This window comes from Phycodurus eques, chromosome 12 (assembly GCF_024500275.1).
Source record: "Phycodurus eques isolate BA_2022a chromosome 12, UOR_Pequ_1.1, whole genome shotgun sequence".
In the NCBI taxonomy this organism is placed as follows: Eukaryota; Metazoa; Chordata; class Actinopteri; order Syngnathiformes; family Syngnathidae; genus Phycodurus; species Phycodurus eques.
In genome coordinates this window covers 24,800,167-24,944,345 of record NC_084536.1, presented here as the reverse complement: position 1 = coordinate 24,944,345, position 144,179 = coordinate 24,800,167, and the positions used below count along the sequence as shown (strand labels likewise).

The 144,179-nt window shown below is 43.4% G+C and overlaps 4 protein-coding genes across 8 annotated transcripts; all 4 read left to right on the top strand.

Annotated features, from left to right (window-relative positions):
- The first annotated feature begins 26,493 nt into the window (after positions 1–26,493).
- gtpbp8 (GTP binding protein 8 (putative)) lies at positions 26,494–41,676 on the top strand. 2 transcript variants are annotated; one of them, XM_061692718.1, is made up of 8 exons: positions 26,494–26,601; positions 26,872–27,055; positions 27,163–27,316; positions 31,202–31,300; positions 32,587–32,717; positions 36,516–36,615; positions 37,270–37,388; positions 39,440–41,676. In XM_061692718.1, exons 2-8 carry the CDS (start codon positions 26,886–26,888, stop codon positions 39,528–39,530), a joined length of 864 nt encoding a protein of 287 aa, XP_061548702.1. In that variant the 5' UTR covers positions 26,494–26,601; positions 26,872–26,885; the 3' UTR covers positions 39,531–41,676. The 2 variants fall into 2 exon arrangements, with proteins under 2 accessions (XP_061548702.1, XP_061548703.1); XM_061692719.1 differs by lacking the exon at positions 31,202–31,300.
- Positions 41,677–46,169: 4,493 nt separating this feature from the next.
- Positions 46,170–52,758, top strand: LOC133410964 (ileal sodium/bile acid cotransporter-like). Its single transcript, XM_061692667.1, has 6 exons — positions 46,170–50,112; positions 50,275–50,393; positions 50,597–50,685; positions 50,772–50,947; positions 51,091–51,248; positions 52,066–52,758. The coding sequence occupies exons 1-6, from the start codon at positions 49,724–49,726 to the stop codon at positions 52,239–52,241; spliced, it is 1,107 nt and encodes a 368-aa protein (XP_061548651.1). The 5' UTR covers positions 46,170–49,723; the 3' UTR covers positions 52,242–52,758.
- Positions 52,759–53,519: 761 nt separating this feature from the next.
- Positions 53,520–77,822, top strand: si:dkey-3d4.3 (ras guanine nucleotide exchange factor F). 4 transcript variants are annotated; one of them, XM_061692471.1, is made up of 9 exons: positions 53,520–53,788; positions 58,003–58,055; positions 61,763–61,952; positions 62,113–62,195; positions 63,506–63,584; positions 64,047–64,093; positions 66,976–67,096; positions 69,383–69,572; positions 75,126–77,822. In XM_061692471.1, the coding sequence occupies exons 3-9, from the start codon at positions 61,793–61,795 to the stop codon at positions 75,748–75,750; spliced, it is 1,305 nt and encodes a 434-aa protein (XP_061548455.1). In that variant the 5' UTR covers positions 53,520–53,788; positions 58,003–58,055; positions 61,763–61,792; the 3' UTR covers positions 75,751–77,822. The 4 variants fall into 4 exon arrangements, with proteins under 4 accessions (XP_061548455.1, XP_061548454.1, XP_061548456.1 ...); XM_061692470.1 differs by having other exon boundaries at positions 61,760–61,952; XM_061692472.1 differs by lacking the exon at positions 58,003–58,055 and having other exon boundaries at positions 61,760–61,952.
- Positions 77,823–77,887: 65 nt separating this feature from the next.
- Positions 77,888–89,810, top strand: inhbb (inhibin subunit beta B). Its single transcript, XM_061692412.1, has 2 exons — positions 77,888–78,760; positions 87,473–89,810. Exons 1-2 carry the CDS (start codon positions 78,382–78,384, stop codon positions 88,294–88,296), a joined length of 1,203 nt encoding a protein of 400 aa, XP_061548396.1. The 5' UTR covers positions 77,888–78,381; the 3' UTR covers positions 88,297–89,810.
- Positions 89,811–144,179: the final 54,369 nt, after the last annotated feature.

Sequence of the window (144,179 nt, the reverse complement as noted above, 5' to 3'; positions counted from 1 at the left end):
AGGACGAGTGTTGTGCAGCTTTTCGGGAAGAGGTGAGACGGGCTCTCGGTGGACAGGAGGAGCTTTCAGAAGACTGGACCACTGCAGCCAAGGTGATCAGAGTGGCAGGCAGGAGAGTACTTGGTGTATCTTCTGGCAGGAAAGGAGAGAAGGAAACTTGGTGGTGGAACCTTACAGTACAGGAAATCATACGAGGAAAAAGGTTAGCTAAGAAGAAGTGGGACACTGAGAGGACCGAGGAGAGGCGAAAGGAGTACATTGAGATGCGACACAGGGCAAAGGTAGAGGTGGCAAAGGCCAAACAAGAGGCATAGGATGACATGTACGGCAGGTTGGACACTAAAGAAGGAGAAAAGGATCTCTACAGGTTGGCCAGACAGAGGGATAGATGGGAAGGATTTGCAGCAGGTTAGGGTGATTAAGAATAGAGATGGAAATGTGTTGACTGGTGCCAGTAGTGTGCTGGACAGATGGAAATAATACCTTGTGGAGTTGATGAATGAGGACAATGAGAGAGAAGGAAGAGTAGAATAGGCAAGTGTGGTGGACCAGGAAGTGGCAATTATTAGTAAGGGGGAAGTGAGAAAGGCATGAAAGAGGATGAAATGTCATCAGTTGGTCCTGATGACATTCCTGTGGAGGTATGGAAGCATCTCGGAGAGGTGGCTGTGGAGGTTTTGACCAGCTTGTTCAATAGAATTCTAGCGCGTGAGATGATGCCTGAGGAATGAAGGAAAGTGTGCTGGTGCCCATTTTAAAGAACAAGGGTGATGTGCAAAGCTGTGGGAACTATAGAGGAATAAAGATGAGCCACACAATGAAGTTATGGGAAAGAGGCTAGACTCAGGACAGAAGTGAGTATTTGCGAGCAACAGTATGGTTTCATGCCTAGAAAGAGTACCACAGATGCATTATTTGCCTTGAGGATGTTGATGGAAAAGTACAGAGAAGGTCAAAAGGAGCTACATTGTGTCTTTGTAGATCTAGAGAAAACCTATGACAGAGTACCCAGAGAGGAACTGTGGTGCTGCATGCGGAAGTCTGGAGTAGCAGAGAAGTATGTTAGAATAATACAGGACATGTACGAGGGCAGCTGAACAGTGGTGAGGTGTGCTATAGGTGTGACAGACGAATTTAAGGTGGAGGTGGGAATGCATCAGGGATAAGCCCTGAGCCCCTTCCTCTTTGCAGATGACATTGTGATCTGCAGTGAAAGCAGGGAGGAGGTGGAGATATAGTTAGAAAGATGGAGGCATGCACTGGAAAGCAGAGGAATGAAGATTAGCCAAAGTCCATCCATCCATCCATTTTCTACTACTTATCCGAGGTTGGGTTGCGGGGCAGTAGCTTTAGCAGGGATGCACAGACTTTCCCCCAGCAACTTCATCCAGCTCTTCCGGGGCGATTCACAGGTGTTCCCAGGCCAGCTGAACCATAGGTGAGGGTAGGAACCTAGATCGACCGGTAAATCGAGAGCTTCGCCTTTCAGTTTAGCTCCTTCTTTACCGCAACGGACCGATACAAAGTCCGCATCACTGCAGACGGTGCACCGATCCGCCTGTCGATTTCCCGTTCAATTCTTCTCTCACTTGTGAACAAAGACCCCAAGATACTTGAACTCCTCCACTTAGGGCAGGATCTCATCCCCGACCTGGAGAGTGCACGCCACCCTTTTCCGACTGAGAACCATGGTCTCAGATTTGGAGGTGCTGATTCTCATCCCAGCCGCTTCGTACTCGGCTGCGAACTGCTCCAGTGAGAGTTGGAGAATACGGCTTGATGAAGCCAACAGAAGTCCGATGATACGACCACCAAGTCGATCCTCCAACTGCGACCTAGGGTGTCCTGTTGCCAAGTGCACGTGTGGACACCCTTATGCTTGAAGATAGTGTTCGTTATGAACAATCCGTGATTAGCACAAAAGTCCAATAACACAACACCACATGGGTTCTGCTCGGGGGGGGGGGGGGGGGGGGGGGGCGTTCCTCCCAATCACACCCTTCCAGGTCTCACTGCTATTGTCCACGTGAGCATTAAAGTCCCCCAGCAGAACGATGGAGTCTCCAGTGGAAGCGCTCTCCAACACCCCCTCCAAGGACTCCAAAAGTGGGTACTCTGTACTGCTGTTTGGTGCATAGACACAAACAACAGTCAGGACCCATCCCCAGACCCAAAGGCGGAGGGAGGCTACCCTCTCATCCATCGGGGTGAACCCCAACATACAGGCGCCGAGCCGGGGGCCAATAAGTGTAATAAGTATACTCACACCTGCTCGGCACCTCCCTGGCCAACTCCAGAGTGGAAGAGAGTCCAATCCCTCTCGAGAGGACCGGTACCAGAGCCCGACTGTGTGTGGAGGCAATTCCAACTATATCTAGTCGGAGCTTCTCGACCTCACACACCAGCTTGGGCTCCTTCCTTGCCAGAAAGGTAACATTCCACGTCCCTAGAGCCAGCTTCTGTGGCCAGGGATCGGATCACCAAGGTCCCTGTCTTCGGCCACCGCCCAGCTCGCACTGCACCCGACCCCTATGGCCCACCACGTTAAGGTGACGGCTACCAGGAGGGGATTTGCCGAAGTAACACAGAATATATGTGCATGAATGAGAGGGGTGGTAGAAGAGTGAGGCTACAGGGAAAAAAGAAAGCAAGGGTGGAAATATTTGTGGTCAACAGTCCAGAGCAATGGTGAGTATGGTCAGGAAGTGAAGAAATGGGTCCAAGCAGGTTGGAATGGGTGGAGGAAGGTGTCAGGTGTATTATGTGACAGAAGAGTCTCTGCTAGGATGAAGGGCAAATTCTATAAAACAGTGATGAGGCCAGTCATGATGTACGGATTAGAGACAGTGGCAATGAAGAGACAACAGGAGCTGGAGTTGGCAGAAATGAAGATATTGAGGTTCACTCTCGGAGTGACGGGGTTGGATAAAATTAGAAATGAGCTCATCCGAGGGACAGCCAAGGTTCGATGTTCTGGAGACAAAGTTAGAGAGAGCAGACTTGGATGGTTTGGACACGTCCAGAGGAGAAATAGTGAGTATATTGGTATTAGGATGATGAGGATGGAGCTGCCAGGCAAGAGAGCGAGAAGAAGACCAAAGAGAAGGTTGATGGATGTCGTGAGGGAAGACATGATGGCAGTTGGTGTTCGAGAGGAGGATGCAGGAGATTGGCTTACATGGAAAAGGATGACACGCTGTGGTGACCAGTACAGGGATATCCTGGACAAAAACCTTCTCCAGAGTGCTCAGAACCTCAGACTGGGCCGAAGGTTCACCTTCAAAAAAGACAATCACCCTAAGTGTACAGCTAAAATACCGAAGGAGTAGCTTCAGAACAACTCCGAGACTGTTTTTGAATGGATTAGTGTATGAAGCCAGTTCCTTATTAATTGCTCACTTGTGTTCAATCTTCAACCATACAGTTATCCCACCGAACAATCCAAGGTCACATTTGTCACTAACATTCTCTGCTGCAAAGCAGCCAAATGGTCCACCTCGTTGTGGCACAACTCCAGTAATTGGCTTCGGTTTCCGTTGAACTTAAAAAGTATTCAATCACCCCGTTCAGGGCATAGAAGATACCCGACGTAGTTCCGTCGCTGTGTATTCCATAGAATTCAGGATACTTGCGGGTGAATGCGGGTGGGATGACGCTGCACTTTGTGAGATTTTTGTAAATGGGCTTTCTGAGCAACTCAATGATGAGCTCACTCCCCGGGATGAGCCTTCCTCTCTCAAGGCTCTCATAGCACTCAGATAGATAACAGGCTGTGTGAGAGAGTACGAGAAAGGGGGATCCAAGCGTGCAAGATCACTCGCACCGTGAACACCGCGCCGGCAGCATCTCACCCGCCTTCTGCACCATCTACTGCCGCTTCATCAGCCCCCACTACACTTGATGAGCCCATGCAAATTGGTAACACCCGACTAGACCCCCAGGAACGTCAGCGTTGTGTCATCCAGCCTGACCGCTCCTGAGTCCCTGAAGAGTATCATGATCTCTCTCCCGTGTTCAGTAAAGACCTGGCCATTTCTCTACACCCCCACCGCCCTCACGACTGCGCAATAAATCTCCTGCTGGGAGCCCCTCGTCCCTCCAGCCATCTCTTCAATCTCTCTCGCCCGGAGAAAAAGGCGATAGAGGACTACATCAGTGATTCCCTGGCTTCTGGACTCATTCGCCCTCCCTCGTCTCCGGGTGGGGCTGGCTCTTTCTTTGTCGAAAAAAAAGACACCACTCTCCCCTCTGTATAGACTACCGTGGACTCAATGACATCACCATTAAAAACAAATCACCACTGCCCCTCATTGACCGTCATTTGAACCCCTCTGCGATGCCAAATATTCACCAAATTGGACCTACGAAATGCCTACCACCTCATCCGTATCAAAGAGGGGGATGAATGGAAGACAGCTTTCAATACCCCTCTCAGACACTTTGAATACTTAGTCATGCTATTCGGATTAACCAATGGCCATGCAGTTTTCAACAATGACGTTCTCCGTGACATGTTAAACCGGTCCTTTTTTTGTTTACCTGGACGACATTCTGCTTCGTTGGTGCTGCCTCATGGAATATAGAACAAATTGTCAAACACGCTCAACAAACTCACCCTGAATCCCAAGACCGGACCTCCGAACCATCTTTTCTTACTCGATTCCGTACGCTCTGACGTCCTTCAGTGGGCCCACAACTCCAAGCTCACGTGTCATCCCGGCATCACCCGCACGATTCAGTTCATCCAGCAGCACTTCTGGTGGCCCAGCCTCATTAAAGACACCCAGGAATTTGTCCAAGCCTGCTCCGTCTGCGCTCGAGGGAAGTCTTCACACCTGCCTACAGTTGGTCTGCTGCCTCCCTTACCCATCCCGAGCCGCCCTTGGTCCCACATCGCTTTAGACTTCATCACCGGCCTGCCCCCTTCTGAAGGTAACACTGCTGTTTTCACTTTTGTCAATCGATTCTCTAAATATATCCATTACACCCCCCTTCAAAAGCTACCCTCTGCTTTTGAAACTGCTAACCTCTTTGTCAATCACATCTCCGAACTCCACGAAATCCCCATCGACATCGTCTCGGACCTGGCCCCCCAGTTCTCGTCTCTGGTTTGGAAATAATTCTGTATAGCAGTGGGCACATTAGCCAGCCTGTCGTCGGGGTACCATCCACAGACCAATGGCCAGATGGAGCGGGCAAATCAATCCCTGGAATCGGCCCTTCGCTGTGTTGCCGCAGGCAACTCCACCTCCTTGAGCTCATTCCTCCCATGGATTGGGTACGCCCACAACTCCCTCACCAGCTCTGCCACCGGTATGTCGCCGTTCATGGCCTGCTATGGTTTCCAACCTACTTTGTTCAAGGAACAGGAGCATGCGGTGGTGGTTCCCGCGGTGAGGGATCAGCTAAGAAGGGTCAAGTCCGTGTGGAAGGACCTCAGGGCGACCTTACTCCGATCTGCGGAGAAGAATAAACGCCTTGCGGACCTTTGTCGTTCTCCTGCACCTGAGAACAAGGTGGGTCAGTCCGTTTGTCTTTCCTCCCTGACCTCCCGCTCCAAACAGAATCCGGCAAACCCACTCCGCACTTTATCGGTCAGTTTTCCATCACTAAAATGATCAGTCCCACGTCCTTTCAACTTCAACTCCCGCAGTCTCTAAAAATTCATCCAACCTTCCATGTGTCATTGCTTAAGCCTGTCTCCTCCGGCCATACGCCCTCCGCCTGCCCCATGTTATCGACAACCATCCGGCCTTCACGCTTTGGCGCATCCTCGATGTGAGGCCCAGGGGGAGGGGTTACCAGTACCTGGTGAACTGAGAGGGTTATGGTCGGGAGGAGTGTTCCCGGATTTCCCGTAAACGACTTCCTGCTATCTGACTTTTATGCGGCTCAGTAGCCTAGCAGGACACCAGGAGGCGTCCGTTGAGAGAGGGGTACTGTCATGAGCCATCCTGCAGTTCTTCTGTTGGAGCCTGGGTGGCGCTTTGCACCCTCTCGCTCTTTCTCTCTACCCTCCCCTCTCTCTTTCCAGCACCTTCCTTGGCCGCGCACCTGTCTCCAATCAGTCCTCGTTACCACCTGCATTTAAGCCTGGTTGATCCCGGAAAATCTTGCCAGAGTATTGAAGCTTCTACAGCGGTACCACGGCTCAGTCTCCACGTAAGCCTACTCAATTCCTCGTGTCCTTTCTGACCTCCGTGCCGCCTGCCCTCGTCACCGCCTGCCACGCATTCCCTGCCTCAAGGACCATCTCCATTTCCCTTTTTCAATTAACTGTTCATCACAACCTCTCAGCCTCCGCCTGCTCTTGGGTCCAGTCTCCATCCAATTCGAGACATGCGTTTTACAGCGAACAAAAACCTTAAATCCAGTATCTCATAAAATGACAATATTAAGATAAAGTTCAGTATTGTACACTTCTGGTTTTGCACTCTAATCACCTAATTACTTGAAACGTGTGCAAAGGCTTCCTGAGCTTTAAATAGTTTACAATAGTGATTCGTGAAGTGGTACTTGAAAGAATCGCTGAAATTAATACAAATTAAATACAAATATATGAAACATGAAATACAGTCAAACATATTAGAATGAATTAAATATCTTATCAACCTATACCAAACTGTTGTCCAGAAGAAGTCATTGACAGCCTCCAAAAGGAAAGCAAGCCACAAAATGTCATTGTTGAAGAAGATGGCTGTTCTCAGTTGAAAGTTGAGTGGAAGTGAAAAGTGTGGTAGGAAAAGATGCATTAAAAGTTACGTGGATAACTGCATCCTTTAATTGTGATGTGAAATTCGAGAATTTGGTCTAACTCCACCAGCAGTGGGCTGAGGCTTGAGTCAGTGCATCAAGAGCCAATGCGAGTTGACCTATCAAGGTATTTGGGAAAGTGTTGCATTCATGGTGTCAAGTCACCCCTGAAACAGAGACAATGTCAAAGGTGTGTAACTTGAGCTATGGAGAAAAAGAACTGTAGCATTGCTCACTATTCCCAAGTCTCATTTTCAGGTGAAAGTAATTAGATGAAAAGTAATTGAATACACACTGAAAATTTTGCGAGGAGTGCTGTGGAACATCAAAGTGCTCTTTAGCAAACTTCGAACGTGTAGCAATACTTTTTTGAGCAATGGCTTTCTCCTTTGTGTTCTCCCAGGAACCCCATTCTTGTTTCATCTTTACAGCACGGCCACTTATTGGAAGAGAAGCAACAGTGCTGAACTTTCTCCATTGATTGACAGTTTGCTCTTTTGAGCAAGGCGTGGTACACATGAAGCAATGATTCTTAACAAGAGACAATTCAAAACCGCTGTGTGTTTTCTCGTGGCCAGTGCAGCTTTAAGCCACAGCCCCATTGATTGGGCTCCAGGTAGGCTCACGCTTGAGACTGATTAGCTTTTGGAGAGGCCGTACTCTCGAGGTTCACTTCATTTTTCCTCCCTCTCCTGTTAATATTTTCAACAATATAGATTAAATCAACATACAATTGTTTGCATGGTATAGGTTTAAGCAGTCTGTTCATTTGGATGATGATACCATATTTTATGACAAATCTATGAAGAAATGTAATCAATTTTTCTTCCCACTGTACAATGTTGACATCAGCAAACCCCTCACCCACACAACTCCATACACACTCTGCCATTTAGAGTGAACACTGGGATCCATCCATGAAAATAACACCTCTCCAAAGTGCCAGAGGCCATCACATGTGAGCATTTGCCCCCTCAAGTCGGTTACGACGACGAACTGCAGTCAGGTTAAGACCCCAATAGGGTGACAAGCATGCTGATGACTTTCCCTGAGATGGTTTCTGACTCTATGTGCAGTTATGCCAACCGATTGTTGCAGCAGCTGTCCGGGTGACTGGTCTCAGATGATCTTGGAGGCGAAGATGCTGGATGCGAAGGTCCTGGGCTGATGTGCTTACACGTGACCTGCGATTGTGAGCCGAGTTGGATGCGCTGCCAGATTCTCAGAAACACCTTTGAAGACGACTTACGAGAAATGAACATTTAATTCATGAGTCACAAAACAGTGGGGAAGGAACATTTGGAAATGTTCACATTGCTGTTATTTGGGAACAGTAAATTTACACTGTTATACAAGCGTGATGCTGACGACATTGTAGCAAATAGTCATTTCTTCACTCATGTCCCATAAAAAGATATAATAAAATTCTTACAACGCTGATGTGTGACATTCATGTCGGAAATGTCAAACAAGGCAGGCAAATTACAGACAAACTATACGTACGAGCGTAATCACTGTCACATTACACAATACCGACTGAAGTCCACGGAGAGTGGATGAGAGCAATTGGTTCTTGGAAAATAGAGATAATATAATGCACCCGCCATTTTACTTGTTAAGTTAGTATTTTCCAATGTTTGCGTAAAACCCAGCCTACTGGAGTTGCTTTCCATTTTCATTTCTTTTATGTTTTCCCCTCGATGTGGATGTTGTTTTTGGGAGGTGGTATGTTCACACCTCAGTAAGCAGCCTCAATGTTTCCTGAGCCAAAGTCGACCGTTTTCCCAGCCCTTTGCCCTGTTTGAATGGATACCATTCCCCCTCATTTGTCCTCACTATAGAAGAAAAGGTTCTAAATAATCTCTCCATGCTCTAATCAGGGGAGCTCAGGGGGATTGCACAGAACCAGAGGGTTCATGTCATTGTGCTGGCCTTGACTGTCTTGATTTCATTGGCGTTTTCTGGCAAGGTTCACCACCTGGGGGCTTTTTAATTTGCTCTCTATTGACTCTGTGTTAATTGGGTTGTAGAGAGATGCATCCAGATTTCAACCTTCAAGTTCAGTCATCTTGAACCTTAATCAGGTTTTTCACACAGCCACAAAAGATGCACTGCCTGCTGTGATGCAAGCATGTGTGAGAAGGGGAGGAGTGGGAAAATACTGCCGGGCAGATGTACGAAGAAAAGGTGGAAGAGTTCAACTGTAATTTTAAGAAAAGCAAGAGGGAAAAGCTATTGAATGCTGAAAACCTTTAATTAAAACTTGCAATTAGCATCGCTGGGCTGTGTGAACCCTTGTATTAAAACGGGTCACGAGGAAAACATACTATTTTGGATTCTGTCCCTGAGTTGATGAGGATCGTGACATTGCTTGTGTGGCAGTTCGCCGGTAAGGCGTGAGGTTTTTATGGGTTTCAACATTTTCTCAGTAATTAAGCATGGCCATAACCACCTAGTCAATTAATTGAGTATTATGAATTATTTTGCTGATATGGAATCTTGGCAGCGCGGCGGACGACTGGCGAGCACGTCTGCCTCACAGTTTTGAGGACGCGTGTTCAAATCCGGCCTCGCCTGTGCGGAGTTTGCATGTTCTCCTCAAGCCTATGCGGCTTTTTCTCCGGGTACTCGGGTTTCCTCCCACATCCCCAAAACATGCATGGTCGGTTAATTGAAAGCTCTAAATTGCCTGTACATGTGAGTGCGAATGCTTTCTTGTTTCTATGTGCCCTGCGATTGGCTGGCGACCAGTTCAGGGTGTACGCCGCCTCTCGCCCAGAGTCAGCTGAGATAAGCGCCAGCATGCCCGCGACCCTAGTGAGGATAAGTGGTACAGAAAATGAATGGATGAGCCTCACACAGCATTTTTATTACACAGCCGAAGCACTCGATGGCAGATTTGAATGGATAATGGTATTGGTTTCACATCAGTGCAGACCACATTGGATAAACTCTGAAGACAGCCTTTTTTTTCTCCTGCCGTGTCTCCCGCTCCTTCACTGAGTAATTATTCTTTAAGCCCACCTACCAAGGCTACAAAAATAGAATTGATTTCCCATTATGTGACGCTTTTCACTCCTGCTCGGGAGGTCCTGGTATGGTGACCAGGCACACAAGCAGACATGTCCTACGTTAGCGTCTGGGACTACAAGGTTTATGCTGCTGCGGTGCACTATTGATTTGATCTTGTTTTATTTTCCAAAACATACCAGGCCTGCTGCATATACACCCTTTTCTGTTCACAGATGAGTCACAAACAACAAGTCGCTCAGGCTTGGTAGGTAGTCTGACACCTGACAATGCAGTCTTTAGTGCCATCCACTGTTTTTGTGTATTCCTGTATGGATTCAAGAATAGCCTAAAAACAGTGAGTGTGTTGTTGACGCTTTGACAACATGAGTATGTAGTAGACGGCAAAGTCGCAAGTGCACGTATAGTGTCGCAGTGCGAACTTGAGTGACTGTATGGAGGCTCAGTAATTGATTTGTACGTGGCAATATTTCCCATTCAGATGACTCAAGTCTCATGCACATAAACACACACAAATTGATGACATTTATGTACATACACATATAAATTATTTGTAATATTAATACATAATATAATACATATATATATATATATATAGATATATATTTTTTTTTATTTTATTTTTTACTGTTACACCATAGTTTTCTGTTATAGGTGAAAAGGCAAAAGGTTGAGGATTTGTCAGGGTTTGGGGTCGGCCATTGCATCCCACTGGTATAGATCTGCACTGATCAGCAGCTCAATCCACATTCCAAACCAAAACAGGCGCAAACTGTAGCAAGGTGACTGTAGCAAGTCACAGTCACCTTGCTACAGTTTGTCACAGTCACCTTGCTGCAGCACATTCCACATTCCAAACCAAAACAGGCGCAAACTGTAGCAAGATCTTGAATGGAGTGTTTACTTGAAGATCGTACCCTGGCAAAGAGCAAGCAGAAAGTGTCGCAAATGATCGTGATTCACGCGAATTGCATTATCTTTATTCTTTGGACCGCTAGTCACTACTATACTATATACTACTATACTAATTTCACTACTACAAGCTTGGTCATGGAACACATTCAACTCGTAAGTTAAGATATATGTATATATATATATAACAAACAAGTAAATGAGTGTGATAGTTTAATATGCAAAGGTATTATTGCAGTAAAGACTAATGTTTCGAAGACATGAAAACAAACATACGGGTATGTGTTGAAGGGACAACAGAAAGTAAGGCAGATAGCTGATAGCTTGCCAGCTCCACTATATTTTTGCTGTACTCACAAAAACTCACCCCAAGCGCCACGACCACAATTGTGGCATCTTAATGACCGGGTACAGAAATCATGTGACAGTGTCTTACATGACTCATTTGCCAAAAGTAACAGGAATAATACAGTTTAAAGGGAGAAAATCTTATAATTTAACAACGCTGCCTTCTGCACACACACGCACACACACACACACACACCCGCACGCACGTGCAGTGGCAATCCTATCTGAAAAGGCACCCTGTGTGAGACCTCGCCTTCCCGCCCACCCAACGCAATCGAGCAAGCAACTCGGCAAGAGGCTAATAAGAGAGATTTTACAAGCGGTCATACCGCACTACGCTAAGAAACGTTGCACGAGAGGTCATCAACTATTTCAAATTGGAATTCCCACTCCCCCCCCCCCCCCCCCCCCCCCCCCCCCCCCCCCATGAAATGACAGCAAATGATGCCACCCCAACAAAAGATACCTGAAATATGGGAACCGCAGAGCAAATGACGTGAGAGAAAGCACAATTGAATGCTACGCGTGAACGCCAGGAAGCAAAGTTCTTAAACCCAAGCAATATTTACCCAATTAGGCAAAAAAATATTGTTCGAGCAACGATTCAGATCTCGACAACTTGTAAGCTACATCACGTAAGTCTGGGTTCTAGTGTCTTTTACAGCAGTGACGTGATCCCGCACCACTACTCTTCTTAATCTTCTTCTACTCTTCTCCTGCATGTAAGAGAACGCAAATCCATTGTCGAACGTACGAAGTACAATGCAGGCAAATGACGAGGTCCGTGTTATTTGTAGTATGTATCTTTAGCATCCAGTGCCGGACTTAGTGCACCCCTGCCCTAAACTTCTTGTCAATCACAGGAGAGCCTTGAGCAGCTTCGAATCATTGACAAGATTTTTGGAATAAAGTGTATAGAGCTCGGTTCAGCTAGAGGCCGATGTAAGACCTTCCTCTGGGCAGGGAGAGGTTAATCAGCAGGGGGAAAAATAATGTGCTCTGGTCCTGCAGGTGGGAAGCAGACAAAAAAAAAAGGAACAGGAGAATAGATTATAGTCGGAGTCCAAGGAGTATGAAGGACGGTGTGGTGGGTCGACTGTGAAATGAGGAAATTCATATTCACAAGGACATACAGGATGCTAGGCATTTCTGTGTATGCATTGGACACGAGTGAATGCATCATTTTATACCAGAAAGTGGATGGTGTTAGCTTTCGTATAAGGACTTGGGCTTTGGAACCAGAGGGTCACGGTTTAAGTCTGGCTGCAGACAAAAAGGAGTGGTTTCTTGAAGATCGTACCCTGATAAAGAGCAAGCAGAAAGTCTAGCAAATGATTATAGCTCATGCTATTTGCTGTCCGCATTGAATTATCTTGATTATTATTATTATTATGTGCATTATGAATTGAAATTGTGTTACTATTATAGCTGTAAATCAAATTAAGTCAACAAATGTAATGGTGGTTTGTCACCCTCTGTTAAATATATTTTTTACATTGATTACGTCCTTCAGATTTGTATCTATTTTTTTCTTCTCATCGCTTTCTGATAAGCATATTTGAATATGTAGAAAAGTTAAACATGAAAGCAAAAGATTAGCAGTGACAGGCACGGGAGCCTATCACAGCTGACTCTGGGTACACCCCGAACTGGTCGCCAGCCAATCGCAACTATTCGCTCTCATGTTCACCCCTATGGGCAATTTCGAGTTTTCAGTTAACCTACCATGCATTTTTTGGGGGGGATGTGGGAGGACACTGGCGTACCCGGAGGAAAGCCACGCAGCCATGGGGAGAACATGCAGCGGTAGTTGGCTTATTCCAAATAGAAATAGTTGAGATGTAAGCAGGCGGCTTGGATGTGGTCCATGAGCTCGTGCTGACAAAAGGTCCTCTGCTTTCATCATATTTCACCACCGTTACATTTGTTCGAGTTCCTCAACACTTCCTCAGCCATCTGTTGTTTTTAATGAAGCTGTCAAGAAGCTGTCATTCTCTGATGACTGGTTGTTCCTCACAGCACGACGGCAAACAGTTAGCCAATGGGGAATTAGCAATGCCTTCAACTGCGTCAGAAAGTTTGAGAACGGTTGAGTGAATGAATTTCAATGCTTTAGACCTCATTCCTAGTGACTAGTGTTTTACCTCCGGTGAAACAAGCTTGTAGACCAAATGTGGGCATTTGCTTATAGCGTACTGACAAAAAAAAAAAATCTCCATATGTATATACATTATATAAACGTAGAGAATTATGACAAATCACAGCAGGCTATGCCTTTGAAAAGAACGATATGGTCGTCATGAAGGAGAAAAAGCGAGTCATACTCTCGCTGGGCAGCGGGCCATGGCAACGACAAACTGGTGGTACTTGGAATAAATGACAGAATGGATTTAGTGTTACACATGACTACATTAGAATAATGAGCTTGTGATATTTGGTCTTTGCACACACACCCTTTCTGATTGTCGACTGCTATTTTCTTGTTTTAACGCAGGGTTTCCTCAACTTCAGGTCAGTACAGAAAATAGGTCACAGATTCATTTTTATTGGGTCGCAGATTGTAAGAGTAAAATTCTGGAAGGTGTTTTATTTAATGCAATTACATTTCTTTGTAAAGGGTTTTTATTCTTGGTTGTTTTGATGCCAACTTTGTAAATGAATGGCTGTTGTGTTCCTGAACTTATGTACTGTGTGTCAATATTTCAGTATGGGAATACATGATACATTTTAGTAAGTTTATGTCACTAATTGGTGACTTGAGACGTAAACACGTAAACTCCATTTTGAAAACTTTTTAACAGCTTTTGCAACGTAATGGCAAATTACAAAGTCCATACGTTTATTGTGGGCCTTACATTGTGTACTGGGTCACTTTCATGCTAAAATAGAAAAACCGGGGCGTCCATGAAAAAGAAGTTGCTTCGATGGCAGCATATGTTTCTCCAAAACATATATGTACCTTTCAGCATTAATGGTGCATTCACAGAAACACAGCCCCATACCATCACAGATGCTGGCTTTTGAATTTTGCGTCCATAACAGTCCGGATGGTTCTTTCCCTCTTTGACCCGGAGGACACAAACTCCACAATTTCCATAACCAATTTGAAATCTGTACTCGTCGGACGACAGAACACTTTTCCACTTTGCAGCAGTCGATCTTAGATGAGCTCGGGCCCAGAGAAGCCGGCGGCGTTTCTGGGTGTTGTTGATAAATGGCTTTTGCTTTGCATAGTAGAGTTTTAAGTTGCACTCTATTTGCTGACATTGGTTTTCTGAAGTGTTCCTGAGCCCATGTGGTGATATCCTTTACACATTGATGTCGTTTTTTGATGTAGTGTCGCCTGAGGGATCGAAGGTCACCGGCATTCAATGTTGGTTTTTCGGCCTTGCCGCTTACATGCAGTGATTTCTCCAGATTCTCTGAACCTTTTGATGATATTATGGACCGTAGATGATGAAATCCCGAAATTCCTTACAATTGTACGTTGAGGAACATTTTCCTTAAACTGTTCAACTATTTTCTCACGCACTTGTTCACAAAGAGGTGAACCTCGCCCCATCTTTAAAATATTAGATTTTAACTTAGAATTTGGCTTTGCTATGAATAATTTCAGACTGAACTTTATATATACACCACCTGTTTCACCTCTTAAAAATTAAGTCCCATCTATTTTGTGGGATTATTAGTAGTTCAGCATTTTTTGACAGTATACCATCTTTGACGATCATTATCAAAAGTGTGTCCTTCTTCCATTTTGTTTTTGAGTTGTGTCCTAGTTTTTCTCACTAACATACGGTGTCCAAAAGGACCTCATGAAGTACACTTACTTCGAGGACAAGTGACAATAAAAGTATCTCCGGTACCATTACAATTTAATTACGGTGTATTGTATAATTCAGAATAACGTAATCTCAGAAGAAAGCTTTTATCAGGTTTTATCCAAAAAGGGCGAATGAATTGTGAAGCTTTTGAACATACTTGTTGAGCAAGAGAAAGTGTCTTTCTTTTCCATCAGAGCTTGTTGGAAATGTAGAGGGCCGATTAGGGGAGGATTAAAAGCTTTTTTGTCAAATGTGTGGTGCCAAATGGGGATGAGTATGCGGTCCCCAGAGCCAGAAGTTGTTCTGGGCTGCAAGTGAGTGTGGTTACATTGACGCATGCCTGGCCACTTTCTTTTATAGAGAAGAATGACAGCATCTCCGAAATAAGCAGAATGAGCGGCCAAAGCAAGCAGCACATCTCAGCGGCTGGAGCTCATTCTCATCCAGGCCTGGACAGACACGCTTAACCACAGAGCTTGGAGGAAATTACAGCACAGCCCTTTCATTCAACCGAGCCTTTTTTTGTTTTTTTTCATTTCTCCAGAACCAGAAACTCCTTTTCGCTCAACACTCTCAGTCTTTGTAAGTTTCTCGCTTCACCTTTGGCACCCCCTCGAGCTGTTTTTCTCTCTGCTCTTTTTGCGCCAGCCAACACATCAGTCTGCTAAAACTATTAAGTATTGCTAAGAGAGCAAAAATGGAGGGTAATGAAATATCATGGGGAATTCAACCCTGGTATTGGTGAAGCAAGTCTATTTATGAGTATAGAAAAATTAAACTAGCTTTGCGGGTGAAACAGGACTATGTCTGCTACAGATTTGTGAGGATCCCTTGAGTTCAGGAAAGCTGAGAGAAAAACAATCTTTCTTCCATTATTCTTTCAATTCAATGGAAAAAAGAGCAAATCGTTCCAAACGATCCATTAAATCTATCCAACCATCCATGTTTTGTGCTGCTTATCCTCGCAAGGGTTACGGGTGAGCTGGAGCCGATCCCGGCTATAACTTTGGGCGAGAGGCGGGGTGGACCGTGGGTTATTGACTACCCGATTTCAGTCAAAGCAATAGATTTTCTGTTATTTTATTCAAGTGCAAAATACATTCAGGGCAGCACGGTGAGTGGTTAGCACGTCTTCAGATTTTTATTTGTACATTTGTACAGTATTTTTGTGTTACTCTTGCTCTCCAATAAACGGTAGTATCGATGGGTTTTTTTTCATGGCGCTGATATAATGATATTATGGCGCATAATAATTGAAGTAAATCCTTTTTAAGAACAATTTCAATTCTAAAGAACACTGAACATTGGCATTGTGTAGAACAATAAGTCGAATATCTTCGCTAAATAAACAATAGGCGGCACGGTGACCGACTGGTCAGCACAACTGCCTCACTGTTCTGAGGACGTGGGTTCAAATCCTCAATGTGCTTTACATGATTAAAAGCATTTAAAAACAAAGGGGAAAAAACAGCTTCTAAACATTTAAAACAAATGTGGTGAATTGCAGACTCTAAATTGCCCATAGGTGTGAATGTTAGTTTGAATGGTTGTTTGTTTATACAGTATGTATGCGTGTGTTTGTGTGTGTGCGTGTGTGTGTGTTACGTGGGGATCACACACACACACACACACACAACTCCGAGCGTTCGAGCTCCAGCTTTGAGCTTGCTCGCTCGTTAGCTTGCAGGCTAGCGAATGTAATAAACGGTTAACTTTCCGTTCAGTGTCCCAGTTGCGGTGGTGTTGCAAATGCCGTTCTGCCAGCAGCTCGCTGCGTCGTGAGCGACGTGGCGGGTGTTGCCATAACAATGGCAATTTATGGAGTCCAGGAAAAAAACTCCCTTGTTCATCGTATGGAACGTTGCCCCTTCCCACTCTGCCTCTGCACTAGGATTCATACTTTTGATTTGCTGTGTGTGGAAGCTCTTCACCAGCACAAACGCACCCACACACAGACAAACAAAGGGCGGGTCTTAAACCATGAGTCGACGGACGCAGAACGAATATGCTTCATGCGTCCCTGCTAATTTTCGCGCGTCACAGACGCGGGACACAGATCAAACGAGAGCCATGTATTACGTTCTGACGCAAGGGAACGTTTGTAATAAATAATAATAATAATAATAATAATAATAAAAATAATTACAACTCTGGTTCAGATTTTGAGAAGATGTCGAAGATGTCTAACCCTAACCCTATAAGCACATTTTAAAGCCATGCCCCTCTATGACCTATTCATTATGGGCCTTCTTGCAAAACAGTCCAATTTAATATTGTTGATACTAATCTATCTATCTATCTATCTATCCATCTATCTATCTATCTATCTATCTATCTATCTATCTATCTATCTATCTATCTATCTATCTATCTATCTATCTATCTATCTATCTATCTATCTATCTATCTATCTATCTATCTCTCTCTCTCTCTCTCTCTCTCTCTCTCTCTATATATATATATATATATAGACATCCTTTTTATTCTTTACTACTCTGCTGTTTTTTAGGCCTTATTGCAAAAAAAATGACATGGCAAAAGATGCATGTGGACAGTGTTGGAATTGTCATTTTTCTTGTCTAATTTCATGTTACCATGACAACACAATTGCTCCAAAACTATGAATAAATTCCCACTGGAAATGAATGGGGCACTGTCAAAAGAGTTAGCACGAGTCCCTTCTTCCCAGGCATGATGCTCTGGCATATGGGAACCGACAGACGTCTTCCTCGTCTTATTTGGTTGACACACTTCTGGTCATTATCTTTATCATTATCTTATTTTTTTTCTGGAAATGTTAACTCTCCCTTCTGCCATTTTCATCAGCATGCACAACGGCCGACAGAACAGAGAGTCAGCAGAAGAAACTGAACATTTCAGAACTTGACACCCTTGCCATACAATTTACTCCTGCTGCCTTCAAGGTTGTGATTTTTGTCGACAGGTGTCTGCAAAAAATACACTTTTGCATCACATACAAATGAGTTTTTACATTTTATTTTCATTGAAGTGAGAGGAAGTCGCTTCCATTGACCGCGATATTAAATTATTGCGCCATTCTAATTCTGTCTGTATTTAACTGAGAGCAATTTGTATGAGGTGCACTTTCTCAATGAGACAGTTAGATAGGGTTGCATCATAAACTGCCGAGTCATTCTCTTTACCCCACAGGTTCAGCGAATCAACAGTCAGCCACGTGTCTGTCATATGACAACACCTCCCCCACCCTTCCGCAGACGAAAATGTCAGTCTACCTCTGTGCTTTTCTATAAATAAATAAAAAATATTTAAAAACAGTTGGTGCAACACCTGCTATGTTGATATTACTCTCCACCCAGATTACGAACTGTCCATCTCACGTCGGTGGATTTGTAGCCGCCCATTTTAGTAACAAGCATCCATTGTTATCTTGAATTACCCTCAGAATATTGTACGATTACGCGATGGGCCTATACAGTACGTAGTCGTGACGATATAATGGTACCAGCGTTACAAGCGAAAATGAGATGTATTCTATTCTGACTCTGTGGATTGTCAAAAAGATACTTTGCCCTTATCGACGCCTGACTTTTGTCCTCTGGAGCGAGAAAGGACATAAAACGGGGTGCAAGTCAGTGTGGGTTCAGCTCAACAAAGAATGTGCTCAGTGGCACGGCGAGAAAGAGCAGAGCTTATCCAGCAGCAGATTCTCATTATATACTGTCGATCTCTTGTTTCACTGGGAAGCTTTTTCCCCTGTTCATTTCTTTCTTAGAAACAAACACACAGAGAGGTCAGTGATCCGTCGAGATTCCAAAGCCAAATGGAAAGTGGAGTCTTTCACGACACGAACAAAAAAAGAGCGCCGACCGTTGTCTGCGGACGCCAGCGACATCTTCATCATGATCATCATCGTTACCCGAGGATCTGTATGTATATCATGCCCGTATGCTACCATAGTTTGGATTTGTATCCTTTTCCAATCAATCACCTCTAATGTTCTTTTTCGCACAATAGAGTGATAGCATAGAGGTATCCTATATGTGGAAATTGGGTGACTTCAGCTTTAGTCATTGGTTTATTCATGTAACAAAATATTGCATGCTCATGATGTACAAAAACCTCCGGGAAAATTTGCATTTGCTATTTCATTTTCTTGACAAATTTGCAGTTTACATTCTTCCGTGGTGGCACGGCGGCCGACTGGTTAGAGCGTCAGCCTCACAGTTCTGAGGATCCGGGTTCAATGCCCGGCCCCGCCCGCGTGGAGTTTGCCTGTTCTCCCCCCCGTGCCCGCGTGGCTTTTCTCCGGGCACTCCGGTTTCCTCCCACATCCCCAAAACATGCGTGGTAGGTTGATTGACGAATCTGTATTGCCCGTAGGTGTGAATGTGAGTGCGAATGGTTGTTTGTTTGTATGTGCCCTGCGATTGGTTGTCGTACCCCGCCTCCCGTCCGATGTTAGCTGGGATAGGCTCCAGGGCGCCCGCGACCCGTGTGAGGATGGACATTCCTCCGTCCATTGTATTTTTATATTGAATAATTAATTCTAGAAATCTATGAGCATTTTAGCAAACAACATCAAGCTATTATTCCAATCAACAATACGGGCACCATCGGTTTTGCAGAACTTTTAATGCGTCTATTAAAAGATATATACTTTACTTTTTACTGAAATGAGTGCCGAATGCGGTCACTGTCAAAAATATTCTCTTATTTTCTCCAACCCACAAGGTGCGATGAACTCTGGAATTTAGAAAGCGACCAGTGACAAAAAAAGGGGCTTAAACCTGTGAAGATAATTTATTGAAAGCGAATAGTGAAATCGGACGTGGCTGATGAACAAGCATTCGGTCTTCCTCCCATTTGTTGGCATCTCCTGGGAACTCTTGCTGAACAACAGATGACAAACGCGCAGTGACCTAGCAACAGCTTCATCCATGGTCCTCCACTGTCCCCTGTTGGGATGAAGATGAACAACTTCATTATGGTACCATAAACGTGAGTATTCACACAATCTGGCCCGATAAGAGGCAGCATGCACTTAATTATCCATCAGAGCAAGAGAGAGAGAAAAAAATAACTCCCATACAAAAGGGGGATGAAAAATGACTTGGGATGTGAATAGGTGAGCACAGATGGATTATGAACTATAAATGTTTAACAAATGACCTGAGCTGCAGGTCCGAGACTGCTAGGCCTGCTCACTCAGTCATCGTTCCGACGAGACAGTGGCCAGCGTTTTGAAATGTGATGATGATGAGAGAGAAAGAGAGAAAACAGCTATGTGAAATTCCGAACACCCTTCGATGAAGTTACACCGTATTTTATCTTGTGCTATTATTACTGTCAGCTATTGATGTAGTTTTGAAAATAATATAATAATAATAATAGGAGGAAGACTCCACCTCGCGCTCACCAACACCTCAATATGAAGGCATGAAAAAGGAACACACACGGAGAATAGTTTTTAAGATGAGGACATTTTATTGCTTTTTTTAACTTGAGAAAGAGTATTCGACAACATGCAACATTTATCGTCACATACCAAACGCTGACCAACAATAAACAAAACACAGCATGGGCAAACTCAGTTGTTTTTTTTTGTTGAAGACGTATGTAATGCGGCTTTATTGTCAGCGTCTCAACTTTCGACTTTGAACACATCAGTTTGAGACTGACACGGCCATGATCACCTTATCCAGCCTGTCTCCGCCTCCCTTCAGCTCTTTTTCCTTTTCCTTTTCCATGATTAAGATTCAGGCAATTCTTAGATTTGGTTGAATGAACAACAGACCATAGCACCAACTTCTCGGGGAAACGTTTTGGTTTGTTGTTATTGTTGTTGAAGTTTTGTTTTGTTTTTGTTGTTTTTGTCAGCATGTGCACATTTTTATCGGGTTATGGCAGTTGTTTTCATTCTTCAGTTTTCTCCATTTCATCGCTTTTCACTTCACACGTACACAATAACCTCTGCAAAGAAAACAATAATAATGATGGATTTTGATTGGTGAAAAATAATTTTTGGTGGGGTGAAGAAGCTGAGTCAAACCAAACGTCTTCGTTGGACAAATGCAGCGAAATGAAACCTTTCCTGCTTCCTCCACTTGCGAACCATGGATTCGTTGATGTTGAATTCTCTCACGGCTGCTCGATTCCCATCTTCTTCCGCGTAACTGATAGCTTGCAGTTTCAACTGTGCTTCTTAAGCGTGTCTCTTCGTAGGTGCCGTTGACCCCCACTCGTAAAGTAGCAGTCAAGCCAGCCTCCCCTAATTTTCTTCAGACTCGGCATTACGGTAATAGGTCGCTAACTCGCGGCGAAAGCCACCTTCAAAGTAAAAGCTTCCCAATAATATGGACGTCAGTGCTCTTCGGTTAAGCAATGCAACCAGCAAGGTTCATTTGAATCTTGAGATACATTAAAAAAGGTAATTTATTTGATATCTTGGGAAAAATAAATGGTAAATGGACTGCGCTTATATCCCACTTTATCTACAACATCACAGCGCCCAAAGCGCTTTACAAAGCCTCACGTTCATACACACATTCATAAACCAATGAGCGACCGCTGCCATGCGAGGCGCTGCCAGGCCCACTGGGAGCAAATTAGGGTTCAGCGTCTTGCCCAAGGACACTTCGACACGCGGACAGTCATAGCAGGGATTCGAACCTGTTCTACCTACTGAGCCAAAGCCACCCCAACATAATCCCATTGGTATCGCGAGACAAGTCCAGATCTGTGTGACAGACTACCAAGGACTCCATTAAAAGAGGTTTGATGAAGCTCTCATATTGTATTTCAAAATAAAAGTCTCCGTAAACTAACAAACTACATTTTGGAATGCATCTCAAGATTCAAATGAACTTTGGTGGTTGCATTCATTAACCAAAGAGCACTGACGTCCGTATTATTGGGAAGCTTTTATTTTGAAGGTGGCTTTCGCCGCAAGTTGTCAATTTATTACCGTAATGCCTAGTATGAACAAAATTTGGAGCGGCTGGCTTGATTGCTACTTTACGAGTGGAGGCTGGCTTGACCGCAGTCATTTTCAGGGGTCCTTAGCCAGTGTTGTGTTGTTTTGCACAATGCACATACCGGCGGTATATACCCACTGGGGGCGTGGCTTTAGCGTCCTCCTTCACGCGCACCCTTCCCCCTTTAACGGCCGCATTGTGTCCTCAGCCATGTCCGCTTTTCCTCTGTATAAGCAGCGTGTCGGCAGGCAATGCTCCCAGTCAGTGTTGGAACTCGGTGCCGCATTATAAGGCGCCCCGTCCCTTTTTTGAGAACATTTAAGACTTTTAAGTCCGCCTTATGGTCATGAAAATGCGATATATTCAGTATGACAACATCTATTTTTTTATTTTTTTACTTCGCGGTTAAAGAGAGAGGTTAAATGGCAAACTTGCTCTAAGGTCACAATGGGAAAGGCCGTTAGTGGTTTGCACGTGCACGCCTGCAAGGGGCGTGGCGGACATGTGGCACTGAAATATATAGTATTGCATTTTAAAATTATATCAATTTATGAAGACCTAGGAATTATGACAAATCCATTTTCTAGAGGAGCATATTAATTCTCAAAATTATTAGTCCCCACTACCACAATATCTTGTGTATTTCTTTACTTTCAAATTCATCCTGCAGGCCGGCTTGTACCCCCCCAGCAGACCGGTGTTGGCCCCCTGGCTATATGTTTAACAACCCTGGTCTAAGGCCAATACAAGTTCTTTTTTGCCTGCATTTGTGTGGTGTGATTTTAAATCATGTAAAGCACTCTGGGTTGCATTTAATGTATGAAAAGTGCTACACAAATAAAGTTTTGATTGATTGAACTGTATATTGTGTTAAAAAAACATCTTTATTGACAGACATCTCACATGAACCTCATGCAAGAGACCACCCCCAATGTCAGTTGACCTTAGGTCCCACGCACACTAGGCAATTCTTACCATGCAGCAGAGGTGGGACCAAGTCATTGATTTGCAAGTCACAAGTCTCAAGTCCCAAGTCGAGACAGGCAAGTCCCGAGTCTCGTCGCAAGTCCGAGACTTGGAAGCTCAAAGTCAAGTCGCAAAGTCCTGTTTCAAAGTCTACGACTTGCGACTTGACTTTGAGTCTCCAAGTCTCGGACTCGGGTCTTGCCTTGTCCCGACGTGGGATTTGACTCAGGACTTGTCCGAATGCCCTGTGGCACCATGCTGCCTCTCACAGGTCAAGTCTTTGTACTATGACAGACATCTGGTTTGAGGGAGGAGACTCAGCTACAGTATCCTCATATGTGTGTTGTGCTGTTTTGGTCATCTGCAGTCCCCCACACACTTATAAGAGCAGTAAGCACACACTTGCCAATTTTTCCTTATCATGTATGGGCTCTCTCACATTTAAAAAAAAAAATCAGCTCAAATGTTAAAAAGGCGTGTGCAGGCCCACTTTCCATCGCAGCTTTATTAGGACAACTCAAATAAAGCAGAGAGTCAGGGGAGCAAGGGGTAAGCAAGCAGAAGTACAGAATGAGAAAACTTGTCCTGTGCAAAACTTTGCTCCATCTTTTTCTTCGGTGAAAACATCGAGAACAACAAATTGTACACTGTGTCCGCGAATCGAGCCATGATACCGTCACTCCTTCCACGTCTTTTGATCAAAAGTGCAATGTCACTCCTGTCAGTGTACCCTGACATTCAATGTGTATCATCTTCCTGCTGTATTTCAGGACACCGCTTTATAGGCCAAGATTGCTTACCAGCTCAAGGTCACTCCTCCTCATTCAGCTCCCTCTCCTGGATGTATTGATGCCAGTAGAGCCGTGGCTCTTGGCTCCTAAAACAAAATCAATATCCCTGAGCGCTCAGAGCTGGTGCTGTAATATCCTCCAAACACCAACTGCCAAAATGTTTATGCTGTATTCATGGGTGATGCTTAAGGAGACACCCAGAATAACAAGGAATGACATGGCGTTTGGGTTAGAAGGATCAGAAATAAACCTTTGGATAATGACTGCCGTATCACAAGCTCAAGGTTATGGCAGTTTCTGGGAGGTACATGTTTGCAGCTCATCTCCCCCACCCCCCCAACCCCAAGTTTCGGCTCATGTGCTGGTGACAGTAAATTATTGATGAGCCATTTAGAATCGGGTGAATAGCCTCATTTGGAGCAAGGCATTTCTTCTCTTACAAGGAGTGCAGACATCTCTCTGTTCTGTCTTTAGTGGCAGCACGAGCGATGGGACACGAAATTCTGGATTGTGCCACAAAAGACACAATATTTGATCAAATAGGCTGTGCTATGAGGGGACAAGTTCTCAGTTCTATGGTTTAGGGGTGCTTTACAGGTGTGGGCCCTGGCCACTGTTCAACCTTGTCAGTTGGGGAAACAATGCAAACACACACTATGGATCTCATATCCAACAAGTGTGTGAATGCCATGGATTGACACTTTGATTTCTTGATTTGATGTAACCCAGTCCGGGATCCTCCTGGACGAGCCGGTGGTCCGGAAGCAAACGTCCCCGCCTGCGCGGCGAAAATGTCGCGGTGGGAGGTTTGAATGCCGACTGCGGGGGGAGGGGACAGGCGGTGCCTTGCTGGTTAACATGCAAATGAATAGTTGAATGCATCGAAAAATGTCGCAGAGGTCAAGTGTCCGTGTTAATTCTGTGACAGATTAGAGCAATCACTGTTTCCATGTGTGGGTGTTAGTGAAAGGCTGGTGAGCATTGCAGCGGGAATTTGTCCTTGAACTCCATTGTGGCTCTGGAATTCTGTCAAACCCTTGCGCATCAATCACACGCATTGAAGGTATGACAACAGATGAAACGACAAAAACAACAGGACCCTTGGATGTTTCCTCCAAAAATGTGGATTCAAACCATCCATCCATCCATTTTCTGAGCCGCTTCTCATCACTGGGGTCGTGAGGAGAAGCCTATCCCAGCCTATCCCAGCTATCATCGGGCAGGGGGCGGGGTACACCCTGAACCGGTCGCCAGCCAATCGCAGGGGCACACACAAACCAACAACCAGTCGCACTCACATTCCCACCTACGGGCAATTTTAGAGTCTTCAATCCACCTCCCATGCATGTTTTGGGGATGTGGGAGGAAACCGGAGGCACGGGGAGAACATGCAAACTCCACACAGGCGGGGCCGGGATTTGAACCCGGGTCCTCAGGAACGAGAGGCAGATGTGCTAACCAGCTAACCAAAAGCGACTGTAATTGAATTGCACATTTTCTCCCAGTACTGTAATGTATGACAATCGCATACATTTTGTTATTACACGATGTAATCTCGTTACATGTACGTGATTACTCCCCCGACACTGGGGATAAGTGACGAGGATTTGTCATAAAAGTGGCCATGTCAGTTGTATTTTCAAACTGAAGCATTGTTTTTTTTGTTGTTTCTTTTTCTTCACAGGGCCCTAAATCCCTGGCAGTACTCATGGCTATAAAGAACAAATGCTGAGGGTTGGCAAAAGGCTAGCGTGATGGCGTGGGTGTGTTGCAGGCTGTTTTGGGACAACTGATTTTTTTTCCACTTGTCTTTTTTTTGTATTCTATTGATACAGACACTCGGGAGGGAAATGTCACGATTTTTTTGTGTCATAGATGTCTGCTTGCCGGACGATGGATTGTTCTGGCATTTGATCCTCCTGCTCTCGATGATAGGATGATGGAGTCACGAGAGCACCCATGGCTGCTCCCGCTTTTGATTCTCCATGATCTTTTTGGATGTTTCGGCCTTCCGTCAAGCAGCCTGCTATGCATTTGTTCAATGTCTAGTGATATTCTTTTTTTTTTAATTTTTTTTTTTTTTTTTTTTACGTGGTTTAGTGATTTCATCTTGAGCAATGTACATGTCTGAGGACTTGGGGGGAAAAAATAGTGAATGTAACAATCTGTGAAATAGTATAACAAAGCTAAAAATTGAGAGGGAAGAAAGAACAAATGAGCTATATTTTAATTTATTATGTATCCTGTACAACATACATTCGCGCTATATAAATGTAATGTATTATTATTAGTAGCAATACTTTACAATATGTTATAAAAAGTGTTAGGAGGAGGAGGAGTGGGCGGGCATGGGTCCCATTTCGTGTACTGCACCGCCATCGTGCTGGCGAAAACGGGAAAACTCGTGGGCGCGCAATCGTGGCGAACATATAAAACACAAACAAATCTAGAAAAATAAAAATAAGAAAAAAAATAAGACGAATGAAGCAACAGCAGAAGGGGGGGGGGGGGGGGCACGCAAAACAAAGTAACAGCAAATACATGTACGGATCCACGGCTTCTTAATGTAGTTTTCTGTTCGGGCCATCTTTTTGAGAAATAACCTATTATTATAGGTTATTCTGTATTAACATTAATTATTCCATTTTGTTCTTCCAATAAATTCCGGTGAAAAGCCACATCATATCAAAATTGAAGAAAAGGAAATGGGAAATAAATACATTTTAAAAGCGTTAAAACTACATGAACAATTTATGTTTGCACCGTGTAGCTATTGTTTTGGACTCCATACTATGCATTCAATAGAATGGATTGGGGGTAAAAATCAAAATGTCTACAGTATCTTAATTGTTAAGCAAAGCGCATAGGAACCTCTTTTGAACGGGTTGATGTTTCAGACGGCTGTATTTGAGCGGCACCAATATTGTAGACTTCGGTTGTTATGGTGGACAAGACTCTTGCTTTGTCTTTTACTATTTGTTATTTCTGGAATATATGTGAAAGCATGCAGACATAACACGGGTGAGCGATGAGATTATTTGATATTTCTTGTTATTCGTATGATAAATTGACAATAGTTCGATCTCTTCTGGTCTGGATTCCACCCCACTAGATTAAATAACCAATCGAAGATTACAACTAGCTAAAGTGAATTGATAAACGGTTAATATTAACAATACATATAATGTAATAAATGTTTTTTTTTTTTTTTTATGATGCGTATACATCCCGGTAGTGATTTGTAGAAAATCAATTGGAAGCTGAATTTATCCGTTCGTCCCTTCCCCACAGACCTTGACGGGGAGATGTTTTGCCTGCGACTTCCACCGTGGCTTCAAGCGAGGACTCAGTTGTGCACTTTCCCTCTCCAGAGAGTTCACAAGTTTGCCTCGCTGCAAGAGGCCAGAGTTCGAGCCCCAAACAAAGTCCAACGCTTACTTTACCCATTTACAGATGTAGACGCTTACCTGGACAGGTACTGTTTTTTGTTTTTCAAAATTCAAATCCCGACGTTAGCTGATCTCACTCCCAAATATTCCAATAATGTACAGTCATAAACATCCATTTGAAATACACTTTCAGCTCTGTGGATAGGACACAGTTCCGTCTCTTTCAGCCCTGTGTTGATGATGTTCTAAAAGCAGAGAGACTCTTCTGCTCCTCACCATCTCATCACATTGATTATTATATGTCAGCAGAGCGGATGGACCACTCGCCTGCACTGAAACAACCAGAGGTCAGTCGAGTGCGTTGATCAAACTGCAAGCTGTTTTAACGTTTGCCATCCGTGATGAGTCAAGTAAATCCGCTACTGCTTTTTAAATATAGCTCTTTCATTCAGTAACTTGTTGAACTGCAAGTGATATGCTCTTCCCCCCCCCCCCGCACTTATTATACAGTATGTGCTAAAAGTAGATTCAAGAGTTTTTACCACTCCCGTCTTAAAGTCAATCGCGATAGCGCTTCTTGATGGTGTCGTCATATCTGCCCCAGTATAAAAATGCGTATGCGTCATGCAGCGCACCAGCTAAATACGATCTGGGGCCATTGGGTATGAAGAAAAAAAAAAAAAAAAAAGAGAGATACAACACATCTCTTCGAGCTGCGGGAGGGAAAAGAAGTTGGGAGGGAATTAAAAATAAAACAACCCGCGACGTGCACGCCGTCTCGGCTGAGAAAGGTGCCTTCATTGGTGCAGTTCTCGACGGTGACTCTGCACGTCGCAGAGGAAGGACAAGAATGGCGAGGGAGAAGAGAAAAGATCTCAATCTTCGCCTCTTTTGCAGTAAACTATTGGTGCTATTGGGTGAATGTGAGGCTTTGTAAAGCGCTTTGGGCACTGTGATAGTGTAGATAAAACGCGATATAACTGCTGTCCATTCACCATTTTACCATTTTAAACAAGCAACAATATCACAAGGACAGGCCGTGCTAACTGCTAAAATAAAGAAACACCAGATTAAGTGTTTCAATGGTACAGTCGGCTTTTCACCGAATCTGGCTGTGCTCGGGTAAATAGACGTGCCTATGTGGCGGCCATGTTGGGCAGGCAATTTACTTCTAGTTTTTGTAGAAAAAAGAGAGAGAAATTATAGTGACATGAAATCAATCAAAATATGGTACTTTCAAAACGATTAGTTTAACTTAAATACTTGGCTGGGAATCCCATTGCTTGAATCACTGCCTTAATGCGCCGTGGCATTGCCTGGGAGTTATGGAAGCCCAGATTTCCTTGATGCTTGCTGTCAGTTCTTTGTTTTTGGGTCTGGTGCCCCTCATTTTCCTCTTGATAATACCCCATAGGGTACTATCAATATACATACTCAATAGGGTTTAGATCCGTCGAGTTGGCTGGCCAGTCAAGCACTGTGATGGCATGGGCATCAAACCAGGTTTTGGTGCTTCTGGCGGTATGGGCAAGGGCCAGGTCCTACTGGAAGATGAAATCTGTATCTCCATACAGATCGTCAGCAGAAGGAATCACGAAGTCCTGTAAAACATCATGGCAGACTGTTGCGGTGACCTTGGATTTAAGAAAGCAGAGTTTACCAACACCTTCACTGGACATTGCACCCCAAATCATGACTGACTGTGGATATTTCACACTGGACCTCAAGCAGCTTGGCTTCTGTTCCTCACCCGTCTTCCTCCAAACCCTTGGACCTTGCTTCCCGAATGAAAGGCACACTTTAATTTAATCAGAAAAGAGGACCTTGGACCACTGGCCAACAGTCCAGTCCTTCTTCTCCTTGGCCCAGTTGAGACGCATCCTACGCTTCCTTCCTCAGGCTCAAAAGTGGCTTAACCCGAGGAACCCGACAGTTGTAGCTCATCTTCTGGATGTATCTAAATGTCGTGGTTTTTGAAGCTGTGACTCCCGCCTCATTCCACTCTTTCTGTATCTATGCTAGATTCTTGAATCTTCTCTGTTTGATAATCCGCTGAAGCCCACGGTCATCTCTTTTGCTGGTGCATCGTCTCCTGCCACACTTTGTCCTCCCACTAGAATTTCCATTGATATGCTTGGACACAATAGCACTCTGTGAACAGCCAGCCTCCTTAGGTATGAACGTTTGTTTCAATGATGTTCTTCTGGCCAGTTGTCAAGTCTGCAGTCTTCCCCATATTGAACCAAAGTGAAGCAATTTAATGACACCTGGGGAAACATGTGCAGGGGCTTTGAGTTTAGTAGATGATTCGTGTGTAACAACAATCAGTTTCAAACATTTACGGACTACAAAATTTGGGCTGATTTCTTCACAGTATTGAAATGGTTTTAATTGCTGATTTCGTGGGTTTTATGAGCTGGAAACCCAAATTATGTAAAAATAAACAAATAAATACTTGAAATTGTTTAAATTGTGGGCCCTGAATCTATAATCTATGAAAGTTTAACTTTTTGAATAGAATTCTGGAAATAAATCCATTTGGACAACCCAGTTAAATATTGGGAGAATGTAGTCTAAACTCTGTTTGGATGCCATAATCCACACCATGTTTGGCGGACAAATGGCACTGCACATCACCCTAAAAACACCATATCAATAGTGAAGTATGGAGGTGGGAACATGAAGGTGTGGGGCTGCTGTCAGAAAATGGTACTGGTAAACACATTATTGAAGGAAGGATGAATGGACAACTGTACTGTGACATTCTTGACAAAAATCTGCTACCATCTACGAGAATGATGAAAATGAAACGAGGGAGGACATTTCAGCAGGATAATGATCCAAAACATACTGCCAAGGGAAGTCTCAATTGATTAAAACAAAAACAAAAATGGAGTTGAAAACTGAATTGAATCCAATCAAAAATCTATGGATAGAACTGAAACTCAAAGGTCCATAAAAGAAGCCCACGGAACCTTCAAGATTTGCAGACTGCTTGTGTGGAGGAATGGGCCAAAATCACACTAGAGCAAGTACAGAATGAGAAAACTTGTCCTGTGCAAGTCAACCCTCACTGAATACATTTGACTTGCTTTGCTTCCAACACTGTCGAGGGGTACACCGATATGCTTAACCTCAATTGTGTTCAATGTCAATTGAACTTCATTTTCACCTTTGGAGGCATTTGACATTGAAAATGTATTGAATCTATTTATGAAAATATTTATTGATATCTTTATTGAAAATAAAGAGCAAATTATAGAAATAAAAATGGCTTCATCATTTTTTTTGTTTACATATGGAAACTTAAGGGGACACCCTGTATTTATATAAAGCATTACGGTAAATTTAGTTTTCGTACATTGCTACTTGTCTAGGTACAGTATTTTGTTTTGATTAGGAAATAGAAATGTTCAATAAAATAAGTTCTGCACCCTAAGTTCTGTCCACATTTTAACATTGTCTCATTATTTAACCAACATGTCTGCAGTGTCTATCACTTGTTTTTTGTCCTATATTTTTTGAAGTGTGCTGGGTCGCGGGGGGCAGCGGCTTTAGCAGGGAAGCTCAGACTTCCCCCTCTGCAACGACCTCATCGAGCTCTTCCGGGGGGATCCAGAGGCGTTCCCAAGCCAGACGGGAAACACACAAGTCAAAATGAAAGCATCGCTTTCAAAATCATTTCTGTTTAATTTTGACTTCATAAAGACTGTGAGGCCCGGTATGTGGCCTGCGCGCTGTAATTTGCCCAGGCTTGCTCTACAGTCTTCGCCCCACTGCAGATGTGCCTTGGTGTCATCCCTCCCTTCCCTGTCCAGACGCTTACATTGCACCACACGCATCCTTGTGTTTAACCTCCTGATAAAACATTATATTCCAATCACGTCCTTGAACACAGAGACTTATTTCCAGTAATTCTCTTTAGCCCTCCTTTGCAAGTTCACAATAGCAACAATAAAATTAATTGTACAACACATCGACGTGTGCACATTCAGTTCCCCTTGGGCGACCAGGTGCCTGCGGGCACCACTTGGCTACCCGTTATTTATACACTCGATTACAGTAAACTTGCATTTTCAAGAATCTCACTAAAAGAGCACTGACCATTGAGGAGTTTAGAATTGTTCAATTAGCTTATACAAATGTTAGGAAGTTTTTGTAAAGACAAATGTTTTTCATCCAAGTTTAATAATGTTACCTATTATATCAATGGTGTTGGTGTGTATCCCCAGGTATGTTTCATTGGACGAAGCAATGTGGGAAAGTCATCTCTTATCAAATCCCTATTTTCCCTGAGTCCTAATGTGGAAGTCAAAATCTCCAAAACCCCTGTAAGTAGCCATAACTGACGTGCATGTGCTATATGTAGCAGTTGACACTTTTAAATGCACATAGGGGAGAAGAGAAGCTGATTTATGAAAAATTTGGCTCATCTCAGTTTGCAAGTTATGCTATCTGTTATTGTAGTTGGCCTCCACATGCATCCATCCATTTTCTGTACCAGTTATCCTCAGTAGGGTTGCTGGCGGCTAGCTCAGCTAACTTTGGACAAAAAAAAGGCAGGGTACACCCTGAACTGGTTGCCAGCCAATTGCAGGACACACATAAACAAACAACCAATCACATTCACACCTATGAGCAATGTAGAGTTCTCAATTAACCTATCATGCATGTTTTTGGGGTGTGGGAGTAAGCCGGAGTACCCGGAGAAAACCCATGCCAGCACGGGGAGAACAGTGAAAATTGTTTCTCGTAAATGTAAAAAAGGCAACTGGCCGTGAGGATTTTATTGATACTATTTCTATGTCATGACATATTTTGGGAGACAGGAATATTATTAAAGATATACTGTAGAATATTATATAATTTAAAAGTCCCAAAGAATTATTTAATCGGAAACATTTGTTTGCTTTTGCATGTCAAAGTCTTCCTGGGGCCAGTAAAATGTTAAAAATAAATAAATAAAAACAAAAATCTAACGGTAACATTTTAAACAGATGCAGTTTGGGCAGGTTAGCAACAATATACCCATAGGTTACAAATCATGTTATTTTTGACTTACTATTGTACGGTAACAATTTCACTGGATAGAGTTGGGAGTCTACAGTAATTAACCTACAAGAAACAGTATTTTTGTGAATTATAGAAAACACTTGATTTAATGATATATATTGACATTTTCTTAAACCTCTAAAACAAAAACAAACTACAGTTTAATGTTTTCAAGAGGGGAAGTAAAATCAGCCTCTTCTTTCTAACTGGGATGTGGCTGTGTTCAGAATTAACTCCTCAATGGATGTCAGCACACACCTGCCACCATTTAAAATGTCTCCAATTAACCCAAAATAAATGAAAAGGTTCAAAAAAAAAAAAAAGTCTGATGCTGTACTGGTTGTAGGCCACTTTAAGGGTGGACATTTTTAAAAATGATATATGTTGGTTTCATTTTTATATCACAAAAACCTGGCATTTGAACACGGGTATATTAAAATGTATTTCTGAATTGAAAATGAGAAGCTGTTCCTGACTACAGATATCACAAAGCTATATAATTTTAATTACAGTGCAGTGCTAAATGACGTTAATTAGAGTTTGTTTGTTCTGTATTTCCTTGTAGGGTCACACAAAAAAGATGAACTTCTTTAGAGTAGGTAGGGCTTTCACCATCGTGGACATGCCAGGTTATGGACATAGAGCACCCAAAGATTTTGTGGATATGGTTGAACCGTATCTCTACTCAAGGAAAAGGTAAGATGTTTATTTATCTACTTGGAGAAGTTATATGTGCGACAAATAATTGGGCATAGCCTGACTGTAATTACTCGTGAATAATGCGTACCCATGTATAATACGCACCCCCAAAGTTGACCTCAAAATTCTAGAAAAACCCTTCTAAGTATAATGTATTTTTACAATGCATTATTTTGCTTCCACCCATATGATCAAAACATGAAGTATTTTTATTTTATTTTTTTTAAACGAATTAGTCTCAAGATAAGCACTTTATTTGAACACGTAATAGTTTATTTTTATTTACTTGCTCTTATTTTGAAATTCACAGCCCTAACTTTATTTGGTAAATGAGAAAACACACAGTTGTGCTCATACTGTATGTTTGATTACCCAGGGAGAATTAAATGTTTTAAAGAAAACATGAAGGGCCAGAGCACACACCTTTAATTTTATTTAAAGGGATTCAAATTAAACTGTCAAGCATTTCAGAAAAACATTATCATTCAATGAAACATAACCATAACAAAATTAATGATGGTTGTTATTCAGTCATCTGTCGGCTTTAAAAAAAAAAAAAAACTATATTTCACAAATTCTGCCAGGGTATGTGAACTCATGAGCACATCTGTACATATATGCAGTCATACATACCCCTGTCATATTGGAATTAACCTTTTTCATAACCTCGAGGTGGCTGTGGCATATTAGAATGAAAGCGTACACCTTTCTCATTACCTCTAGGTGGCGGTGGCATATTGGAATGAAAGTGTACAGCTTTTCCATGACCTCTAGATGGCGGCATATATTTAAACAATGTGAAAGTTTTTTTCCATTTCCCCCTATAACTATGTATAATGCGCACTATTGACATTTGACAGTTTTTTGGGGGGGGGAAATGCACATTATACATGGGAAATTACGGTATGTCAGTTTGAAAAACAAAACATGCATACACAAATACAGTGGTACCTTCAGATACGAGTTTATTTTGTTCCATAACCATGCTCTTATCTCCAAAAACAAATTATCTCAAAACATATTTCCCCATTAATCCATTGCAGTCCCCCAAAAAACACCACCATTTTTTTTAAGGTTTTTAAAAAAGACAAATGGCAATATACTGTAAAATATAGTCACAGAGTAACAGCATTGCACCCCACCTTACATTCAGTTCTTCTTTAATGTTTTGCGTGTCGATCGATCTGCTTCCTCCACATCAAATGCTCGGGTCTTCTGTAGACGAATCTTAACTTCTCTGGCGATCTCTTGTTTACAGCTTGTTGTTTTGTTGTTTTAAACACCCAGCAGGTGTTATTGTTTTTTTTGTATTTATGCTAATTGTTAACCCATGTGGCTGTGGTGTATTCCATTGTAAGCTTCATATGGAGGCTGTGGTTGTTTCAAATACAGTGTGTCATTCTCTTTGTTTTATAGTTAGTTTTCAAATCAACGCCAACTGGTTGTGGTAATGTACATCTTGAGGCCTCTTTTTTTGTAAGAATATTCACTACTCGTATCTGCTAAAATGCTGCTTGTTATCGAGTGGAGCCTCCTGCTGCCATACAGCTGTATTCAGTATTCTCAGTATTCAGACCCCCTTAAGTTTTTCACTCTTTTTTTATATTGCAGCCATTTGCTAAAATCACATCCACATTCATGTACACACAGCACCCCATATTGACAGAAAAAAAACAGAATTGTTGAAATTTCTGCAAATTTATTAAAAACTGAAATATCCCCCTTCCCATGGGCTCACCACCTGTGGGAGGGGCCATAGGGGTCGGGTGCAGTGTGAGCTGGGCGGTGGCCGAAGGCAGGGACCTTGGCGATCTGATCACCGGCTACAGAAGCTGGCTCTAGGGACGTGAAATGTCACCTCTCTGGCAGGAAAGGAGCCCGAGCTGGTGGGTGAGGGCGAGAAATTCCGACTAGATATAGTCGGACTCGCCTCCACACACGGCTTGGGCTCTGGTACCAGTCCTCTCAAGAGGGATTGGACTCTCTTCCACTCTGGAGTTGCCAAGGGTGAGAGGCACCGAGCTGGTGTGGGTATACGTATTGCCCCCCGACTCGGAGCCTGAATGTTGGAGTTCACCCCGGTGGACGAGAGGGTAGCCTCCCTCTGCCTTCGGGACTCCATCATTCTGCTGGGGGACTTCAATGCTCACATGGGCAATGACAGTGATACCTGGAAGGGCGTGATTGGGATGATCAGAACTCGAGCGGTGTTCTGTTATTGGACTTCTGTGCTCATCACGGATTGTCCATAATGGACACCATGTTCAAATATAGAGGTGTTCACACGTGCACTTGGCACCAGGACACCCGAGGTCGCAGTTCGATGATCGACTTTGTGGTCGTTTCATCGGACTTGTGGCCGCATGTCTTGGACACTCGGTTGAAGAGAGGGGCGGCGCTGTCAAGTGATCACCACCTGGTGGTGAGTTGGCTCCGATGGTGGAGGAAGATGCCGGTCCGGCCCGGCAGACCGTATTGTGAGGGTCTGCTGGGAACGTCTGGCAAAAACCCCTATCAGAAGGAGTTTCAACTGCCACCTCCGGCAGAACTTCACCCATGTCCGGAGGAGGGGAGGCGGGGGACATTAAGTCCGAGTGGACCATGTTCCGCGCCTCTATTGCAGAGGCGGCCGCCCGGAGCTGTGGTACCGTAAGGTAGTCGGTGCCTGTTGTGGCGGCAATCCCCGAACCCGTTGGTGGACACCAACGGTGAGGGATGGCGTCAAGCTGAAGAAGGAGTACTATCGGGCCTTTTTGGGCCTGTGGGACTCCTGAGGCAGCTGATGGGTACCGGATGGTCAAGCGGAATGCAGCTTTGGTGGTCGCTGAAGCAAATCCACGGGCATGGGAGGAGTTCGGTGAGGACATGGAAAAAGACTTTCGGACGGCTTTGAGGAAATTCTGGTCCAACATCCGGCGTCTCAGGAGGCGAAAGCAGTGCACCACCAACACGGTGTATTGTGGGGATGGGGCGCTGCTGACCTCGACTCGGGACGTTGTGAGTCGGTGGGGAGAATACTTCGAAGACCTCCTCAACTACACCGACACGCCTTCCAATGAAGAAACTGAGTCTAGGTTCTCTGAGGCGGGCTCTCCTATCTCTGGGGTTGAGGTCACCGAGTTGGTTAAAAAATAAGATTCGCCCGGAGTTCCTAAAGGCTCTGGATGTTTTGGGGCTGTCCTGGTTGACACGCCTCTGCAACATCACTTGGACATCGGGGACAGTGCCTCTGTATTGGCATACTGGGGTGGTGGTCCCCCTTCTTAAAAAGGGAGACTACGGAGGGTGTTTTCCAACTACAGGGGGATCACACTCCTCAGCCTCCCTGGTAAGGTCTATTCATGGGTGCTGGAGAGGTGGGTCCGTCGGGAAGTCGAATCTCAGATTCAGGAGGAGCAGTGTGGTTTTCGTCCTGGCCGTGGAACAGTGGGCCAGCTCTACACCCTCGGCCAACCAGTCTACATGTTTTTTGTGGACTTTGAGAAGGCGTTCGACCGTGTCCCTTGGAGAGTCCAGTGGGGGGTGCTTCGGGAGTATGGGGTACCGAATCCCCTGATACGGGCTGTTCGGTCCCCGTACGACCGGTGTCAGAGCTTGGTCCGCATTGCTGGCAGTAAGTCGGACTCGTTTCCGGTGAGGGTTGGACTCCGCCAAGGCTCCCCTTTGTCACCGATTCTGTTCATAACTTTTATGGACAGAATTTCTAAGCGCAGCCGAGGCAAAGAGGGGGTCCGGTTTGGTGGCCTCAGAATCCCTGATCTTCTAGCCAATGTTTTTTTGGTTTTTTTCTTCCAGTCTTGTCAGGACGTTCTTGTTGGTGGATGGCAGTGTTGGACTGCAAAAGACTGACCACATCGCCCTTGAGATGTGTGAGGAAACTAGATGTCCATATGTGGTAAGATACATAAAGTCGTAACTCGAGGACTTCCTGTAGTTGAAATAAAGTGTTACCGTGTCAATGTATTTAATGCACTTTAAAAGAGTAATGTTTCTCGTTCGAGTCCACTTAAATACATCACTCTTATGTCGCATTAATGCAGTAATTTGAGCAAAAGAATGTGTAGTCTTAGTTTTAATAATTCAAAGTTATTATTCGTCAAAAAGCATTGTAGGAGGAGTTCCCAGACCCCTCCTACAATGCTTTTTTTTTTTCACCTTTTTCATGCCTTTGGTGTTTGCATGTCTGCTTTTAACATTTTTATCATTTTCTTCTGAGCCCTATGTCAACAAACGCTACCGAATTAATGGTAAATGCCCCACTGAGCTATTTAAATACTACAGACCTCTGAAATGTGTGACTATATAATAAAACACCCACACTCATTCGACACTAAAGTCAATTATTCATGCTCTCATGCTATTAAATATTTTAAGCGTTTTAAGGCTCTGGCAGCACAGCTTTGAGAAAAGCTTGGCAAGTGAAAACGTTGCACTCCATTATTTTTTGTTTAACTTTTGGTTGTTCAATTTACAGACCTCCCGATTAGCCAGCAGACCACAATGGGACATAATTTGAATTATAATCTAACAAACGTTTTTTTTTTTGCAGATGGTGGTAACTAAGATTGATAAATGTGGTCGTGGCTCACTGCTAACAAATTTATTGAATTTCCAAGACGTGATTAAAACACAGACCACGAGCTGTTTCCCCCAGCCATTTTTGGTCAGGTGAGTGTCACACACTTTCTTTGCCCACATTCTTTTTTTTTTTTTTTTTTCTCCTTTCCCCATTGAGCCAACAAATCCAATGGAAGTATTTGCAACAGACCAATCCTACCTACATCAATGCTTGATGCATACAGTACATAGGTTAAATCTAAGCCTAAGATTAATATGATTTAGATTTGTCTTCGACTTAGAAAGGTGTGTGTAGGACTATTTTAAGCTCAGTATTTCACTAGTAATGTCAACAAGAACATAAATAAGACAATATGACAACAGCTAGATTAATTTGGCTTTGGATGGAGTTCTGGGGGCAGGAGGGGCCTCTGCTGGTGAGGAAGAGAAACATGTCGTCACAAATGAATGTGATATGAATTGATTTTTTCCTCCACCAAGTCACCAGGCTAGTCAGTGGGTAGCGTCAAAGCAAGTTGCAAGCTGCACTGCACTGCAGGTTGTCTGATAAGCAAGCCTTGTTTTGTTGTGGACTCGACACAGCAGTGCACTGACAACAAATGTTGCTGTCTTGCTGGTCTGTGCCTTTGAAATAACTGTCAAGACAGACATCCCAAGATAACTGGAATAGAGCTGTTATGGTTCTCCACAACAGAGCTGGCCTTCAGTGTTAAACACTTGAACAATTACTCGCCTAGAGTCAACCATTTGGCCAAGCGGATCAGTTAAGATGTACCCTAGCGGGACTTGACCTTTGGGTGATCCTGCTCCTTGAACAGCCTCAATTATAAAGTAAGCTCCCTGTTGCTTGTTCAACATATTTATTGATAAAAAATAAAATAAAAAATCTAATCCAGAAAGAAAATATAATAACATAAAAAGTCTAAGAAATTCAAAAAAACTTTCTTTTTGAAGCAGTAAAATCATACTTAAATACATTATCATTTGTTTAACTCATACAATCTTTGCTGTGCCACTGTATTGGTGAATTTCATGCACAGCTGCATCTCAAGCTGATTGAAAAGACGAAGAAAAAACAAATCAGACTCAAATCGAAACCAATTTGTAATATGGTCGAAATAGTCTACAAAGGTTTTGCATCACCTCTCATTTTCACTGTGAAGTGTGTTATAGATACATGTTGACCAGGTATATTACATTATTAATCTTTTCACAACCAGTTTTTAAAAAGCTTGGGCCATATTCTCCCGTTTCTGCATAAGTCAGTATTTTACGCACCTGCCTTGCGTGTTTTCAAGCTACGCCGATTCTGCCACAATGACTTCTGACACACCCCTCGCGCATACCTGGCCAGTTTGCGCGTAACGGCTCTAGAGGCGTGTCTGCAGGTGGGTAGAATTCCTGCAATGTGGATTTTTCTTGAGACATGAACGATTTTGAAATCCATTCGAGGACTATGTCACACTTTAAATGTGAAATTAACCCTCGTAGAGGAAACAAAAGTGAATGGTTCCCAGTGTAATGTCAGTACCGCTCGTCGAACAGACTAAGGGGCATGTTTTTGTTTTCTATATTACGTATTGTACAATACTGAAAATGTAATTCTGTGTCCATCGGCGTAATATGGTCAAGACATGTTGCGGCCATTGAGCAGTGGGCGATGGGCCAGGTGTCCGTCATCGTGCCGAGTCAGCCGCCGGGCCGCCAGCAGCAGCCATCGGAGGCTCAATCAAAACGTAAACGTAAAATATTATGTTTCACCTTCCCGGGGCACTAGACCTACGACAGCCTCTGGAGCGCACAAGAGGAAACCCGCTTAAGTCTTGGGGAGAATATGCGCAAGGCCAGATATGAGAGGGAACGGCCACATTTTAGGCTGCGCACATGGCCAGAAGATGCAGAGGTGATAGACTTAAGTGGATGGCAGAATGGGCGCAGAAGGGAAAGTGCGGAGCTGCGCGCCTTTTCCGACTCAAGCATACGGGAGAAAATAGCCCTTTGTGAATACCCGATATGTTCATTTGTGTACAGTATTTATTTTTCAAATACATCCAATACATCTGTCCATATTTCACTACTGCTTCTAAAAATAGCAATGTGAATTTTGAACGGCTGACCTCTCTTTCTTTTTCTTTCTGCAGTTCCCTCCAGTTTTCAGGGATCTACCTCCTGAGATGCTTCATCGCTCATATAACAGGAAATATCCAGTTAACAGACACCTCTCAAATCTGATTATACACTCGCTTTGTGTGAAAAGGTGGCCCTAGGTGTCAGATGACATACTTTTTAGGTTTTTCTTGAGCGCTTTCTTGAGGAAAGAAAATCTTATAATAAATGCACACATTTGAAGACATCCTCAGCTTGGTGTGTTTCATAATGAAAATCTTGAAAGAAAACCGTTTTTGTCTGCTGTGGGGTTTAAACCCTCACAGCCCCAAATCGTCGTTATTGACTAAATTGCATGTCATCAATATTTTCTGGATAGTATGTCATGCATTGAATGCAGTCCTATGGGGGGCACAAGCCAGTGCAAACTGGAGGCCGGTCCCAAGCCCGGATAAATGCAGAGGGTTGCGTCAGGAAGGGCATCAAACTTTGCCAAATAAATATGAGCGTTCATCCAAAGAATTCTATACCGGATCGGTCGTGGCCCGGGTTAACAACGTCCACTACTGTCGCCGTCAACGTGCAGGGCGCCGGTTGAAATTAATCTACTGTGGGTCGAAGTCGAAGAAGAATAGGTGGAAAGCGGGTTCTTTGGCAGAAAGAGAAGAGGAAAGCACAGAGCCTAGAACTGAATGTGGGGACTTTGAATGTTGGGACTATGACAGGAAAATCTCGGGATTTGGTTGACATGATGTTGAGGAGAAAAGAGAATCAGATCGAGTGATGAGGCTGAAACTTGAAATTGAGGGTGTTATGTATAATGTGATTAGTGGCTATGCCCCACAGGTAGGATGTGACCTAGAGGTGAACGAGAAATTCTGGCAGGAGCTAGACGAAGTAGTTCTTAGCATCTCAGACAGAGAGAGAGAGTCGTGATTGGTGAAAATTGCAATGGACATGTTGGTGAAGGAAACAGGGATGATGAAGAAGTGATGAGTAAGTACGGCATCCAGGAAAGGAACTTGGAGGGACAGATGGTGGTAGACTTCTCAACAAGGATGCAAATGGCTGTAGTGAAAAATTTTTTCCAGAAGAGGCACGAACATAGGGTGACCTACAAAAGCGGAGGTTGAAGCACGCAGGTGGATTACATTTTGTGCAGACGATATAATCTGAAGGGGGTTACCAACTCTAAAGTCGTGGAAGGGGAGAGTGTGGCTAGACAGCATAGGATGGTGGTGTGTAAGATGACTGGTGGTGGGGAGGAAGATTAGGAAGACAAAGGCAGAGCAGAGAACAATGTGGTGGAATCTGAGGCAGGACGAGTGTTGTGCAGCTTTTCGGGAAGAGGTGAGACAGGCTCTCGGTGGACGGGAGGAGCTTCCAGAAGCCTGGAACACTGCAGCCGAGGTGATCAGAGAGGCAGGCAGGAGAATACTTGGTGTATCTTCTGGTAGGAAAGGAGAGAAGGAGACTTGGTGGTGGAACCTCACAGTACAGGAAATCATACAAGGAAAAAGGTTAGCTAAGAAGAAGTGGGACACTGAGAGGGACGAGTGTTGTGCAGCACCGAGGAGAAGCGAAAGGAATACATTGCGATGCGACACAGGGCAAAGGTGTCGCGATGCGACACAGGGCAAAGGTAGAGGTGGCAAAGGCCAAACAAGAGGCATATGATGACATATATGCCAGGTTGGACACTAAAGAAGGAGAATAAGCTCTATACAGGTTGGCCAGACAGAGGGATAGAGATGGGAAGGATGTGCAGCAGGTTAGGGTGATTAAGGATAGAGGTGGAAATATGTTGACTGGTGCCAGTAGTGTGCTAGATAGATGGAAAGAATACTTCGAGGAGTTGAATGAGGACAATGAGAGAGAAGGGAGAGTAGAAGAGGCAAGTGTGGTGGACCAGGAAGTGGCAATGATTAGTAAAGGGGAAGTTAGAAAGGCATTAAAGAGGATGAAAAATGGAAAGGCAGTTGGTCCTGATGACATTCCTGTGGAGGTATGGAAGCATCTAGGAGAGGTGGCTGTGGAGTTTTTGACCAGCTTGTTCAATAGAATTCTAGCGCGTGAGAAGATGCCTGAGGAATGGAGAAAAAGTGTGCCCATTTTTAAGAACAAGGGTGATGTGCAGAGCTGTGGGAACTGCTGTGTCTTTGTAGATCTAGAGAAAACCTACCCAGTACCCAGAGAGGAACTGTGGTACTGCATGCGGAAGTCTGGCGTGGCAGGGAAGTATGTTAGAATAATACAGGACATAATACAGCACACCTGCAAACAGGAAGGGGCTCAGGGCTGACCCGTGATGTAGTCCCACCTCCACCTTAAGACGAATTTAAGGTGGAGGTGGGACTACATCACGGGTCAGCCCTGAGCCCCTTCCTGTTTGCAGTGATGATGGATGATGGATAGGCTGACAGATTAGGTTAGACTGGAATCCCCGTGGACCATGATGTTTGCAGATGACATTTTGATCTGCAGTTAAAGCAGGGAGCAGATGGAGGAACAGTTAGAAAGATGGAGGCATGCACTGGAAAGCAGAGGAATGAAGATTAGCCGAAGTAAGAAAGAATATATGTGCATGAATAAGAGGGCTGGTGGGGGAAGAGTGAGGCTACAGGTAGAAGAGGGTGGAGGACTTTAAATGCTTGGGGTCAACCATCCAGAACAACGGTGAGTGTGGTCAGGAAGTGAAGAAACGGGTCCAAGCAGGTTGGAACGGGTGGAGGAAGGTGTCAGGTCTGTTGTGTGAGAGACAAATCTCTGCTAGGATGAAGGGCAAAGTTTATTAAACAGTGGTGAGGCCAGCCATGATGGAAGGATTAGAGACAGTGGCACTGAAGAGAAAACAGGAAGCAGAGCTGGAGGTGGCGGAAATGAAGATGTTGAGGTTCGCTCTCGGAGTGACCAGGTTGGATAAAATTTGAAATGACAAGAGCGCTAGAGGAAGACCAAAGAGAAGGTTGATGGATCTCGTGAGGGAAGACAAGAGGGCAGTTGGTGTTCGAGAGGAGGATGCAGAAGATAGGCTTACATGGAAAAGGATGACGCGCTCTGGCGACCCCTAAAGGGAGAAGCCCAAAGGAAAAGAAGAAGTAGGTAATGCATTGAATCTATCACACTTTAATATCACAAATTAGGCTGCATGTAGCAGCTAAGATAAATGTGGATAAACTATGAACATCTTTACAATCAATGTAGATGACTGTAAAATGTGTTTTAAGATGAGTTATTTGATTGTGTAGCTTGTCACCATGTAAAAATTAAGAAACTGATCAAACCTGCAGAGCTTTACAAGTTGGGACAATAAAAAAATCAAGATCAGCAGTTAACTTCGGTCATAAATTTTTATATAAAGTAGTGTTAAAAGGGTCAAGTTCACGTGACAAAAATCTTTTGTACTGCCATTGCTATCACTTCATAAAAGGCAATCAAGACAGTGGGGTGGTTTCCTCTAAGTTTATCTTCACTAGGATATGATTAAACAGATATCTCGAATCAGATCACCTCAGAAATTTGCCATGACATGACACATATCTTCACACGCATTTTACAGCTGCAGAACACTGTTAAAATTGAAAGCATCCCTAATGAGGAACAAGAAAGAAAGATAAACGATGGGATAGATGAAGATGAGATAAAACATACTAAGCTACCCACGTCAAGTATTTTATTAATACCCACTTTGTCATTCTGTACACAGGAATCCATAAGCGCAAAATTTTTTATGAGTTACTCAGAATCAGAATCATCTTTATTTGCCAAGTATGTCCACAAACACACAAGGAATTTGTCTCCGGGAGTTGGAGCCGCTCTAGTACGACAACAGACAGTCAATTGACAGAGAACACTTTGGAGACATAAAGACATTGACAAAAACAGTCACTGAGCAGTAAAGGGTTGCTAGTTAGCTGGTAATGCCGGTACATTATTATTTTTTTTTGACAATTGTGCAAAAAGATGCAGAGTCCTCTCGCACTTAGAGCAGTTCGAATGACTAATATTGCAATAGTCCGGTGCAATGAGCATTGTGCAAAGGGCGCTGAGACTTCAAGGAGTGTATGCGGTTTAAAGTGACGAGTAGTACGATCATCTGGGACAATGTTGGTTGTGCAAATGTTGCAGATACTCTTCAATCAGTGTGCAAATGGAGCAGATGCTATTCTGGCATGAGTGGCCAGTATATGCAAATAGTGCAGCATGGCGAGACAACTACAGTGAGTGCACGAGTAATGTATGATTGGCCCCACAGAAATGTGACAATGAACTCAAGTCAAATAATTGCCAGCATGTTGTAATGGAATTGTAGGTTAGGTGTTTAAGAAGTTGATCGCAAGAGGGAAGAAGCTGTTTGAAATGTCTGCTAGTTCTAGTTTGCATTGATCGGTAGCACCTACCTGAGGGAAGGAGCGGGAATGCGGAGGGTCCGAGAGGATTTTGCACGCTCTTTTTTAGTTCTGGCTATGTGCAAGTCCTCACTGGTGGGTAGGAGGGTAACGACAATCCATTCAGCAGTTTTGATTGTCCGTTGTAGTCGGAGTTTGTCCTTTTTTGTCGCAGCACCAAACCAGACTGTGATGGAAGAAGACTGGACTGATTCGTTGAACGCTGTGTAGAACTGTCTCAGCAGTTCCGGTGGCAGGCCGTGCTTTCTCAGAAGCCGCAGGAAGTACATACTCTGCTGGGCCTTTTTGAGGACGGAGTTGATGTTGGTCGCCCACTTCAGGTCCTGAGAGACTGTAATTCCCAGGAACCTGAAGGTCTTGACGGTTGACACAAGGCAGCTGGACAACATGAGGGGCAGCTGTGGCGAAGGATGCCTCCTGAAGTCCACGATCATCTCTACAGTCTTGAGCGTGTTCAGCTCCAGGTTGTGTCGGCCGCACCACAGCTCCAGACGCTCCGCTTCCTGTCGATATGCAGACTCGTCACCGTCCTTGATGAGGCCGATGACAGTGGTATCATCTGCAAACTTCAGGAGTTTGACAGTCTGGTGCGCTGAGGTGCAGTCGTTCGTGTAGAGAGAGAAGAGCAGCGGCAAGAGGGCACAACCTTGGGGCGCCCCAGTGCTGATGATGCATGTGGATGAGGTGGCCTCCCCCAGCCTCACCTGCTGTGTCCTGCCCGTCAGAAAGCTGTAAATCCACTGGCAGATGGCAGGTGAGACGCTGAGCTGGAGAAGCTTGGATGAAAGAAGTTCAGGGATGATGGTGTTGGATCCTGAGCTGAAGTCCACGAACAGGATCCTCGCGTAGGTCCCTGCACTGTCAAAGTGTTCTAGGATGAAGTGCAGTCCCATGTTGACTGCATCATCCGCAAACCTGTTTGCTTGGTAGGCAAACTGCAGGGGGTCCAGCAGGGGACCCGTGACACTCTTGAGGTGGTCCAGCACGAGATGTTCAAAAGACTTCATGACCACAGATGTCAAAGTGACAGGCCTGTAGTCATTTAGACCTGAGATTGCAGGTTTCTTGGGGACTGGAATGATAGTGGAGCGTTTGAAACAGGATGGTACTTCGCACAGTTCCAGAGATCTGTTGAAGATCTGTGTGAAGACTGGAGCGAGCTGGTCCGCGCAGACTTTGCGGCAGGATGGGGACACATGGTCTGGGCCTGCCGCTTTGTTAATCTTTTGTTGTTTGAAGATGCGTCTCACATCCTGTCCATGGATGGTTAACGCAGAAGTCAGAGGTGTGATTGTGGTCGGTGTTGCGGCCGGATGGGCGTGGGGTGTGAAAGTGTCCTTTTCAAATCTGCAGTAGAAGGTATTCAAGTCGTTGGCTAGTGTGCTATTGTTCTCAGCTTGGGGGGATCGTCGCTTGTGAGTAGTCAGCGATTAGAATGCATGCCAGACTGATTTAGAGTCGTTAGCGCTAAACTGTTTTTCCAACTTTGCTGCATTGTTCCTATTTGCAATATTAATTTATTTAGTAAGCTGGTTTCTAGCTCGATTATACAGAGCCCTGTCCCCGCTCTGATATGCGTCCTCCTTAGCTTGGCGAATCTGCTTAAGTTTAGCAGTGAACCACGGCTTGTTGTTGTTGAATGTGTGAAATTATTTTCTTGGTACACACACATCTTCACAGAAACTGATATAGGATGTGACAGTGTCCGTATATTCATCCAGGCTGCCAGCTGCCTGTATGTCAGAGTTGGGTCTGCATTGCGGACTCGTTTCCGGTGAGAGTTGGACTCCGCCAAGGCTGCCCTTTGTCACCGATTCTGTTCATAACTTTTATGGACAGAATTTCTAGGCTCAACCGAGGCGTAGAGGGGTTCCGGTTTGGTGGCCTCAGTATTGCATCGCTGCTTTTTGCTGATGATGTGGTTCTGTTGGCTTCATCAAGCCGTGAGCTCCAACTCTCACTGGAGCAGTTCGCAGCCGAGTACGAAGCGGCTGGGATGAGAATCAGCACCTCCAAATCTGAGACCATGGTCCTCAGTCGGAAAAGGGTGGCATGCCCTCTCCAGGTCGGGGATGAGATCCTGCCCCAAGTGGAGGAGTTCAAGTACCTTGGGGTCTTGTTCACGAGTGAGGGAAGAATGCAACGGGAGTGATACGGACTTTGTATCGGTCCGTTGTGGTAAAGAAGGAGCTAAGCCGAAAGGCGAAGCTCTCAATTTACCGGTCGATCTTCGTTCCTACCCTCACCTATGGTCATGAGCTGTGGGTCGTGACCGAAAGAACGAGATCCCGGATACAAGCAGCCGAAATTAGTTTCCTCCGCAGGGTGTCCGGGCTCTCCCTTAGAGATAGGGTGAGAAGCTCGGTCATCCGGGAGGATCTCAGAGTAGAGCCGCTGCTCCTCCGCATTGAGGGAGTCAGATGAGGTGGCTGGGGCATCTGATTCGGATGCCTCCCGGACGCCTCCCCGGTGAGGTGTTCCGGGCACGTCCCACCGGGAGGAGACCCCGGGGACGACCCAGGACACGCTGGAGAGACTACGTCCTTCGGCTGGCCTGGGAACGCCTCGGGATCCCTCCGGAAGAGCTGGATGAAGTGGCTGGGGAGAGGGAAGTCTGGGCGTCCCTGCTAAAGCTACTGCCCCCGCGACCCGACCCTGGATAAGCGGTAGAAAATGGATGGATGGATGGAGGTCCCAGAATAACCCAATCAATCCATGATCGTGTTCTTTTAGTCACGACTGACAGCTCATAACCATAGGTGCGGGTAAGAACGTATATTGATCGGTAAATCGAGAGCTTTGCATTTCGGTTAAATCCTTCTTTACCATGACAGACCGATACAGAGTCCACATCGCTGCAGACGCCGGGCCGATCCGCCAGTTGATCTCCCGCTCCATTTTTACCCCACTTGTGAACAAGACACCAAGAACTTCTCCACTTGGGGCAGGATCTCAGTGCTGATTTAGAGATTACACTCCACCCTTTTCCGAATGAGGACTATGGTTTTAGATTTGTAGGTCCTGATTTTCATCCCAACTGCTTCACACTCGGCTGCGAACCACTCCAGCATATGTTAAAGGTCGTGGTTGATGAAGCCAACAGAACCATATTATCTGCAAAAAGCAGAGAAGCAATGCTGAGGCCACCAAACCGGACCCCTTCCACGCCTTGGCTGTGCCTAGAAATGCTTTGCATAAAAGTTACAGGCAGAATCAGCAAAGAGAGCCACATTCCGCTTGGCCTGCTGGTACCCATCAGCTGCCTACCGAATCCCACAGGCCAAAAAGGCTTGATAAGACTCCTTCTTCAGCTTGACGGCATCCCTCACCGATGGTGTCCACCAACGTATTAGCGGGTTGCCGCCACCTTATGACCAGCTTCATTTGGACGCCTCAACAATGGAGGCACAGAACAAGGCCCACTCGGACTCAGTGTCCCTCACCTCTCATGAGACATGGTCGAAGTCCTGCCAGAGGTCGTAGTTGAAACACCTTCTTACAGGGGACTCCGCCAGATGTTCCTAGCACACCCTCACAGCACATTTGGGTCTGCCAGGATGGACCAGCATCTTCCCCCACCATTGGAGCCAACACACCACCAAGTGGTGATAAGTTCACAGCTACGCCTCTCTCTTCACCTGGGGGTCCAAGACGTGTCTACAAGTCCAATGACACGACCACAAAATCAATCATTGAACTGCGGCTTTGGGTGTCCTGGTGCCAAGTGCACCCTTATTTTTTAACGTGGTGTTGGTTGTGGACGATCCATGACGAGCACAGAAGTCTATTCACTGAACACTGCTCGGGGGCCAGATCACACCCCTCCAGGTCTCACTGTCAAGCCCGTGTGAGTGTCGAAGTCCCCCAGAAGAATCAGGGAGTCCCCAGTAGGAGGGCACTCCAGCACCCCGTCCAAAGACTCCAAGAGGGGTGAGTACTCTGAGCTGCTGTTTGGTGCATGGGCACAAGCAAGTTAGTATCCATCCCCACCACTTAAATGCGAAGGAGGCTACCCTCTTGTCCAAAGGGGTAAACCCCCAATATACAGGCACCAAGACTTGGAGCAATAAGTGTGCCCACACCTGCTCGGCGCCTTTCACCAGGGCAACTCCAGAGTGGGAGAGAGTGCACCCCCTCTCAAGAGGCCTTGTATCAGAGCCCAAGCTGTGTGTGGAGGTGAGCCCAAATACAGTATATCTAGTTGGAACTTCTCTACCTTGTACACCACCTCAGGCTTCTTCCCTGCCAGAAAGGTGATATTGATGTCCCTAGAGGCAGCTTCTGTAACGGAGGATTGGACCGCCAAGGGCCTTTCCTTCAGCTGCCACCCAGCTCTCTAAGATGCGTTTATGCAATCTGCATTGACACAAACCTCCCAATAGCAAAAAGGGAAAAAAATGTGCAAGAGACAAATTTTGCCCTGATGTCAATGAAAGTCTGCGTCGTGTGCGATGACAGATACAGTATATGGCCAGAGAATGTTTTGAAGGTGACATGTCAAAGTTTGTTGAAAAGCAATACTATTTGATCAGACATTAATTTGGGAAGGCCATCATATCATTTTACATTTAGTTGACCCTCAATATTGATAGGATCGCGTTGAAACGGACAAGCCATGTTTGCATGGTGAAGCAGCATTTAGCTATTATGCTGTACACAAATGGAATAAGTTGCCAACAGAAGTGACGTCCGCCCCAAGTATGCATGTTTTTAAGTCCAGGTTAAAAACTCTTCTTTTTTCCCCCCCATGCTTTTTAGAGCATTTCCACTTTTAAATGATATGTTTTGCACTGTGTGCTGTTTTAATTGTATTTTTATTTTTTCTCTTTGTTTTAAATGTTTATAAGCTGGGTTCCCCCCCCCCCATTTGTTTTTAATCATGTAAAGCACATTGCGTTACCTTGTGTAAGAAATGCGCTATATACATACGTTTGCTTTGCTTTGCACCGGGTGGAAGGAGATGGTAGTAAGTCCGAATTTAGCAAACAAAACCTGCTATGGAGGAGGTTAGGTTCACCAAGTCCATTTCCGTGGTGACTGAGTTCAGAATTTCTCTTCTCTTTTTGAACTGGATAATTCAGACTTTCCCTCATCTCAATGTTAACTTGCTTTTGAGTTTTCACATAACCTGCTTGCTGAACGCCCCCCACCAGTATTGCTTTACCTCCAGTGCTAAATATGCAGTTAACTTTTTCATTCAGTGTTAAAAACAAAAATCACAATTCAGCTGGAAATACTTCGCTCTACGATAAATTCATCTTTGCCTGTAGGATCCCAGAGGCATTGCAATGACATGCCTGGCAGGCCAGCAATGTACTGTGTGAACCCTCTGTACTGAAAAGCATATACAGTATAAGTATTAAGTATAAAACAGTATACGTTTTATAATCAGGTATGTACTTTATATGTCAGAGCATTTTGTATTTTACTTTCATTTACATCAGTTGACAACACTTTTTGTATGTGTGGTCCTTCTATGTGCATATTGCATAAGGTGTACTTTATTGAGGAAAAGCCTCATTTCTTTTGGGGACATGGTAATTCATAGTTTAACTGTCAATAAAGTTTTAAGAGGCCAAAGAGCATTTTAAAGAATGATGGTGCAATCACATTTCAAAATGGATTCTTTTATGTCCACGTGCTTTGAACACTGACCCCATAAAACATAACAATGGTTAATTTTTTTCCACGCAATTTTCCTTCCCACTACTATTTGGCAGTTGCCAGCAGGGCTTAAAGAGCAGTGGGCGGGGCACTTTGTTCACCATCATCTTATTGGATAACGACGAGAACAGGAAATGATCCGGTCCAGTCAAATCTACCAACTATGGGCTGTCGAGGACACGCATTCAGCTGTCCCTCAAAGTTGACTGGCCACGGATAATTATCTTCTGCCATCACATTTCCAATATGTCTACAGTCAAGGAAACCGCTGCCGCCTGCCTCTCAGAATCCACAATCTGCTCGGGTGCTAACTGCCTTGTCCCAACCACGGACTTTAATGCATTACTGAGTCTAATATTGAGCACTGTGCTCACTATCATGCTGGCTATGGTCATGTTTTCCATGGGCTGCACTGTGGAGGCCCAAAAACTTTGGGGACACGTGAGGAGACCCTGGGGCATCATTATTGGTTTCCTCTGCCAATTTGGCATTATGCCTTTTACTGCCTTTGCCTTGTCACTTGCTTTCAATGTGTTGCCTGTTCAGGCCATTGTCATAATTATCATGGGTTGCTGTCCCGGAGGCTCCGGTTCCAATATTATTTGCTACTGGCTAGACGGAGACATGGACCTAAGGTAAGAAGCTGTCTTGTTCTTTCCATAAAAGATACGTTGGCTGAATCGAAGTAATTGATCATATCACCTTTATGTACATGTCACAATCACAATCACCCTTTTGCGCTCCTACGGTAAAATGGCATCAGAGAAGCTTGTCGCTGATCATTTCCTTCTCTTCAGTATCAGTATGACAGCCTGTTCCTCCATCCTGGCCTTGGGAATGATGCCACTATGTCTTCTCATATACACCTCCGCCTGGACGTCTTCAGACACCATCCAAATCCCATATGACAGTATTGGTAAATATACTGTACTATCTGTTTTGAATTCCTGGTAAGACAGATGAAAAATACTCTCTAGGGTTTTTTTTTTTTAATGAACGAGACATTGGAATTCTGTTAATTTAACTCCTTGTTTCTGCTGTGTCGGGCTTGTGTTATATTTCGGTCTGACCGAAAGTAAGAAAGAGAATTACAAAGACGTAGAATTTGGGCTTCCTCAGGTATCACGCTTGTGGCACTCCTTGTCCCAATCAGCGTGGGAATGTATGTGAAACGCAAATGGCCCCACGTGGCGAAAAAGATCCTCAAGGTGGGAATTTGCATTGATCTAATGTCTTCTTACCCATTCAAATCTACAAAGTGACATTTTCTGGATGTCGTGTGTGTTCTGTCTAGTTTGGGTCCATTACAGGCTTTGGTCTCATTCTCATCATTGCTGTGGTTGGTGGAATTCTTTACCAGTCTTCCTGGACCATTGCCCCCTCGCTTTGGATAATCGGAACTATCTACCCCTTTATTGGTTTTGGGCTGGGCTTCCTTCTGGCCCGCTTTGTGGGTCAACCATGGTACAGGTAAGGTGACAAGTGACGACACACCGTTTCAAAATGTTGCCTATTTGTTGTCATCCCCAAATCTTTCGTTTACTTAAATTTTCCTCAGCTCGATGTGCTGTATGTCGTTCTGCTGTACTGATTTATTCGTTTATTTTTTTCAGGTGCCGAACCATTGCTTTGGAGACCGGTTTTCAGAACTCCCAGTTGTGTAGCACCATTGTCCAGCTGTCCTTCAGTCCCGCTGAACTGGAGGTCATGTTTGCGTTCCCCCTTATCTACAGCATCTTTCAGCTGTTGGTGGCAGTCCTGTTCGTGGGAGGTGAGCTCCAGGCGTTGACGAGATGTTCAACTAGCGAATTTGTGATGCCGTGTTTTGTTTCTTGAACCATTTACACTTGCATACATACAAGGAAAACTACGATACTCTCCAAGCATCGGTTGTGTTATTTTATTTGCTGTGATTTTTTTTTTTCTTTTCTGGTCGATCATACATTTGCCTGTTTTTGTTTTTTTTTTTTGTTTTTTTCTCCCCCCCTTCGGGCAGAGCTAATAGAGTCAGTAATTACTGACCCATAGGCCAATGAAAGAAATTGGCATATGTCAGCCAAGACCATTCACAGCTGTTGAAATGGTTCATTAGGAACTGACAGAGGGTGAGCAGGGAATAGAAACACCGCAGTTGATTTATGCGCACATAAATGCTCTGTATTAAATATAAAATACCGAATTGGAAAATGGGAAAACAGCATTGAAACCAAGGACAATGCTCAAGGTTCATGACAATAAAAAAGATGTATATAACTACCTTGTCTGCTCCTGGCTTAAGCAGTTTTTTTTGTTTGTTTTTTTTTTTTACACATGTAACACTGCCAAAGCAATTTCATTTCTTGACCAGAAGGCAGCGAGGGAGGGATTAAACACATCATTTTACTGAGAAGCAGTGTTCAAGGTCGGAGGTTTAATAGGAAGTTCACAAGATAATCCCCCTTTTCGGTTGCAGTGTTACAAGTATTCATTGCGGCTTTTACAACCTTAGTCTTACCCCCCCCCCCCCCACCCCCGGTGGATGAATGTCAGGTGATTGAAAAGATGTTGAGATAATGAATCGTTCAAAATCTTTGCATTTGACTCCACAGGATACCAAGCCTATAAACGGTCATGTGGCCTGGGATCAGTCGAAGCAGACAGTGAATCGCCGTCATTCGAAGATGGCTATGCAGAACGAGCGAAAGAGAAGCGCTGTCATGTGGAAAATAGCCCTGTCGAGTCGAACGAGGATCCTATTAATAAGGGCAAGAACACCAAGCTCTGAGATTCTGCCTCTGATGACTTTGTACTTAACAAAATGTTCTCCACAAGCAGGGCAATGCTGCCGGACGCACCAAACTGTGCAGGCCAGGCACAATTGAAATCGATTTGACATTTTTGAGGGAACCTCTGATTAGCGGGTTACCCAAATGAATGGCGAGGAGTATATTAGTGTTTTTGGAGAGGCACCACTTTCCATTCTCAGACCAAGTGTGAACAATCACCATTTATTTATAGCATCTTAGATAAAGAGCTTTTCAGTTATATTACAGTATATATATAGATATATATTTTCCGTTATTTGACTCGATGTATACCTCATATTTGTTCATAAATTGATGACTGACCTCAGGCATACCTTACATTTATTTGACTGCTCAATTTTTCGGAGCAATATTGATTTTCACTTCTAATGTATTTGTCCAATGCACATGTATTCAATGTTCGATCCGATCACAAGATGGAGGAATCTGTCTATTTAAATGACATGATCATTTACTGTATATACTTGTGTACTTAATTGCTCAAAAATTGCTTTTGTCCCCATTGTGTCCTTATAATACCGTCGGCTCGCTCCGCTCTCGTTGTCGTCGCCGCGGTAACGAGCGTATCCGGTCGCATTTGAGTTGACGAGATAAAGCCCAACGATCGTAAAAATAAAAAAAAAACGGGATGCGGTGGTATCGGAATACAAGATTTGATTGCAGTCGTCTGACATAGTGCAATCGTGAAAGAGAAAAATTTGTCTTGTAGTCTGATCCGGACATTACGACGTGTTGTCTGTCCCACACCGCCGAGTCATTATTATTATTTTTTAAATAACTTCTTTGGCCGTCAGATATTTACAGTACTACGTCAAAAAGAAAAATGATTGGAAAGTAACAGAAGTTTTACTCGAGTCCAATATTTGGCTACTCTGGCTCCCACAGTATTATACTATATAATAATATATATGATAATACAAATATGATATTATCTGTATTATATTTAATACATAATATATCATCATATGAATATGAAGACAACTAGTCTTCTGTCGGTCACTTTATCAATGTGTACCTTTAACACTCGGACTTTGTCTTAAAAAAAAAATAAAAAAATAAAAATGTTGTGACTCAGCGCGGCCCATAAACGTTTTGTGATGCAGCTCGGAGCAGCCGTGGCCGAATAGCGAACTTCCGACGAAGACTTGACGAGGGCTGAAACAACACCCTTCCCTCCCTTCGCTCTTTGCCCCGCCCCCCGCCCCCCGGAATGGAGATGCATTCAATGCTCCTGTGTTCCATGTAGACTTGTCGTTGGTGGCCGTCGTCTTCTTCAGAAAAACAAATGCAGAGTGGTGCGATTTGAGAAGTGTGACTATAAACGCGGGAGTGAGCAACATTTATACCGAATGCGCCCCACGAAGGAACGATTTTTATGACTGACGAAACGGACGTCAATCCAACCTCCCACGGAGAGCTGAAATCAACGAGGACGCCTGAATGCGACGAAGGTCCGTTTTTGGGTGAAGGCGACGACGATTAATGGAAGAGCAGCAGCGACGATTCCGTAAGTTGCACATATGATATACGCTACGACTAAAAGGTTTCCCCACATCGGTCAATTGTTCAAGAACAACCCAAGCACGTAAGCGTCAGTTTTAGTCACGTCGGAAAACGACCGCCGAGTTCAAGCGCGCGTCCACTCGCTCCTTCAACTTGACCGTTATCATTGTGGCCCGACTGGATCGATAACGGCGAAATGAAATGGGGGAGAGGAGGAAAAAAAAAAAAAAGGGGTCGCCGCCTATTTGTGGTGGTCGGTCGCGTTGATGTTCCAGCGTGAAGTCTTGACAGCCACATGCCTCTTGTGGGACGTCATCGCAAAGTCTTCCTGTCGTACATTACATTGGACGCCATCAAAGTTCAAGCGGAGGCAGCAAAATAGAACTCAAAAGACTCCACAACGTCGTCGTTTTTTGTTGTTGTTGTCTTCCCATCTGTGTATTTTAATTTAGTTTTCATTTCACTGTTGTCCACTTTCAAATGGTTTGACTACATTGTGCGGTTATTTATTAACCCCAAAAAACAAAGACGGGATGCCAGAACCGAGCAGGTGTCTGGACAAAGCGGTATTTTGTCGGGACATGGTGCTCTTTGCCCCACGTGACGCTGATAAATGGAGTAGTCCAGTGTTGTAAAGGTGAGGGAAAGGTTTCAATGTGTCCAAACCATCCAAGTCTGCTCTCTCTCTAACTTGGTCTCCAAAACATCGAACTCATTTCCAATTTCATCCAACCTCAACATCTTCATTTCCGCCACCTCCAGCTCTGCTTCCTGTCGTCTCTTCAGTGCCGCTGTCTCTAATCCGTCCATCATGGCCGGCCTCACCACTGCCTTATAAACTTTGCCCTTCAGTCCGAGCAGAGACTCTTCTGTCACGGAACACACCTCACACCTTCCTCCACCCGTTCCAACCAGCTTGGACACGTTTCTTCACTTTCTGACCACACTCACCGTTCCTCTGGACGGTTGACCCCAATTATTTAAAAGTCCTCCACCCTCGCTAGCTCTTCTCCCACCACCCCTCACGTATATTTTGTCTTTGCATGCCTCCATCTTTCTAACTGTTCCTCCAGCTGCTCCCTGCTTTCCCTGCAGATCACAATGTCATCTGCAAACATCATGGTCCACGGGGATTCCAGTCTAACCTCCTCTGTCAGCCTATCCATCACCACTGCAAACAGGAAGGGGCTCAGGGCTGATCCCTGATGCAGTCCCACCTCCACCTTCAATTCGTCTGTCACACCTACAGAACACCTCACCGCTGTTCTGCTGCCCTCGTACATGTTCTGTATTATTCAGTACCACAGTTCTTCTCTGGGTACTCTGTCATAGGCTTTCTCTAGATCTACAAAGACACAATGTAGCTCCTTCTGACCTTCTCTGTACTTTTCCATCAACATCCTCAAAGTAAATAATGCATCTGTTGTACTCTTTCTCGGCAAGAAACCATACTGTTGCTCGCAAATACTCACTTCTGTCCTGAGTCTGGCCTCCACTACTCCTTCCCATAACTTCATTGTGTGGCTCATCTCACCCTTGTTCTTAAAAATGGGCACACATTCCTCAGGCATCTTCTCACGCGCTAGAATTCTATTGAACAGGCTGGTCAAAAACTCCACAGCCACCTCTCCTAGAAGAATCGGAATCGAGAATTGTTAGGAACCGGAATCGCTCAAAGTCAAACGATGCCCAACCCTAATGGTAGGTGAAGCAGAATCAGAATCATCTTTATTTGCCAAGTATGTCCAAAACACACAAGGAATTTGTCTCCGGTCGTTGGAGCCGCTCTAGTACAACAGACAGTCAATTTACAGAACACTTTGGGGACATCAAGACATTGACAAAAAACAATTGTGCAAAAAGATGCAGAGTCCTCGAGCACTTAGAGCAGTTCGAATGACTAATATTGCAATAGTCCTGTGCAATGACCATTGTGCAAAGGGCGCTGAGACTTCAAGGAGTGTATGCAGTTTAAAGTGACGAGTAGTGCGATCATCTGGGACAACGATGGTTGTGCAAATGTTACAGATACTCCTCAATCGGTGTGCAAATGGAGCAGATGCTACTCTGGCACGAGTGGCCAGTATATGCAAATAGTGCAGCATGGCGAGACAACTACAGTGAGTGCACGAGTCATACATAATTGGCCCCACAGAAATGTGACAATGAACTCAAGTCAAAAAATTGCCAGCATGTTGTAATGGAATTATAGGTTAGGTGTTTAAGAAGTTGATCGCAAGAGGGAAGAAGCTGTTGGAATGTCTACTAGTTCTAGTTTGCGTCGATCGGTAGCGCCTACCTGAGGGAAGGAGCCGGAAGAGCCGGTGACCGGGGTGCAGACGGTCCGAGAGGATTTTGCACGCCCTTGTCTTAGTTCTGGCAGCGTGCAAGTCCTCAATGGTGGGTAGGGGAGTACCGACAATCCTTTCAGCAGTTTTGATTGTCCGTTGCAGTCGGAGTTTTTTTCTTTTTTGTCGCAGCACCAAACCAGACTGTGATGGAAGAACACAGGACCGATTCGATGACCGCTGTGTAGAACTGTCTCAGCAGCTCCGGTGGCAGGCCGTGCTTTCTCAGAAGCCGCAGGAAGTACGTCCTCTGCTGGGCCTTCTTGAGGACGGAGTTGATGTCGGTCGCCCACTTCAGGTCCTGAGAGATTGTAATTCCCAGGAACTCGAAGGTCTCGACGGTTGACACAAGGCAGCCGGACAACGTGAGGGGCAGCTGTGGCGAAGGATGCCTCCTGAAGTCCACGATCATCTCTACAGTCTCGAGCGTGTTCAGCTCCAGGTTGTGTCGGGCGCACCGCAGCTCCGGCCGCTCCGCTTCCTGTCGATATGCAGACCCGTCACCGTCCTCGATGAGGCCGATGACAGTAGTGTCATCTGCAAACTTCAGGAGTTTGACAGTCGGGTTCGCTGAGGTGCAGTCGTTCGTGTAGCGAGAGCGGAGCAGCGGAGAGAGGACACAACCTTGGCGAAGACTCTAAATTGTCCCGAGGCGTGAATGTGTGTGTGAACGGTGTGGTTTGTCTATTTCTGCCCTGTGATTGGCAGGCGACCAATTCACTGTGCACCCTGCATCTTGCTCAGAATCAGATGCGATATACCTGCAACCCTAAGTGAGGATAAGCAGAGAATGGATGAATGAAATATTGTTTCAACCAAATACTTACACCTTTCTAGGTTGTTTCAAAAAAACGGTTTACTTTTGTTTTAATATCTCAAATTTGAGAGGTGCTAGGATTCATTTTAGGGGTGCTCGAGCATTCCCCCCCCCCCAAAAAAAAAATGGGCTAGAAACGCCTATGAAAAATGATAGTTATGGCTGTTGTTTCGACTGATTGTCACTACTGGAGTGATGGAGAACTCGTCTTGTGTATTTGAAGTCTAGAGTGGTGTGTGTGCTTCCCTCCTGATGATAGAGCCTATAATAGCAGTCCCAGTTGAACACTCAGTACTCATAACAACAACATGCAATACTCTTTGTGGAATAGACTGGTAAATGGAATGTAATTATTTATTATAATTTATGAAGACTCTTTAATCAGTATGTTAAAGAAACTAATCATTGTTTTATTGTTTTTCAGTCAATGTTACTTTGTAATTATCAACATGGTAGATGGTGTGTGGTCTTGCTGCATCCTCTTGCTATAATTTGTGCCGTGTATCGTCCGTCATTCCTGCAAAAAGTGCTCCTGATATTGTCGTTCCTGCTCCTTTCTTTGTGAGATGTACAGCGCGTAGCTGCGATGGACTTTTTAAATTCAGGTTCGATTTTTGTTGATTTTAGCCTAACATGCAGAAAATCTGTATGTTAAAAATAGCGGCTCCATCCGCTAAAAATAACACTACTTAATCAAGACAGTGAGTATATGCTTCTGCTATTCTCTTGCGGAGTGCATATGAATAAAGAAAGAAAGAGTAGACATGAGACGCTCCCGTATCCAAGTGTCTTCATTGGAACAATGTTGAAACCTAAGTGTGGGCATAAGAATCCTAAACCAATATGTCATATGTTCCTCAATTACTATTTTACTATCTGCATATTACTTTTTGGTACCTCAGGAGTGTAATACATATATATAGTACATTGTGTATACTGTATATGACTACACTCAAATAGTGACTATCATAAATTTCCTTTCATATATGTCACTTAAATGAATAATGTATCCCATGCATTCCATCGATTTTCTGTTGTGCTTCTGCCCATTAGGGTCATGAGTGAGCTGGCCTGGAGTCCATTCCCAGCTGATATTGGGGCTACAGGTGGGATACAGCCTGGACTTGTCACCAGCCAATCACAGAATATTGCATCCGTTTCCATACCCTCACTCTAGTTCAGTGTTCAGGAAAAGTGTGCTGGTGCCCATTTTTAAGAACAAGGGTGATATGCAGAGCTGTGGGAACTATAGAGGAATAAAGGTGATGAGCCACACAATGAAGTTGTGGGAAAGAGTAGTGGAGGCTAGACTCTGGACAGAAGGGAGTATTTACGAACAACAGTCTGGTTTCATGTCTAGAAAGAATACCACAGATGAGTTATTTGCCTTGAGGATGTTGATGGAAAAGTAGAGAGAAGGTCAGAAGGAGCTACGTTGTGTCTTTGTAGATCTAGAGAAAGCCTATGACAGAGTACCCAGAGAGGAACTGTGGTACTGCATGCAGACGTCTGGAGTGGCAGAGAAGTATGTTAGAATAATACAGCACATGTACGAGGGCAGCAGAACAGCGGTGAGGTGTGCTGTAGATGTGACAGACGAATTGAAGGTGGAGGTGGGACTGCATCAGGGATCAGCCCTGAGCCCCTTCCTGTTTGCAGTGGTGACGGATAGGCTGACAGATGAGGTTAGACTGGAATCCCCGTGGACCATGATGTTTGCAGATGACATTGTGATCTGCAGTGAAAGCAGGGAGCAGGTGGAGTAACAGTTAGAAAGATGGAGACATGCACTGGAAAGCAAGAGGAATGAAGATTAGCCGAAGTAAGACAGAATATATGTGCATGAATGAGAGGGCTGGTGGGGGAAGAGTGAGGCTACAGGGAGAAGAGATAGCGAGGGTGGAGGACTTTTAAATACTTGGGGTCAACCGTCCAGAGCAATGGTGAGTGTGGTCAGAAAGTGAAGAACCGGGTCCAAGCAGGTTGGAACGGGTGGAGGAAGGTGTGAGGTGTGTTACGTGACAGAAGAGTCTGCTAGGATGAAGGGCAAAGTTTATAAAACAGTGGTGAGGCCAGCCATGATGGAAGGATTAGAGACAGTGGCACTGAAGAGACGAACAGGAAGCAGAGCTGGAGGTGGCGGAAATGAAGGATGTTGAGGTTCGCTCTCGGAGTGACCAGGTTGGATCAAATTAGAAATGAGCTCATCAGAGGGACAGCCAAGGTTTGATGTTTTGGAGAAAAAGTTAGAGAGAGCAGACTTCAATGGTTTGGACACGTCCAGAGGGGAAATAGTGAGTATATTTGTAGAAGGATGATGAGGATGGAGCTGCCAGGCAAGAGAGCGAGAGGAAGACCAAAGAGAAGGTTGATGGATGTCGTGAGGGAAAGATGATGGCAGTTGGTGCCCGAGAGGAGGATGCAGGAGATGGGCTTACATGGAAAAGGATGACGCGCTGTGGCGACCCCTAAAGGGACAAGCCCAAAGGATAAGAAGACTCGAGTTCAGTGTTTCCCAACCTTTATTGTGCCAAGGCACTCAATATATTAGAAAAATCTCTCAACACACTACCAAACCAAATGTCACAAAAAGTGGGAATACTGAAATAATGACGGTCTCTTCTCAGTTTACTAAAAAAAATACTTGTTGTGAAATCTGGGCCTGTTAAATTCAATACAAAGCTGATTATGTGCTCAATGTTGCCCACTCAGCATTCATTGCAGCCTGGTTATCCTGGGAGGGGGATCCCTCCATCTGTGGTCCCTTCTCAATGTTTCTTCTTTTCTTCCCAAATGGGGTTTTGAGTTTTTCTTTGCTCGGTTAGGGCATTTAGATTAGGGGATGTCGACGATCTTTGTCAACTGTGCCCTGTAAAACTCTCTTGTGGTTAAGGGCTATACAAATAAACTTGACTTCTGTCATATGAATGGCAAAAGGTGGATACGTGGGTTTATTGTACCTTCTGCCATCTAATTGAAAAGCATTTACCGTAATTTCTCGTGTATAATTGTTCTGCCTTTCTCTAGATGTTGTTTGCATAGATAGCTGAACAAAGATATTTGTAATTAATAACTGTGGTATGTGGCAGTCACGCCAAAGTCGGTTTGTCAATATTTATTATACCATTGACATTCTGGACATGGATGGCTTTCACAATTTGTACTTTGACCGAAAACTTGAACGTGACACCTTCGGACTTAGCATAGCCTGTAAACATTTGTAATTAAGTTTGTGGCAGGTGTGACCGAATGTAATGAATATGAAAGTAAGGTCATTTATCGTGTGTAATGCGCATCCCCGCCCCAAAAGAATTGTCAAAAGTCAATAGTGCGCAGTATACATAGGTATGGAGGAAAATGGGGTAAAAAACTTTCACATTTTATAAATGTATGCCGCAATCTAGAGGTTATGACGAAGCTGTACACTTTCACTCCAATATTCCACCGCCACCTAGAGGTTATGAGAAAGGTGTACACTTTCAGTCTAATATGCCATAGCCACCGAGAGGTTATTAAAAAGGTGTACCCTACACTTTCATTCCAATATGACAGAGGTACGTATGACGACATACATGCACATTTGTGCTCATAAGTTTTCATGCCCTGGCAGAATTTATGAAATATTGAGTTTTTAAATATGACTGATGACCAAACAACAACCATCATTAATTTCTTTATGGTTATGTTTTGTTTAATGATAATGCATTTCTGAAATGCTGGACAGTTTAATTTGAATCCCATTCAAATAAAATTAAATATGTTTCACCTGGCCCTTCATGTTTTCTTTAAAGAATTGTACCCATCTTCCAAATTATGCCTGGGTAATACAAAATATGAGCATAACTGTTTTCTCATTTACGTGTTCAAATAAAGTGCTTAACTTCAGAATAATTCTTTGAAAAACGAACAAAATACAGATTCTTTTATGTTTCGATCATATGGGTAAAGGCAAAATCATGCATTTTCAAAATGCATTATATGTAGGTCGAAGGGTTTTTCTCGAATTTTGAGATCAACTTTTGGGGTTATACATGGGTTCGCATTAATACACGAGAAATTACAGCGCTTTTGGAATTAAGGCCCAAAAGTTCAAATTTGGTTCTGTTCTCCCAAACGTGAACATTTGGTACGGTCCGATGACACCAAGGTTAAACGTTTTGGCCATAGTTAGAAAAGGTGCAAACAGAACACTAGTCATCACCCAAAGAACGCCATACCTTCGATGAACCCTGGTGGTAGCAGCATGCTGTTTTTCTTCAGCTGTAACTGGGGTCTTGGACAAGGTGGCGGGAATTATGAACAGTTCAAAATACAGTCGCAGTCAGTGTTAGAACAAAACCTTGAGGTTTTCAACTGGAAAGCATTTTTTTAATGTGAGAAAAAGCCTACACAATCATCAGAAATTTATTTGGGGTCAACCAGAAGCACTTTAAATGGCGGCAGGTGTGTCCTGAGGCCCATTTAACATCAGTTTAAATGTTAATTCCAAACACAGCCACGTCCCAGTTATAAGAGGGGTTTGCATAGCTGTGCAGCCAAATTATTTCAGTTGTTAACTTTTACCTCCCCTCTCAAAAGTATAAACAAATTAAACTGTTCATCTTTGTGTTTTTTTATGTGTCAAAAATCTGGCATTTGAACAAGGGTGTGTAAAAAATTTATAGCCAGATAGATTGATGGGTAGTTGTCTGTCACTCGCATTAATCTTTGGAAGCTAGCGTAGCAGTGGTTTCACCAGGGCGGTAAGAATGTGCTGCTGCTTATTTCAGTGGTCTTCCTTCTTGAAAGTGGTTTGGTTTTCCACTTTTAGAAGATGGTCCAGTGAGGTTGGCATTGGTCAGCAATGAGTCAAACGAGTCCCTGCCTGTGGAGCCAGCTTCCCCAGAGCATCAGCGCTCCTTGTGACCGCTACAAGCACGCTTGCTGCAGCCATGATGGAAACGTCTATATCCTGGGAGGAAGAGACAACGGCACTCTGAGGGACTTTTGGAGGTACAGTGTAGGTAAGCCATAGACAAAGAGCATGATTCTTTAGCAGTTGATTTGAAGAAGACATGAATTTTTTTTTTGCGTTTTAAAGCAGTTCCTAGAGGGTTTTTTTTTTTTTTTTTTTTAAATAAAATAACCATTCTTCTAAATGCCCTTCAATGCCCCCATTTTTAGTGCGTAACGAATGGACAGAGTTGAGCAGCATCGGTGAGACTGCACCAGAGGAAGTGGAGGAGCATTCCATGGTCGCTCATGAGGTGAAATTGACATGCATGCATGCATACAGTACATACATCCATTGCTGTGAAATGTATTGACCCCCTTCTCAAATTCTTATATTTTGGCATAGTTTCCGCGCTTTCATGTTTAAGACCGTCAAACAAATGTAAATATCAGGCCAATATAACCCAAGTGAACTTAAAATGCTGTTTGTAAATGGTGATTTTATTTATGAAGGAAAAATATATATATATTCAAACTCACCTGGCCCAGTGTGAAAGAGTAATAGCCCCCCCTTGTTAAACCGTGAATTAATTGTGGCTAATCATAACTTTTGGTTCATTTTCACAATCAAGCCTGATAACCTCCAGACCTGTTCAATCAAGAAATCACTCAAACAGAACCTGTCCCAATAAAATCAAATCAGACAAAAGATCTAAAAGAGCTGCAACATAATGACACGATCCAAACAAATCACTCAAGAAATAAAGTAATTGACATCAGTCTGGAAAGGCTTACAAAGCAATTTCTTAAAGCTTTAGTCTTTCAGCGAATCATAAGGAAGGCCATTAACCTCAAATGGAGAAATTATGGAACGGTGGTGAACCTTCCCAGGAGTGGCTAGCCTCCAAAGATTTCCCCAAGAGAACAGCAAATACTCATCCAGGAGGCCACAAAGGAACTCAGGACAACTTCTAAAGAACTGCAGGCCTCCCTTGCCTCAGTTAAGGTCAGTGTTCATGATGCAACAATAAGGAAGAGACTGGACTAAAATGGCATCCAGCCAAAAGAACATAAAAGGCCATCTTACTTTTGCAAAAAAAAAAAAAAAAAAAAAAGAATGATTCCCAAGACTTTTGGGAGAATGTTATTTGGACTGACGAGATGAAAGTTGAGCTTTCTAGAAGATGTGTGTCTCGTTACATCTGGAGAAAATGTAGCACAGCATTTCAGGAAAAGTACATCATACCAACAGTCAAACATGGCGGTGGTAGTTTGATGGTCTTGGGCTGCTTTGTGCCTTCAGGACCTGGAAAACCTGCTATGATTGATGGAACCTTAAGGAGACAGTTGGGCCATTCAGTTGGTGGCCTCAAGCTCAAGCGCACTTGGGTTAACTTCTGAATAGTTTTTTTTTTTTTTTTTTTCCTTCTTCCACCTCAATATATGAAACCGCCAACCACATTTTAAGTTCACCTTTACATTTGTTGGATGATCTTAAACATTAAAGTGGGGAAACTATGCAAAAACATAAGAATTTGAGAAGACTTTCTCACAACACATACATACATGCAGATGTTACATTGCTCATAATGACTGAATTATGAAAATGGATCTGTACTTTCAGGGCTTTATATACGTGTTTGGAGGCACACTGGATTCAGCATACACTTCGCTGAGATGTCCCCTCTGGGTGTTTGACATTGGTAAGGTTTTCGTAGGAGGTGAAGGCAAATGAAATATTGTCAGCTGATGCTGTTAACATTATTGGCCAATCATACGTCTTAGACAAAACATGTTGCAACATGCATGCGTGCCAACGCGCTTCTTACTCTTGCTACAAAAGTTCACAGGTGGTGCACAGGGAATACACTAAAAACGCAATTTGACCGATTACAACTGATCATAACTTTCAGACTTCGTTGATACACGGCACATCCTTTCACATGCCAAGTTTCCAATATTCTATTTATTGAAATGTTCCGAATTTGTCGTTCAGCTTTAATTAAAGAGCTCTTTAGAGCTGTAACAATGTATTGTACAAAACCTTGAATTAAAAAAAACAAAAACAAAAAACGGTTATGTGACGAACAAAGCAGCCCAACTTGGTGGTTCATGCTTTTCTTTGGAATCGCAATGTACAACTTTATTGTTTTTGTCTTTTTCAGCCAAGCAGAAATGGGTGCACTGTCCAAGAAAAGCAAGTGGGCCTCAGGTAGAGATACTTTTACATTTTTTGGGGCCCTTTCACAAAAATATGGAGGTGAAAAAAGACGAGAAAAATCGACAAATCAGCTCCCAATCAGGACTCGGCTCCCGTCGTTCACTGGAAAGAGTAGTCTTTGGTTTTTTTTTTTTTGGTGTAGATTTTTGTTAGGGATAATTATCGGACTGATAATTAGGGGCCCGATATTAGAAAAAAAATTATGTGACACTGATCAGTACAATTAAAAAAACTGTAAGAGCTGTATCATTATGACATTTATTATTTATGTATTTATTTATTATGATTATCCAGTGACTTTGAGTTCGTAACTATGACGCTGGCGGCAAGACCCTGCGGCCTACGAAGCAGCTCAAGCCGAAACAGGAGCAAGCGGGGCGTTTTGGCAGTTGTCGCGATGGACTGGACAATAAAATAGATCATCTACAAATGGAATTAACATCAAAATACCCAATGGCCCTCCTTCGTACTGGCCCCCGTCCCAGCGCGCATCCAATTGACTCGCGTCACAACAACCGGCTTGTTTCTTCGCCCAGCCACAAATTCAAATGTCTTTAAATAAACATCCACATGAATGATCGCCCGTTCTTATATTGTTTAAAATCATCCATCCATCCATCCATTTTCTGAGCCGCTTCTCCTCACGCGGGTCGCGGGCGTGCCGGAGCCCATCCCAGCTGTCATCGGGCAGGAGGCGGGGTACACCCTGAACTGGTTGCCAGCCAATCGCAGGGCACATAGAAACAAACAACCATTCGCACTCACATTCACACCTATGGGCAATTTAGAGTCTCCAATTAATGCATGTTTTTGGAATGTGGGAGGAAACCGGAGTGCCCGGAGAAAAGCCACGCAGGCACGGGGAGAACATGCAAACTCCACACAGGCGGGGACGGGGATTGAACCCGGGTCCTCCGAACTGTGAGGCTGACGCTCTAACCAGTCGCCCACCGTCAATCATCAAATAACATGAATTTTCTTTAAGCTGTGTGTCATAGTATTGATTGCAGGTACATTTATATATGGAACCTCATCTCAGTGTCATTGTACTTTATATAGTGACAATAAAACTGCATTCTATTATAGGACCAGTTTGATATAAAACACAATTATATAAAAACATACCTAAGTAGGGGGTCCGGGATCAGTTTGGAGGACCTTGGTCTGGAAATTGTGATGACATAAACCATTAAAAAAATAATATTGGTTCTCAAGATCGGCTTGGAGAAGCAGCAAGTTATTGGTATTGGTGGGGGGGGGGGGAATGTTATAGTGTGTCGTTATAGAGGAGACGTAATGATATAATAAGCATCGGCTGGACACAAGGGGGCACTGTTGTATAAGGACTGTACATTTGTTGTGGGCAGGCCGGAATGAAACATTTAGGAACCGTAATGTTTGGGACTAACAACGTCAGTCAGCATTACATGAGGAGAAGTAACAATTCAGCTAGCTATAGAACTTGTCTTGGCGTACAGTTTTTGGTTGGTGATCACTGAGATGCCTCACTGTAGTCGGCTTCATGTCATACCTTCGAAACTCACTCACCCGCTAACTGTGATCAAAATCAGAGCTCTTTCTGGCACTTTTTTTTTTTTTAAATGAAAACAGTTGTCTACTTAAACTTTGAACATACATTATTGTACACGATGATGCTCAAACATTGCACCACAATGAATTATTATCAAAATGTAATTCTTTTATTGATCTCTTACGGTCTTTTATGCAGAGAACAGATATTTTCCCAAACTACCTTGACTGCATTTGGCAATTTGAATTTAAAATCGTTGTCCTTCCCTGTATATCACAAAAAGATCCGGAATTATTTCACCTTACAGAGTTTGTAGTGCCTTTATCTGCCTACTAGAGCAGCGGTATTCAACTAAAAATAAAAAAGGTCCAGTTCAAGAAAATGTGTTGAAGCAAAGGTCCACAATATCTCAGTCAGATCAAATGAATTCAGTACAATTAAAAAAAAAAAAAAAAAAAAAACTTTGGGGATTTTCATATTGTCAAATAACACTTGAAATGGACATACAGTATATAGTAGGTGGATACCCGAGCAGAATTTGTGAAATATTTGCAATTTCTGAAATGCCGATAGAGTAAGTTCCTAAACGAGCCCACCGTTGTCAGTACACTGCCAATTGTGGTCCCTGAAAGCAACAGTCCTTTGTGCGCACGGTCACGTAAACGTGAAAGTGAGTGAGACACACACACATACATACCATTGCTCCCACCACAGTCGTTTTGATGCGAAGCGCGAGGAAACTATTCTTACTGCGTGACGTCAGCTGCGCAGCGCGTTCGCCCAGCTCACAGAAGAGGCTTTCGTTGTAAATATTATTCAAGCTAAGTCTTGTACGTTTTTCAGTGAGTCAGTCCTTACCCTCCATGACCGATTGATGAACGCGCGCTCGGTAGGAAGAATTAACCCACAATGCATTGCGTGTTAAACACGCCAGTAAAACTGTATTCTTAATGTGTAAATAAAAGCATACCAACAATCAAATATTTTTGGACTGCTCTTTGTCTCAGCTACAAATGACTGTTTGGTGAGAGACATCGATGATGCAAAAGTAACTTGTTGGATTGAAGAAGTAACTGTAGTCAAATTACTTTGCTGGGAAAACTAACGCGTCGCTTGGCTCGTGACTCAAAATGGCGGGTTTTTGGTTTGCAATAATTTAGCAGACAACCTTTAGTATTAAAAACCTCAGAGACGGGTATTTTGTTGATCAATGTTTGTTCGTGAGGAAGTGAATGAGTGCCTGAGCATGGTTCGAGACCTGCCCCATGTAAAGTGCCTTGAGGTAAAATGGTACGACATGAATAAAACTAACTTGACTGTGTTATGTTTTTATGGATAATAGTCTCCAATGCCAACGAACAGAAAAGGCCACAGTGCGGTGGTGGGAGGCTCATCCATGCTGGTGTACGGTGGCTTCGTAGATATAAAGGGATCGTCTCAAGAGTTTTGGAGTTTGGATTTTGGTGAGTGAGTTTAAAATAGTCATGATAATGATAATAGGAATCATTTTTGGAGCAATTATTGAATAACAAATAGCCTTTTTCATCCTTTTTCATCTCCAAATACACACCCACCCCACCCCATTTGTCTTAGTGTGATGTAGAGCGTGGAACCGGAGACCAAATTCCCTGCATACTGTAGTATAAAATTGGAGTAATTAGTCATATTTTATATATTGTCGCTGGAATAATCCCCCAACCGAGAAAATTAAAACATTATGGGGGGGAAAAAAACAAAAAACACAACGAGAGACACTGCGTATGGAAAAAAAGAAGGTACGATACTTTAAAGCGGCAGTATTACCATAATTTGTCGTGTATAATGCGCACCCATGTATAATACGCACCCCCAAAGTTGACCTCAAAATTCTGGAAAACCCTTCTACCTATGTATAATGCATTTTTACAATGCATGATTTTGCTTCTACCCATATGATCAAAACAAGACGTATCTGTATTTTGTTAGTTTTTTTTTTTTCAAAGAATTATTCTGAAGTTTAGCACTTTATTTAAACATGTAATCCTTTTTAAATGTATTTTCTCTTATTTTGAAATTAACAGCCCTACTTTTATTTAGTAAATTAGAAAACACACAGTTGTGCTCATGTGTTTGATTACCCAGGCAGAATTCTTAAGATGGGTGCAATTCTTTAAAGAAAACATGAAGGACCAGGCAAAACACATTTAATTTGATTTGAATGGGATTCAAATTAAACGGTCAAGCATTTCAGAAAATCCTTATCATTAAACAAAACATAACCATAAAGAAATTAATGATGGTTGTTGTTCAGTCAGTCATATTAAAAAAAAAAAAAAAAAAAAAAAAAAACAATATTTCACAAATTCTGCCAGGGTATGTAAATTTATGAGCACAACTGTACATATATGCAGTCATATGTACCCCTGTCATATTGGAATGAAAGTGTGGGCTACACTTTTTTCATAACCACTGGGTTGCGGTGGCATATTGGAATTAAAGTGTACAGCTTTTTCATAACCACTATATGGCGGCATACATTTATAAAATATGAAACCCTCACACCTGTGTATAATGTGCACTAATGGCTTTTGACAATTATTTGGGGGGGGGGGTGCGTATTATACACTAGAAATTACGGTAATTCATATTTTTCACTCACCTCCAAAATGACAACTTTCCAGGAAATGAAAAAAGGAGAGCTTGCTTGAATTTCCAAACACCGGCTAGTTGGTATACCTTGCATTGCTGTCATATACCTGTGTCATTTCCCTATCATATGAACAACAGCTATGAACAACAGCTAGCACCCCAAAATGTTGTTCGAACGACAATCGCAAATCTAATATGCAGAAAAACATGACACATTAAACATTATTATTATCATTAAAATGATACAACAATGGTGGGCAAAGCCACCCTTGCAAGCCTCATGCAAATTATGGGAAAACGTTTTGGTCCATAAAATCTTAAATATCAGGCCGATCGTCGTGATATTATCAGAGGTGTACGTGAATGTGCTTGTAGATTTTGGTGAAGATTGGGCGGTGTTTTAGGACATAAAGCCAAGTCAGCGATTTTGGCCGAGAGATCGATGCCCTCGTCATCCGACGTTACGACAGCCTGCAGCCAAAGCCTGTGTCTATCACACATTGTCACCTATAGAAATGCTTTTGTGATCTGTCGGAACTCTCTTTGGACAATTCTGAGGCATTTGTAGTGGAATAAATACAAAATTGAGCGGGCGAAAGCCGTTTGTAAACGTGGAAACGAATCTGCACTTTTTCTACGGGATACGGTACCTTGCTGATATGGAAACGCATCCCATGAAATCAATGAAATCATGAATACGATGCCGATTGTGCTGATATTTTCAGAAGTGTACGTGGACATTAATACAAAGGTACTCACACATTTTGGCGATGGGCTGGCGTTTTTGGACATATATGGACGTCATATGTGGCATGACTTCTTTCCTCAAGCAGGCATTTCAGTGGTTGAGTTTTTGTTTTAGTTGTTATTTTATTTTTATAATAATTTATTTTTTTAACAACATGCCTTCCAACATGTTTCGCAGTCACAATTTTCACTTATTTTATTTAAAAAAAAAACAACAACAACAAAAAACTTTCAATATCGGCAACACACTGCAGAATACGTAGAGGTTCAATGAGGAAATGTGATCAGCTCTTGCTATTACACGATTCAGTAAAATAACTTAATACTGCAGCACATGTTGAAGTTTATGTTGCATGTGTCTATATGCCTGACAGATACCATGGTTTGGTCGCTCCTCACTGGTTTACAGCAGGGATCTCTTAGCCCAGGTCCAAGACATAGTCACTCTGCAATGGTCTACCAGAGCTGCATGTACCTGTTTGGTGGCTTGAAAGGCTTGAGAGAGCAGAGCGATTTCTGGAAGTGGAATCCTGCCAGCTACACATGGAGTTTGCTCAAAACCAAGTAAGTCACATTTCATCTTTTGGGTTTGACATTTGCGACCCTAGTGAGAGGATAAGTGGTATGGAAAATGGATGAATGGATGAGGTTCAGATTGACAAACGTTATTACAACAGTGAGATATCACTACAATGTATGGCCCATTGCAGACACAAGCGTGAAATTGGGACCAGTTGTTGGCAAAATGGCAGTTTGCTTTTCAAACACCTCAAGGGTCCCCTTCAACAAGGCACTGGGTCCTTGGTGCACAATACAGACTTAGCCTCACATTGACATCCCCTGCACTGTCACAGAACAGAATCAAAACAAAACCTACTGCTTGTATCTGATTTAAATGATTCATCTTACTAACAGTAACTTTATTTTTCCATTCTATTCTGTTCTTCACTTTCTCTTAGCACCCCTTGTTGGCACAAAAAGATGTATAAAAGAGTATATATGTTTCAATTCAAATAGCTTTTGTTCAATGAATAGAACCCTTTTCCATCATGCTACTGGATACAAAAACATACCTGTGCAAGTCGGATAGGCGTGACATATTTTGTCATGAATGACAAAACCTCTTGTTTGGCCCTGCGATAACCCTACGATGCCAAAATGAAAAGTCTAGCACGTTTGATATTGTTGGTTTAATATGATGTTGAGCTACCCTTTGCAGCTTTCACAGCTTCAACTCTTGTGGGAAGGCTTTCAACAAGGTTTAGGAGTGAGTTGATGGGAATCTTTACCCAGTCTTTCAGAAGCATTTATGTGACGTCACCCACTGATGTTGGACAAGAAGGCCTGGCTCACTGTTAACTCGAAATGAACCCAGGTTGAGGGCTGGACTCTGTACGGGCCAGTCAAGTTCATCCAAACCAAATTCTCTCATCCATGTCTTTATGGACCTGGCATTGTTCACCGGTGCACAGACATTTTGAAACAGGAAGGAAGAGGTAATCTCCAAACTGTATGACTGGCCAAAATCTCTCGGCATGCTTGAAGCATTCAGAGTTCCTTTCACTGGAGCTCAGAGGTTAATATTTTGGACATTTCCAACTCTGTGGGAGAAGTTTGGAGATGGCGCCTTCTTTCAAATTTCAAATTGCTCATATGATTCCGCAACATATGCAGCAAGATAATCATCAATATACTGGTCTGGCCCACTTGAGATCAAGTTGGGGTGAACGTGGCCTGCAAAATCATAAATCATAGGTCCTAAATCATACAGTCAAGTTGGCTGTAGTCAAGCTTTGTAAGGACTTTTTGTAAACTGAAGCACTTTCAATGTCAAAATTGTTTTGGTTTTACAGTGTGATACAGCTACATAATACATTACATTCTTCAGCTTTCTAGCAGAAGCCAGAAGGTTTTGTGCAAACACTGACTGGTACTTGTAATAATAATTTCCTCCACCGAGTCCCATAAAATAGCCCCAAGGCATGCTTCGCTATAGTTATGGTGGTCGCTTGGTGAAAAGCAGTGTTGTTTGCGCCAAAAGATTCGTTGGTGTCATCGGACCATAACACATTTTCCCAAATGCGTTTGGGAGAGTTTGTGTGTTTTTGCAAAATGTCAGGGATGTTTTTCTTAGCAAGAAAAGACTTTCGTCTTGCCACCTTACCTCAAAGCTCAGACATATGAAGAAGATGGGAGATTGTAGTCAAGTGCAGTTTTATAGGGCTTAATCACAAAATAATCTCAAAGGGCTTTACGGGGCCCACAGTTGACAAAGATCAGCGATATCCCCTCATCTAAACTCCCCAACCGGGCAAGGAAAAACTCAAAACCAAACTAAAAAAAGAAGAAACCTTGAGAAGGGAGGGGGGATATAGATGGAGGGATCCATTTAATGAGACAAAGCATCACAGGTAGGTGCCTTCACGAAAGTGGTTCTTCCTCAGGACTTGACCCAGTTGGCCGATGCAGAATCCTCCATAGCAACGTCTCCGGGGAAGTGATCCACCTCAGATCTTGCCCTGGTCGGTGGGTGCAGATTCCATAACAGCAACAGCCTCAGATTCTGTCACCGTCACCAAGCTCCCTCGCCAAGTCGGAGAGGAGGGCATGAAGAGAAAGGGGAAGTGGCAGTAAAACAGGCCAAAATCCAGATGTCAGGGCGTAAGGCAGAGAAGGAGGCAATTTACAGACTACACAGGGTTTTACCCAAAATGAGAGTGTGAGAATGTCTTAAATCAAGATTTTTTTTTTTTTTTTTTTTTTTTTTTTTTAACAGAGGTAGTCCCTCTAATTTCCACAGGTAGGGCATTCCAGAGTACTGGGGCCCGAACAGAGAATACTCTAGAGCGGGGATCTTCAATTAAAATTCCGAGGGCAACAGTTCAAAGGGATTTTTCACGGTAAAGGTCTGGACATCCGAATGTTTTGATTTACGCAGCCGACCCATCCATCCATTTTCTGGACCGCTTATTCTCACTAGGGTCGCGGGTGTGTTGGAGCCTATCCCAGCTGATTTTGGGCAAAAGACGGGTTACACCATGAATTGGTCCCCAGCCAATTGCAGGGCACTTATAGACACACAACCTTTCTCACTCACCTTTACACCTATGGACAACTTAGTTTTCAATGAACGTACTATGCAAGTTAATGGAATGTGGGAGGAAACCAGAGTACTTGGAGAAAACCCACTCAGGCACACAGAGAGCATCCAAACTCCACACAGGAAGGCCGGAGCCCGGCTTTTGAACCCCTGACCTTGAACTGTTAGGTGGATGTGCAAAACAGTCAACCACCGTGCCGCTGCGTGGCCAACCTGTCAAACCATATTGAAAATAGCACAAGGCACACTTATTTTTTACATTTGTGGTTTTGCAAATACAAATCTACATGTACCATAAATTAAACTATTTTGTTTCTACTAAAGGACAACAATGCATGAACATGAATAACTGTATTCCCCAAAACACAGTGCTTTCTAAACTCTTAAAACAGGTACTGGTCCGTCCATTCATTCTTAAAAACTGTGTTCTGAGTCAGTTTTCGGAACTTTGAAACAAGCCACACCTTCCCCTGCACATCCCGCAAATCTGTTCAGTAAACGAACGGTTTGATTGGCTCATTATGGTCATGTGATCACAACCGGACCTACACTATATTGGCAAAAGTATTCGCTCATCTGCCTTGACTCACATATGAATTTAAGTGACATCCCATTCCAAATCCATAGGGTTCAGCATGATGTTGGTCCACCCTTTGCAGCTAAAACAGCTTGAACTCTTCTGGGAAGGCTGTCCCACAATGTTGAGGAGTGTGTTTATAGGAATCTTTTATCATTCTTCCAGAAGCGCATTTGTGAGGTCACACACTGATGTTGGACGAGAAGGCCTGGCTCTCACTCTCCGCTCTAATTCATCCCAAAGGTGTTCTACCGCATTGAGGTCAGGACTATGTGCAGGCCCGTCAAGATCATCCCCACCAAACTCTCTCATCCATGTCTTTATGGACCTTGTTTTGTGCACTGGTGCACAGCCATGTTAGATAAAATATTGGCTCCTTAGTTCCAGTGAAAGGAACTGTGAAGGATTCAGCATACCAAGAGCTTTTGGAAATTCATTGCTTCCAACTTTGTGGGAACAGTTTGGGGATGGCCCCTTCCTCTTCCAACATGACTGTGCACCAATGCACAAGGTCCATTAAGACATGGATGACAGAGTCTGGTGTGGATGAACTTGACGGGCCTGTACAAAATCCTCACACCAACCTGATAGAACACCTTTGGAATGAATTAGAGTGCAGACTGAGAGCCAGGCCTTCTTGTCCAACATCACTGTGTGGCCTCAAAAATGCGCTTCTGGAACAATAGTCATAAATTCCTTACAGACGCTCCTGAACCTTGTGAAAGCCTTTTCAGACGAGTTAAAGCTGTTGTAGCTGTAGAAGGTGTGCCCGATGTCCTATTAAACCCTATTGATTAAGAAGGGGGTGTCACCAAAGATCATATGTGAGTCAAGGCAGGTGAGCGAACACTTTTGCCAATACAGTGTTCCTACCGTAATACTGTGTGTAGCTCGCTCACGCTCTGTGACAAGTCTGTTGGAGGAAAAAAATGCCCCTTAACGGTACACATACTTTATTCAACGGCAATTGACAGTAGGTCTGCATGAGACCTTGACTCGATCCAAAGTCGGTCCACCATTTGAAGATGTCTGCTCTAGAACTTGCTGACTTCTGTTTAGCTCTCAGAGTCACCAAAAGACCTCCATGTTGCGAACATAGGTTTTGGTATGGAACATACGGTACCACTAAAGTCAGCAAGATAGCAAGGTGCTAAGCCATGTAATATTTTATGTTTAAGTCATAAAACCTTAAAATCACATCTCACACAGTCACATGTTCTAAACAGCCAGTACTTGCCAGAAATTCCTGCAGCTCCTTCCCTGTTACTGTCGGTCTCTTGGCAGCCTCCCTGACCTGTTTTCTTTTTGTCTTTTCATACATTTTGGAGGGACAGACAATAATGTCACTGTTGTGCCATATTTTATCCACTTGATGATGACCCGTCACTGTGTTCCATGGTATATTTAATGACTTGGAAATTCTTTTGTCCACTTTTCCTGGTTGATACCTTTAAACAGTGACATCCGGGTGATGCTGTGGAAGCTCTCTGCAACCATGACTTGTGCTGTAAAATGTTACTACAAAAATGGAATGAAAAGCCCACTAGAACATCAGAATTTTACTTGGGCTTAATGTGATTGCTTAATTCTGAACACAGCTACACTCCCAGTTATAAGAAAGTGTGCAACTTGTACAACCAGATTATCTCGGTTACTGTAATTTCTCATGTATAATGCCCACTTCTTTTCCCCCAAAAAATTGTCCAAAGTCAATAGTGCATATTACACATAGGTATAGGGGGAAATGGAAAAAAACGTTCACATTTTATAAACGTATGCCTGTCATCTGGAGGTTATGAAAAGGCTGTACACTTTCAGTCCAATATGCCACCACCACCTAGAGGTTATGAAAAAGGTGTAGCCTACACTTTCATTCCAATATGACAGGGGTGCATATGACTCCATATATGCACAGTTGTGCTCATAAATTTACATATCCTGGCAGGATTTGTGAAATATTCTTTTTTTTTTTTTAAATACGACTGATAACTGAACAACAACAATCATTAATTAAATGTATTTCGCCTTCATGTTTTCTTTAAAGAATTGTATACGTCTTAGAAATTCTGCCTGGATAATCAAACATATGAGCACAACTGTATGTTTTCTCATTTACGAAATACAAGTAGGGCTGTGACTTTCAAAATGAGAGCAAGTAGATTGAAAGTATTACGTGTTCAAATAAATTGCTTAACTTCAGAATAATTATTTGAAAAAACAAACAAAAGTACACATAATACAGTACTTCATGTTTTTAGGTCAACTTTGGGGGTGCGTATTATACATGGGTGCGCATTATACGCGAGAAATCACGGTACTTTTACTTCCACACTTTAAAAGATGTCTTCTTTTTTCAATTGAGTTGCACATGTTTGGTCACATTAATGGTTCAAAAAGTTTTGAAATGATTTATCTCTGTCTCATTTTTTACTTTCCCCAGATCTGGACCCTCAAAATTGATTGGTCACTCAGCTGTAGCCTACAAGGACAGCATGCTTCTTTTCGGGGGAGGAGAAAGCCTGAACTATCCAAAGAACTGTCTATGGAGGTACAACTTCTCCACTCATACATGGTGGCAAATAAACACAATGCCGGGATCGAGCTCTCCAGATAAGATTCACCACTGTTGTATTGGTCTTGGCCCGAACTACACAGCCGAGACCACCGGCATCTGCTCAGAAGCCAACCCAAAGCTGCACTATGAGAAATTTAGGCCTTTCAAAAACAAATGCTTTCCTACCCCACTCACTTTTCTGGGATCAGAGGGCGCTATAGAGCTGCAAACTTTCACCTTTGACAAGTGTCACCTCAAAAATCTTAGTCATGCCACAGAACTGGACAAAAGTGACTTACTGGAAAAAACTGTGCGTCGAGATGGAAGCTGTCTGACATTTGAAAATAAAGCATTTAGTAAAGACGGGAGCTGCACAGAGGAGGAGTTGCTCAAAGGAGAGGATGAAGATGTGGCACAGCATTTGCCTGACCTGCTACTGGTGTTGGGGGGCAGACCGTGTTCTGGACTTAATCCTCTGTCGGTTTGGCAAATGACTCTGTCTGAGTCTTGACAGCCTTGAAAGAGCGCATTTTAAAATATGCTCCTCTTATTCAGAGAATGCGGGACAAAAACAGTGTTATGCTATTGTGTTACCTTCAGTGTAATGTTGACATATGTTATTGTTACAAAATATGTTTTATTATGGAGTAATCCCTTGTTATATCGCAGTTCACTTATTCCAGATTCAGAGCATTGCAGATTTTATTATTATTTTTGAGTGTAATGCAGTAACACACCTGCAGTTAGCAATGACTTACATAAGGACAAAGGGGCTCTTTCAATGCAGAGAACACATTTTGTGTGTATGCATGCATGTTCATGACAAGAAAAGGTGATTCTATTCTATTTACTAAAAAGAGACCTTCAGGCCTTTTCACACTGCACTTGGCAATGCGCTTGCCGCTCTCAACTTTCCCATTCATCGTGTATGTGTCGAGGGGGGGCAGCAGCGCATTTTTTGACTCCGACATTTGATACGTCGCCATGTTGCTTATTGGTTGAGTGAACGTGCCACTGTTTAACGCACAAGCACAGAGTCAAGCGTTTCATTAAAAATCAATGCACTACTACCAACCTAGCCCAACGTATTGCTAATGCACACACGCATAACAATGCAGACAGGAACAAATACAAGTAAAGAGCAACGTTTAGCTTGATTTTCTCCAACTACAGTACTGTAGTTAAAAAGAGCACCACCCACAAAGCATTCTGGGACCCAGTGGGATCTGCCGGCCCTACTTCCCATGATGCTTTCCGCCGCCTACACGCCGGGACCGTCACTGTGGCGCGCAGTGCCTAATGTTTTCGGAATCGCCTGTTAAATCACCCGTTGACACCATGTCTGCATGGGCTGTTGTTCATGTCACTCAAGCAGAGCACACCCACCTTTTATAGGCATGTGCTCGTGTGGAGTGTGTGAATGGCGAAGTCAGGTGGCCAAATGAATACCGTTACCTCTATAAAGTAGCACCTGTTGACTTTGTATTGCATAGATGAAACTTTTAAATTGATATAAATATTACAATAAATAATTGATGGCAACTTCAAATTTCATCTATTCTGGAATGTAAACGCTGCGCTCATTTTTAAAAAAAAAATGTTGATGTCGTTATTCATTCATCAACTAATTTTTAATCATGATACAGCTGTATGCACAACCTTCCTCTTGAGTTAATAAAGGAAATTGTTTATGCTTTTATTAACTGTTTGTGACATTTTGCAGACAGACTTATGCTTTTATTTTTCTTGCTGCTATTATGTGTCGCCTAGAGGCTTGCACTTAAAAGTTCACGTAGAAGAGACAATTGCTTTGGAGAGCTGCAAAACTCACGATATGCTTTCTCCGGACCGTCGGGACTCGGAAGGGCTTCACGGTACCTCATGAACTTCCTCCAGCCGGCAACAGCCGCCAGTCCTGTTGGAAACCCCCAATCGTGCCCAGCTGTTGGTGAGGCTCATTTGAGCAGTGCACCACTGGGGAGAAAAAAAAAAAAAAAATCTCTTAATTTTGTTAATGATGTACCTTCTGGGGCGAGTGGCGAGCACATCCGCCTCACAGTTCTGAGGATTGGGGGTTCAAATCCCGCCCCCCGCCTGTGTGGGGTTTCCCCGGCGACACCCGTTTCCTCCTTCATCCCAAAAAGACAGACAACTTTGATGAATTTACTCCGCAGCAATTACAACAATAAGCCGCCAAGTCCTGGAGGGACTAAAAACAAAAAGAAAAATTCCCTGAAATGTGTAATATCTGTACATGAGCAGTAGATGGCGGTGTTTGTCTGATACTCTTTAGCAAGTCGGTTGGATTGAAATATTACCATTTCAATATTGATGTTATAGTTTTTTTTTTTTTTTTTTTTTTTTTTGCATTTATACGCTGTGGAAAATTCAAAATGCCATCGAACGGCGCAAACCCCCCAAAATACCCGTTATGCAATTTGAAAAGTATTTTATGGGTTTAGGAAAGTTTTATTTTTAAAGAGCAATAAATGAAGAATAATCACATGACGAGGTGGCTTTTTATTTTTTATTTTTTTGTTATTTTTTTGGAAACCTCACACTGTGTTTGACGGAGTGGCTTTAATAAGGCAACCCTTTAGGGAGGAGGAGAGGGAGGGGGGGGGGGGGGTGGAGGCTCTGAATAGGCAACCTATGCTTCCATAATAAAAGCCTGTCAACTATAGCGGAGTCGTCTGCTAATCCCTTGCGTGTCGTTGGTGGAAATCCCCACGTGGTTCCGACTCTGATATATTTAAAAAAAAAAAAAAAAAACTTTGGAATTGCCGAGCGAGCCCTTGCGGTCGTGATTGGGGAGTGGGGAAAGAGGGTCTGAGTCAGGAGCATCTTGCGGGACAAAACCGGGACGGTTCAAAGCGTCTTTCCCTTTCGGACTGCCGCTGAGACGGAGATGACTTCGCGAATGTCTTGAACGGAGACGAGCGGAGCATGTAGGCTTGACTTCCTCCGAGCTGCGTGCTTGATGCGGGGAGTTAAGAACGCGCAAGTTGGCTTCGCAAGCATTCCACCGACTTCTGGACTCGAGGGTCGCGCGCGCGCGCGCTCGGGAAGTTGCGTTTTCTTGCGTTCCGCGGCTATTTAGCGCCATTGTTTTTCCCCGCCGTGAACGTTTCCACGTGTAAAAATGAGCGCAGCCGCCGCGGTGTTGTTGACGGTGTGCGCTCTGTCGGTGCGCTGCGCTTCGGCGGCGGAGACCCGGAGCTCGGCCGCCGCGGAGTCGTGCGCGTCGTGCGGCTTCAGGGCGCCGGAGCAGTCGGAGCGCGTGAACGTGGACTTGCTGGAGGCTGTCAAGAGACACATACTGAACAGGTTGCAGATGAGGGAGCGACCCAACATCACGCACCCCATCCCGAAAGCGGCCATGGTGACGGCGCTGAGGAGGCTGCACGCCGGCAAAGTGCGAGAGGACGGGCGGCTGGAGATCCCCGATCTGGACGGACACGCGTCCTTCGGCAACGACGTTCAGACGGAGACCTCGGAGATCATCAGCTTCGCGGAAACCGGTAAGGCCTCACGTTCAGTCTCTCGTGAAAACCTCATCCTGCGATCTTGCGATATCGGGCGATTTGGAGTGTGGAGGCCGTCAAAACAAAATAAGCGTGACAACTACAAACAAAACAGAAAAAGGGCAATAAAAGGCACAGTCATGCGTGCATACGAGTTTAAAAGTCGCTTCAGAGGATGGAAAGTATTGAGCAGACGATTGCGAAAGTTAATAGGAGCGGGGGAAGATGAATAAGAGTCTGGGGAAGTTCATACCGCTTTAAAAGAGATAGAATTCTCTCTCTTTTTTTGTTCTTTTTAAAGCAATTCAAATCGAGATGGTTCCTGGTCAGTCATCAGTCTTTTCTCCCTTTCCACACACACAGTGGCTGCGGCACAATTTTCTGCACTTGAAAATCTTATAATTGCCACTTTGGAACAGAAGGAAGGTCTTCAATCAATGCAAAATGTGCTTTCAACCAAAAACCAAATCGCGCAGCGCACCAAAACTATGACGGCGTAAAGAAAAAAGGCACACTCGCCGTGCCCGCCCTTTTTTTTTTTTCTCATTGGCCCCAGCCGCTACAATTCATCCGAATGGGCTGCTGTCATGGAGCGGGACCGATCCGAGCACCCTCGTGACAAGGGACCAAAACACGGGCAATTATTATGAGCGCGCTGTGTGTTCCTGGGAGAAAACGGAGTAAACAAAAGACATTGCGCAGAATAATGCACGTGACATTTGAGTCGTCGTAAGCGGATGGGGTGAGTGTGGGCGTGGGGGGGGGGGGGGGGTGTAGTTGTGGTGATACTGGAGGGAGAGGGCGGGGGTGATATTGTGTGTGTGCCCATAATGCAGTGTTGTAAAGCATGTTTTTGTCATTCTAAATGTCCACCGGGCTCCTTTGCTGCTTCTTCTTCCATTTCTTTTTTTTCTCTGTTGAGCTCTATTCTTCCTCACACCTTTGAGCTTTTGTGCGGTATTGTACGACGGAGCTGGCTTGGGTCCCTGCTCCCGAGTCCCCGTTTGCCTCCTGGCCAGCTGGCTCAAGACCCACCGATCGCACGCCGCCAGCTGGGGCAGCGCTCGGAGGCAAGGTCTCCCGAAAGCCAGGCGAACTTTCACGAGGGGAGCTCAGTTGTTGTCGTCGTTTCCAGTTGGAGACGCGGGAGGCCGAGTACGGCGATACACAAAAGGAATGGTGGAGATGATGCTTATGATATTGTGTTGTTTTATTGTGTCGTGTCGGTTCATTGCTCTTCTACCCTAACGCCCTCCTCACTGGTTCAAACGAGATGGTGTCCTTCAAACAAGGTAAGAGGGTCTGTCGATTGGCTGCGGCGGGCGAGGAAAGACGAGGCCACTTTTTTGGGTCGGTTCGGACCGAGTTGGTTTGTAACGTCCGGTGTGAACATCAGCGAGAGGACGCTGAATTATCGGAGGTAATTCACTGGGGGTATCGGGTGGGCGGGTTTACTTCGGGACAGCGCTCCGTCATGCGGGAGGTGTCACTCATGGCGCTTTCGGATCTGCCCCAGACATTTGCCGCGAATCTTCCGCAAGCATATGTTGCAGCCTTGACCTTTCACTCTTCCCCTTATCGTCCTAGACATCAACCTTCTTCCTTTGAAGACTGCCTACAGAAACCCCCAAGGGTGACACGCTAGAGCCAGTCCTTTCCGCAACTATATACGATAGCTATTTTGAGAAACGGCGACCTCACAGGTTTTTGTTCAAGGTGATCATTGCAAATGCAGCAATCACTCAGGAGATCGCAGGTGACTTATTTGGGATTCAGTATGTCATGGATTTTTATTTTAATACATTTTTTTATAGGTCAGTGTAGTACAATTACTCACCTGCACATCTCTGCGACAGTTAGGTTGGCTGGCTTTATTGTTTTCGACGTGGCAGCAATGACTCACATAAGGTCAATTTGGGCTCCTGAGCGGGAACAAAAACTCAACGGCACTGCGTCAACTCAACTCATACGTTTGGTACATCACCCAATTGCTTGAGGATACAAAAAAAAAAAACCATGACTCGAACGCCACTGCCGAAACCACAAGCCACAGTCGAGAGTTTGATGACCTAAATTCACAAATACTGTCGCTAATTACACAAATTCATCGGAATATATCGACAGAAACAAACTGTTGTTGTAGTTGTTGACATGCTCCGAGCAGACTTCCCCTGCCTTTAATAGCCATGTGCTCGAGTTGAGCGTACGTTTTTACCGCACTCCTTACATTGTCACGCAAATATCTGTACTTTCTACTCCCAACACTTTTATAAAAAAAAAAAAAAAAAAAAAAAAAACAAGCCTTGTCGCTTTTTCATTTTGGATTGTGTTCATTCCGGCTCGCCAGTGTTCAAAACACATCCCCAAAAAAACCTTATCCAGATGAATTGCGCCACGCAGCATCGAGCGATTTTAATTGTGGTTGGATGCGAAGTAGCTATCAAAAGTTTACAGATCCTCCGTATTTTGTGAGCGAAATCACCGGATGGTAACTTGTGCCGCATTGTGGCCAAATGTTTGACAACACGCCAATTGCAGACACGCCACCGTCCACCCTCGCCTGTGTGCGCGCGGACGGCCTTCTCTCACCGTTCATAGAGTGGCCGCCGCGACCGAGGGGTTCGGTTTTCCCCTCGCTCCGTAAAATCGCTTCAATTTGGAGCCGAGAGGGAGATTTCCCAGGGTTCCGCAGCTGAATTGATCGGCGGAGAGAAGCCCAGATACGGGATGCCGGCTCGGCGGGCGTCTCTGTGCAGCCCGTGGCGGCCGGGCTCCCACTTGGCATCAAACTGAAGCACGTTGTCGCATCGTACCGTGCATATGTCCAGTGCGTCCTGCCGGTCACGTGATTCAATTAGCGACTCAACTGCTCTCGACATATCAGTTTTGTCTGTGTAGCCGGCGGCGACGTAGCTGCCTCAGCCCTGGGCCGTAGCTCGCCATTTGGGGGGCAAAGGCAAACACAGCCGCCCCCCCTCCAGGTGCTATATTTCAATACCGACAGTGTGAATTGGAGAAAAGTATCGTATTTCCTGAGCTACATAAAGTCCTTAAAATCTTTCTTGAGGATTATTATCGGAATCGTCTCAACACTTTGACTGTAATTGATGAGAACAATATTCCCCATTGAATACAGTTGACCATTTCAACAGCTTTTTGATTCTCACATCGTAGTGATGGAAGCATCACTCGTGTCACTCTCCTTTATCATTTTTACTCGAGCAAATCAAAGCTAGAAATGATTAGCAATTGGCATTAGAGAGACATTATAACATTATCCACAATTATTTGTATCCCATTACATAATACACACCCATAATTGTCCTGCGGTACTGTTCTTCCCAAAATTTGAAAGAATGGAAGTTCAGACGGCTGAACGGTGGACGACTGAGTACCGGCAGCGAGAAGGTTGACAGCCAGAAAGGCCGCCCAACCCTTGCCCATCCTTGGCAATACCTGGAAGAACTTTGAAAACGGTTGGATGTCAAAACAACTCCTGTCGAGCGTGCTGTACTTTTTGGACTTTTACGGAAGTAAAACGTTTGTATTGATACTTGAGGTCTTCTTCAACCCTAACATCTAGACTTTCACTTGAGTAGTGAACGTGAATACTTCTGGCACCTCCGAACATGAACGCAATGCATCCCCAGTTAACCCCAACGATAGCAGTGTCGAACCAGTGCGGTGGCGCATTCAACGTTAGGACAAAGGTTTTGCATTTCAACCCTGGCCCACCATCCTCAACATCTCTCACTGCCTCACCCCGCACTTTATTTAGAATTTAAATTTAATAACCTGGTAATAATCATGCCTGAACATTGGCAGCAAGTTGCGCACACGCCTCGTCTCACGTGGAAAACTATTGCGCCGTGGCCCCACCCTCGTCTTCTTGCGACGTGCGGTCTCGTCTGTGCGGCCTTGAGTAACGATTTGCTTCTCTGCCAGCCTGCCTCCTTCCACGGCCCCCTTCCACAGGTGAGGACAAGCTGACGCAGCCCATTATCCACACAAGCCCACCCAGGTGTCCTAGCTGCTGATATTCACGAGCAACCTCACTCTGCTGGGTCAGGCAAGACGTGACAGGGCCAGTTCAAAACAGCCTGAAATAATAGATGAAAAGAAAAATCATGAACGGGACCATTAGTGGCGAAAAGCTCATTTTCTTTGTAGGTGCCGCTGTATGCTTTCAACATTGAAATCATCTATCGCAGGTGGTTCTCAAAACCTTTTTCACCAAGTAGCACCTAAAAAAAAAAAAAAATAGCTCCGGAATGACCGACATTAAAATACAGTAGCTTGCTCGTGTTCATAAAAAAAAAAAAAGACAGCTTTTTTTTTTTTTTTTTTTATTCCTCCAAAGTATGTTTCAAATCATTTTTCAACATAGGAAAATGAAAAACAACTACTAAAATAATGATTCCATTTGAATATATTGCACATAAAAGTTCAATCAAATTGTACCAAAATAAAGTTTGAAAAACACCGTTCGTAACGATGAAATGCAAATGCGTTTTACTAAAACGTGAAATATAACTGAACTGCATAAGGCAGTGATTATTTGGCATCCGCTTGCGGTACAAGTACCACACTTTGAGAAGCACAGATCTACAGACTAGAAGACATGTGAATAGAGACCTCGGAAAATTATTCTCTGTACCAAAGTGAGGCCTTTTGTATTAAACATATGTTGCCCTCACAGATTAGGTTAAATTGGTCATTTTTATAATGATCCAGGAGTTCAAATCTGTACTTTATGAGTAACACAGATTGCAAGTAACGTTTTGGATAAGTTGTACTTGTCAGAGTAGTTTTAAGTCAGCATACTTTTTACTTTTACTTGAGTATTTATGTTAAGAAGAAACGGTACCTTTATTCCGTTACAAAAATCTACATGCTGCTCGCTACTTTCATTGATCAATAACTGTGTGCGCAATCTATTTTTAGACTTTTGTTTTCGACTTCTGCATCGGGCGCCATTGCTCCAGTCCACCGTGATTACCGCAATGATGTTTGAGTCAAGTTCACCGATCAAACGACACAAGAACGTCACATGCTCGCACACAAAGTCTTCTATTGGGCTTTGCGGGCCAATCAAAGTGAATCATGACCGCCGTGCGCGACTCCTGTTGACATTACAGACTACGAATAACATGCAGCGTATAGTTCAGCCACTGCCCAAACTTGGATATTTCAGCCCACTTCTAACTTGAGAAAACACCTTGCGGTAGGGTGCAGATGTTTTTGCTGTTGTTTTGGCCGTGCATATGGAAACATTACCACAATTTTATGGTCACAAGTAACTGTAAAAACATGCATATTGTTCTCTCTTTCTCTCTCTATAGCACACACACACACTTTATCAAGACGTCTCAGCAAACAGCTTCTTCATTCAGTCATTTTAGTGGTTAAAGCAAATAATGTTTCTGTCAGGTACCTTGCATGTATTTTTTTTCTTTCTTTTCCCCCCCACTTGAAAATTGAAATGGTGGCAGCTGTATGTGGACTCCCACTGAACTTGAGTTTGAATGTGATCTATTACTTCTGAACACAGCCACATGCCGGTTATAAGAAAATAATGGCGCACATTGTATTCAGGACAGATCACAACCCCCAAAATAAAGCTACACGACACTAAATTGCCCGTAGGTGTGAATGTGAGTGCGAATGGTTGTGTGTTTGTTTGTATGTGCCCTGCGATTGGCTGGCAACCAGTTCAGGGTGTGCCCCCGCCTCCTGCCCGATGACAGCTGGGATAGGCTCCGGCACGCCCGCGACCCTTGTGAGCAGAAACGGATGGATGGATATACTTGTCAAGCTGAAACGGAGCACTTCTATTCCTGATCATTTCTTTGAACCCTCCACTGTATCTCTGATTGTTAATCATACTGTCACTCTATTCTTGTTTCTTTGAACGCTCCCTCAATTTTGAAGCGTTCTAAAACTCGGACCTGCTGAGGCAAGTGCCGCGCATGGCGCTGAGGGAGGTTAGTTAAACGGACTCCTTTATGCGATCACTGCGCGCTTAATAGCCAACGGTGTCGGGAGGCCTGATATTTGATGTATTGCTTAGCATGGGGGTGGTTTGTGTGTGTGTGTGTGTGTGTGTGTGTGTTTGAGCTGACATACTAAAGAAATGTAAGCTGGTCTGAACAAGTTCATGTGTTGAATGTAAAGCTGCGGTTTACATGAGGCAGAGGCGTGGGGCGCCATGAAGAGGGGCCCATCTTTGGTGGGCACATGTTGACACTGACAAACACTAATGAGTGTGCAAACAAAGTAATTAACCACTTTTAGGGCATTGCTCTGCTGGCGAACTTGTGCCAAGTTGCCTGAAATAGAAACCTTTCAAGATGCCTTTGGGATAAATTTGAAGACATAATTGAGCTCTCGTTGGCAGTATTTTTTTTTTCTTCCGCCGCTAAGGCCACCATCACCTTTAGACTTCTGGAATCTCTTCTTTGTGCCCTTTTAGAAAGTGGCTAGTTTCATGTAAATGGCTTTTACCACTCCCCCCCCCCCCCCCCCCCCCCCATCATGCAATTTTCTGGAAAGCCACGTGTTTCAATGCGCGGCTGTCTCCCAGTGCCTCACAAGGGGCTTTGTGCTGTCACTCTTGGGGTACATGCACTGGAAGGAGGAGGGAATGGGTGGGGTTCAGTGGGGTGCTAACAGTGAACTCAATGAACCCCCTAGGGGTCTTGGCTGTGTTCACCATCCAAACACCTTTTCACTGACATCCTCGCGCTTTTATGTCGTCTTCCTCAGCTCAGATCTCTTCCATCTCTCGCTCTTTGTCCCCGTCACTTATAAATCGGGGCCTCACTTACGGTATCAAGCTGAACGGGATTCTTACTCAAGTGTAAAGGCGCAAAAGCCGAAAGTAGCGTCTGACAAAGAATAATCACACCTATCAACTGTGCGTATGCACCTGCGGGATGTCTTCTTCCCTTGTTAAGTAGCAATCCACTTAGAAAAGGGCACAGGGATCATGCTCATATCCTGCCCACACTCATATTCAACCAAAAATAGTCCAAGTTAAATGTCGTTTTTACAAATATAATTTCATCAATAACAATGAAGGCACTGGTAAAAAAAAAAAAAGCTATTGATGATTTCAAATTTCAGGCAGTCGTAGTGAATGAAGGCAATCCTTACGAACAGAGCAAATGGTCGTGGCCCAATGAAATGCAATTCTTGCGTCATGGGAAAGACAAAAGTGCAACACGATAAAATGCATAAGCAGTTTCCTAAAAATTGTGGGAGTTGCAAAGTTTACGTGTTCCCCTTCAACCTCTGTGGATAAAGAGCATAAATGGTCCTAACTAACTCATTAAACCCATTACTCTCGTATATTTATACTACCGTAATAACGGTAAAGAGACACAATAGTTTCACGACTTTTCACAAATGTATACATATTCATTATTATGTCAGAAATACCACCATTTATTTGACTATCTACTATTGTGTGAATCCAAAATGGCTGCCTCATGCTAGGATCCCAGATCCCTCCGGTGTATTGCAACAACATAACGAGGCTCTCTTCAGTGCCATTAACGGAAAAAAGACTGATTGAGTGACAAAACTGGACCGTTTGTAAAAGAACCATTAAAGGACACTAAGATGCATTTGTCTTAGTTTTCATGGAAAAAGTCATCCGAAACAATAAGAGAAACATTTGATATATCCAAAAATGTAATCGGCATCTTCAGGTAACATGTTGCAAATCATAAGACTTTCATTTGGGACACGTAACCGTAAAGACATGGTGGCATTTCGAGTTAGAAAAATAGAACTTTACAAAACTATTTTTTCAGAGAAATAATTACGATCTTTTGACGGATAATAAATCAAGAATTCAAATGCTCATGTCAGTAAGATTAATTGCTTTTCAAAAGGAAATTGGGTGGGGAATGACTTTACTTTTATTCATCAAATTATATAAAAAATGACCCGTGAATAAGCTACGCTAATCATTGCTATATGAAGGGTGAATCATGGCGACACGCAAAAATAAAAAAGGTAGAAACACAATTTCACAATTGAGAGTGACAATGAAGTGAGGTGGAGGCGAGGTAGGGCATATTGTTTGATGGGCGCCGTGGCCCCACCCTCGTCTTCTTGCGACGTGCGGTCTCGTCGATTCCATCGTCGATGTCACACCCTGTAAAGTACACGTGCACGTGATTACGCGATGAAAGAAGATCGCGCGGGCGTTGATATAGTCGTACAATGCGGCAAGTTTGAAGCCCCTTTTTTCAGAAAATGTCTATACACTTCAAAGGAGAATACGATTGGCGTTCATAGAGCCGCATGAGAAAACAAATTGCTTCAAAGAGCAACAAGACCAAGAGGATAACTCGGAGACAGCACGACACAGCAAAATCCAAATCCCTAAATATGCAATATTGTTTTCGCAAAACTGTGTCGTGTATTGCATGACTGGGCTCATTGCAAGATCAAATTCAATACAAACAATATGGATATCGTGTATCCTTCGTGGAACCTGTGAATGCAACGGGATTTGTTGACATTTGAAATTTGCGGCGTTTGAAGCGCAATACAGCGAAGGGATGACGAGATGAATTGTACGGAAAGAAAGCCTTTTTAAAAATGAATTTAATTTAAGTGCCACGTTCTCCGTGATTGTACTGATGATGTTTTCTGCGTGCGTGCGTGCGTGTGTGTGTGTTGTGTGTGTCCCCACAGATGAGTACACGTCGTCAAAGTCCAGTCTTTACTTCCTGATCTCCAACGAAGGCAGCCAAAACCTGTACGTGTCACAGGCAAACTTGTGGCTCTTCTTCCGGGTGTTGCCAGCCGGTCCCGAGAAAGGCCTCCGAAGGAAGGTGACAGTCAAGATCCATTACCAGGAAGCCGGAGTTGGGAGCGGTGTCGAAGGAGTGCCAGGAGGAGGTGGCGGAGGGGTCGCGGGGCGCTGGGCCCTCGTGGAGAAGCGTGTTGAGCTGAAACGCAGCAGCTGGCATACTTTCCCTCTCTTGGAGGCAGTGCGCGCAGTGTTCGGCAAAGGTAGCCGTCGACAGGACCTGGAGGTCCGCTGCGAAGGGTGCGAGACGGCCGGAGTGGCTCCGGTGCTGGTGGACCCAGGCGACCCGTCCCACCGGCCCTTCCTGGTGGTCCGCGCCAGACAAGCGGACGGAAAGCACCGCATTCGCAAGCGGGGGCTGGAGTGCGACGGCACTAGCGGGGGCCTCTGCTGCCGGCAGCAGTTTTACATCGACTTCCGTCTCATTGGCTGGAACGACTGGATCATCGCACCCGCGGGCTATTACGGCAACTACTGTGAGGGCAGTTGCCCAGCTTACATGGCCGGCGTGCCGGGATCGGCTTCGTCCTTCCACACGGCGGTCGTAAACCAGTACCGCATGCGAGGAATTAGCCCCGGGTCGGTCAACTCCTGCTGCATCCCCACCAAACTGAGTACTATGTCCATGCTCTACATCGATGATGCGTACACTATTGTCAAGAGAGATGTGCCCAACATGATTGTGGAGGAGTGCGGTTGTGCTTGAGTCCTCGTCGGCCCTTAATTCTCAGTAAAGGCTCTTGTACAAACAGGACATCTTGTACCATATACATATACAGTACAAGACAAAACTATCGCTACTGTATGTGCAGGCAAGACACACTGTAGTATCATCTAGTATGAAAATGTGCGGAGGTTCGGTTGCACATGTTCATGTGAGTGTATGTATTTATCAGACTGAGTGATATGCTCGCTGTCTTGAGTTGGAGCTCGACAGCGTAGGGAGGACAAGGGAATGAAGATCACCAAAAGGTACTTTTGCTCTATTTTGCCATTTGTCCGATTTTCAATATGATGGCCGAGCACCACCGACTGAAAGAAGATAAGCATTTAAGGAAAGTGACATGATCAGCCAATGACATTGTTGGCTTTGTCCCCAGACTCCCCAACCTGTTCCTCAGGCCCCTAAGTACCTAAGTACTTCAAGCACATGGCAGACTGATTTTCTTTCCCCGTTTCTTTCTAAAGCACTGACAACTCATCAGCTTACACAATTCAGAACACGAGCACTTCGCCGGAATGCCGACGGACGCGGTCCGACGGTCCTGTGGCGGACTTCGACCGGCGGCGCTTCATGCCTCGCGGGATTCTTCCCTCTGCGTAACTGCTAATTGCAGGCCCCGAACCTCGGCTCCCCCCCGCCCCCGTAGCCGGGAGATGACCCGGACGAGACCGAGCTCAGAAGTGCACTTGACTTGCGCGCCGGGAGCGATCGGGACAGAACTCATTCCTCCTGCCCGTCGAGGGTTTGGAGAAGCCAGCGCTCGGACGCGGAGACCCTCGTTCCGGCGGGCTGCCACACTGCAGCGCAGCACTTGGAGAAACTGAAACGCACACCCCGATTAGCACTTGTATAAAGAATTGCCTTCCGAGCGGTACCGAGTGTCCTGTCACATCACTAAGTAAGTGCCACGTGAGCTATGCAATGTATAGTAAACTATACCCGTACTACAATACGCCCTGTTAGACCGAATGATCTCTGTCTGAAGATTTCTCCGCCTCTCGTTTGCTTTCTCCCTCTTTCCTCCTCCACTCCGCTCCCTCTTCATCAATACTTGAAATGTAGTCTTTCGCATCCTTTCGAAAGCGAACGATTGTTGTGATGTTTTGCACTGAAAAGTTGCAGGATTAGTGAGACGAAAACTGCCATTGAAAAAGTTATTTTTATAGGAAGTAAAGAAACTGAATTTTGTGTCAGAGGTATTTTACATAACTAATGGAACCAAAGAGGCCATGGTTTTAGCCGGTGTACCGAGAGGGCGTGGTCGTTGCGTGTATGATACTGTTTTGATCATTTGCAAAAGGCCTACTCGTATCAGGGTACAATAAACGATTCAACACTTTTCATCTTCCATTACATTGTTTTTGTTTTCAGTATTCTATTTAATAAAACACTGTTTTAGTTTGCTCTTTCAGAATCATCTAGCCAAATAAATGACGTCTGTACAGTTTATGTGAAATAAAATGTTTTCTTAAGATATTTTGTAACTGTAAAACAGACTTTCCGTGTCTTGTTTTTTTTTTTTTGTTGTTGTTGTTTTTGTTCCACAGGAAAATGGGTTGGTGCCGTGCTGGAATCTGTCGGAGCCCAAAACATTTTTCCTCGGGAGTTTTGGGCTTATTCCAACCCTCCAACTTAAAAGGTGTGGCCAAGCAGAGTTGGGAACTATATATATATATATATATATATATATATATATATAAACATGCTTCAGAACACTTCTGTCTTGCTTGTGAACACATGACTTGCTGCCATCTGTCAGGACTGATTCGTTCTCATCAACTGGATGAGCAAGTACAACTCTGATTAAGATGATGGGTTTCCGCGCCAGGTATATTAGCAGCCAACATGCAGATTCACATACCTGCCTGATTTCAATTCGTCTGCAGTGTGCACCAAGGGATGGTTTTTCTCTTTCTTTTTTTTTTTTTTGCACGTTTTTTTTGCCTTTCAACAATACAATGTTAGTGTTAAAATGGGTTAAGGTACAAGTTGTTAAGGGATCAATACATCTCTTAAGCATTTGACTTGGCGAGGGTGTGATTGAGAGAGGGGGGGGCTCAGGTGTGCCGTAACAGGGCAGACAGATAATAATAATAATAATAATGTACAGTATATAGCGCTTTTCAAGGTACTCAAAGATGCTTTATTCATTTCACTCCACAGTGTGGCCACCATTACGTGTCCTGAGGTCAAAACAGTGCCCTGAGCTCCGGCTGACATTATTTTCTGCTCACAATTTGTTTGTAAATTAGATCTCACGTGCTGATCAGAGTTGTGATTTGAAGTTTTGGTGGTCTCAAGAGGATTTCCAAATCGGGCCCCAGCACTCGTAAGACCGGCAATGACTGCGTGCTTCGTGTTTGATCCGAATCATGTCAGAAAATAAGCAAAAAAAAAAAGGTTGTTCGGTATTCCTCATCCCATTTGATCTCCATTACTGTCTTGTTTTGCTGAAAACATGCAGATCATTTGTTTGCTTTTATGGAGGCGTAAGGAAATCAGAAAGTATTTCCAGTTGACTAATATGGACTTTTTTTAACAATTATATTTGAAAAAATAGCTCAAAATATTTTCACTTTCTATTTTGTGCGCTGGCCAGATTTTCATTCCCCCCCCCCCCCCCCCCCCCCCAATTATCTTGTGACTTCTGCGTGGCTGTGAACTTTTAATGAATACGTTTTCCTCTTTATGACAATGGTTAAGTCCAATCAGTCGAGTGCAAGAGTGCTATGAATTTTTTCTTTTTTTTTCTCATCAATTTGAGCACCTGCTCCTCCAACGGACAACCCCCCCCCCCCCCCCCCCCTCCCCCGGTTTGCACACAGTCGAGCAGTCGTGAGACGGCTATCGCTGTGCCTTGGCCACATGCCCGCTCTGGATTTGCAAGCACAAGCTCGGTTTAACATTGCAAAAACTCCAGGTTTCATCTGTCAACATCCGCCTGTGCCGACACCTAACAACAGCTCCGGTGGAGTATTTGCAATGTTTTGGTTCCATCTATGCAGAGCGTGTATCCCGAGATAAATGCTTGAAACGGATCTATCAGGATCGGCCGATGAGCGCAATGAGATTTGTTTGGCCGTAGGGCAAATAGCGCGCAAGGGAGGGATCGGCGCAACTTAATACATGAACCTCGATGGATGGACGACTCGGCAACGGAAAAATCGAAAATGGAGAAAACAAATCAATATCGAGCAAAAAGAAAATGTGGGTCCCAAATGAACAAAAAAAAAAAATGATGAATTTCTTTGGGACAAATCAATGCGGTGGAGCTGTCAGGAAATAAGATGCACACAATCCTGTTCCAGGTGTGGCACGTTTGAGTCTTTTCATATCATTTGATCAATAACTTAATAAGTTTCCTTTTGGAAAATCCGTTAATTTCACTGATATTGGTCGTACGTGTCCATCAAAAGGTCAGAATTGTTTCTCAGAACAAAAATATTCTAAAGTAGTAGTTTTTTTTTTCCCAGCTTTTAATGCCGCAATGTCTTCACCGTGAGGTTTCTGCAATGAAGTTTCATGACTTGCAACATGTTTTCTGAAGATACCGATTACATTTCTGGATATGTAGGATTTGGTTTTGCTTAATATGCCTCGTCCCAAATGCATCTTAGGGTCTTCAGATTTCTTTTTTTTTTTTTTTTTACAAAAATGGTCCTCCTCTGTCACGCAACCTGTCTTTACCGTTAACGCTATCGCTTGTCTTTCCCATTATTAGGAGCAAATTATATGAAAATGACCCCTAAATTACCCGGCAAGTATCACGCCAAATTGTTTACAGCATCTGACATGCGTTTTCCCAAAAAGTCATTCACGCACGCTCGCTTTCTAAACATGACACTACGCTACACACACACACACGCGCGCGCGCGCGCATACAACCCCTAGGTATCAGCTTGAGCAAATATTGTCGCTCTGCTCCCCCTCATCTAATACCGCCACAGGTTGAGGTCATGACAGCTGCCAAGTTGACGGGGGGTCAACTGGTTTATCACCGCAATAGCTTTCATTCTCCCGATCCAGCCTGGTACGCGCTCACTAATGAATTTATGACTATTCATTGCCCGGGGTTGAGCATTCCTCTGCGTCACATTGCTTATATTTAGCCGGGTGACATACAAGAATGCACTAAATGTGCCGATCGTCGTCTTTCGCAGTAGACCCTTCAAATAATCCACCGATGTAATACTAGACGTGCATCTTCCATTTTTTTTGTTTTGATAGTCGTACTTTGATAACAAATCAGTTCATCCGGATTTCTATGACGCATGATTTAAGCGGGACTTCATGTTTCGGCTTTTTTGGAGATCATGTCGAGGCACTCTTATTCTAAGGATTTATGGTGCAGGGCCCCCTAAGACAGGAGGCTTATTCCTCTCCTGTTTACTTCTCCCTACAACCCAAAGTGACATTTTGACCTTTGAAGAAACGCGGACTGTGGTCTCTGCAAAGCTCTCTCACAGGCGGATTACTTGAGGAGTAAAATGGCTTTGCAACATGAAAGCATATTTGTGAACGCTAATGAGCAAAAAAACTTCATTAATCCAATTATTCTTAATGGCTGCATTTTTCTCCCTGCATTTCTTCTCTGTTCTTTTTCTTTGTCATGTTAATCAAGCCAACAGCAGAGAGAGGGAAAAAAAAAAAAAAAAACATTTCAGCTCAACGGTGCCTCCTGCAACATGTAAACCTCTCTTAACAGGTTTTCGGTCAAATACTTTGGAGCAGGAGCTTTGCTTTCAACATTACGCATGCACATTATTGTCAGTTTATGTACATTTGGGGAAGCATGTGCATGTTGGATGATTACTACGGGCTGAAAGACATTCAGGTTGACAACAAAAGCAACACTTGACTGGTCACGCGTGGCCAACAAGGGTGGTGTGGGAGTCCGGGGCGGGGGGGTTGTTTTTGAACCATTAGCACTGCCTTCGAAATGTTTTCATCAGATTTGTAGCTCTGTTTAACTTTCACTCATGAATGCTGCAGTGAAGGAGGTGGCAGGGGTCACAGCGGCACAGTGCATGATGTGTAAGTGTATTTTTGTGAGTTCACATGTCATAATGTCAGGGTTGTTCCTTCCCAATTTAGCAAAACAACTGAAACCTTGTCACCGCCCCCCCCCCCCCTCCCTTCCCCCAAAACTATGTCTCCCTGTCAACCCCTAAACCTCACCTCACCCCACCTTCCACCGTACTGACCTCCTGACTCCTGCCAGAGTCCACAAAGCTTTCATTTGTCTATCGTGGCTCATGCTGGCCCAAGAATTGCCTCACATCCACTCAGTGAGTGGAGCATTGCAGTGAGTGTGCGTGCCGCAAGATAGCTACACCGGACGGACGTCGTGAAGTCGCTTCCTCAGCCTGCCGCCATTGAGGTTCGGCAGTAGAGGGTACAAGAGGGGCAAGAGCGCACAGGGACTCGGGAAGGCGAAGCCGGAAAAAACGGGAGGTACGGAACGAGGTGGCTTGGTGGCAGGTTTGGGTGGAACGCGATGTGGGAACTGGTGAAAAATTACGTGACTTGGGAACGGGGGGGGAGATAAAAAACAGGGCAAAATTTGACCTTTACTCGGGCGCCTCCGTCGGCCGCCACGCGGCGGTCCCGGATACACGGCCAAACGGGTGTCCAAGTAAAGGTCAGAGGGAAAGGACTCGGGCTCGGACTCACGGGGGTTGGGAAAAGGGGAGACGTGACCAAAAAATGACTAGGACGGGAAAAACTAGGGAAGGAATCAGAAAAATTTGAATCGGTGTCTTGAGTCAGAATCGGACGGGGGGTTAACTAAATCGGGGCCATCTTCACAATCCGAAAAAAAATCAGAGTCTAGAAAAACGGGTGGAGGTAAAACGGTAGGGCATGGTGAATAACTCAGAACTCGGAAAAGCGGGGCGGGGGGAGTTACTGGAGTTAGGGTAGGTATGGTTGGCAGACTGGTGACACATTACATTTGTTTGTTAAAACAAATCTTTGTTTTCTTAAAAAAAAAAAATGCTTGGGTATAAAAAGCTCATACCTAAAAAAAAAAAAAAAAAAATATGTCTCAAAATTATCCACTTTCTTTACACATCCATGTTTCACTGATAGAAGCTTGTCAGTGCTGATCACAAGATGGCCGAGGCAGCAAAGGAGATTCTTTTTGAAGAGACACTTTTTTCCAAAGAATGTCTCCAACCCAGAATTAATTGTAAGCATCATTTTGGGGGGGAATCGTTCAACATAAACACGGAAATATTTCGGTTGGAACAAAATCAATTGGCAGCTTCTCTTCAGTGTTCTGCTGTTGGCAATTCACACTGTCAAGGATTCTTGCTCCGTCGCAAAGCAAAATCTCGGACAAGATGACCAAGGTACCGTAGACGAGGTCAAAGGTCAAATGAGTACACGGCATCTTTTGACCCGTTACTATTTGTCGAGCAATCTTCCTCCAACATTCACGGATTATTTCTTTTTTTTTTTTTTTTTTTTTTTTTTCCCAGAGCAAGGAGCCTTACGGATGATATCCCGAACAAGTGGCTTGAAGTAGCTTGGGTCAAAGGTCATATCGGTGCATGTTTTTTGTCAGCTCCTGTCGCGACTTCCAACTCATTTGCCTCAGTGCGAAGAAGTAATTGCTTTGCCGGGACGACACGATGTTGCCCGTGACAGTTTTATGCCCCGGTGATGCATTTTCGTATGCCACCAGTGGCCCATAACGCCCAATCTTCTCCAAATGATGCATGCCTTTGGACATGCCGTTTTTTGTCCCCCCCCTCCGGGCAGAATCCGAAGACCAGCTAAATTTAGCTCACCAATGGTATTTGGTATCTGATGCGAGATTTTTTTTTTTCTCAACAATCTGTAAAAGGGAAAGGAATTCCGGTGACTAACGTCCCATGTGCTCACAGCACTTAAACGTAGAAGCAGTATGTAAACAGTGCGGCCTTCGTTTCTGCCCACACCGTTTCATAGTTTCTGTCTCCATTCGAGGGGAGGACTGCAGTCACGTGGGCGAATGCCATGGGAAAATCCCAAACTACCTTCTGCAGGGATGGCACTTTGTGGAAGTGTTTGCATGAACATTAGCATGCCTTTGTGTCTGTATGGGTGTGTGTTTATCGTTTTGTGTGTCACAGGGGAAATTCCAGAAAGGGGGGAGGGGGGGTGGGGGGGGGGGGTTGTAAGGTGTGGCCAAGGATCATCTCTGACCACTTTAAAGCAGGGCCATCATCAGTGTTCCTGTATGACTCTCAGCCCCAGCTGCATTTCTCTCTGAGGGTTCATTATTCTGGCAGGTGCCCTATTGTCGCTTCTTTGCGGGTCTTTTCATGAGCATACCGAAAACACAACACCGAAATATGCAGGGAGGAGAACGGGAGGGGCGGCGGCGGCGGTTGTCCTCGTCAAAGCGGAGACGGCAACCGCACACACGCACAAATATTCTGGCATCAAAAGAAAAGCGGGACCTTTGCTTCCATCGACTGCGTCGGCGAAGCAGAACAGGAGTGAAGTTCATGTCAGTATTTGGTTAGAGTGGTCGGATACATTAGTTCTAACACCCCCGAGATTGGGACACTGCGCATGTCTTGGTATGATCGCCCAGGAAGATCATTTTCTTCTGCCATACAAATCATCAATAATTGTAAAATAATTCTGTTTTAATGCGTGCTGCTTGTCTACCTTCTAACACTAAATAAAGTTGTCATAAGTGGTTGTGTGCAGTGTGTGCATACAATTCCACTCTAAGATATGAAAGATTTCACAGCATCCCTGACAATATGAATGAAAACAATGTGTCAATCATCCAAAAGTGGAACCATCTGCCAAGAAACATCCAAAAATCCCTCGTATCTGAAGAGGGGTGGCGAAATATTTACCTGTGTTGGCAGCAGTCGCGTAGGCCAAGTTCAAGTAGATCTGGAGGCAGAGTGCCTTTTAAGGAACGGAGTGATAGTAAAACGATCCTGTTCACTTAGCGGCCTCGTACGTGAGACACAAAATCAGAGCAAACGAGTGTGATCGACGGCTTGCGGTCGCGAGGCCTCTTTGGGCGAGGACACGTGACGAGGTTTCGGGTTTATCGCTAAGATCAAAATGAACTTTTGCCGCCCTTGGCCCCGGTTCAGGACGAGTGAGTGTGCCACCCACGGTCTTTGATTGTCTCTAATGGCTCAGATGAAGCAGAAGAAAAGATACCGTCTGAAGCGACCCACCCACTTAAGTCTTTCTTCCCCCAACGCTTTTTTTTTTTTTTTTTTTTTTAAATCCGTGAATGCAGTGGCGGAACACGATCTGCACTGCTGCCGGTCCGCTGCTTGTGAGCTTGAAGGACGCAGCACAATTGTGACAGTCGCGGAGTGCAATTTTATGTCGAGTAAATACCGTTGTTGACTTCCCAGGTGCATTTTGAACATTCCAAGCAGCCTTGAGAAGGATACACAAGACACTGCTGATGACGAATCAAACGTCTCTTCGCCGGCAGCACACCTCGCCGAACAAATCTTGTTTAGCCTTGTAGGACGGCCAGTTGACGAGCTCTTTGTTTCAACATGAGCAGACACGGCCTTTAATTATGCGCAAAGTCATCCAACCTCAAAAAGTTGAATCATGACTCACAGTGTTTTCTCCGACCGCAGCAGATAATCGTAATGACGACAAACCAGAGCCCGTTGCCTAAAATAGGGTGCACCTTCAGGGAGTTTGCTTTTTCTCTTTTTTTAGACTATCTCACCGCAACAAGCGTTTGTAGGCCTGCAGACTGAGGTAATGTCCCCGGGAGAGATTCCTGATGCCTTACCTCACGCCTGTCCCACCGTGGAACGCCTCAGTTATCTCAGCCACTTCCTTTTCTTGACTACATACATATCAGCTGAGGTAAGGATGGATTGGCCCGGTGCTTGAGCGCCAAGCCATCTGTACACACGTTGATTAGATTCTGTGGATGTCGAGTCAGCTGCTGCAAGGGCTCAAGTCAAAGTTCTATTTTAATAAGATGACGCTGGTTGTTTTGAAGACCTAATGTCCAACAGTAAAGACTAAAGGATCCAATCCCCCAGGCACATTAATTCCCACACTACTCGAGAAAGTGGCCAAGGAGGTGCTGCAGCTATTTTTAACTCAGCTTTATTGGCACAATACAAACTCCAAATACATTTCGAAACATTTAAAAGCCTTGATCGGAATATTTCACATCCAGCCCAGAAGATGCAAAAGCATCCATTTCTTAGTCTGACCCATCCTGCTGGCTTCTATTTGATCTTTAATATAATTGATTTGAGTTATTATCAAGCCTGGTAATTATTGTAGATAAAACAATCGGTGTATGCCTTTAACGATAAAAACAAACAGTTGCCCGAGTCGATCATACATTTATCTTTATCACGGTAGCTCGGCTGACAAAATGCCACAGTGCTTTGGATTCGGGCATGCCTATCTATGACTCTCGGCAGTGACAACGTCATGACCATTTTGACAATCGATTCACCTTGATTTGATAGAAAATCAAATCAAATCACAAACCAGGATGGCGACCTTGGAGGAGTTGAATTCTTGGAGGAGTTGCATCTCGGGACAGGTTTCGTTCGATCAGTCTTCACGATTTAACGTCTACATTTGAGTTGTAACTCCTAAGCTTCGCTGTCGATCCAATCCCGACTCTCGAATTAAGGATGGTCTACCACTGGTTGGCATCGCTGCGCTGAACACGATCAATTAGTCTTTATATCATCAGAGACCGGCGGTTGCCGTAGATGACTTTGAGACACATTGGGACCCGTCATTCATCTCCCACATACAAGTGTCGAGAACATCTTTTTTTTTTTTTTGTTTTTTTTTCGGGGGTTTGTTCACCGACCAAAAAGAACCATTTCCATTCAAGGTATAATGTGTCACTGGTGCAGGTGCCTCAAAGCACTGCTTAACCATAAAGACCTTTGATAAGATGAAATTCTAATTCTACTCTGTCAAAGATTCTGTTCTGTGCTGCCCTGTGATTGGTCAGTCTGTTTTGGTCGAAAGGCTGCCGCACAGCGAGCGATGCAGCCGAACCCGCGCACCGCCGTGTGTGGTTTAGCGACTGTTTCTATGAGCGGCCGATCGGTCTGCCGCTGGTTTTGCAAAATTTGAATCGCCGTGTGAACGTCACAGCAGATAAGCGTTTTCCCACATTTCCGGGTTGATCAAATATTGTGTTGAACATAAATACAAATGTACCTGTGGATGACAAAGCAAAGGCTTTTGACCAGAATGTACGAGAACGCATGTACACGCTGGGTACGTTCAAAAGAAAGGAGCCAGCGAGCTTCTTTTCAAATATCCACGCTCTCGCTTTTATTCTCGCCAACAGGGTTTGACCGCATCGCGCAGTGTAGGGCGGGGCGAAAGCGGCTTTTGTTCTGTGGTCTGAGGAGGTGCGGCGTCACCTTCTTCTTGATCCCGCTGCAATGAACTCCCACTTTCGATAAAGGAAAAGCAAGCGAGGCCCGGGCAGGGCGGGGGCCAGGCCATCCTGGAACTTAGAATGGCAAAGCGGCATAAGTGAAAGATCACTTGCAAGAGACTTGTCGACTTTTACCGGGCCCCAGTCGAAGCTGAGGCCGAGAGTCAGATCAGCACGTATTCTTTATCCCCCCCAAAAAAAACTTCCGGCATTATTCAAGCGAGCAAAATAAGAATTAAATGATATCAGAACAAATCTGTCTGAAGTAAAAGACAAAATCAATAGTGACTTGTCACACTGCACTCAACCAACACAATAAGTTGAGGTTTTCCTCACAGAAGACAATCTAATGGAGGATGATTTTCGACTGCCTGTTATGAAATAACTGGTTAATAAATTACCAAGGAAAATGGAGCATCAAAGTTTCAAGCTTTGTGTTTTTGCAAATACAATAGTGCCTTGAAATGCGTGTGACGCGACTTCGGGGGTTTTCAAGATCCGGGATTTAAAAAAAAAAATTTTTTCTTTATTCTTTGACGAAGCTCAAAGTTGGTATACGAGCACTTTATGGCGGCGGTGAAAAAGAATGACACTTTGTGTATCTAAAATAACCGTAGCTTAGCCTTTAAATCCACTGCCTTAATTGCTCATGCTAATTCGCATCCATTCGGCGGTGCTTTGATATGAATAATAATAATAATAATACAGTTTATTTGGAAGTGCCTTTCGAGACCTTCAAGGATGCAGTATCAGGGATGTCAAATATATTTTTTAAAATGATTACAACACTCTGGGTTCTTCAATTTCTTGTTCATTTTAATGCCTGCTACCACTAAACGTATGTTAACTGAAGAATACGATACGATATATGATATTCCCAGTGATTTTTTTTCATTATCTAGAAAACCGTGGAAAAAGATATCAGCTCTTAAATTAAACTCTTATGAGCATTATTCTATTTACATAAACAAAATACCTTTCTTTGTACCAGGCATTGAAAATGAAAAATAAACTGAAGAACCGTAACTGTGTAATCTCTTATTATTATTATTATTATTATTATATACTGCACACACAAAAATTGATGGATAAATCATTTGGAAATACAAACTCAAGGAAAATTTTTTTTTTATCTATTGCCCTCTTTTTTTTTTTTTAAAAAAGTGTTTCGGGAACAAAAAGTGCTTGTAATCTCTCGACATTATTAAATGTGAAGACAATTTGGAACTTCGGAACAGATTTTTTGCAAGAAACAAGAAGTAGATGCACATGATTTGCTTTCTGGGGCCACATAAAATGATGTGACGGGCCGGATCTGGCCCCTGGGCCTTGAGTTTGACACCTGTGCTGTACATCCATAAAACAACAGTAAATAAAGAATTATACAGTGAAAAGAAAACAAATAGAAATACAGGCCAGAGCAGCAATATGAGTAAGCGATGTTGAACACGTGGGGTTTTGAGTTTGGATGGAAAGGTGGCGAAAGAGAGCGAGTTGCAAAGCTCTGGTGGCAAAGAATTCCTGGGGAGCAGAGCGGCTGAAGGCTCTGCTCTCCATGGTACTGAGACGGGTGCAGGTGGAACAGTCAGGTGGATGGAGGAGGAGGAGGGAGGAGGATCTGCGGCTGTGTGCCGAAGTGGCCATCAAGCGTGGAGGGGCAAGGTTGGGAATGGCCTTGAAGGTGGAAAAGGCAATTCGAAATTCAGGTGAAACTAAGGAGCGATCGACTGGGACGGAGAAACTGTCGACTTTGGATCGTGTAGATTTCGTGCCAACAAGCGGAACCTCTGCTTGGTCACGGTTTCATTTCATGGAGTCGGAGGTGGGCCCAGGCATTCATTTCTGACAAGGAGGTGAGCGAGGAGGGAGGAAGTGAAAGGGGGGTTAGGTTTGGAGGGAGAGTTCGAGCTGGCTGTCGACCGCAAAGCAATCGAAGCGAATATTGCATTCACGGAAAAGGGACGAAAACACACTGAAAAGCAGTCACTCGCTTTGTGTCCTCTGGATTCTTGTAGTGCATTGGCCAGCGAGGTCGCCGCTCTTGGGAATGACCCAGTCAGTATATTTACATGCAGTAATTACAACAACAACAAAAATGGAAATGCCTTCTTAATGTGACCCTATTTTGGATTGGCACATCAAGACGACTTGATGTGAAGCCAAATTCCATACACAAAACGTCTGTTTGATCAAACTTGATCCAGTCAAGTGAGAAAAGTCATTCATGTCATAATGACGGCGTAGTGTTTGACTTGCCCAGTGGTGGTTTTGGCATGAACGGGCTCCCCCCCCCCGGGGGCATGCAGCGACATTGACACTTTGGCACGTTACTAACTGCTAAGCTAGCTGTCGGCGCAATCAGAAGTCGTGCTAAAGTGCATGACGTACGTGTCAAGCGCGACACCTTCAGATGAGGATGCTTGGCTGCTCAGACACCAATTAGCTACTAAACTCAAAGCACCTGCACAGGTTTCTCCAGGTGTGTTTCTCCATTGCTTCGGTTTGGTTTGGTTCAATTGTCTCAGTTGGGTTCAATCTGTGGAAAACTGCAACTGGCCAGAAGACCATCATCGAGACCCTCCATAGGATGGGTAAGCCACAAAAGTTCATAGCCAAGGAGGCTGGCTGTTCACAGAGTGCTGTGTCCAAGCATATCAATGGAAAGTCGAGTGCAGTGGTTCTTAACCCCGATCGAACCCCAGGGGTTCGGCGAGGCAGTCGCCGGGGTTCAACGGAGGACCCGACCCGCGCCGCGTGCGCGTGCTTGCATGTATCCGCAAAAGCCTTTTGACACTGCATTTTGAATGCCGTGTTCACGCTGCGCTTCGAGGTGGGCGTTTACCATTGCGGCACTGCGCCTCGAGTTGAAATGCTTTGCTCTTTTTAAACTATCTTTATTTCAGCAAATGTCAACGATACACTTGAGTCGAGTAGCATTGCTGTGGCGTCAGACAGTGCATCCAATAATTATTCATCCAAAAAATGGACTCTTACCTATGAACCCTTTTCCATCCATCCGTCCGTCTTCTACCGCTTAGCCGAGGTCGGGTCGCGGGCGCAGTAGTTTTAGCAGGGACGCCCAGACTTCCCTGTCCCGTCCCACAGGTGGTGAGCCCACGGGAAGGGGGACCCACGTTACCCTTTCGGGCCCATGGGCGCAGGCCCTAACCCACCAGGCGCTCTCCTTCGAGCAGGAACTCCAGGCCTGGCTCCAGAGGGGGGCCCCGGTGACCCGCGTCTGGGCAAGGGAAACCTGAGTCCGTAATTTGTCTTCTTCATAAGGGGTATTTGAGCCGTGCTTTGTCTGGTCCCTCACCTAGGACCTGTTTGGTCCAATTTACCAATCAGACAGCACAAGGCAGTCACGTGAGCATACAAAAAGCCGTCACGGGCCAACCGAAGTGACTCACGTTGGGGGAAAAAAAACAGCTTTGTCTTCCATCCATCTATTTTCCTTCCCGCTTATCCTCACTAGGGTCGCGGGCAAGCTGGAGCCTACCCCAGCTGACTCTTGGCGACACCCAGAACTGGTCACCAGCCAAGCGCAGAGCATATATATGAACAAAACAACCAGTCATACATTCACACCTACGGGCAATTTCGAGTTTTCAACTAAGCTACCATGCAGGTTTTTAGGATGTGGGAGGAAACCAAAGTTCCGGAGGCCGGATTTGAACCCGGATCCTCAGAATTGTGAGGCAGTTGTGCTAACTATATATATATATATATATAAAACAATCACACACACATAAATACACTTTTCATTTATTGCTCTATTGAATATAATACACTTGCACATATAATACGTGACTACTTTAATAGTGTTTAAGTGTGTGCTGTTGGCCAATGCTGCAGTCTTTTGTGCTTTGGCTCGGTTCGAGCTTGGCCACAACTCTCTTTGTACGCGGTCTTGAGGCGACAAACTGTAACTCAACTCAAGCAATGTTGTCTTGGCAACAAGTGTGTACTCGGGCACGGGGGGGGGGGGGAGGGGGGGGGGGGGGGGGACGACGACAAACGGCACACAGGCGAGGCCGAATTTGAACCCAGGTCCCCAGAACTGCGATGCCGCCCGGCTTTGTCATGCAGCTCTTAAATTGTGGCTGCCGAATCTTGGATATTTTAGTCCACTTCTAACTCGAGAAAACACCTTGCGCTAAGTTGCAGATGTTTCTATTGTTGTTTTGGCAGGGCACCTGGCAACATTAGCCCTACTTTATGGTTCTAAATCACTGTAAAACATGCTTCTTTGGGGATACGTGCCATGCTGGAATCTTAATCTCTCGCTCACTCTCGCTCTCTCGGTCTCTCTCTTTGTCACGCACACACTATGAATAAATCTGGTCAGCAAACAGCTTCTTTATTCAAACGTTGAGGTGAATAAAGCCAATAATGTTTCTTTTGGGCCCACTGCATGTGTTGTTGGTTTTTGGGCACTTTCAAATTGAAATGGTGGCAGGGGTGTGTGGACTCCCATATACTATTTTTGATTGTATCTGTTGTTCATGCTCTGATTTTTTTCTTTTTTTTTTTTTTTTTTTTTAAATCAGAAGTTACTTACCATTTACTCTTTACTTTAGTCGTTTTTTTTTCACTGAGTACTTTCTTACTCATATTCAAGTAAGCATTTGGAGGACGACATTGGACTTTTCCTTTTGGTCCTATTATTCTAAAGTAACAGTTGTCTTCCTTGAGTCCAATATTTGGCTACTCTTTACTTTTGATCAACAGCCTTTATGTGTCGCCATAACGACGAGCCAAGGCAGATCTCGGATCTTGCGCCCAAAAAAATAACGTCGATGTAAAGCACCGGTAACGAGATGTCCAATTAGCCATTGAACCATTTGGCTCCGTAACAGTTAGCGACAGGTAAGCATTATCGCTACGTAGCGTTGTGGAGGTGCACAAAATGGTGTGAAAAGTGAGTGAACACAAATGAATGAAGGCACTTAAGAGCACCGACCACCTGAAAATCTCCTCCACATTCCTGTTCGTGCAGGAGGCGATAGGCCTGCCACCAACACAAACGTATTAGTGGCAGAGGAGGACGGTGTGGATGCTGCATGCTGCAGCATGTCCCTTAACTTCTGCCATTTAAAGGTGAAGGGCCCTTGTTTAAGCTGATCTACTCGTATGATTGACTTTTCAGTCAATGAGGCAATCATGGAGGCCAGACTGTATGGCACATTATAATTAAGGCGCTTATGCTAACCCATGGTGGGAGGGGATGGTAATGCTGTCATAAGACTCTCCTTTGTTTACTGACTCCCTAACATGTTTAAAAGGGTTTTGAAAATGTCCTGTAAGTCCCTCTCTTGCAAGCTTGTCATTTGAGAAACCTTTTAGAGAAGGTTGTCAAGGTTCACCCCTGAGAAAAAGCACACGGCCACATCTTGAAAACCGTTTGGCGCAGACGATAACATGTTGTGACACCCGTGGCTTTCAAGGAGAATGTGCTTCAAGTTCCTTGGCCACATTCATCAGTGGCTTCTTCGCAGTTTCTCGGTTTCAGATTGCCTAAGACGATGTCTGGACCTGGCTCTTGTTGTCCTGTCATGCTCGTTCTCAATGCTTGTGAAGACACTATTAATGCCTATTAGGAACCTTTTATCCATCAAGTGCTACGATGCAATGTAATGTATTATGGAATTATGGAACTAGCACACTGTACAGATTGTACTTGGATTTGCTTTTATTTTGCTTTCAGAGAATCAGTTCTCAATTGCGTTACCTGGATAAATAAAGGTTTAATAAATGTAATCATCTTACACAGTGTTTGTAGATCTTGTCTTTTCAACTGTATCTTACAGCGTTTTTAATTGATTCTCACATTTGACTACAGTCAAGAGAAATTTCCTGTTTGGGGTAGCAATCGCTCATCTGTGAAGGACTTTTGGGCCGAAGGGTCGTGGTTGAAGTCTGCGGTGGACAAAATGTTAAATGGCAACAAGTTGTTGGAGTTCCTGACTACTTTGGTGGTGGCCTTAAGCAAGGCACAGACCCCACCCCACCTAGCTTAAAAGGTGCAGCTATGTTTGCATATCCCTCTCTCCTTGCATGCCTGCATGTGCGTGAACTGGTTTTCTTGGTGGTATGCATTGAATTAAATGAGTTTCCTTTCTTTGAAGTGTAATAAAGCAAGGGAACTACTATATATATATATTTTATCAGCATTAGGCAATAAAAAAGTGAAAACACAAGGTCATGGTATTCCATCTGATAGAAACTATGACTCCCAGCACATAAATGTCCATAATGAATCCAAGTGCTGAATCTCCTGGAGGGAAAGAACAACCATGACAATGATATACAATGTTCCGAAACCTAAACTCCTTCACTCAAACTCCCAGCATAGCGCTTTTACTTAAGGAAAGCTTACAGCGGGTTTTAATATTTCTCAACAATTTACACCGTTGACAAACCACACAAATATATATATATATATATATATATATATATATATATACACACACACACACACACATTTTCTGTGCCACTTCTCCTCACTAGGGTCGCGGGCGTGCTGGAGCCTATCCCAGCTTTCTTGGGGCGAGAGGCGGGGTCCACCCTGAACTGGTCGCCAGCCAATCGGAGGGCACAGATAAACAAACAACCATTCACACTCACACCTACGGGCATTTTAGAGTTTTCAATGAACCTACCATGCGTGATTTTGGGATGTGGGAGGAAACCGGTGTACTGTCCACTCACACACACAGATACATTGACATACTACTTTAATAGTGTTTAAGTGTGTGCTGTTGGCCTTGGTGAAACAGCTGACCAATGCTGGCCTTTTTGAAGTCCCTTCTGCTTTGGCTTGGTTCGAACTTGGCCACAACTCTCTTTGTGCACGGTCTTGAGGCGACAAACTGTAACTCAACTCAAGCAATTTTGTCTCGGCGACAAGTGTGTACTCAGGCACCGAGCATGACTTTGTTATGTAATATACATGTTGCTTAAAAGCACGCGTAGCGAGCGTCCTTTTGCTGCTGCAGCATACTGAATAGTTTCCTTGCAGTTTGTACATCTGTGTGTGGTCATCTGGACATAAAGAACAGCTCCATTGTCTCCATTCAAAGGTGAGGGGGACGGGGGACCTGAAAAGCACCTCTCATCCAAACCCACGGCTACACTTGACATGCAGGGGACAATTCCCTAGGCAAAGATTGAAAAGGTGCTGGCCAGCTGAGCGGGACACTCAGAAAAGAGGAAAGCGAAAGAAACAGAGAGAGAGGCCTGAGCGTCAGGGAGGAAGGGTAAACAGAGAGGGTAAAGAGAGGGATATATAGAGTAGGGGGCAGTGGAGTGCGATTATTACTAATATGCAAATAATTCGGAGAAAATACTTTTGCTGCTTTTGTTCTGTGGAAATGAAAGAAACATTTTGTTTGGAGTTGCAAGGTAAAGATATTAGGTTCAAGGGGTTTCGTTAAAGTTTGAGACTTGGGGAGGTAAGCGGCGTCATTAGAAGGGCCTGGGATCTTTAAAAGTACATCAAGAGCCGAGGGCATGCTATGAGAGGAATACCAAGCTTTGCGAACAATGAGGAGAGGGCAGAGTCACCCCTGCCTAACAGCTTTTCACCACACTGGCCACTCAAATGGCAACTCCAAGCAGTGCAGCGCCTGTTAGGCAAGACAAACATGGAGAACAAAATTGCAATGCATTTTGTATTGATGGAAAATCACTCGCCGCATGAACATTTAATAAAACATTTGAAGCTGTCACGATACAATGGTATCGGTTTTAACTGGACTCAGAAGCAAGCGGAGGCTGAAGAAGTTTGTGGAGAACGGTTCATTGAGAAGGCATTTGGAGTCGGACCTTTGAGGCGTAATGGCAGGTCGTCGAGACGGGGAACGTGCGGGAGGCGGTGGCGTGAGCGGGTGGACGGCTCGGTGGCGTGGTTGAAGAGGTCAGCGAGGCGGGGAACACGGAAGGAGCGCTGAGGACGAGGGAGAACATGGAGATCGGAACAATGCGAACGAGGCGTAGCTTACGTGTGAGTACAGAGTAGCGGACACCGTGGGTGAACGCTAATACTCTGGCGGAGGAGTCGTGGATCTGGCAGGTCTTAAATGCAGGTGATGATGAAGGCTGATTGATAACAGGTGCCCGGCCGGGGTGGTGCTGATTACTTACTGGGAAGGGAGAGAGGGAGGGCGAGAAAGCTCCGACGCAGGAACGATAGCTCATGACATAAGCATTGTACATGGAAGAAAACTTTATTGATCTTGCCTTGAGATTAAGATTATATTTTAGGAAAGGGAGCTGTGTTTAAGAGTAGAATACATGTTTTTGTTTTAAAAGATCAGCACATTACAGTCATGTTTTTTTTTTTTTTTTTAATATTACAAAGAAATGCATTACGTACTTTAGCTTAAGTTTGGATTGGCCTTAATGTTACTGTTTTCGTTTTTCTTCATAGAAATCATGTTTTTGTCTCATGGCCAAATTATCCATCAAACAGGCTGTGTTAAACGACAGACAGACTCTGTTCAATTATTTTATACATGCTTTTCATTTGAGTCATAATTAGTAGTTGGGACTCTTTCCACCGGTTGTTTAAAAAAACGTTTTTTTTAAAAAAATGATTATTCTCTCGGACATCAGAGTGTTACACAGTTTTCTCTTTGTGTAACTGAAACAAAACAATTTAGACCAATCTCAGCATTGGTGTTACTCCTAATGCTATATTTCATACAGGTTAGATATAAATATATCAATAATATATTATTGATAGGTAGTGTCACAAATGGTGTTGTCACAAGAGTTCCTTCATAAAAACCCATACTGATACAAAAGGAGGGGGAAAAAAAGGATCCAAGAAGCACACAAACTAATAACCAAAATGACAACTCATGAGATAATTACAGTGCTAAATGTTTTACATTGTTTTTATTTTCATCTAAATGGTCAACATCATTGTGGAGGCAATACAAAGTGTGACCCTCACTCAGGCTGAGTTCAATTGCTAAAGGTAAATAAAATGCTTTTTTTTAAAAAAAAATTATTTGACTTTAGAATAGTGCAAACACAGTGTAATAATAATACTTATGATAATATTATGACAGAGAGAGATTAGATTAGAAATGACAAAGTCTTTGAATCAAATCATTTGCTAATGAAAGATTCTCAGCAGTGCAACGTTCTTTCCATTCCAAACATTTGTCACAGATACCAAGGAAACACATTCATAGAGGACAATAACACAAGTCAATAGATCATAAAACACATAAAAAAACACTTCTTTAGTAGTGCTGCTAATCTCGCTCCCGTTTTTATTGTTTTTCATATTCATTCATATTTTGCTCATTCTGATATATGTGAGGAGCTTTTATTTTTTCTTCCCATCCCCATCATCCATTATTCACTATTTCTTTTTTTCTTATTCGAACCATTTCTGAATTGAATCAATATTATGTTGCTTGAAAAGTGACTCCAGAGGCGAGCACTGTGCACGGTTCTCCAGATGAAAGCGTTGATATTTATGTGCACACGACCCTCATTCTCTCAGCTTTGGTGTTGTATTTTAATTTTGTGGTTAACTCCTCAGCGTCTGCGATGATGCAAGGCTAGTACAGCATGTCGTGAATGACTGTAATTTCTAACATGAAGGCGGTTGAGTTATCATTGCGATAACAAAAAGTGTGAATTGTCAGTCAAGCCCTTTGATCATGACACTTTTAGAAAACCAGTCTCCGACAATGAAGCTATTGCCTTTTTTAGGCTGCGGAGAAAAGAAGATTATTGCTCTTTGTCGACATGACCCCATTCATCTTTTCGAGAGTTTCGAGCCATCTAAGAGGAATTTGGGGATGTTGAGCTCTACCCATGTTTTCGATTAAAACGAACAAGCTTTTAAGAGGGTCAAAGCCACACAACAGCATGGTTTCGAGTGATATGATAAAACGACCTTCAGTTGAATGAGGTAAATGTTGAATCAAACTAAAACCCGAAAGAGCATTTACAAGCCCCAAAGAAACTGCATTTGGTAGATTTAGGAGATTAAAATTGTTACGAAAGTGGCGTTTTTTTAACATCGGTAGTGGTAGGCCTGTCTGGTGGTGGCAAAGCAGACGAAGCAGTAACAACGAAGCCGGCCATAAAACGTGACTGAAATAAGCAGTTTATCAAATCCAAAATCTTTTAATGCCAAAACGTTTTTACCGTTCGGTGCCCGAAGGAAGTTTCATGATTTGCATTTACGTTTTCTGACGGTCCTAATTACAGTATATATTTGGATGTATAGGAATTTTCTCCAGCATGGTGAATGACTGGTTAGCACATCTGCCTCACAGTTCTGAGGACCTGAGTTCAAATTCAGCCTCGCCTGTGTGGAGTTTGCATGTTCTGCCAGTGCCTGAATGGGTTTTCTCTAGGTACTCTGGTTTCCTCCCCCATCCCCAAAAACATGCATGGTAGGTTAACTGAAAACTCTAAATTACCCGTAGGTGTGTATGTGGAAACACGGCGGTGAGACTTCCCATCGGTTTCGTGCTGGAGGGTCACAATTTATTTGGAGATCTCTACCTATATTCACTTCAACTTCTGAAAATATTAAAACAATTGGTCCAATATTTTGGATTTTATGGATGTTAAGAATTTTCCATAGATGCTCACTATAAGAAAAAGCTTAACTTAGCTTAATGTCCCGAAACTTTTATCAATCTTCACCAAGATTTAGGTGGACATCTCTACTCATGCCCGCTTCAACCTCTAAAAATATTAGAACGATCGGTCCAATACTTTGATTTTATGGACGTTAAGCGTCATCCCATAGGCGCTACACAGGAAAAGGCTTAAAGGCCATAAAATCCCAAATACTGGGCCGATCAAATAATTTCAGAGGTTACAGTGAACACAGGCAGAGATGTCCCCATAGATTTTGGTGATAATTAGTTATGTTAAGCTTATTTAACGTGAGGCATTTTAGATGATCCCCTCAGCGATCTGTGCGTGACTGCTTTGAACGTTAACGGTATGTCCTTTAAATAGAGAAGGAGTGGGCGAAAAAATCGCTGGTGACTTAAATGTGTCCGCGGAACTCACTGATCTATAGCCCCTCAAACTATCGTTCATTTCCAAACCCCTGCCCAACCCACATAGCGCCGTGTCATCCGCTACGTGGATTTAAAAAATAAATAAAAATAATAATAATAATAATAGTAACATAAATGGCGGCACGGTGGATGACTGGTGAGCACATCTCAAATCTGGCCTCACCTGTGTAGAGTTTGCATGTCCTCCCCGTACCCCGTTTTCTCCGGTTACTCCGGTTTCCTCCCACATCCCAAAACCATGCATGGTAGGTTAAATGAAAACTCTAAATTGCCCGTAGGTATGAAATATCAGTGCGAATGGTATATGTGCCCTGCCATTGGCTGGCGACCAGTTACATTTTCATGTTTTTGTCATGTTATTAGACAAATACAGTATAATATTGATTGTGTGCTGCTTGTGCTGGCTTTACGCTGGGGCAAGGCAATTCCACCACTTCCTCAATTAGGGGCTTTTCCACCAACCAGCCCAAGAACTTTCGAGTTCCTGGGAGTAGGAGTTCCTGGTAGCAGAAGGTTCCTCTGGCCTATGTGATTTGCATTTCCATCACACTTATTAGTTAAGAAAAAAAAAAGTAAAAAAAAAAAAAGAAAAGTACACTTTCACACCCCACACCCACCCAGCCACACCACCGACCACCATCGCACCTCTGACTTCTGCGTTGACCATCCACGAACAGGAAGTGAGACCCATCTTCAAACAACAAAAGATTAACATAGCGGCAGACCCAGACCTTGTGTCCCCATCCTACCTCAAAGTCTGCACGGACCAGCTCGCTCCAGTTTGCACACAGGTCTTCAATACATCTCTGGAACTGTGTGAAGTACCATCCTGTTTCAAACGCTCCACCATCATCCCAGTCCCCAAGAAACCTAAACTCTCGGGTCTGAATGACTACAAGCCTGTCGCCGTGACATCTGTGGTCATGAAGTCCTTTGAATGTCTCGTGCTGGACCACCTCAAGAGCGTCACAGGTACCCTGCTGGACCCCCTGCAGTTTGCCTATCGATCAAACAGGTCTGCGGATGGGATGATATGGGACAAGTCAACATGGGACTGCACTTCATCCTAGAACATCTCGACGGTACGGGGACCTAGGCGAGGATCCTGTTCATGGACTTCATCTCTGCATTCAACACCATCATCCCCAAACTCCTCTCCTCCAAGCTTCTCCAGCTCAGTGTCCCGCGTGCCATCTGCCAGTGGATTTACAGCTTCCTGACGGGCAGGACACAGCAGGTGAGGCTGGGGGGACACCACCTCATCTACACGCACCACCAGCACCGGGGCGCCCCAAGGTTGTGTCCAAGTTTTTGTCCTCTCTCCGCTGCTCTTTTCTCGCTACACAAACGACTGCACCTCAACACACCCAGTTGTCGAAGTCCTGGAGTTTCCAGACGACACCACAGTCATCTGCCTCATCAAAGACTAGAGATGATTGTGGACTTCAGGAGGCATCCTTCACCACAGCTGCCCCTCATGCTGTCCAACTGCCCTGTGTCAACCGTCGAGAGTTTCAAGTTCCTAGGGAATTATAGTTTCTCAGGACCTGAAATGGGAGATCAACATCAACTCCATCCTCAGAAAGTCCCAGCAGAGGATGTACTTCCTGCGGCTTCTGAGAAAGCACGGCCTGCCACCGGAGCTGCTGAGGCATTTCTACACAGCGGTCATCGAATCAGTCCTGTGTTCTTCCATCACAGTCTGGTTTCGTGCTGTTACAAAAAAGGACAAACTCCGACTGCAACGGACAATCAAAACTGCCGAGAAGATTGTCGGTAGCCCGGATACCCGCCCATGAGGACTTGCACGCTGCCAGAACTAAGACAAGAGCATGCAAAATCCTCTTGGACCCTCCACATCCCGGTCACCAGCTCTTCCAGCTCCTTCCCTCAGGTAGGCACTACCGATCAATTCAAACTAGAACTAGCAGACATTCCAACCGCTTCTTCCCTCTTGCCATTAACTTCTTAAACAGTTAACTTACAATTCCATTGCAACATGCTGCAATTTTTTGTCTTGAGTTTGTTGTCACATTTCTGTCTGGCCAATTATACATTACTCGTGCACTCACTGTGGTAGTCTCGCCACGCTGCACTATTTGCATATCTGTTGTTGACCAATACTGGCCACTCATGTGCCTGAGTAGCATCTGCAACATTTGCACAATCGACATTGTCCCAGATGATCGCACGACTAGTCACTTTAAACTGGATACATTTCTTGAAGTCTTGGCACCCTTTGCACAATGGTCATTGCACCGGACTATTGTTCTATTAGTCATTTCAAACTGCTCTAATTGTTCGAGGAAAAAATAAATAAATAACTTGTACCAGCATTACCGGATTACTAGCAACCTTTTATTGCTCAGTGACTCTTTTTTTTTTTTTTTCCCCAATGTCTTTATGTCTCAAAAGTATTCTCTGTCAATTTACTGTCTGTTGTTGTACTGGAGCGGTTCCAACTACCGGAGACAAATTCCTTGTGTGTTTTTGACATACTTGGCAAATAAAAATGGTTCTGATTTTGATTCAAATATATTAATTATATTTTATTGAGATGACATACCTAGATAGAGTGTGCAACAGAAGCTTGCAGATGACTAAACATGTGATTTATCAGCTGGAAAATGCAGTAGGGACATGAGCCTGAAGCCTTTTATGCAGTTCCACTACAAATTTGAGAATAATAAATCACATCTATAGTCATATGCAGCCTTCTGCATGTATTTATATATTTATTTATTTAAAAAATAATAATTAAAAAAAAGTTTTTCTAATGTCTTTTCATTGACAAGATAAAATTCTTCTTCATGTCCATGCAAGTTCTCCAGTTCTGCTCACATGCCTTTTATTTCCACCATGTGCGATGATGTACGTTTGTATACAGTATGTATTTGCTTCTATTTTTCTCTGTTTTACTGTCTGCAGCCAGGTTGGCATTGCAAATACCTTACCTGGATAAGTTTCAGTAAATACAAAATACATGACTTCATGGACAGCTCTTAGTCAGTTTTTAAATTCAGCAGTATGAATTATTCAATAAAACCGAAAAGTGAGATATAGCAAACAATTGAGTGCACTTGACTGAACAGGAGAAGCTCAAGTTTGCAACGGGCAAGCAAACATTTTAGGGCATTTGCCCTTTGAGCCCTGTCTTACTGTTTCATTTGACAATAAATAGTGAAAGATGCCGTGGAGCAATTGCTAAGTTAGTGTCCAAAAACAAAAAAATAATAATAATAAATACCAAAAGACAATTTCTCGCTCTCTGTAATGGCGCACATTGTTATACTGCGTTTTTGTATATTTTGGAGAATTCCAATGTGATAGTGGCTGTATTAAGGGCTGGACTGGGTCACTTAAATCGCCACTGAAGGCCCAGGCCCCAAATGCACCGCCCGCCACTGGTGCAAAGGCCAATGAAGAATTCATGTGCATAATGGTTGGATATTTAGAACTATCCAGGTCCCCCAAAAAATAATAATGAGACCCCATTTCTCGCAACCAAAAGACACTTTAGACCGTTGTATGTATTGTCCACAATCATTCAATGGAAGGGATTATCACCCCCTTTTATCCCCTTCTTATGGGTTTTGTGTTGATTCTACGGTTCATCACGTCCAGCTGGCAATATTCACTTTGCCCAGATTATCACCCTGTGTTGTGACACTCGCAGAGTATATACTGAGGGAACACTGTTTTACTACTTTGAAGCTAAGTGGCTATCATTTTTCAAGTACTCTCATTGTTTTGAAAACGTGCACCAGAATCTCATAAAAGATGTATGTTATTCTTGCGAGTTGACGATGAAAAATATATATAAATGTGTGTGTGTGTTTGTGTGTGTGTGTGTGTGTGTGCGCGTGTGTGTGTGCCGGCACGGTGGAACGACTGGTGAGCACATTTGCCTCACAGTTCTGGGGACCGGGATTCAACCCCCGGCCCCGCCTGTGTGGAGTTTGCATGTTCTCCCCGTGCCTGCGTGGGTTTTCTCCGGGTTCTCCGGTTTCCTCCCACATCCCAAAAGCATGCGTGGTAGGTAGATTGAAGACTCTAAATTGCCCATAGCTGTGAATGTGAGTGCTAATGGTTGTTTGTTTAAATGTGCCCTGCGATTGGCTGGCGACCAGTTCAGGGTGTACCCCGCCTCTTGCCCGAAGGTAGCTGGGATCGGCTCCAGCACGCCCGTGACCCGAGTGAGTATAAGCGGTTCAGGAAATGGATATATACATATTAGGGCTGCACAATTAAACACATTTTAATCGTGATCAATCAATTGAATGAGCCTGATTGTCAGCGAATTTGTACATTTAAAATGCAGGCATGTGCTTTTAAGTGCTGAATTTGCACCTGGGCCCGCAACCTAGTCCACCAGGCACCAGGGGGCCAACGTATGGTTAAGGCTTCATTACGGGCCGGCACCGCGCTCCGTGGCCAACTTCAAAATAAAAGCTTAAAAATGGCATTGAACGTAGTAACATGTGTCGCTTTTATTTTGAAGTTGGCCCTCTCAGCACGTTGGCGGAGAGGTGGCGTGTCACAGTAATTACAATTGTTGTAGCGGCTGCATTGACTTAAACTTTTCTGCTGGCCTGACCATAGTATAAAAACACCCCACCAGAATAGAGAGGGAAACCACAACTGTCGAGTTCTTTGCAGTTTGTGAACACGCACGACTGACCAATCAAGCAGAACAACAGAGACATACCCGTCCTCTTTTGGGGGTACATTTATTTTGTATTATTATCAATCATTTATTCTTATTTTAAGATTAATTTTTCACTGAAAACTGTTGCATACCGTTTGTTGAAAAGTAGTGCAATAAAAACAAAGACTTTTCCCTGACATAAGAGAATACCCATGACTAATAATCATGATTACAATATGGATCAAAATAATATAAATAATTTACAGTACAAATTATTGTTTTGTATTTTTTTTCGTGGGCTAAAACGCCCAGTATAGTACAAAGTGATTGTAAGTAAATATAATAAAGCTTGAAAATGTTTGAAAAGTTTTACATTTTATCCAAACTTACCACCCTGATATGCTCGATGGTGACGTTGTTGTAGGGACTAGTGGTAAGTCAAGGTGGGTCGCTTTCATGAGCGCAAGGAATTAATGTGCTTCCTATTTCCAAAACTGTTGCGATAGACGAACGCTTGACAAAAAAAATAATAATAATACTTACCGTCCCAAAAATAGCATGTTCCAGATTCCAGAAATTTGTGTGTTTTATTCCATCCATCCATTTTCTGAGCCGCTTCTCCTCACTAGGGTTGCGGGAGTGCTGGAGCCTATCCCAGCTGTCATCGGGCAGGAGGCGGGGTACACCCTGAACTGGTTGCCAGCCAATCGCAGGGCACATAGAAACAAACAACCATTCGCACTCACAGTCATGCCTACGGGCAATTTAGAGTCTCCAATTAATGCATGTTTTTGGGATGTGGGAGGAAACCGGAGTGCCCGGAGAAAACCTACGCAGGCACGGGGAGAACATGCAAACGCCACACAGGCGGGGACGGGGATTGAACCCAGCACCTCAGAACTGTGAGGCTGACGCTCTAACCAGTCGGCCACCGTGCCGCAATATAAATAATTTACAGTACAAATTATTGTTTTGTATTTTTTTTTCGTGAGCTAAAACGCCCAGTATAGTACAAAGTGATCGTAAGTAAATATAAAAAAGCTTGAAAATGTTTGAAAAGTTTTATGCTCGATGGTGACGTTGTTGTAGGGACTAGTGGCAAGTCAAGCTGGGTCGATTTCATGAGCGCAAGGAATTAGTGTGCTTCCTATTTCCAAAACTGTTGCAATAGACGAACGCTTGACAAAAATTTTTTAAAAAAATTAAAAAATACTTACCGTACCAAAAATAGCATGTTACAGATTCCAGAAATGTGTGTGTTGTATTACCTATTATATATGTATATTTCTTGTAATATAGTGCAATATTTAAATCAGTGAAAACACTATTTAAAAATAAATAAATCACTAAATAAATCGTTTATTGAACAGTTTATTAAACATATTATTGCTCATTAACTTTAACTAAGGAGGGAAAAGGGGAGGACTACAGCTCCTCATTGAAGAAGCGCCTTCTTCCATGATAACGTGGGGAGGTTCTGATTCAGGTGTTTTCATTTGTCTGTTTCCTTTCTAATTCATTGGTTGAATGGCTGGCACAACAAACCCATCCAGGGAAACCTTTTATTTTCTGTTCAGAAAAAAATAACTAAAAATCAGAAAGTGGGACGTCACATTTTCATTTAAAATATTAATTGCTCTGTTGGTCAATTTGCTGCACATTTCTCTTAATAATTTTTTTTTCCCTCACTCACGCTATCACCTACGATATCTTTCTCAGTTTTGTCAGTCTAGTAAAGAGCAAAAAAAAATAACAACAACAACAACAAAGATACAATGCCGACCTCAGTTGTATTGCGTGATACACAGTCAGTGGTGGTTGCGCAACACAAATCTTTCTGCTCATCTGTGATAAGTGCTTCCTCGCACTATCTTGAGCAGTTTCCCTTTTATCTTGGGTGCTATTCGGACTGATTAGCCCTTTGTTGACTTTTTTAGCAAAAATTCCATGCGACAATAGCACACCTCCTTGTGGTGGGTGCTGGTCGCATCTGACTGGCTAAATGTGCGTATATGCAAATACGTCTAGTAACCTTTCGGACGCATGGTCCTTGTTTTTGTCTGGCACTTATTTTTTCATTGGGGTGATTTTGGCTGAAATATGATTTGTTGTATGTCCACCGACGTAGTTAAGCATTGTCTGACAATTGCAACATAACGTTGTACTTTTGTCTATATACATTTGCCATCTGGGATATACTTAACACTAAAACCAGAGAAATTCCAAATGCCAGATTTGGAGGATGGTGGGGGATTTTCTTATTTCAGAACGGTCTATGGAACTAGCCATCTTGCAAAGAAAGGCGCATTAGCGTCTGTCTCAGCAGCTTGGGGTGCGTTCGGAAAAATAGTGCTGCTCAGCAACACTAGAAGCAACAACCACGCTTTTTGAGAGAAGAGTTAAGGCGTCAGGGTGAATTTCCGAACGCACCCTTCCTTGGTCGGAATGAATACGAGAGGAGCAGCATCGTGGCTCTGGGCTCAACAATAAGGCGTAAGGCGGAGTAGCTTAGCACAGCTCCTCATTGTCAGAAGTTGAATGACATGAAATTACTTATTGTCATTAGTGTGTACCGAACTCTCGCTCTCTCTCTGATGAGCACACACAAAAGTAGTACTATACCGGATCAGTTGTTACTTGGCTCACGGACTGAGCTATTCATCACCCAACAGAAAAATACAGCCCATCACTGATTTTAATTTTACTGCCCACCAGGACTGCACAAGGACCTAGACTGAGTGTCAGATATACTTAGGGAGCTTCCCGGAGAAGAACCCAACACTGACTGCATCCTTGAGTGATGGCAAAGAGCTGTGTTAATAGGTAAAAGAATATTCAGAGGGGCAGTGACCTGGGCTATGTGGGTATGTTGACAAGAGCCATGAGCACTGCTGCGTCACAGCAAGTGGGTCCTCTGTGCGGAGTTTGAATGTTCTGCCAAAGCCTGGATGCGTTATCTGCAATTGGTCCGCTTTCCCTCACAAATAAAAACATGTACGGTTCATTTTCAGCCGGTTCCCTTGACCAACATGTTGATACAATGGGAAGAGCTCTTTTCTAATAAATCCACATAGATTATTCAGATAAATATTACATTTACTCGGAAAGTAAAAAAAAAAAAGTAAAACAATTGATGAAGGTTATTATGACAATTTCAATGTCTTTACACAGTTTGTAATAGGCATCTTTGGAAGGCAGCAAAAATTAAAGCAAAGCAAAAACAACCTCAATTCAGAAGAAAGACTGCTTATAAGAACCTAATCTACATCACATTAATGCGCAACTCTTTTCAGCCATTTTGTCTCTTTTCATAGTTTACAACTTATAAATTAATTTTTTAGTGAAAATCAACAGTTTCCCCTTCAATGATGTACTGTATAATAAGTACGGAGTACAGTGGCGGATTTTGGCATGTGTGACTTGTGCAGTCGCAAATGGCAGATTTGCCCCCGCCCCGAAAAAACAAATTTACTACCTTACATAGTTTTCTACTCTCTTTAGGCGTGACTTGTTAAAAGAATGTAGATTATATAGGGAATTTGCACCTCCTTATGGATGCACACTTAAGTCTGTAGAACCTTTAGATGAGAGATGCCCGGTGACGTAGGATCTCAGTATGCATACGTGAAAAGAACGAATGTGAAAAGTAGAATATAAACCACCCTTCAACCCAATAGATCACATATAGTACATATTTCTTGAAATGTTGTAAGTAATTCCAGATGATCAAAAGTGCTATTATACACATCCATTGCATAGTATAAACAAACAAGTTGGTCACTAAACAGAACAGAGCAACAAACAACACCTCTACATTAATGATGAACACGTAATTAGCGTCTGTCAATTGACAGACAACACCTTTGAGACATAAAGACATTGCCAAGAATAGTCACTGAGCAATAAGCATACAGTCAAATATCTATCCATCCATTACCCTGTACCGCTTATCCTCACTAGAGTCGTGGGCGTGCTATCCCAGCTGACTCTGGGCGAGAGGCAAGGTACACCCTGAACTGGTCGCCAACCTACAGTAACGGACATGCTCTCGCCCGATGGAACCGTAATCCCCAAACTCCAGACCAAGCGGCATCGCTGTCGCCGCTCCCCCCTGCCGAGGGAAGACGAGCATGGGGATGCCAGATTTAACGTTGCACAGGGAAACTAAATGAATTACAGAGTAGCATCAAAGCCGAGATCCAGAAACTGGTTTTCTCCCGGATTTTAAATTAATTATCTTCCAGCCTGAAGAGCCTCAACAACAAAGACTTCTCTTTCCCGTTTGCCCACCCGGACTGGGACAATGGACGGCGCACTAGCGACACCCACAGGTAGTGGAAAATCCACTGCAACCCCGGATTAACTAATCACAATCTTCATTGGATTTGAATGTGATATCCTATTTTAAGAACTTTACATGAACATCACAAGCGATTGTATTTCTGCAAATTTGAATGGTTGATGTCAAATGCGTTTGTCAACTGAGATGTTTTCACCGGACACAACACAAACGCCACTTTGCTAATATTACAGTGTTCTCAACAACCATATCCATTTGAAACATTCGTTACAGGGATTAAAGAGGATGGGCGTGTGACAATGCAAAGTGGGAAAATGGTCTTGTTATCTTAAATCCAGCCATCCATTTTCTTTGCCGCTTCTCCTCACTAGGGTCGCGGGAGTGCTGGAGCCTCTCCCAGCTGTCATCGGGCAGGAGGTACAAAATAATCCTAAAATGGAAAAGTAACATTCAGAGGCGGTCCAGCTTCCCTTTTGGTCCCGGAGGTGGTGGAAAAGGAAGGGGGGAAACCACACCCTTTGGCTGCTGGCCCTAAAAGGCCAGCACCCCTTGCCTGCTCGGCTCTCTGCTCTTTTCTCCACCAACCAATTTGCCGAAGACAGGCCCAGCCAGGACACCCCACCTCGAGGTGGCGAGGACACATCGGACCCTTCCCCACTGCAGGGCATCCTGCCAGCGCTCCGAGCTACCCTTTTTGGGTGCTCTGGGAAGCTCCGTGGGGACAGAGGCGGAAAGCACACGTCCGCTCCGAACGTCTTGCGAAGCAGCGACACCCGGGCTCCGGCCATCCAGCCTGGGAACCTTTTGGGCTCCCCCTTTTTTTTTTGTTTCGTTCTCCAATACCGGCATCAGTTGTGTGTTTTTGCATTCGAGAAAAAAACCTCTGGCTGTCAAGAACTCTTATCTAATTCATGTAGAAACCTTCAAATTAACAGACTGCGGAAAAAAGGTTTGTCATCCCTTTGTCTTGAAGTTGGTTGCAGACCTGACCACTAGGCGCTCGCCTTTCAGCCCCACCTTCAGAGGGTCCCCGCCTTTCAGCCCCACCTCCAGAGGGTCCCCGGTGACCCACAGCCGGGCGAGTGAAATCGAGGTCCAATATTTGTACTCATCATCAGGGTTTTTTTAGCGTGCTTTGTCTGGTCCCTCACCTAGGACCTGTTTGTCATGGGTGACCCTAACAGGGGCATGAAGCCCCAGACAACTTAGCTCCTAGGATCATTGGGACAAACAAACCCCTCCACCACAATAAGGTGACGGCTTTAGGAGGGGCTGCGCTTAGTTTTCCAGTCAACTCCAATTGCGGAGTCTATAAACAGTTTAAAACACACTCAGGGAGGGCAGATTAACATTATACAGGCTGCAAAGTATGAGCTGCTATATAAGGCTAGTGTCATTAGCTTCGGCTATTGTCTTGAGGCTAACCCGAATGCATGCCCGTTTATCCAGTCAGGCGGTGCTGGTCGCAGTTTCTCCTTACGTCATCACAAAATACTGTCTTGGACGGGATGTTTCGGTGACAAAAGAATTTCAGACTGACACTGAAAATCCAGTTTTGGGCCATTTTTTGAGGGTGAAAATTTTCAGTGTCTTGGAAATTTGTACGAGTGTCTATACGAATGAAGTAGTTCATATTTGGAATGGTGAACTTAGTTCAAGATTTCGAATTATGAATTATGAACTGAACAAGTTCACTTTTTTTTAACTTTGAACGAGTTCCCATAGAAAATGTATTATTCCACATCACAATATATAGTGGGTACGGAAAGTATTCAGACCCCCTTACATTTTTCACTCTTTGTTATATTGCAGCCATTTGCTAATATAATTTAAAAAAAAAAATCCTCATTAATTGACACACAGCACCCCATAGTGACAAAAAAAACAACAAAAACATTGAATTGCTGGACTTTTTGCAGATTTATTGAAAAAGAAAAACTGAACTATCACACAGCCATAAGTATTTAGACCCTGTGCTCAGTATTTAGTAGAAGCACCCTTTTGAGCTAATACAGCTACTTTGTGGGAATGATACAAGTTTTTCACACCTGGATTTGGGGCTCCTCTGCCATTCCTCCTTGCAGATCCTGTCTAGTTCTGTCAGGTTGGATGGTGAACATTGGTGGACGGCCATTTTCAGGTCTCTCCAGAGATGCTCAATTGGGTTTAAGTCAGGGCTCTGTCTGGGCAATTCAAGAACAGTCACTGAGTTGTTCTGAAGCCACTCCTCTGTTATTTTGAAGAAGAAGATGAATCACCTTTATTGTCACGAACATGCATGCATGCACACAAAATTTGTTCTCTGTGTTCACTGTCATTTTCTCCATGACAGTGAACACACGCTTGTTAGTGGAACACACGGGAGCAGGTGGCAGCTGAAGCGCCCGCAGAGCAGTTCGGGGTATCAGTGTCTTGCTCAAGGACACCACAGCCGGGAGTCCAGGGGATGTTGGCGGATGGTCCGGTCGGGGTCTTGAACCTAGGTCCAGGATATCCCTGCAATTGGCCGCATTCATCGTTCCTTTGATTGCAACCAGTCGTCCTGTCCTACCTTTGCCAACTGCCTTTGGTAAAAGAAGCTGGACTTGACTACTGTGCCGATTTGCTGATCCAATTTAAAATCAGTCTATTTTAAAACCCAAGTTCAAGACTGTTGGCTTCGCATACTGTATCAAAGCTTGTCTGCCCAAGTCAACAAGTGAGGAATTACAAGGGCCAAGGGAAAAACCTCTCGAAAGAAAACTGAAAATATGGTTCAACTGTATTCTGTATTCACATTATCTTTAAATGTTTCTAGGATCACATTTATATTTGTTTGCTTATAGAGTAAACACACAGGCGCAGATACATATAGAAGGGGTTGCAATTGAGAGGGTAAACATAAATTCCTTAGAGTTTCATCAAGTGTACATGTACAGTCAAAAATACCAAGAAGTATCACGGCCATATGCAAAGTAAAATTTAACTGTAAGCAACATATTAAACATGTACAGTCGAAAATACCAAGAAGTATCACGGTCATATGCAAAGCAAAACATTTTCTGGATTGAAAGACATTCAACACTTTCTACTGTTCACAAATAGCTTGTCCTAGGGACGGAATAATGAGTAAACTGAGGACTACCTGTTTTTGATTTAGTATATTTTGTGTATTTTTCGCATCTTGGAAACACAGCAATCAGTGGGAATTATTCAAAAATGGAAAAGGGGTGAAAACTTAGATTTTATGGTTGGTCAAAAAAAGTTGTATTTACTTTTAATTTGACAGCTGGACAGTTTGATCAATATGACACAATTGTATCAATTGAATATGACGTCGGTATTTAGAGAAAGCATTTACTGCAGCCTTGTAAAAAGCATAGTTTATTTTTCAATCTGTATGAATCAGAATTTGAAACAATCATCTCCTTTTAAAATATTACGTCTCAAATTATGGAAGCCAAAACAACCATTGGCAACTACCTACTTAAATTTAGAATGAACAGCTGGCCTTGGTACATTGTATTTATACAGTAGATGAGACTGCATAGAAGTCCACAAAGTAGACCCAGAACACACTGGCAAGACGATGTCTCAGGTCTGGCATTCCCGCTGGAAGAGCTGGATGGCTGGGGACAGGGAAGCCTGGGTTTCCCTTCTTAGGCTGCTGCTGTCACAATCCGACTCCAGATAAATTTAAGATGGACTACATAGAAGTGTTTTTTATTTAGTTCATGAAATAGCAATTAGGGCTTTACTTTAATTTTGGTTTTACTTTATACACAAAAGAGCATCTGTCATCAGAGGCTTGTCTCGTGTTTGCACTGATAGCAGCTTCATATGATCTACACTGTCATTACTTGATGACAGTGTCTGGTCTATGAATGATCTTCAACACATCATCATGCAAACCACATTAAATGTTGTCTTGCCCATTCCACTGTAGCTTTTCCACTGACACAATACGTCCAAAATGTATTTTCACCTGATGCAAATCTGTTCAGCCACCTGTTGGTTTTTTTGGTATGTTATTTGGTTGCTGTTTGAATTTAAATATTTTCCACCTGGAGCCAGAAACCACTATGTCTGGGTATTAGTTCTAGTAAAGTAACAAGATTATGCCTTGTATCATATCGTCACTGTCGGGTGGAATACTATGTCCAAATTTGGTCAATTTCATATTTTTTCACATATCTATCCTACTGGTCACTCGCCATGTGGGTCTGTTATTTTTACAAATTATTGAACAGCCTTAAGTGTTGAAATGGGCCTGCTCTCGTTGACAATGCAATGTTAATGGCTCAACAAGCATGCCATTTTTTTTTTGGTTTCCTAAAAAGTGATGGTTTTGGAGATGCGATGCCAGTAAAATATGGCAGTAATATGACGTGTTTGCTGCTGCTTTAATTTCTGAGAGCACACAATGTACTCTGCTTTTATTGAACACACATGGCTGAGTTTAATGACTACACTCCATTAGTGTACCACATTTTAATTAAATCTCACCTATTCCTGCTTGACACCATCTATTATCATCATTATTATTAGACTATGTTTATTTTCCTCCACCCAAACTCTTGAGACGGATCATGGAATTTTGCTTTGATGTTTCAAATTCAAATGCATTCTTTACTCACCAGTGAGTGCTTGCTCTGTTGGGACTACACTATATTGAAAAACAATTTGATTTCTGGAGCTCTATCTCTGGCAGAACATTTTACAGTGATCTATTCTAGAATCTAGATAACTATAAAATGTTCTCCTATGTACTAAAAACATTACTAAAGAATATACTTCTACTATCATTTTGTGGTCTCTTGCTTTACTAATTTCCACAGAACAACAAGTTTGTCATATATTACCAGTGATAGTATCAAAATAGTTATAGAAACATGTTCACGTTCACGGAATGTAAACTAGTTTCCTCGGAACAAACAATTTATTGATCTCGATTATCTACTCTATACATCCATTTTCTGTACTGCTTATCCTCACCAGGGTTACAGTTGAGCTGGAGCCTAACCCAGCTGACTTTGGACAAGGAGCAGGGTACCCCCTGAACTGTTCGCCAGCCAATTGCAGGGCACACATAGACAAACAACCATTCACAACTTCAGACAATTTAGTATTTAATTAACTTAAAAAACATGTTTTTGGAATGTGGGATGAAGCCACAGTACACAGAGAATATCCATGCAAGCACTGGGACGACATTCAAACTCCACACAGGGAGGCCAGAGCCCAACCCTAACCTCAGAACTGTGAGGCGGATGTGCTAACTGCTAGCCACTCGCCCAAGATGCCGCTGATCTCGACTGTATATTATTTTATCCATCCATCCATTTTCTGAGCCGCTTCTCCTCACTCGGGTTGCGGGCGTGCTGGAGCCTATCCCAGCTGTCATCGGGCAGGAGGCGGGGTACACCCTGAACTGGTTGATATTTTATAATGTTGTTATATTTAAATTATATTAAAATCATGCAAGTTTTTCCCAAAAGGTGGATGTGGCGGCCCATACCATTGCCTCATAAAAATGCTTTGTAATTTGTGTCCTACAGGATTGGAAAAATTCTGTCAACCCTTGAATCATCACAAATACATTATTGTTTGTGTCAATATACAGTAGTCCTTTTGAGCTTGTGATATTTACTGTCATCTACTGCAATAACAAGCATGAAGGGCACTAATTCCAGGGCAGGATTGAAGCCTTAAAATGTGAAAGGGAAATAAAAAATACAGTAGTAGTGTAACGGATATAAACTTTTAACACAAAGACTACAAAAGACTCGCCTGCCCTGCTTTTCTAAATCCACTTAGCAAGACCCCCAGCATTCCTTGGATGGGCCCACAGGCCAGCAGTATGTCTGTCTTGACTCACCAGGACACTTAAACAAGAATAATGAGTAAATGACTGTTCATGACAGAACAATTCCCCTTTTGATCTGCAGTCAAAATGCTCTCTGAGCAGATTGACAAGGACCAGACATCCGGTGAGAACGAGGGGTCATTATTGACAGAACAGGGTCAGCCCCCAGTGGTGACCGAAAATACTGCAAGATGGACCCCTTGTGACCCTATTTTATGTGTCTAGAAATAACAATGAAATTAGGGAAATTCCATGTCTGGATGAATGTGCGCAAGCCTGCATGAGTACCCTGAATGTGCGCCTTGATTTTTGTGTCATTAGTGTTGATCCTGCAGGTTTGGCAATGGGTCTGTTAATGAGGACTGTACAACAGTTTTTTAAGCCGCAGATATGAAATAATGTTGTGTTGGACAATATTGTGTGATAGGCCAGAACCAAGACTGAAACAAGCTCATTTCGTATACCTACCTAATCTCTGCTTGAGACAGTTTCAAAGTTGGGAATCGCTTTGAATGGATTAGGTGCGGCCGCATAATGATAAAACATAGAGGACAAATCCGAGTCGGGGGCGTGATCACTTTCTCCCGCAACTCAGAGGTATAAAGGCAGACCCTTCTTTTGTCCTCTCTCATTTTCCTGGCTCTGCTCCTGTGCTTGTCTCTTCCAGCTCCAGCCATCACCTCATCTCTTTCTCTTTGTCTCCATGTATATTCATGGACCAGGAGAAAGCCTCAGTCCGGCACAAAGCCTGCAGTGCAGCTCTATTTTCCCAGCCTTCTAACTTGCTGCTGTCACTTGCTACTGAGCGAAATCTCTGCTATTCCCACAAGTAAAACGTGAGGCCCACCCGCAAGTCCAACAGCAGTAAAAGTTACGAGTGGAGTTTCCCGCATCTGGGTGACCATCAATTTCCATTGTTGTAGTCCTTTCCCATTTTTATTCCTTTTGTTCATATTTTTCTCCGACGTTTCAACTGCCTTTTTTCCATCTGAGATGAGCAAGAAAAAGAGCCTCCTACTCTGTGACCACATGTTCCACGAATAATGAGTAAACATTGCAGCAACTACCAGAATAAGTATAAATTGGTGCATAGTAGCTTGGGGTTAGTTTAACAATCTTTCGAGTCCCAACTTTATTCTTTCTCAACACGCATCAATTCATTGACGCTTAACTCACGAGTTCGGCCATTCACTCTATGTTCTGCTGTGTTATTTATTCTTGTCGTTTATTACCTAGTTATATCGCTTTGGATTTGTCCCCAATCTCCCTGTAGTTTCACAATAAATGTTCTACATATCAAACATCCTATTGTGTACTGTGTGTGTTTGTGTCAAATATATTGACCTCTGCAATCGAGAACTAATTTTACATAACTGTGGCAACCCTTTCAGAAAAAGATTGATCAAGGTTTTTCGTCGTTTGCCCTGCTGTTAGCTAAACAATGACGTGTTGTCCCATTTTTTATACTAAATAAACATCCTTAGTTACACTTGTAACGGACCCCAGGGAACGAAGGGGAACGCAAACGTTATCCTTGATGCCAGAGGAAAGAATGAAATGTGTGCTGGTGCCCATTTTTAAGAAAAAGGGTGGTGTGAAGCGATGTGTGAACTATAGAGGAATAAAGTATAATAAGTATAATAAACTCAGGACAGAAGTGAGTATTTGTGGTCAACAGTATGGTTTCATGCCTAGAAAGAGTACCACAGATAAATTATTTGCATTTAGGGTGTTGATGAAGTACAGAGAAGGTCAAAACGTGCTACATTGTCTTTGTAGAGAGGAGCTGTGGCACTACATGCCAAAGTCTGGAGTGGCAGAGAAGTATGTTAGAATAGTACAGGACATGTATGTGGTGTGCTGTAGGTGTGACGGAGGAATTTAAGGTGGAGATGGGACAGCATCAGGGATCAGCCTTGAGCCCCTTCTTGTTTTCAGTGGTGATAGATAGATTAAGTTAGACTGGAATCCCCATGGACCATGATGTTCGTAGATGACATTGTCATCTGCAGTGAAAGCAGGGAGCAGGTGGAGGCATGCACTGGAAAGGAGAGGAATGAAGATCAGCCGATGTAAGACAACAGGAAGTAGAGCTGGAGGTGGAGTAATAAAGATGAAGAGGTTCTCTCTCGGCGTGACCAGGTTGGATAGGGTTAGAAATTAGCTCATTAGAGGGACAGTCAAGGTTAGATGTTTTGGAGACTAAGTTAGTGAGAGCAGACTTTAATGGTTTGGACACGTACGGAGCAGAGATAATGAGCGTATTGGTTCTAAATTGTTTATAAGGGTGATGAGGATGGCTGGCAAGAGAGCTAGAGGAAGACCAAAGAGAAGGTTGATGGATGTATTGAGGGAAGACATGAGGGTAGTTGATGTTCGAGAGGAGGATGCAGGAGGCTTATATGGATAAAGATTATACGCTGTGGCGACCCCCAACTGGACAAGATGAAAGGAAAAGAAGACAGGGCCTGCACTTCAGCTCACTGATCCTTCTGGTGTATTGTAACAACATAATGATACACTATGCTGTGGCATTAATGGTGAAGACAGATTGAGTGACAAAGAAGGGACGTTTGTAAAAGAACCAAAAAAGGAGCTCTGAAGACACTAAGATGCATTTGTGTTAGTTTTCATGGAAAATGCATATTAAGCATCCATCCATCCATCCATCCATTTTCAACACCGCTTATCCTGGTTCGGGTCGCGGAGCGCTGGAGCCTATCCCAGCTGCCTTCGGGCGAAAGGAGGACGACACATTGAACTGGTCGCCAGTCAGTCGCAGGGCACATGTAGACATGGACAACCATTCGCACTCACATTCGCACCGTCACTGAGTGGGAACTGAACCCACGCTGTCCGCACCAAAGTCAGGCGAGTGTACCAGTACACCATCAGTGACACACATCTTAAGCAATAGGAGAAAAATCCTATCTATACAAAAATGTAATTAGCATCTTCAGAAAACATTGCAAATCATGCAACCTAATTTTGAACACCTAACGGTAAAGATATTTGGCATTAAAAGTTATAAAACAAAATACTTTACAATTCTTTTTTTCTTTGAAGAATTTATGAACCTTTTATGGATAACAACTACTAGTCATTCACATACTCATATCGGTGAAATTAATTCCTAAAGGAATTCAGTAGGCTACGTCTTCACATTTATTGATCAAATTATATGAAAGTGACCCTTATAATTCATATTAAAAACTTCAAGCTCTTAAAGATCACACCTGCATATAATCGAATGACCTGCAGCACGTTAGTGTGACCGTTGGACATGGGAAGAACAGCTTATCATTTCAGTCCTATTGGACAGATGTGTTTGTGCGTGTCGTCAGTGTTTGTATGTCATTCTGTGCAATGTGGGTTGTGGGGAATTGCGTGCAGCATCGTGGGTCACATGGGTCCCTATGTTAGAAAAAAAATTGCTGAGTTTTTTTTTGTTTGTTTAATACCAGCAGGATGATACAAGGAACCAATAAAACATTGCTCCTTGAATGCTTTGTAGTTATATCTGAGATTCTGACGAAGTCTTTTAAAAAAGTAATTAAAGTTCTTAAAAGGCGCCAATATGGGCAAAATGGTTCACGCCAGAGTTTTCAATGAATGTGTACCTGTTAAGAATTTACGGTCATGGAACACTCCTTTAGAATGTTCAAATTCAGACACTGCGAGTAGATTGCTTACAGGCCTCTTTAGAAGTGCTCAGACCTGAGGGAGTCCTTTATAGCCTATGAAGTCTGTAACAAGCCAGCCATTTGGTCAGTAATGTTCAATGACAGCTCAAAGCACCGACTTGTTGTCTGTGAGACCTGTGGACATCTCATGAAGCTCTTGTAGGCCACTTTATACGGTGATAAAAAAGGGACCAATAAAGCCTCACACCAGAGGCAGATCCTCCCAGCGTAGCAGTCCTTGTTAATCACAGTAAACAGTTGGAGATCCTTTCAAAGGGGATTATACCAGGGTCAGGAGCATTTGGACCTTAATTACCCTTGACATAATGTTTGACCATTCTGTTACCACTGGGGAGGGCAACACTTATTCAGGGGACGTGGGCCGAAGGGTCACAGAGGTTACCGATGTCAACATTGACACAACACCCCACCCCCAGCCAATTTACTGAACGTTTAGTCAAGCAAGTGCAAGAGTTCTAAAAATACCTTTACCAACAGTGACATGCAAGGAGCCATATCCAAAATCATTTGTTGGAGAAGTAATCGATTATGATGGCTCTGGTAAACGATTAGGATGTGACTGTTAGTTTGACTGCAGTGTCATGGAGAACCTTGGACAGCAGGACTCAGCAGTGCCGTGCAGACATGATTTGGGGGACACTACAACAGAAAGGGTGAAAGGTCACTCGTTCCAATCCTCAAACTCACAGCAATACATCTGTACTTGAGAGTACAAAATCCTTGTTTTAGTTGCCGGAACCAAACAAGTGAATATTTAATCTTAGACCAACCAGACCTTAAAAGGACTTGGGTTTTCCTCTAACTACGTGCTGTACGTTCATTGTTGCAAGTCACACTTTTGCTTCACCCTGAGTTGTGAGAATTAAATGTTTGACTGTAAGATCTCACTTTCTCTTGTATTTTCATGTAGTAGCAAACATTTACTTAAAATATTAATCAATTGTTGAAAAAAAATTATATTAAAAAAAGGTAAGTGTAAGTGATTTTTTTATATTATTTATTTTTTTTACAAGAAAATGTATGTATGGCGATTTGCTCTGAAAAGAAGATATATTACAAAATGTCTTACTGCTTGTATTTTATATTTGAAGTCATATACATACTTCAATGGTGTTTTATCCATCAAAATGTTGTCCTTTTTTCAACTTCATACCCTGCCAAATTAAAAGTGCCAAATTGACAATATGCACCTTGTAATCCACTGTAAATAAACCCCCTTAGTTGATCAGATAATTCGGGGAGTTACTTTGACTGCAGGGGAGGGTTGAGAAGGATTACGGATAGCCTGGAGGAGGCTTGGGAAGAGAAGGCACGGAAGAAGTAATCAGTAATTACTGTGTAATTGCATTTCACCGTTTTCCCACTGCAATTTTGCCGCAGTATGATCCCTGATTCTGAGGACAAACAACTCAATACGGCATATTTATTGCAATACAAATCATGCAACATTTTAATTCATGTTTCAATAGTTAACAATGACAATGATAATACTAATCATACATCTGCAGTTGCATCAACATGACCGCAAACGTAATTAAATAAAACTATTTGTGTTCAAATTTACAGTTGTGGCCAAAAAATGTCACCCCCTTTTTCTAAATAAAAATTTCAAATAAAAAATCAAAAGCGCAACAAGGGGAGGTACCCTATATTCCAAATGACAAATGTACATTTCAATAGAGACGCTATGGTCAAACAATCCATTATGATTGTACTGTATGTTCTATTATAGAATACAATACTGTATGTTGCTGTGCACCATGTAAAACCACTGCATGACTCATTTCACAGGATTATAATTTATATATGTAATGTCATTCTTTGAGCTTGCATCTCAAAAGCATGTATTGTGCACTTATGTGGGGGGTATTTTTTTTTTTAACATCTATGCACCATCATAATGTATTTGAAATACCGTAACACACTCAACAGGTGATGCAAGAGTAGACCTTTCACAGAAACATGACACTTACCATTCAGGAATTACATCCATGTTATGACAACTGGATCGACTTTTAGGAGTTCAGAAGTATTTGGGCAATTGACATAATTATATATTCATCAATCATTTGCATTAAAATGCTATGATGCCAGTGATGTTGTCAATGCAGCCACTTTTTCATCATTTTTCGTGTCTTCTTGCCTTCACTTTTGTCTTCAGTAAGTAAAAAGTGTGTTTTGTTCAATTGAGATTAGTCCACTAACTTGGCCATTGAAAAAACATCTCATTTATTTGCCTTCAAAAAGTCATTTGAAGTTGTATTTTGCAATCACCCACAGCAAGACTTATCAACAGCATGAGAAGTGCAGAATATCTTGGAGGAGCTTGGCATGTTCAATCTCTACAATCAATGAATGTAAATACAGATGGTCCAAACATGGTGCAAACCACTGGTAACAATCATGTCCATGAATGCCAGATTACCCAAATGCATTCTAAACAAGCCTCAGTGTTGTACAGTTTATGCTTTGCTCACATTCAGCCAAACGCTAAGACTAATAAGACTTTTTGAGCCACTTGGAGGATTTCTCTATATCAGCCACCCCATCTGTCAGCAATGCATGCCATGCAGGGGCTTGTTTTGCCATAATGGTTCCTCTTCAGGCGGCATGGTGGCCGACTGGTTAGAGCGTCAGCCTCACAGTTCTGGATGGATGGATGGTTCCTCTTCATTCTGCTCCTGGTCATGGGGATTCTGCATCCTGAGGCAATCACATTTCATAACTTGGGGCCATCTTAATGTATTCTTGGATTTTAGTAATTTCATCCTGAAGTCCTCCGACTGCACACAGAGATGTGTGTGGTATTGGTGCTCTTATAGCCTGCTGTGCTTGTGATTAATACAGCACACCACACACAATCTACCACATACGATTTCTCCACCGACAGCCAAGAGTCTTGTCTGCCAAACCAGACGTCAGGCACAGTTTTTGGACTGACCTATGAGAGGCAGCATGGTGCCACAGCGCATCCAGAATGCCAGAAAAAAGGAGTACCAGAGGAAGGCTTGCTGTTAGCTTACCAGGTAACTACATTGTAGTGGCATTATATTTTATTTTTTCCAACAATTGCCTGCCTATATGCCGCATATTTCTGCTGTATCGACTCAGCGAGCTCCATCTTTTCAGCTCCGTCTATTTCCGAGCAAAATGGCTGCATTCTTCACAAGACCACTTCAATACACACCAAAAATCTCACTGAAAGACGTGAGTCATATCATTAAAGCAAATTCGTCCACATTAGCTGCCAGGAAGGACAAAGGCTTTAAGTGTACGTGTCGAATTACATTCATAACTATGAAGTTAAGTTTTAAATTCAAGTTAGCTATCCAACATAGCTCGAATCGGACTTGCGTGCTCCGTTCATCGCTGATGACGAATGCAAGCGTCACTATTTCATCCACAGTTACATGATAAATTATCAATATATTTAAGTATTTTTGTAAAACACAACATATGTACAACCCCAATTCCTATGAAGTTGCGACGTTGAGAAGCCTATCTCCTGCATTCACCTCTCGAACACCAATTGCCCTCATGTCTTCCCTCACGACATCCATCGTTGGCCAAGGAAGAAGCGATTAAATTGGGTGGTGGATACAGACTGATGTTACTAAATACAACCCCAATTCCAATGAAGTCGGGACGTTGTGTTAAACATAAATAAAAACAGAATACAATGATTTGCAAACATGTTTGTTTGACCTATATTTAATTGAATACACTACAAAGACAAGATATGTAATGTTCAAACTGATAAACTTTTTTTTAGGAAATAATCATTAACTTTGAATTTTATGACTGCAACACGTTCCAAAAAAGGTGGGACAGGTGGCAAAAAAGACTGAGAAAGTTGAGGAATCCTCATCAAACACCTGTTTGGAACATCCCACAGGTGAACAGGCTAATTGGGAACAGGTGGGTGCCATGATTGGGGAGAAAAGGAGCTTTCCTGAATTGCTCAGTCATTCACAAGCAAAGATGGGGTGAGGTTCACCTCTTGGTGAACAAGTGCGTGAGAAAATAGTCGAACAGTTTAAGGACAATTTTCCTCAATGTACAATTGCAAGGAATTTAGGGATTTCATCATCTACGATCCATAATATCATCAAAAGGTTCAGAGAATCTGGAGAAATCACTGCATGTAAGCGGAAAGGCCGAAAACCGACATTGAATGCCCGTGACCTTCGATCCCTCAGGCGGCACTGCATCAAAAACCGACATCAATGTGTAACGGATATCACCAAATGGGCTCAGGAATACTTCATAAAACCAATGTCAGTAAATACAGCTCGGCGCTACATCCGTAAGTGCAACTTGAAACTCTACTATGCATAGCAAAAGCCATTTAATAACAACACCCAGAAACGCCGCCGTCTTCTCTGGGCCGAGCTCATCTAAGATGGACTGATGCAATGTGGAAAAGTGTTCTGTCGTCCGACGAGTCCATTTGTTTTTGGAAATTGTGGACATGGTGTCCTCCTGGCCAAAGAGGAAAAGAACCATCCTGACTGTTATGGACGCAAAGTTCAAAAGCCAGCATCTGCAATGGTACTTCGTAGTAAGAGTGCGGGTACGAGACTGGACTGCCTGCAGTCCAGACCTGTCTCCCATTGAAAATGTGTGGCGCATTATGAAGCGTAAAATACGACAACGGAGACCCCGGACTGTTGAACAGCTGAAGCTGTACATCAAGCAAGAATGGGAAAGAATTCCACCTACAAAGCTTCAACAATTCGTGTCCTCAGTTCCCAAACATTTATTGAATGTTGTTCAAAGAAAAGGTGATGTAACACAGTGATAAACAGGACCCTCTCCCAGCTTTTTTGGAACGTGTTGCAGCCATAAAATTCTAAGTTACTGATTATTTGAAGACCAAAGAGAAGGTTGATGGATGTCGTGAGGGAAGACATGATGGCAGTTGGTGTTCGAGTGGAGGATGCAGGAGATAGGTTTATATGGAAAAAGGATGACGCTCTGTGGCGACCCCTAAAGGGACAAGCCCAAAGGAAAAGAAGAAGATGTTATAATATGACAGCCATGTTGGTAAGTATGCTGTTGAGTGTTTGGAGAATATGTACTTATGTATTTGAAATTATGTACATCATAAGTGAATGCAATATAAGGTGTTTTACCTATTCTAATAGGCAACTCCTTTGGCATTTAAACAAGAAAGATTCTAACTTTTTTTCACAATTTCCCAGGTGTCTTAATAATGTCTGTGGCATGCATTTATCAAAGCACCCCAAGGATCAAGAAACATTTTTACAGCACATTTGCTCGTTTAAGGGGCGACGTTATCACACCCCACATACTGCTGGGACAGCGGGAGCCCGGCTTTCATTAGATTAGTCACCAGTGGGCTGGATCTCGCTGGCGTATTCCTGCCAGCCTTTGGCCAGCTCCTCTTCCGCCTCACTGGCGGCAAGTGTTCACTAGAGTGAGAGTGTGGGGCATAGACACATCGGCCAACACAAACGCCACCAACTTCAGGGCGCAAACAAGTGTTGTTCACGAGAAGTTAGCTCACTTCAAGCGAACTCCGAAAGAGACTCCACTGCATTATCATTGGTGAACAGTGATTCCGGTAACGCATGACAAAGCTACACCATAAATCAGCCATTTTGAGTAACAAGCGAAGTAACGCATTACTTTTCCTGGGTAAGTAATTAGACTCCAGTTACTCCTTCAATCCAACAATAGTTACTTTGCATCATCAATGTCTCTCACCAAACAATAATCTGTAGCTGGTAATTCAAACAAATAGCAGTCCAAGTGTGCAGAAGCATTTAACCAAACCCGCCCTTTTTTCCAACGGATAGAAGAAACCGAAGTGATTATTGATTCTACAAAGCACAGTGACGGTGGAGTAGAATAAAAGTACAAACAAATGCACAATTTCACTGTGGCCACACTATTTTTATATTCCTTAGTAAAAAGTGTATTTGATTGTTGTTCATTTTTTTGTTTACACATCAAGAATACAGTTTTACTGGCGTGTTAAACGCGAAATGCATTGCAGGTTAATTATTCATACCAATGCACGATCATCAATCGGTCATGAGGGTTAGGACTGACTCAGTGAAGGGCTTACAATGCTTAGCTTAAATAATATTTACAATGAAAAGTGAGAAGCGGCACGGTGGGCGACTGGTTCGAGCGTCAGCCTCACAGTTCTGAGGAATGGGCTTCCATCCCTGTGTGGAGTTTGCATGTTCTCCCCGTGCCTGCGTGGCTTTTTTCCGGGCACTCCGGTTTCCTCCCCCATCCCAAAAAACATGCGTGGTTGGTTGATTGACTCTAAATTGTCTGTAGGTGTGAATGTGAGTGCAACTGGTTGTTTGTTTCTATGTGTTGTTTGTTTCTATTGGCTGGCGACCGGTTCAGGGTGTACCCCGCCCCCTGCCCGATGACAGTTGGGATAGGCTCCAGCACCCCCGCGACCCTAGTGAGGCGAAGCGGCTTAGAAAATGGATGGATGGATGAAAAGTGAGAACTCTCAACTTCGTCTGTGAGCGTGTTGAATGCGCTTGCGCGGCTGACGTCACGTAGTTTTCTCGCTCTTCGCATCAAAATTACTGCGGTGGGAGCAATGGTGTGTGTCTGTCTGCGTGTGTTTGTGTCACTCACTTTCACGTTTACGTACATGCACGCACAAAGGCGCCCACGCACGCACAGACACAGCTGCTTTCATGGACCCTCTCCCACAATCGTCAGTGTACTGAGAATGGTGTGCTTGTTTACGTTTAGGAACTTATTGTATTGTGTTTCAACTATACTAATACTTTCAGTTATTGTTTCATGTTGACGACATGATTCTGTAACTTGTGTGGCGTACATTACCAAGTAATGGGTACGGTTAAGCTAATGCTTTTTTTTTTTTGTGATATTCCTGCCACTTGGCAGCTGTCGGAAGTAACTAAAAAGTTACTTTTTACTTACTTAGATTCACGATTATTATCCTTGTTTTCTGTGAAGTAAATCTTACGATGTGCTTGCTCGCAGTGTGATGATGTTAGATCTTTGTTGTTTAAAGCTCGTTAGCTTGGTTAGCTGGGCGCCAACTGTCATAGTTACAAAGTCAAAATCACTTGATAATCACAATTTCAGCAAGTGCTGGCAATCATATGCTAAGTCTCTTTGGATAATGACTATTTTTGTGTTGTAGGCAAAGTATTTGGGTGAAAATATCAATGACTGTCTCAAGCAGCAGCCACTGCTGACATCCACATTAGCTTGTGCTGTAGCAGTTTGCTAATCTTCCTGGGGTCCACATAATAATCAACAGTACAAATAATAGATTAGTACAGCACATAGTACATCAATACAATACATAGATCATTTTACTCTATGTGAGTCCCAGGAAGCAAATGTCTGGAAACAATGAGTCCCAGCCTTGAAACAATGAGTCCCTCCAACTTGTCATCATGGAATACAAATACTGTTCTGCACCTTCAAGGCCACTGCTGACCACCTTCATGTTCTCTCAGATCTTTGTCCTCCATCCACCTCACCGTCCCTTCTGTCGGGGACAGCTGTGTTCCCCGTCTTTGGAAGTGACTCCCACCTGACCTACGATACATAAACTTATTAACCATCTTCAAATCCAAACACAAGACACACCTATTCTGGACTTCCTTTTCACTTTTCCTATATCATTTGCCATTTTAATTGATGTTTTATGTTTTTATTGTTTTGCATGTGTATGGTGACCTTGAGTGTCCTGAAAGGTGTCTATAAATGATTCATTAATTAATTTCAAATTATTATTATTATGGGCCTGCTGCGGCGCAAAGTAGTATCACTAAGAGTGGTGAACGTGAATATGGCCGCGTAACCAACTTGAAGATATCAGCACAAAAGAAGGTATCAATCGATGCGTCTCGGCCGGACCAGGATTGGAAAAACTGTTTGTTTGTTGTTTGTTTTGTTTTTATATTCTGTGTTATTGTGGCCACGGGGAGTGGGTGGCATCCCGCTGGCCGGGTCCCTCACGGGATGGGCTCGCTGGCTCGGCCCCCACTTGCGGATGGAGGGGCCCGGCGGACCCACCCTTCCTCAATGTGCCGGCTCAGCAAATCCGTACACCAGTTTTACTAACATTCATGTGATATGGTTCTCATTCACTGATACGTTCCATAGATACGCTATAGGCTTCAATTGCTTATGCTGGTACAATTAACAATAACACAGACATCAACCCACAGGTTCTTACAGGCGTTTAGACAATATAAAAGCATCGCACCACACCACTCATCAGTAGCACTGCCTTGCTCATTTCCCACATCCTTTCCTGAATTGCCCTTTTCTGTCCTCTCTCATCTTGTCCTATCGGTTCGTTGTTGCCCGTCCTCGCTGAGTGTATGTCCCGCCATACGCAAATAAGAACACGATTTGACTGTTGTAACGTGACTTGTGGTCAAATATGTAGACTGTCTAACTATTGCTCTGCAGACTGTGATTTTACGGATACACTGAACTTGTGCTCAGAGTGAGAAGATTTTTATGCATTTATTCGTGAATGAAGCCCTATAAAATTGTTTAGCAGTAACAGCGTGTCTGGCTCCTTTCTCAGTGTCTGCAGTTCTGGCAGCCATTTAGGATTACTATGTTACAATTAATTGGGTAACTTTATAACAACATCAGCAGGGCAGATCACTTACTGTTTTATGGGAAGCTTTCATAGTGACATACAAGAATTCTGTCAAGGAATCAAAATGAATAAGTCAGGAAAACACGTCATTTTTATGACAGTGCCACAAGAGACATGAGCAACATACAAGGCATTCATTAGAGTCTCAAAAGTGGTTTCAGAAAAACATTTTCCTTCATAAAAATAACAAAAGTGCTAAATATGTACAGTGAGGTGCTGTTTTAGAAGCCGCTTTATGGTTTCCCCGGAGATTTACTTGATTGTGGTCAAAGGGAAATAATGAACAGATATGTTGTTGCATTGAAACCGATTTTTTTTCAACTCTCTGCCGAGACAAGAGTAGAGCCTTGACTCCTGTAGTCATAAATCCATCATTGCCTCTATTAAGTGTAAAGCTGGCCCGTGTTCTTTATTTTTTGCATTGTACAATAGTCGATGGATGAAAGTACTGTAGTAGCAGCAGTACTATTTAGAGCATGGTAAATTAAACATTTTATGGCCTCCTGCCTGCATGGTTTTATTGCAAAAGTGGGCATTAGCATGTTAATGTTTCCAGTGCCACATTCCAAACCACTTATAACATTAATCGCTGAATTATTAAATTCCTAATTGGTTTGGAGAGAACCAGAGAGGAAAGGACAAAATCATGTTTTGTCATCAGGCTTTCCTTCCAAGGTCACCGGCCAAGAAACGTTAAGACTTTGATGGAGAATGAACATATTGTATGCCAGTTTAGCACAAGTAACAATTCCATATTTGTTGGAGAAAATCCCTTTCACGACTAAACTCAACACTTGTTCGCTAAACATTGAGAAGCTAATCTTGGAAGCCCTGCGAGAAATTTGTGAACAACAAAGGCAGATGAATCACATGAGCCCGTTATTGTACTGACGCTGAATGATACTGTATACAATATTGACAAACATGTTCAGATGCGTGCCAATATACTGCATATAATGTTTCTAAACTTACCGTTCCATTTAAATCAATCTATGCTGCACATTCAATTTCCTTATCTGTTTCTTTAGTAGGCTGTATGGTGGATACAAAATTATCTGTGTATGGAACAAACCTGTAATATTATTACTTCCAACAAGCATACAATAGAACCTCCAAATTTGAACGCGGCAAGTTTTTAAGAATGTTAAAATTCGCTTTGGCCATCGAGAATTGAGAACCGATTGGAACCGGGAATCGTCCGAATTCAAAAAATTCGGTTCCCAATTTCGATGCCTGCAGTCCGTCGACCCCCGAAGAAAAAAGTGGCGAAAACCAACGAAGAAGAATGCGCACGAAGACGTGCTTGCGCCCAACAGCAGTGGCGAACAAAAGTGTGTCTTAACTATGTTCAAATAAATGGCCAGTCACCACAGCGAAACACTTGCATTAAGGTTATATTGTGCAAAGGAGGCTGTCATGATGTGTCGAAGTTTGACGTGCTCCCTCCCACTCCGAGCGAAGTCAATTGGGTGAGTGAAACAATAAAATATGAGGCAGCACTTTGCTTGTGTGGTATTTGATTTTATTGTTTATGTTGGTGACAGGAAAGGTTTATTCAAATTTACATTTTCTACTCTGGACTCAGCCGCTGGACCTCTCCGGCGGCAATTCCCAAGTCTGGTGAAATGCGAGTGGAGTGTTGCGACAGGAAGGGTAAAAAAAAAAAAAAAAAAAAGAAATCATCTGAGCGGCTCGCGGCAACCCTGACGGAAGAAACCAAAAGTCATCATTATGATATTGTATGTTTGTAAAAAACGATTTCAAATACACATATGCGGTATTGGAGGTCAACCACAGCGTCACAGAAGGTTGTATTCAACATTGGACCTTCCACTGTATTTTCTTTTAAGAATATTATGCTAGTTTATTCAACAACCTCTTTAGGGTAGCTATGGATGAGTGGTTAAGAATGCGTGACCAGATTTGATTTGAGAACTGGTGACATATTTAGATCCTGTTTATCAGTGGCAAGTAGTGCATTTCAGACCTGGGCCTTCAGTGGTGACTTAAATGACCTAATCCGCCCTTAATAGCACCACTATCGCATCACAATTTTACAAAATAAGAATTTGTGGCATTACAGAGAGATCGAGAGAGGCATTTTGCATACAGCCTACCTACAAAGCAATTAGTCTCCTCAACGTTGATTGAATGCTGTTCAAAGAAAAGGTGATGTAACACAGTGGTAAACATGACCCTGTCTCAGCTTTTTTCGAACGTGTTGCAGCCTTCAAATTCTAAGTTCATGATTATTTGCTAAAAACAATAAAGTTAATCAGTTTGAACATGACATATCTTGTCTTTGTAGTGTATTCAATGAAATATAGGTCGAGCATGCTTTGCAAATCATCGTATTCTGTTTTTATTTATGTTTAACACAACGTCCCAACTTCATTGGGATTGGGAACATTCTAGCAACACAGTAAGTACTATATAACTTGGTGACCAGTGACTGTGTAATTTCTATTCTTAGCAGAAAATAAAACAAACACACTCAATCCATGACTTGACAAGTATTTTAGAACCACTGTTCTATGTAGTAAAATTCTGTAAGGGGGAAAAAAAAAATAATAATCATTTTTATTCCCTAATGGATTTGCATTTGTATCGGATGAATAACTTTGTAATATTATTGGTAACAAATGCGCATAAAAGTATTGGAACAATAAAATTATATTAAAATGAATATGAACTCCCGGCACGGTGTACGACTGGTTAGCACATCTGCCTCACAGTTCTGGGGACCGGGGTTCAAATCCCGGGCCCACCTGTGTGGAGTTTGCATGTTCTCCCTGGGTACTCCGGTTTCCTTCCACATCCCAAAAACATGCGTAGGAGTGAATGTGAGTGCGAATGGTTGTTTGTTTCTATGTGCCCTGCGATTGGCTGGCGACCGGTTCAGGGTGTGCCCCGCCTCCCGCCCGAAGATAGCTGGGATTGGCTCCAGCAGCCTGCGACCCGAGTGAGGTTAAGAGGTAAAGAAAATGGATGGATCAATGGATGAATATGAACTTTATTTCATCAAAAATATTTTCTCTTGCATTCTTTGTTTCAGTGGGTTACTTCCTTCCGTCTCCCATCAGTCTTTAGCAGGTGAACTCATGGTTCATAGGCTTTAGCTCTTATATTTACTTGGCCACTCAAAAATCCTCCATTGCTTTTCCTTGGGGAACTCTTTGTTATGCGTCATTATGATGGCGCATGATGAAGGGTCTCCCAATCAGTTGTTTCTTCATTAATTTTTTGGCTTCTCTCTGTTCTTTTTTGTCACAAATTCCTGTACGGCCTTCCTATTCGTCGTGTTAATGAGTGGTTGGCATCTTTTTGTGAAGCATGTGTACTTTTGTTGATGAAGTCCTTTGCAAACAGTAGTCTGTGGTACTGTCACTCCTGCCCTCTGGAGGTTGTAGATGATTTCACATGTTGTTTTTGGGGTCTTCTTTACAGCTCTCACTACATTTTTATCATTAACTGCTGCCGTTTTCCTTGGTTGACCCATTCTACATCAGTCACTTTGTAGACCAGTGGTTTATTTCTAATTCAGGGCATTCAAAATGATATCGGATATGGCCAATGTTTGTGCAAATTTGTGATTTGATCTCATTTTCATAACTATTTTTTGTTTGTTTGTTTGTTTGTTTGTTTTACTCATAGACCGTTTTCTGTTTTTTATTTTGGTTACACCTTTAAGTAGCATACTGTAAATGAAGTTTTCACGGGAAAAACGCAAATGTCAAACTCTGTGGAAACATTAATCACTACTTACTGTATATGACACTAAATAACAAACTATATCAAACTTCACTTGCCATGCCATCAAAATCCAATGGTTTTTTTCCTACTATTTCCTGCATAACATAAGGTGAAAATGTGCGGGGTCAAAGTTTGTGATGTGGTTTAAGTTCGACATCTCTACGGTTTGTTGATTGAACGCAAGCATGCAGCTTGCAAAATGACCAGTTTAGATCTCTGTGTGTTTGTGACGTAGATGGTTACTAATTATTCAAGTACCCTCCCACTTTCTGGTTGGTACCCACCCACTCAATTTAGCCGAATAGCAACAAGGCATTTCCAGGTTATAAACCAGAGAGTCTCAACTGTCGGCAAGCCATACAAATACAGTAAATAGAGACAATACACTGGCTGAAATAAGTTTCTCACTACATATATTTCCAAAGGTGATTTTTGTCGAGAATGTCTCGGTATATTTGTCCATTCATCATTTCTTCAATTATGTGAAGTTTACCAGTACCATTTGCTGAAAAGCAGCCCCACAGATGTGCAGTGCCATTTCGCCGCCAAACGTGCTGCGCATTATGGCGTCCAAAGAGTTCAATATTGCTCTCATCAAACCAGACTATATTCTCCCAGTATTTAACTGGCGTGTCCAAATGTTATTCAGCAAACTTGAAAAGAACTTTGACATGCTTTTCTTTTCCAGCAAAGAGGTTTTGCGCGGTGAGTGTGCACACAGGCCATGACGGCAGAGTACATTACTCACTGTTTTCCTTGTGAAAACGGTACCTGCTAATTCCAGGTCTTTTTTAAGCTCTCCACAGGTAGGCCTTGACTCTTGGACAACTCTTCTGATTATTCTTTCTACTCCTCTGTCACAAATCTTCCGAGGAGCACCTGGTCGAAGCAAGTTTATGGTGGTATGATTGGCTTTCCATTTTGTCTTGGTGGACGACTGGTTAGCACATTTGCCTCACAGTTCTGAGGACCAGGGTTCAAATTTCGGCCCCGCCTGTGTGGAGTTTGCATGTTCTCCCTGTGCCTGCGTGTTTTTTTTTTTTTGTTTTTTTTTAGGTGTGAATGTGGGGATGAATGGTTGTTTGTTTATATGTGCCCTGCGATTGGCTGGTGACCAGTTCAGGTTGAACCCCACCTCTCACCCGAAGATAGCTGGGATAGGCTCCAGCACGCCCGCAACCCAACTGAGGATAAGTGGTACAGAAAATGGATGCATGGATAGTTCGCGATGGTCTTGAGACAGCTATTTGCTCTTACCCATCATGAGATGTGCCTTGACTCACACCTTGGCAATGAGACCTTTTTGCAGGCCATCAATTATGGTAGTGATACGGGGCACAAACACAACGTCCCAACTTCATTGGAATTGGGGTTGTACGTGTAGTCTTGGCTTGCAATGCCTTTTGGCACCTCCCTTTTGTCATGTGTTCAATACTTTTCCCCTGTGTCATTTCACATTATCATACACAACTGATCTTATTTGTTCTACTATTTGTTCCCAACATCTGGTAAAAATTTCATGTCAATAGCACCTGTGGAAATATATTTTGTGAGAAAAATGGTGACGCGTTAAATACTTATTTCAGTACATTGTGCTTAAGAATACGGCCCTTGTGAGGATTAAGCGGTACAGAAAAAAGGAAACTTAACTATCTTTATTATTTGTAATATAACTGTTCATGAAATAGCGAAACATTCACTGTTGCCCCAAAAGTAATGCACATTGCGCTCAGGTTCAATTCAAGTGAATGGGAGCGAAGGATGAGCCTAAACCACAAAATATAAATATAAATTTGTTTCCCCCCACGTCTCCTTTCAGATCAAGTTCCCTATTAGTGAGCCAGCAATCCAATGCTTGATGAATTCTGCTTCACAATGATAGTAAAATGCCACATCAAAGGATCCAAGCGTGACATCGCGATGAATGTTTGGCCTCGACAAGACAGAAATCACGTTGATATTGCCAAGGACCAAGAAGAGCAAAGCTGTTTTCCATATATAAAATTAAGAATAACAGCAATCCAATCAGATCAAAGCTTATTTACACATCGAATATTAATACTCAATGACGGCTGTTGAATTCAAATATCCACGTTAACATGGAGGACTTGCAGGAATAATGACAAATCTGGCCATCTCAATTACCAGGCGTAAATGACCGACAGTTTAAAAATGGGCATCCTGGGTATTTTCAACCCAAATTATCTTGTAAACCCGATAAAAGGACATTAAAGATTATTTAAAAAAAAAAAAAAAAAAAGAAGATGGCATGGGACCATTAAATAGTGAATATAATGGAACACACCTGGGCAACAAAACACACCCGCCGGTCACAAAACCTCTCCTGTACTTTTGAAAGGGGAGGAGCCTGACTCTGCTATGTGTTGCTTGAACAGGCAGCTAAGGTGTCCATGCGCCCCCCCGAGTGCCCTTCAGTGTGAGAAAGGCGATGTCAGAAGCACATGCAGGTGCTTGAAAATGACAGACACAAGATGACAAGATGTTAATGTTGGACGCTGCAGCCATCATGAAGTGAGACTCCACACTGACGGGTACCGTAGGAGTGTCACAATCTCATGCTGTTAACAACTCCTATCAGAGATCAAACACATCAAATTAACATGTGCAGCCAGTGACCAAGTGTATGCTGCATTGCACTGTGCTAACACTGTGGACAAAGATGTAGGCCATTTTCATATAATTTGACGAATAACAGTAAAGACATGGCACACTGAATTTCCTTTTGAAAATCAATGTATTTTACTGATATGAAGGTTTGGGTTATCGGCAATTGTTATCCATCAAACCCTCATAATTGTTTCCAAGAAATAAAATATTCCCAGGTAATATTTTCAAAACTTTGAATGCCAAAATGTCTGCCGTTACGTGAGCCAAATGAAGTTTCATGACTTGGAACATGTTTTCTGAAGATGCTAATTGTATTTTTGGATATTTTGCCTATTGCTCAATATGCACTTTCCACAAAAACTAACACAAATGCATCTGAGTGTCTTCAGAGTTCTGTGAGAGTTCTTCTTGGTCACTGAAGCTGTCTTTATCATTCACGCCATTGGACAGCATCTCATTTTGTTGTTGCAATATACCAGAGGGATCTGACGCCTGCAGTGGCTGGACGAGGCGACCATTTTGGATTCACACAATAGCAGACAGCTAAATACATGCTGATATTTCTGAGCTATGAATGAATATGTAGAGTATGAATTTGTGACAGTGTCTGAACTATTGCTTGTCTCTACCGTTACCACAATAGCATAAAGACGAGAGTGTAATGGGTTGAATTAGTTAGGATCATTTATGTACTTGCAACACGTAAATGATGAAATTCACGAGATTTTTATGAAGCTGTTCATGTCTTTGCTGTTATATACTTTTGTCTTCACCGTTAAGAAAAGAATGTTTCAATGGGCCACCACTATTTGCTTTTTCAATAAGGGCTGCCTTTACTATGAATGCCT

Excerpts from the sequence above, each read along its gene's own strand:
- gtpbp8 (XM_061692718.1), top strand. The coding sequence starts at position 26,886 with ATGTTTTGCCTGCGACTTCCACCGTGGCTTCAAGCGAGGACTCAGTTG. Across the intron at positions 27,056-27,162 it reads GTAGACGCTTACCTGGACAG|CTCTGTGGATAGGACACAGT; the intron begins GTACTGTTTTTT and ends ATACACTTTCAG. Across the intron at positions 27,317-31,201 it reads CTGCACTGAAACAACCAGAG|GTATGTTTCATTGGACGAAG; the intron begins GTCAGTCGAGTG and ends GTGTATCCCCAG.
- LOC133410964 (XM_061692667.1), top strand. The coding sequence starts at position 49,724 with ATGTCTACAGTCAAGGAAACCGCTGCCGCCTGCCTCTCAGAATCCACA. Across the intron at positions 50,394-50,596 it reads AATCCCATATGACAGTATTG|GTATCACGCTTGTGGCACTC; the intron begins GTAAATATACTG and ends GGGCTTCCTCAG. Across the intron at positions 50,686-50,771 it reads TGGCGAAAAAGATCCTCAAG|TTTGGGTCCATTACAGGCTT; the intron begins GTGGGAATTTGC and ends TGTTCTGTCTAG.
- si:dkey-3d4.3 (XM_061692472.1), top strand. The coding sequence starts at position 61,793 with ATGAGTCAAACGAGTCCCTGCCTGTGGAGCCAGCTTCCCCAGAGCATC. Across the intron at positions 61,953-62,112 it reads CTTTTGGAGGTACAGTGTAG|TGCGTAACGAATGGACAGAG; the intron begins GTAAGCCATAGA and ends CCCCATTTTTAG. Across the intron at positions 64,094-66,975 it reads GAAAAGCAAGTGGGCCTCAG|TCTCCAATGCCAACGAACAG; the intron begins GTAGAGATACTT and ends TATGGATAATAG.
- inhbb (XM_061692412.1), top strand. The coding sequence starts at position 78,382 with ATGAGCGCAGCCGCCGCGGTGTTGTTGACGGTGTGCGCTCTGTCGGTG. Across the intron at positions 78,761-87,472 it reads CATCAGCTTCGCGGAAACCG|ATGAGTACACGTCGTCAAAG; the intron begins GTAAGGCCTCAC and ends GTGTCCCCACAG.